This window comes from Rhinopithecus roxellana, chromosome 2 (genome assembly GCF_007565055.1).
Source record: "Rhinopithecus roxellana isolate Shanxi Qingling chromosome 2, ASM756505v1, whole genome shotgun sequence".
NCBI lineage: Eukaryota > Metazoa > Chordata > Mammalia > Primates > Cercopithecidae > Rhinopithecus > Rhinopithecus roxellana.
In genome coordinates, this window is record NC_044550.1 from 131,999,090 (window position 1) to 132,116,034 (window position 116,945).

Genomic DNA, 116,945 nt, shown 5'->3' on the forward strand with positions numbered 1-116,945 from the left:
ATCACGAGGGTCAGAGTCTGGTGACAGTGCGTCAGCTGATGGCATGAAGGCTGAAGAGTCGGGGGAGAGGGCAGAACCCTGCTTGGAGGTGAATGTTAAACCTGGAGAGGATCTGGATATGCGGCAGCGAGATGGGAAGGGGGACCTGGCCATGAGCTGGGTAGAGGCTCCCAAGCAAAAGCAGGTCCGGGTGCAGGAGACAACCCCGCGTGCACAACCTGGAGCTGCGATCTTCACACTTTGTAAGTCCCTAGTCCCCTGGGCTGCATGGCGAAGCCTGGGAGTCCTTCTCAGAAAGATGTCATCAAGTACATTTAAATGCATAAAACAAAGACCACGGGGTCACAAAGGGGAACAATTCTATCAAAACACAGTTACCAAAATACGTGAAACAATTCATGACAGTGTGGCCTATGTATGGGCTTCTTTATCAGCATGTTAATTACAGGTTCTGGTCTGTCGTCTGATACCAGTGGACATTTCGTAGCAGCCCGGGGCAGAGGGCTGCCACTGGAGACACCTTCGGTGTGGGTGGTGACATGGGGGTGAAAACACTCTGCTTCTACTGGCTGTGGAGCCACAGGCCCTGCTGGCTGGGGTCAACTGCGCCCCCGAAGGAATGAATGCTGGACTTCTGTTGGAATAAATAGAGATGTTTTTCCATCCAGTTTCACAGACACCCAAGTTAAGAATGGGGAGGGGCACCTCTGGTCCAGAGGAGGGAGGGGGAGCTGGAGGTTAAAGGGCCTCGTGGAATGGGAAGGTGGAGGGCCCTGATCCCTGAGGGCCCTGGGTCCTCGAAGGCCTGAGCACTGCCGAGGCGTCGGGCAGGGAGTGGCCCCATCAGGCAGGGTGTCTGGGGAGGACAAGGTGGGAGGAGGTGGGGCCCCAAGTGTGAGCCTCCATAGGACCCAGAGAGAGCGAGAGTTTGAAGGGTCACAGGAGATGGGGAGAGAAGGGACCTGGGGCTTCTCCTCCTAAAAGTCCCTTTGACAATGGCAGTAGCGCCTGCATTTCTGCCTCTACAAACCTGAAGTGCATTTTGCTTTGAAGATGTGGAGAATTTCAGGCCATTTCTTGGAATGGCCCAGAATGCTAGGGATTGGGAACCTCAGGGCCGGGATGAACCTCCCTCAACCTTGGCCAGGGCTCTTGGTTCATGTCTCTGCAGGGTAGGCTTGCCTAAGGGGCAAGGAGAATTTTTCATGTGCCCAGGATGCCTGCCCCTCGAGTAAGCCTTGGTGGGGTACTGTGACCCAGAGCTGACTTTTCGGGGGACCTGTGCTTTCCTGCAGACACCTGGCCCTGAAGATCAACACTTTTCCATCCCTGGATCCTCCAGTGCACAGAAAACTAAGTCCCTGGGAAGGGCCCCAGAGCTCATTTCCCCTAAGCTTTTCATCTACAGATGGAGAAACTGAGTCTCAGAGAGGGTCCGGGACCGGCTGCTGCAGCAGGTCAGAGTTTGCACAGCCTGCCACAGTTTCCAAGGAACCATAGCTGCTGACGTGTAGGCCCTGAGGCTGCTGGGGTGCTCTGCATACACTTGACTCAGTCTTCAGGAGGCCCCTGAGAGGTGGGCGTAGGATCCTTCGAACAGAGCCGGGGGAGTAGAAGGTCAGAGCTTCTGGCAGGTGGGCCTCAGATCTGGGCCTGTCCTTAGGTCAAGTCCTTGCTCCTCCCTGGAGACCATGCTGCCCCCAATGGTCACCGCCTTGACCTCCTTGCAGTGGGGATTTAGTCCCCTTGTACAGAGAGGGAAACTGAGGCCCAGAGTGAAAAGACCCTTCTCTGCTCTGCAGCTGGGAGACAGTTCCCTGGGGTCGCCTTTGTTCTTCCCTGAAATGGGCAGGGGCTCACAGTGGCTGCCTTGAGCTTGGCTGGAGCCCAGCGCTGTCCTTAGAAGAGCCGTGCCCCCTGCTGCTCCCGCCCTGCACTGCCTCTCCCTCAGCAAACGTCAGGGCCTTCCAGCCCCCTAACCCTGAGCACCTGACTTAGGGGCCAGGAGTAGGGGAGGATTCCCCAAGGGCCTGGGACCCACCCAGGAGGTTCCTCTAAGTCTCTGGCTTCCTGGTACGGGACTGCCTCTGTTGTCAGCCCAGAGCTCCAGATTCAGGCTCCGCCAGGCCAACGTGTGCAGGCACAGGGCAGACCCTCTGGCCTGTGTTATCTTAGCTCGTTCTTCAACAATGCCAGGAAGCTTGTTTAATTTACGTACATCCCTCCTTTATTCATTTCTACTTACTCCCCCTTGTCACCCTGCCCGAAATTTTAACAGTTCTTTACAAACAAGCATAAGATGAGATGTTGCTTATCCTCAGTGGAATGGAATTCACCCCCTTCGTGCTGGGCCTGGGCTGGGCCAGGGTCTGCCTCTCTCCAGGGTACTCTTGTCCCATGCCAGGACCCCATGGCACCATCCCATCCCCCCGTCTCTGCCCAGAACTGGACAGCAGTGCCCATCCTGGGTCTGCAGGGGAGCCCTTCAAGCTGTGGGCGGGCTCGGCCCTTTGGCTTGACCCCTGCCCAAGTCCAGGCTTCGTGTCAGATGAGGTCATCGCTTACACCACTCCAGGGACCTCAGAGACCATCGTCAGCCGTGATAAGACGCGGTGGCCTTGTGAGTGGGTGACTCAGAGGGTGGGCTCTCTTCAGGCAGATGGGTGGGGGGGTGGGCGTAGGTTGTGACATGGGCCACGCTTTCTGCACCTCCCAACACTGACATCAGCTCTGCCCTCCTTGGGTGCTTCTGTAAGCTCTGGGAACAACCCCTCAAGGGGAATGCCGGTCACAGCCATTTCATGTGTACAGAAAGCCGAGCTAGGGGAGTTTAAATGACTTGCCCAAGGCCCCTCAGCCTTTAGGTGATAGACCCAGGCTTAAGAAAAGTTGGATCTGACCCCAAAGTGTATGTTTTTCCCCCAGAACCACACTGCTGTTCCGTACCCATTTTATGGAAGGAAAAACTGAGGCCCACAAAGGGAAAGTGGGTGGCTGAGACAACCAGGCTAACTGATCCTAGTAGGTCACATTGACTGAGCCTCTGCTATGTACTGCGGACTAGGGACTGTGCAGGTGTCTAGCCCTTACCACATCCTCTGAATTGCCATGCCCATTGCACAGATAAAGAAAGCAAGGCACAGAGAGGCCCAACAGCTCATCACTGTGTCCAAGATCACACAGTGAGTGAGCTGCAGCATTGGATTGGAACCCAGGCAGAGACACTCATCTTGTACAGAAGTGACATGGAGGCTCACAGGAGGAAGGCTGGGAGGAGGGGGAAGGAGCTGGGAGATGGCTTCAAGAGCCTGGAACCCGCCCTGACTGATGAGATGAAAAGATGAATCAGGGTCACGCAGTTGGGCAAGGGTCCTCTTTTCCTTTTTCACATGGCACTCCTCCTTTGGCTGTCTGGAGCCTGAACTCTTCTTAGAAATCACCCTGACTCCACCCAGCCCTGCCAGGAGAGGTTGAATGTGAACCCTCTGGACCACAGTGACCTCTGCCTCCTGGGAGCAGATGTCCTGTCCAGGGAGGCGGCTCTCCAGGACCGCCAGCCCCACCTGCCCACCGACGGTGCTGCTGTCCTGGAGGCTGCTCGGCCTCTGTCCACCTTCTGAGGGGCCACTGACCAGGGGTCATCTGAGGCCTCCATCCTCCAGTGGGAGCTGGGATGAGGTAGTGGCCTAAATTGTGGCTCTGTCCACCTGGGTGTCAGGAATAGGGAAGCTGTCCGGGGTGAGTAGGGAGGATGCTGCTCTGTGGGGTAGGGCTGGGATCCGCTCTGTGGGGTAGGGCTGGGATCCACTCTGTGGGGTTGGGCTGGGATCTGCTCTGTGGGGTTGGGCTGGGATGCTTGAGCTGCCTCCACAGGGCTCCAGGAGCCTGGGGGACTGAAGAGGGCCATGAAGGTGGGGCGTCCGCCCTGAAGGGCAAGGAGGCCTCAGGTGACCCTCGGGGCTCCTGCAGGGAAGCAGGTGTTCCTCAGGCACCCTCTCCACAGTGCGAGTGCTGAGCCAGTTCCCACTGCTCCCTGACCAGGTGTGGTTGAATCCTGTGACCATTCCCATGTCCTAGGGAAGAATGCAGAGGCTCTGAGAGGTGAAGCGACACCCCACCCCTCATACCTAAGTACCACCACCTCTAAGGCACCCTCAGGCAAAATGTTCCACAGCTCACACCCAGGGACAGCGGTCTCCATCTGAAACACACACAGGCCTCCACCCACTGTCGTCTCCTCCCTGACCCAACCTGACCCCCTCCCTCCTAAGCCCTGGGAGTCAGCCTGACCCTCGTCCTAGAGACTCCATGGGTGGGGACAGTGATGCATCCGGCTTCCCTGTTCCCAGGACCCCCGCTGCAAGGACTTCCTCCTCCATCTCTCCCGGGCCCCAACTCCCACGCCCAGCTCCGGCATCCCCCGAAACTGCTTCACCTTTCCAGACCCTGGTTTCCAGCACACCCCGTCACATGCTACCTGGCCATGCGGGCCTCCATTCTGCTGAGCAAATGGGCAACAGGGGCTGTTCTACCTGCTGAGGTGAAGCCTCCTCCTTCCTGAGGAGAAAGCAGCTGGGGCTGCGGACGCGCAGTGGGGCAGGGTGTACCCTGTCAGTGAACTGGGATCTCCTGTGGTGCCTCTTCCTATTCACACGTCCAGCAAGAAAAAGTCTTAAATAAAATATATAAAAATAATATATAATATATAATATTTTAATATAAAATATATTATTGTATATAATATATAGATTGTGTACCATACATATATGCAACTTCTTTTTTGTGAGATAATTCACGAACTATACAATTCATGCTTGTAAAGTGTGAGATTCAGCAGTGTTTGGTACATCCACACATGTGCCACCATCACTGCCATCAATTTTAAAACATTCTCACCACCCCAGAAAGAAACCCCATACCCAGGAGCAGCGACCCCGACCCTGCCGCCTCCTGCTGCTGGGGGCCCTGCTGTCCCCGCCCTCCTGCTCCTCCCGACTCTGGGGCAGCGTTCTCTGTTCTGTGCTGGGCCAGCCTGGCCCCGCATCCCTCCTCTGGGATGTACCTCCTTCCGCGTGTTCTGAACTTTTATTTGAGATAATTTTAGAGTCATAGACACACGAGAGTGACAAAGAATGCTGTACGCCTTCCCCAGGGTCCCCAAACGCTCACGTCCTGTGACATCCGCTTTACCGCTCTGGCTCTGTCTCTGTCCCTCCACCTCTCCTATCTCCTTCCATCCCTCAATCACTCTCTGTCTCTCTGTGTCTCTCTACATGTCTTTGTTTCTCTCTGTGTCTCTATGTCTTTATGTCTCTGTCTCTGTGTGTCTCTGTCTCTCTGTATCCCTCCATATCTCTATGTCTCCGTCTCTCTGTGTGTCTCTGTTCTGTGTCTCTGTGTTTCTGTATATCTCTCTGTCTCTGTCTCTCTCTGTGTCTCTATGTCTCTCTCTGTATCTCTGTTCTGTCTGTGTCTCTCTCTCTGTGTCTCTGTCTTTCTCTGTGTTTCTATGTCTCTGTGTCTCTGTCTCTGTATCTCTCTCTGTGTCTCTCTGTGTCTCTGTGTCTCTGTGTCTCTGTTCTCTCCGAGTCTGTGTGTTTCTCTCTGTCTCTCTGTCTCTCTGTGTCTCTCTGTGTGTCTCTGTGTTTCTATTTTCTCTCTGTCTCTCTTCTCTCTGTCTCTGTGTCTCTCTGTCTCTGTGTCTCTCTGTCTCTGTGTCTCTCTCTTGCCTCTGTTTGTCCCTGTGTCTCTGTTCTCTCTCTGTCTGTGTGTTTCTCTCTGTCTCTTTCTGTGTGTCTCTGTGTCTCTGTTTTCTCTCTGTCTCTGTTCTCTCTGTCTCTGTGTCTCTCTGTCTCTGTGTCTTTCTCTGTCTCTGTGCCTCTGTGTGTCTCTGTGTCTCTGTTCTGTGTCTCTGTGCATCTCTCTCTGTGTCTCTGTGTGTGTGTGTCTCTCTCCATCTCTCACCTGTCTGTCTGTCTCCCACGTGCGCACACACTTTTTCCCAGGCTGTGTCAGGGTGCGGTGCGGACACTGGTGCCCTCCAGCCATGAACCGCTCAGTGCCGTCCTGAGCACCACACAACCCTCCATCCCCGCACCACAAAGGTCAAAGTCAGGCTCTCGTCTGCATCTGGGGGACCCCGACCTAAGCCAGAGCCTGAGGTGACAGGTCAGACAGGTCAGGCTGGGAGCCTGGCACAGGAGGGATGGAGGTGACATTTAGAATTGGGAAATCCCCTCACCTTCCTGCAACCTCGGCCATCACGGAGACACCCTGGCTAGCGACGCTGCAATCCAGGCTCACTGGGCAGAACTGAGCGGCCACCCTGCCGGGAACCCAGCACAGGGCCCTGAGAGAGCCTCTGCCCTGGGAGGCCACCACCCTGCAGGCATCCCGCTGCAGACTGCAGTCCATGTCCTCCAACCGTGGCTGAGAGCCGGGGCTCTGCCTGCCCCTTCCCCACGGGTGCACCTTCCTGGTGGTGCCTGTCCTGTGAGCTGCATGACGCCTGACGAGTGACCCGGGTCAGCAGGGGCTGGTGGGAGCCTGTGCAGGGAGGGAGCTGAGGGTCCAGGAGTTGGGATCACCTGCTCAGGGTCACAGCAGGTCGGCAGAAGGGCGGGGCTGACCCTGGGGCCCTGGACTCCTGCCGGAGTGCCCGTGACCCTGGGCCCTGTTGCCCTGGACTGGACGCAGGTTTGGGTGGAATTCTCTTCCCAGGCCCAGCTGTGGGTGCTGGTGGTGGCATTGACCGTGCCACCTGCCAGCGCTTGCATGTCCTGAACATCCCACTGCTGGGAATAGGGGTGGCAGGGACAGGCCAGGACAGAGGGAAGGCCCCACATCGCTCCTTCTAGCCAAGTGTAGGGCAGCGGCGGGAGGTGAAAGCGGGGGTGGGTGGGCTAGAGCAGGGTCAGGCCCAGGATGCAGGCCCTGGCAAGGGTTTGGATGTGACGCCAAGCATGGCAGGGGTGCTGGGGTCTGCACAGGTGGAGGGGCAAGGGCAGGGGTGGGGAGAAGCTGGGGTCGAGAGAGGCGGTGGCCCCACCAGGGTTGTGTCGGCAGAGGGCACTTTTGTGGCATCTGGATTTGCAGAGACAATGCCCCTTTAATCTTAAATACCTCCGTGGGGATATGTACGATGACAAACCCTTCAAGAGGTGACACTCAGCAGCTGTGGAGGAGCCCCTGGGCAGCCCTGGAGGGTGGACAAGAGTGTGTTCCTGGTTCCTGCAGGACTGTGGTGTGCTCCCTCCAGCTGTGGCAAGGGTCCCTATAATTTTCCTGCAGTTGGCAGGAAGCTTCAGCCATGCTGCTGCGGTGGATTCCCTGCCCCAAAAGGGGCCCCCGCTGCACCCCAGCCCCATCTGTGGGTCTCTGGGTCAGCACAGACCCTGTGGTATCTTTGTGCAGACTGAGCACTTCCACTCCTGCTACAGCCATTGGCGGTCAGTGACATCACCCCCAGGGCGTCAGCTTCCCAGCACCCCTGCCCGCAGGCCTGGGCTGACGACCGCCAGCCTGGCCCTGGCAGTGGAGTAGAGGGCTCTGGAGCCTCCCCTCTCCATCTGCTGTGGCTCCCCGGTTCCCCAGGCTCCTGCAGCGACACGCCGGCCTTCTCCAGCCTGCAGGCCTTCGCCCTGCGGTGCCCTTTCCACTTGCATTCCATGGATAATTCTTCCTCCTGTCAATATCCAGGTTAGGCATCGCTGCCCCCAGGCTGGGGAGGTCTTGGCTCTGGACACACACTGCCCCTTGGGCCTCCCCCACGAGGCATACGGCCTGGACTAAAGCTGGTGCCATTGTCAGTGAAGGCTAAATCCTTCTTTTCTTGGAGCTCTGCTGGCGGGAGTCTTGGTTCCCATGGTAGGAGTGCTTCCAACAGCAGACACAGAAATGGTCCCAGCAATCAGAAGACGAACCTGCCACCTGGCCAATTGGGCCCCTCATTCCGCTGAACAAATGGACTCGGAGGGTGATTCCACAGGCTGGGGCGATGGCGCCTGATTCCCTGGGGAGAAATTGGGGTGCGGTTGCTACTGCACAGTGAAGCAGGGAGGGCCGCGTCTAGGAACTCGGGATTTCCTGCCGTGCCTCTTTGTACTCGCGTGTTCGGTGAGAGAAGCTAATGAAAATGTAGCACAACTTCAAAGAAAGGTGGGACCCCAGAGACTCAGAACCTTCAGAAACAGGTGCTTGGCTGTGCCCGTGAGCAGAGCATTTCCCCGCAGTGAGGGGAGGGATTGTCCACGGAACAACTGGAAGGATGGTGTCCATGCACATGGCCCCTCGGGCCGCAGTCTGGGTGGAGTGAGGGTTCCTCCACGTGCACCTGCCTTGTACCCCGTCAGGAAGTAGCAGCGGCTCAGATGCAGGCACCCTGAGAGAAGCCATGTGGACACGTGGACAATCCTGAGAGCAGCTTCAGGAGCAGGCCCCCACCTCACCCCATCACGGTTCTCTGACCCTGGGCTGGGTGCCTTACAGAGTTGGGGATGGGGGAGGTGGCCAGAGAGAGAGAGATTCCAGAGCCACGGAGGGCTGAGTATCCCTGAGCACCCAGGCCCGGCGGCTCTGGTATCCCTGAGGAAATGTAATCAAGGCTGCTCGCGAGTACTCAGCGGCAAGAAGCTCCCCAGCAGGTTTACAAGGCTGGAGAACTGGAAGCTCTGTTGACTGTTTCTCCCTTTCCGTCTCTGGCTCGTTCTCAAGTTGGGAAAAATAACGATTACTTTTATGCAACTGGTTATTACTACCAGCATCATTAGTCATCATCTATCATCACAAAAAGTGTACATTCTCAGGCCAGGCACAGTGGCTCATGCCTGTAATCCCAGCACTTTGGGAGGCCGAGGCAGGTGGGTCACTTGAGTCCAGGAGTTCGAGACCACCCTGGGCACCACAGCGAGACCCTGTCTCTACTAAGAACACAAAAAGTTAGCCTGGTGTAGTGGCGTGCACCTGTGGTCCAGCTACTCTGGAGCCTGGGAGGTCAAAGCTTCAGTGAGCCAAGATAACACCACTAAACTCCAGCCTGGGTGACAGAGTGAGCCCCTGTCTCAAAAAAATAAACAAACAAAAACACACATTCTCATTGTGGGTAATTTAGAAAGTAGCAGAGTATGCAGACGTTTAAAAAGTCACCCTCTGCAGTAGGTGAGAAAGATGCGCCCATATCCCAGCCCCCAGACCACACCATATGACCGTGTTTGCAAAAAGCATCTTTGCAGAGGTGATGAAGTTGAGATCATCGTGGATGAGCCCGAAGGCCCTGAGTTTACTGATGATCGTCCTTGTGGGAGGCACACAGAGGAGGAGCAGGAGGGGGAGGGGGAGGAGAGGGCTCTGTGAAGACAGAGGTAGGGACTGGGGTGACATGGCCACAGCCAAGAAACACCTGGAGCCACCAGGAGCCGGCAGAGGCAGGAGGAGCCTCCCCCGGGGGCTTTGGAGGGCGCACAGCCCTGCCCACACCTTGATTTAGGATTTCTGGCCTCCAGAGAACTGTGAGGGGGCACATTTCTGTTGCTTTAACCACCGCATGTGGTCATTTGTCGTGGCAGCCACCAAAAACCGCCCCAGGAAACTGCACCTGAATCTCCAGTCCGCATGGGGCCTTGTGACATCCAGGTTGCTCTCCTCTGGACTTGAGTCTGGGGCTGTGTGTGTGTGCACGCAGGTGTGCTCGTGAGTGTGCGTTGCACAGTTAAGATCAGACTAACAGACCTTGTAGTATCTTCCTTTTAAAAATCATAATTTCATGAAAATGTTCTTTTTGTTGATTTATTTTATAAAATGTGGAAGATACAGGCATAGACAAGCAAGGAATAAAAATTATATTTGGCCAGGAACAGTGCCTCACGCCTGTAATCCCAGCACTTTGGGAAGCCAAGGTGGGTGGATCATGAGTTCAGGAGTTCAAGACCAGCCTGGCCAAGATGGTGAAACCCCGTCTCTACCAAAAATACAAAAATTAGCTGGGCATGGTGGTGGGCATCTCTAATCCCTGCTACTCCACAGGCTGAGGCAGAGAATTGCTTGAATCTGGGAGGCGGAGTTTGCAGTGAGCCGAGATCAAGCCACTGCTCTCTAGCCTGAGTGACAGAACAAGACTCCATCTCAAAAAAAAAAAATTATATTTAATTATGCCAGTAAAATATTATCACCATTTTTGTGTTTTTCATCTAGATTTGCACATAGATCAAAACCATCTTGGGAAACATAAAATGGTACATCCACTGTGGAAAATGATTTGGCAGTTTCTTAACAATCCAAAAGATACAGTTGCCACCCAGCTCTTGGCTCCTGGGCGATTGTTCCAGGGAAATGAAGATGCAGGTACACAAACACCTGTACAGAGCTGTTCACTGCAGCTTTATTTGTAACAGCCAGAAACTGCCAACAACCAGACATACTAGATGAGTTATTACCCAGTCACAGACCGCACTGTCCACCGTGGCCACAGCTCGGCTATAAAAAGGAGCAAACGGTTGACGGCCCAGCAAGGGGGTTGCACTGCAAACACATCACACTGAGGAGGAAAACCAATCTCAGAATGTCACCTACTGTGTGACTTCATGTATATGACCTTGAATTGACAAACCCATAAGGATGACGCTCAGACTTACAGTTGCTGGGGTGGGCGGGGGTGTGGGTCTGGCCACCACAGGGCAGCCGAGGGAGGGCTTTGTGGGGGTCACACTGCTGTGTCTTGACAGTGGTGGCGCTTACAGGAATCTATGCATGTGATAAAATGACACGGAACTAAGGACACGCATTGTACCCACATCCATTTCCTGGCTTCCATATTGTATTACAGTCACATAAGATCACTGGGGGAAGCTGGGGGAAGGGTGCCCGGGACTTCTCTTCCTCTCTTTGCAATGTCTTGTAAATCTATAATTATTTCAAAAGAAAAATAAAAAACACCTTCCTCCTGAAAGATGGAAACCCCTCTGGGTATTTGAGACAGGTGATTAATTTAGGGTATTGGTCACATAGGTGGTGGAGGGACAGAAAAGCCACTCAGAGGACACTGAGGCACAGAGCAGGGGGCTGTTACTCCACCAGGACTGGAGCAGCAGAGGCAGGAGGTGGGATTGCTGGAGCCCTGGGCTGCAGTCCTTTGGCTGGAGCTTAGGTCACAAAGGGAGTGTGTAATTAGTCTGTTTTCACACTGTTGATACAGGCATACCCGAGGCTGGACGATTTACAAAGAAAGAGGTTTAATTGGACTTACAGTTCCACGTGGCTGGGGAACCCTCACAATCATGGTGGAAGGCAAGGAAAAGCAAGTCACATCTTACATGGATGCCAGCAAGCAAAAAGAGCTAGTGCAGGACCACCCCCGCCCTGGCCCCCGCCGCTTATAATAACCATCAGATCTCACGAGACTTACTCACTATCATGAGAACAGCATGGGAAAGACCTACCCCCATGATTCAATCACCTCCCACCAGGTCCCTCCCACAACATGTGGGAATTCAAGATGAGACTTGGGTGAGGGCACAGCCAACTTATATCAGAGTGTATGTAGGAGTGCATGTGTGTGCACATACACAACATGAGAAACACCCTGGCGTCTCCCCTCCTCTCACCTGGGGCTCTCCCATCAGCTGAGCCCAGCATAAAGCGGGTTGGAAACGGAGCCTGGGAAATATTTTCTTCCCAAGACACAGAACAGACTGGGGAAGGGTAGAGAAAGGGGTAGAGAACCCGAAGGCAAATGAACAGCATGGTATGTGCATCAGGCACGCTTATTTTTGTCACCGTGCTCACGCTATAGTGGAATGTTCTACTTATTTGACTTATTACTTGTTTTGAGATGGAGTTTTGTTTTTGTTGTCCACGCTGGAGTGCAATGGCGCCATCTTGGCTCACTGCAACCTCCGCCTCCCAGGTTCAAGCAATTCTCTGGCCTCAGCCTCCTGAGTTGCCAGGATGACAGGCATGTACCACCATGCCCTGCTAATTTTTGTATTTTTAGTAGACACAGGGTTTCACTATGTTGGTCAGGCTGGTCCCGAACCCCTGACCTCAAATGATCCGCCCTCCTTGGCCTTCCAAAGTGCTGGGATTACAGGCATAAGCCACCGCACCCAGCCACTGACTTATAAATAAAAGGTGAATTCTCCTTTTGTTAAACTTCTTTTGGCCGGGCATGGTGGCTCACACCTGTAATCCCAGCACTTTGGGAGGCCGAGGTGGGTGGATCACTTGAGGTCAGGAGTTCAAGACCAGCCTGACCAACATAGTGAAACCCCATGTCTACTAAAAATACAAAAATTAGCTAGGCGTGGTGGCATGTGCCTGTAATCCCAGTTACTTCGGAGGCTGAGGCGGGAGAATCGCTTGAATCTGAGAGTTGGAGGTTGCAGTGAGCTGAGATCGCATCACTGTACTCCAGGCTGCACAACAGAGTAGAAATCTGTCTCAAGGCCTGGCGCGGTGGCTGAAGCCTGCAATCCCAGCACTTTGGGAGGCCGAGACGGGTGGATCACGAGGTCAGGAGATCGAGACCATCCTGGCTAACATGGTGAAACCCCGTCTCTACTAAAAAATACAAAAAACTAGCCGGGTGACCAGGCAGGCTACTTGGGAGGCTGAGGCAGGAGAATGGCGTAAACCCAGGAGGCGGAGCTTGCAGTGAGCTGAGATCCGGCCACTGCACTCCAGCCTGGGCGACAGAGCCAGACTCTGTCTTAAAAAAAAAAAAAAAAAAAAAAAAAAGAAAGAAATCTGTCTCAAAAAAAGAAAAAAAACCGAAAAACTTCTTTGGAACATATGCTTTGAACAGGTCCACACCAGCCAATGGGTGTGGACTTCTGCTCTGTTCAGTTAGCCCCGTCACTGAGTGCTGGGATTACTAACCCTGTGATTAACTGTCTTGGGCATAAACAGTTGAGGGTCTCTGCAGGGACTTCGTTAGGACTTAGATAAGAATAAGATGAGGATAAGAGTCCTCACAGGCCCATGAATATCCACTCTTTTAAGACTCTTGGGGGCCGAGCGCGGTGGCTCACGCCTGTAATCCCAGCACTTTGGGAGGCCGAGGCGGGCGGATCACGAGGTCAGGAGATCGAGACCATCCTGGCTAACACAGTGAAACCCCATCTCTACTAAAAGAATACAAAATATTAGCTGGGCATGGTGGCGGGCGCCTGTAGTCCCAGCTACTCGGGAGGCGGAGGCAGGAGAATGGTAAGAACCCAGGAGGTGGAGCTTGAAGTGAGCTGAGATCACACCACTGCACTCCAGCCTGGGCAACAGAGCGTGACTTTGTCTCAAAAAAAAAAAAAAAAAAAAAAAGACTCTTGGGCCAGCTTGCTTTCTGGGAAGGTTTTACCAGGTTTCTTCTTCCTCCAGGAGGAGGGCCTCTCTTAATGTATCTTTGATGTCATTGGACACTATATTTAAAAGCATTAGATGTTTTAAGAGGTTTAGAAAGTCACCTCTCTGTAACTGGTTCATGGTGCCGGATGAGTCTCCTGTGAGTGACACAGACAGAAGCCGTGGGGAGGGGTTGGGGACGGACAGCCGAAGAATGCCAGAGACGCTTGTGTCAGCATGACTCCTGCCCACCCTTGGATGATGCCTGGGGTCTGGCCAGCAGCTGCTCATACTGAAACCCTCCCATTTGGCAGCCTGCTTGATCGAACCCTCCCTGCAGCCCACACTGCTGTCATACCCTACAAGTCATTGTCCCAGAAGGCCTCACCCTCTAGCTGGCTCTGCCTGGAACTCCCCCTCCCTGCATTGTCACCCGTTTGCTCTTTCCTCACTGGCTCCGTGATTTAACACGTATTCCCCCAGCACCCTGAGTCCTGGGGATGCATGAGCAGCGCACAGGGAGCAGGGGGAGGACAGGAAGGCAGGACATGCCGAGGTGTCATCCCAGGTGGACCCCTGCACTGCACCTCCTCTGTGAAGCCTCGCTTGCCCCCACGCGGGATATCCCACCTCCCTTCTCTGTGGCCCTGTGCCCTGTGCCAGTCTGCCTCATGGCTAGAGAAACAGCAGCATCCACCTCTGCTCACAATACGGGACGCATCCTTTATCTCTGCTCCTCTCAGCCTACCCCAGACCCAGCACCAGCAAGGGCTTCAAAAACAGGGGCTCTGGCCGGGCGCAGTGGCTCACGCCTGTAATCCCAGCACTTTGGGAGGCTGAGGCAGGCGGATCACCAGGTCAGGAGATCGAGACCATCCTGGCTAACACGGTGAAACCCCATCTCTACTAAAAATACAAAAAATTAGCCGGGCATGGTGGCAGGCACCTGTGGTCCCAGCTACTCGGGAGGCTGAGGCAGGAGAATGGCTTGAACCCGGAAGGCGGAGCTTGCAGTGAGCCGAGATCACACCACTGCACTCCAGCCTGGGCGACAGAGCGAGACTCCATCTAAAAAAAAAAAAAAAGTTGGGGGGGGAGGCTTTATGAACAGACCAATGAATGGTGCTGTGATCTCTTAGTGGCGTGGCAAATGCTGGGATGCCCTGTTTAGAGCCCACCTGCTTCCGGTGCACTCAGAAACATGCCCACCCCTCTTTGTGTATTGCATTGTACAGAAGAGAAACCAGGCAGAGCACAGTGGCTCATGCCGGTAATCCCAGCACTTTGGGAGGCTGAGGTGGGTGGATCACCTGAGGTCAGGAGTTTGAGACCAGCCTGGCCAACATGGTAAAACCCTGTCTCTACTAAAAATACAAAAATTAGCCAGCGTGGTGGCTCACACCTGTAGTTCCAGCTACTCAGGAGGCTGAGGCTGAAGAACCACTTAAACATGAGAGGTGGAGGTTGCAATGAGCCAAGACTGCACCATTGCCCTTCAGCCTGGGCAACAGAGCAAGACTCCGTCTCAGAAAAAAAAAAGAAACTGAGAGGGTCAGAGAGGGAAGTGACTTGCCTCTGGTCACACAGCCAGCACATGGCTCTATCAACCCAGAGTTCAGAAAGCATCTTCCCTGGCCCCACCAGCTATAGGGGGCTATGCAGGAAGGTCCTGGACTGGATTTCTCCTCACAATTTATGACTTCAGAAGATCTGACTTTGGGCATATAGTTATGGAAAGACAGAATTCATGCGCCAAGATCTTCATTGCAGTTGGGTGCTGTGGCTCATGTGTACAATGCCAGCACTTTGTGAAGCTGAGACAGGAGGAGTGCTTGAGTCCAGGAGTTCAAGACCAACCTGGGCAACATAGTGAGACCCTGTCTCTACAAAAAATAAACAAAATTAGCAAGCATGGTGACATGCATCTATAGTCCCAGCTACTTAGGAGGCTGAGGTGGGAGGATTGCTTGAACCTGGGAGCTTGAGGCTTCTGTGAACCATGATCATACCACTGTATTCCAGCCTGAGTGACAGAGCAAGACTTTGTCTCAAAAAAAAAAAAAAAAAAAAAAGATGTTCATTGCAGTGTTGTTTATAGCAGTGAACAGAGAGAGTGGATGTTCACCAAAAATGGATTAATGGAAGTCCACAGTGGCTGCAATGGACTGAACGTTTGCTCTTCCCCACCCCACACTCATAGGTTGAGATCCCAGCCCCCAAGGTGTTGGTGTGAGGAGGTAGTGAGGCCATGAGGGTGGATCCCTCCTGGCAGATACAGCACCCCAGAGCCCTGGCCAGTCTCTCCCCTCGGTGAGGACACAGCGAGAAGGTGCCCATCCATGAATCAGGACACAGCTGTCACCAGCCCATCCACAAATCAGGATGCGGCCCTTATCAGCCCATCCACGAATCAGGATGCGGCCCTCACCAGCCCATCCACGAATCAGAACGCAGCCCTCATCAGACACTGAACCCACTCCACCTTGAACTTGCACTTTCCAGCCTCCAGAACTGGGAGAAAGAAATGTCTGCTGTTCGTAAGCCACCCAGGCCGCAGTACTCTGTGATAGCAGCAGGAATGGATTGAGCCAGTGGCACTGGCACAGTGGAATGCTGCGGGGTTTTATTAGAAACGGAAAGAAGAGGCACAGTCCTGGACACGCAGACCTGCCAAGACGTCCACACACTGGTAAGAGGAAAACGGAGGTTCTCCACACAGCCAGAGTCTCTCTCCCTCTCTCTCTCTCACACACAAAACACAGGCACACACACATGACCACAAAACACACACATCACACACACAAAACACACACACACAACCATGCTTTCTCAATTCCAAGTTACTGTTGATGACAAGAGAATCACCTATTTGGAAATAACTTTTCCAGAAATGAAACTATTTCCCACAAAAAAGAAGATCCTCTCCCTCGCTAACGAGGCCCATCTGTTCAGCCCCGTATCACTTATTCATCAGCATCTCAGTCACAGAGTTTGACCAGCAATTTTTACTTTCAGTAGCTGAAGCTTCTTCTGAACCTCAACTAATTTGCAAACTCAGGGGGTCTTGATCTTCCCAAGCCCCAGCCTGCAACCTCAGCCCAGACACCCAGGCACCAGGGCCCGGTCTGTTTGGACTCCGGAGAGGAGTCAGTGTCTGACCTCCTTTCTCCCTGAGGGCTTGGGACCTTTGCATGGTGACAGGTGGACAGGGACCCTCCGGGGGTCGTTCTGGCCACTTGCTCTGAACAAGGAAGCCTGCGCTGGAGGTGGATAGAAGTGAGCCCCTCAAACCTCCAGCAGCACCCCATGTCCAGTGCTGTCACCATGACCCCAACAGAGACGAGGCAGCTCCTCTTATTCACGTGCACCGCCACATGGAGATGGTCAAAGCAGGAAGGGAGGCAGGGAAAAGGGAAGGAGAGAAGGAGAGAAGAGAGGCAGGGAAGGGGGAAAGAAGGAGGGAAAGAGAGGCAGAAAGGAGGAAGGAAGGAGAGAGGAAGGCAGGGAGGGAGAGGAAGGAACTCCTCTGTGATGCTTGCAATCCCACATTACAGGTGGGGAAACTGAGGGCAGACAGTCTCCCAGGGCTAAGAGCATATGACAGCCAGCCGTGGAGCGCAGAGCTGCCTGCCACAGAAGTGCATATTCTTTCACGAAGTGACACCCGCCACCCTTCCCCCACTCCCCATCAAAATGCTAGATAAGAAAACCACGGGGACGTAGGATCACACAGCAGACGCAAGCAGTGGCTTGGGAAATGCACTGAAAATCCGCTCTGATTCCGGCCATGGCAAAGCACGGCAGCTGGGGGTGCTGGGGTGGCTGTGGGGAGGCTGGAGGTGCCCCTGAATCGTCTTTCCCTGGGAAACGGGGTAAACGTGCTCCCAGTTCATCTGGGTCCATGTCTTCATTCCCGGCCACTGCCTGGGGCTGATGACCTCCGTGACCTCCTTGCCCCGTCAAGAGGCAGGCGCCCCTTGAAATTCGGACCTGGCCACCCTGGCCCTGCACAGCCCTCCCCGGCCTCAGGAGTGGTGTCACCCCTTTCCCAGAGACCCACTCCCCCAGGCCAGCCCTCCCCTGTTCTGCCTCCCACTGCTCTGCATCCTGCCGCCTCCTGCTTCCCAAATCCACCAGGGCTTCAAGCCCTTCTCTCGGCTCATCTGGAGTGCATCCCTGGTGGCCAGCCAGAAAATGGCCCCCTAGGGCCTCGTGCCGGGAACCTGGAACCAGCACCTGTGATCTCATAGGGAAACAGGGATTCAGCCCAGGGGCTTGGCATGGAGGGATGATCCCAGACTATCTGGGTAGGCCCTAAATGCCACCACAAGTGTCCTTAGGAGACGGAGGGAGAGGGAGGTTGGAACAGACATGCAGAGCAGAAGGTCTTGTAAAGATACCGCAGATGAGGGGAGCGCAATGGGTTGCCAGCAGCCTGGGAGGGGCAGGAAGGGTCCTCTCCCCACCTCCCTAGGGCATGGCCCTACTGATGATGCCTTGATTTGGTCGCCTGGTCTCCAGAACCGTGAGAGGAGGCTCGTCTGCTGCTTCAAGTCACTAGACCAGGGTAACTTGTTATGGCAGCCGCCGGAAACTGAGACAGGCCTCCTGGAGTGCAGAGCTGGATTTTTCAGCCGGAGCAATAGGTAAAGAACGCCTGCCCTTTCGTTTTGGCGCCAAATTGCAATGCCATTTTTATTCCCCCGAGCTATGCACCAAGGGTCCTCACGCAACAGAGAAGTAAATAAAGGGTTAGTGAGAGACACAGCGTGTCAAGATGGACACAGGTGATGAGGGGAGATTGGTGGTGTGGAGCAGCCTGGCTGACACCGCCCTAGCTCCTGCTGCAGCCTCCCAGTAATGGCTGATGCCCCGTCTGCTGACCCCCCAGGGTTACTATGGGAACGGCACCACAGGTGCCGTGGGGAAGCTGGAGGCTGCAGGGGTGTCCAGGCTCTGCCCTTCCCTATTTTCTTCTCCTCTTTGGGCCTCAGCTGCAAGAAGGGGCTGTAACCACGCGACCTCTGTAATGCACCTTGTCCCTAAACTGGCAGCGGCCCCAACTGCCCACCAACCAAGAAGTGCAGGCCGTTGTTCAGAGCAGGAGTTCGAGAATATTCATTTGTCAAACACGCAGTTAACAAAAGCAGCCCAGCCACGTTTTCTGCAGCAGGAAATTCAGCAGAGCCGCTTAGTCCATCCCTGGTGGAAGATGCCCATGACAATCACTCATTGCAAAAGGTCCAGTCAGGAAAGGGGCTGCAGGGACTTCTGAGAAAGAACATTCTGTTCAGTGCAGAAGCCTCCAGAGCTACCCTTCATGGGACATCTTCTTCCCTGCACACTCAGAACCCTTTCCCAACCACATGGATCACACCTGCCGCTGGGCCTCGGAGGCCAAGGCTTCCTTCCAAACCCCAGCCCCAGGCGAAGCTTTCTACCTGCCTCGCAGGTGCCTCTCAGGGGCGTTCAATCCTCGTGGAACCTGCCTTCCTTCAGGAGTTCTCACACCCCCGCCTGGATTTGTTTATTCCCTCAACAAATGCCTGCTAGGCGCGCACCCTGTGCTGGTGGGCACGTGATGGTGAGCGAGACTCGCTCCTGGCTCCAGGACCTCATGGAGTGGAGGAGCTGGGTAAACAGGTTGTGGCAATTCAGTGCAATGAACACTATTCAGGGGAGTGTAGAGAGCCAGGTGGGGGAACTGCCAGGGGGTGGTGCCGGCAGAAAAGCCTTGTAAAGGGGTCATTCACATGGGGTCCTGAAGGGTGGGTAGGAGCCCGCCAGGCCAAGGGTAGGGTGCAGCCCATGCACGGGGGTGGATAGATTATTGCCCACGCATGCCAGTCTCTCCTGTCCAGGCTTTTTCCAGTAAAAAATATAACAACAACCGCTGGGTGTGCTGCAAAACAGCCATGGTCCCAGCTACTCAGGAGGCTGAGGTGTGAGGATCACTTGAGCTCAGGAGTTCAAGACACACCTGGACAACATAGTGAGACCCTGTCTCAGAAAGAAAAAAAAGTTAAAAAAAAAAAAAGCTAACAGTAACAGCACTGTGTATTGAGGGTTTGTTCTTTACAAGCACACCCTCACATGACCCTCACAGGAACCTCTGACATCGGCATCACTGTCCCCATTTTGCAGAGGAGGAAGCCAGGACTCCAAGGGGTTGACTTCCCACGGCCATGAGCTCTGAGCAGTGGAGCCAAGGGTGCCTCCCAGCTCTGTGGCCGTGGCCTGTCCCTCGTTCCCCATGTGCAGGGAGATTGGCCAACGATGAGCACCGAGGGTGCAGGGACAGCCCTATAGGAGCTGCCCCAACTCTCCCTATGCCCTTTCAATGTTTAGATAAATCCTTCCTGTGGTGTGACAGCTGCCTGCAGTGTTCAGTACAGTCACAAGCCGTGCAGGTGTGCAGCCCGGGAGCAAGGGGCTTTGCCCTCTGCCCGGTGTGGAGTGGCCAGACCATCTGGGTGTGTATAAGCACTCTGTGGTGTTCACACAAACACACAACATCACGTTTCTCAGAATGTGTCCCATCATTGATCAATACATCTGCAACTGTATGTGTGCATGCGTGTACTTGGTTATATATGATGTTTGCAGATGTTATGCATACATGAAATGTCATAACAAATTGATTAGATTCTGTATTACACACGTGCACATGATAAACTCTATATATTCCACGTAGCACACCATGCACACGTGTGGTGAGGGTCAATTTTCTGCCAGCTTGACTGGGCTGGTAAAGTATTTCTGGGAGTGTGTGTGAGAGCGCTTCTAGAAGAGTTTAGCATTTGAATCCGTAGTATTAAAAAAGACTGCCCTCATCAGCACCAGTGTAGGCAGCATCATCCCATTCCTTGAGGGTCCAGATGGGCCAAAAAGGTGAGGGAAGGGCAAATCCTCTCTCCCTGTCTGCTGTGGAGCTGGGACATCTATCCTCCTCTACCCTTGAGCATCAGCTCCCCTGGTCCTCAGACCGTCAGACCTGGAATCACACCACCAGCTCTCCTGGTCTCCAGCTTCACAGGCAGCATCTCGTAGGACTTCTCTGCCTCCACAGTCACTTGAGCCAATTCCTGTAATCAATCTCCATATGCGTGTGTGTATCTATGTGTATGAACATATATGTGTATGATGTATATGTGTACATGTTTACCGGTGTGTGTGTGTGTGTGTGTATGTGTGTATCTCCTATTGGCTCCATTTCCCTGGAGAACCCTGACTAAAACCTGTGCTGCAAGTATCTTCTCTGAGCTCGGGGCCTGTCTTTTCTGTATCCATGGTGTCTTTTCCACACCGTGGTTTGCAGTTTTAATATAGCCAAACTTAGTCATTTTTTCCTTTTGTGTTCTAGGTGCCTTGTTTGAGAAATTCTTTCCCACTCTGGCTCATGACAATATCCTCTTTTTTTTTTTTTTTTTTTTTTTTTTTTTTTTGAGACAGAGTTGTGCTCTGTTGCCCAGATGGAGTGCAGTGGCGCAATCTTGGCTCACTGCAAGCTCTGCCTCCTGGGTTCAAGCGATTGTCCTGCCTCAGCCTCCCGAGTAGCTGGGACTACAGGTGTGCACCACCACACCTGGCTAATTTTTGTACTTTTAGTAGAGATGGGGTTGCACCATGTTGGCCAGTCTGGTCTCAAACTCTGGACCTCAGGTGATCTGCCTGCCTTGGCCTCCCAAAGTGCTGGGATTACAGGTGTGAGCCACCACGCCTGGCCAATAGCCTCATTTTTTAAAGAAGTTAACATCATTTTTGCTTTCCACCTTTGGGTTATGTGGCAGGAATTGGTTTTTGAGGAGGATGTGAGAGACCCATTTCATGCTTGGACCACCACATGCCCCCACACTGGTTACTGAAGAACCCAGCTTCCCCCCTTCAGACCAGCACATTTGATGTCAGGTGTTCAGACCAGCACGTCTGATGTCGGGTGTTCAGACTTGCATGCCTGATGTTGGGTGTTCGGACCTGCACGCCTGATGTTGGGTGTTCGGACCTGCACACTTGATGTCAGGTGTTCAGTCCTGCACGCCTGATGTCGGGTGTTAGGATATTTGGTAATTCAATTCTAGGCTTCTTTTTTTCTGCTTTTTTAAAATCCCTATGCTGATACTACCCTGTATTAGTGAAGCTGTTTTATAATACGTCATCCAGGCCCATAGGTGGAAGCCTCCTGCCCAGTCTCCATTCCTCGTGACAAGTTGTAGCTCTTCCTGAACTTCTGGTCTATATTTTAGAATCCGCTTGTGAAGTTTTACATAAACCTTTGAGACTTTTATTGGAATTGCCATAAAGCCACATGTTAATTTGAGGAAAACGGTCATCTTCCCCATATTGCATTTTCCTACCTATGAACACAGTAAATATTTGGCTAATTTCTCCCTAGACACAGTGTATTAGTCAGGGTTCTCTAGAAGGACAGAACTAATAGTACATATATATATAGTACATATATATACATATATATTTATATTTATATAAATTTTTTTATATATGTGGGAATTTGTTAAGTTTTAATTCATGTAATCACCAGGTCTCACAACAGGCTGTCTGCAAGCTTGAGGATCAAGGAGAGCCAGCCCTAGTCCCAAAACTGAAGAATTTGGAGTCCAATGTTCGAGGGCAGAAAGCATCCAGCACAGGAGAAAGATGTAGGCTGGGAGGCTAGGCCAGTCTAGTCTTTTCACGTTTTTCTGTCTGCTTTATTCTAGCCATGCTGGCAGCTGATCAGATGGTTCCCACCCAGATTAAGGGTGGGTCTGGCTTTCCCAGTCCACTGACTCAAATGTGAATCTCCTTTGGCCACACCCTCACAGACACACCCAGGATCAATACTTTGCATCCTTCAATCCAATCAAGTTGACACTAAATATTAACCATCATACATAGTGTCTATCTTCTTGATATTCAACATTGCATGATTTTTATAATTGCATTTCCCAACTCACTGTTCCAGGTCCGTGGGAATGGAATTGACTTTTGTTTAGTCTTTTCCCAGGAAACTTGGCTTCTTAGTGACCCTAAGAGCTGTCTGGGACGTCTTGGATTTTCTGGGTAAACAACCCTGTCATTTGTGAATCATGTTGGTTTGTTTCTTCTTTGACAATTCTTCGAATCAATTTCTTTTTCCTTGTTTTGCTGCGTTGTCTGGGACTTCCAGTATAATGTTGACGACATGATGAGCCTTGCTCTTGAACTTGAGTGGAATGTTCTGACGTCCACTGTTAGGTAAAGCAGAAAGCCCTGGTCAGGTTGAGGTCAATACCATCTCTCCTTTGCTAAGAGCATTGATCACCAGTGGGGACCCAGAGCTTAGATGGCTCTGGAGGTTCCTTTGATCTGTCCCTACAGGGTCAGGGGGTTGGGGTGAAGCTTCCATAAGGGTGAAGGCTGAGCTCACAGCGGTCCCAGGGCCTTCTTTCCTCCAGGGCCCTTCCCCCGGCACAAGGAGGGCTGTCCCAAAGCATCTGGGACCCATGTGGGAAGGTAACACCACTCCTCCTCCATCACTGTGGCCCATCCCGGGTGGGGCCCTCGAAGCTCGTGCTGGAAACAAGGCTTAGGTCAGAACCGGCCCAGCTTTGCACTCCACCCTGGATCCAGGCCATGTCGGGAATGGGTGTGTTCACAGGGCCCGACAGTGTGAGCCGTGGCCACACAGTGGGGTCCTCCCTGCTGGCCTGGAGATAGCCAGTCTGGTGTGTGTTCCTGCACAGGAGGTGGGGATGCATACAGGGGCTCCGCTTTGGGGCCAACAAGGGTCAGGAGGTGAAGGGAGAGGCTTGCCCATGGACCTCTTGGAGTCCCTGAGGCTCTGGGGACAGAGCAAGGGGGACTGGCATCGGCTATCCTCCCCGGAGAGGCTGGGCTTGGCCTGAAGCCTGCGGTGCCGGCATTGTGAAACTGCCTCCCCTCTCAGACGTCTCTGGAAACCCAGATCTCCCCACGCGGATGGGTCCCCAGAGGTCTCCTCATCCTGCAGTCCGGGCTTATCAGAGCCGTCACAGACGAGGAGCTGCCATGTTTGCTATGAGAGGGACGAGGTACGCCCTACTTCCTGGAGATCTCCTGGCCCTGGAATTCTCTCTTTCTGGGATGCCGCGCAGACCCAGCCCAAAGTGGCCCGGGTTGTGAAATCCTGTGTTTGGCTCTGGCTGGGTACTGAGGGCTGGCCTGGTGAGTATGGCAGCAGACGAACAGGGTCCAGGACAGGAGGCAGGACATGTTCACAGGGCGCCCACACCGGGGCTCAGGAAGTGTGCCCTCTGCTGTGCAGAGGAGGCCACCTGAAGCCCAGGCTGTCCTGCGGTCACACAGCTGGGTGGAGGGTGGAGCCCAGGGGTCCCAACACCTGCCCCGCTGTTCCCCGATGGAAGGTCATTCCTGTGAGTTGTCCAGGGTCTTGGCGTGTTGAACAAAATGCACAAACAAAGCAACGAGAGAAGTAACGAGAGACCAAGCAACAGAAGAACGGAGCAACCAAAACACAGATTTCCTGAAGAAGCCAAAGTGCAATTCACAGAGCGGGAGCCGACTCCAGCAGGTGGCTTGAGGGCCGCTCAATTGGCGTGTTTATTAAGCTAAAGAACTTGGCAACATCCCTGGGTGCCCTTGAGAGACACCAGTTGGCTACGCCCTATGAAGGACTGGCCCACAGTCCATCAAAGGTGAAGTGGACACTTGGCCCACGGTCCATCAGAAGCTGTGGTGGAAATTTCCGTCTTGTTATCACAGGAGTGAGGACGTGGCCTGGGTGCCACCCAGTCCTGCCTGGAACCGGCTGCCCCTGCAGTTCTCTGGCTTACTCGAACTGGCCGCACCTGCTATTCCTTTGTTCATGCCCCACCCTTTGGCTACCCCAATTCCCCATTCTCCTGCCTTACTCCTCTCTCTTTCTTCTTTCTTAATTCCTGGTGTGGGAGCTGAATGTGAAGACCTCAGTTTGAGGAGTGGACCTGCTGGAACAGGTAGGTGGGTAGGCGAGGAGGTGGCCTAGGGAAGGGCTGCCTGGCTACCGCCCACCATGAGTCCTTCAGGGCTGGAGGGATGCCTGGGGCTCAGCCTCCCCATTCCTAGGCTTGGCCTTGTATTTGCCATCTATGCTGTGTGCCAAATCACAAATTCAGCAACCTAAAGCAACGCCCCTTTCTTTGGGTCAGAAGCGTCACATGTTTCTCTGCCCAGAGTCGCCACAAACTGTAATTGAGGTGCCTACTGGGCTGTGATCTCCCCCACGATTCAACATCCTTCCAAATTCACGTGGTTATTGGCAGAATTCACCTCCGTGCTGTTGTAGATCTGGAGTCCCGTGTGCTTGAGGGCTGCTGGCTGGGGGCCACTGAGCTCCTAGAGAGCCTGCAGCCCCTGGTGGGCTGGCCCCTCCGCAGGGAACCCACTGTTCACCGTGCTGTGCAGCGTGGAAGCTGTTTGCCTCCAGGCCAGCCAGGCCAGTAGGAGAATCGGGGAAGGCTGAACCCTCTTACACAGGACTCACTTGATTAGGCCAAGCCCGTCTGCAATAATCTTCCTTTGAATAACTCCAGGTCAACTGATTAGAGAACTTAATTACATCTGCAAACCCCTTCACCCTTCCCACCTAATGCAACCTACTTGCGGAAGTGAAATCCTATCACAGCCCAGACTCACTGTGCTGAAGGGGAAGGAGGCACACAGGGTCAGTTTAGAATTCCACCTGCCCGCACTTCCGTCTGGAGGAAGGCATATTATTCTTTTCACTGTGTTTTTCTGTCAACCCTGGAGGACCTGACAAGCCCTGGAAAATGTGCTAAATGTTTCTTACCATGCTGTTGATCTTCCTAATAGCTCAGCAAGGTACATCCCATTGCCCCATTTTATAGATGAGAAAAGTGAGGCTCACGGTGGGGCAAGGCATACGAAGGGGAGCCCACTGTGGGGTGCTCTGGGTCAGGCCCAGTCAGAGAGAGGCAGAGCCTGGACTCAAGCCTGCTTCCTGCCCCTGAACTTGCATAGACCCCACCCTGCTGCTGGTGCACGGGTCGCCCCAGCTGCCCAGCCTGGGACCCACACCCTGCTCCCCAGGCCAGGCGCTGGACACAGGACATGTGAGTTGACTGCGGCCAAGCTCCCTGGAAACACAGCCTGGATCACTGATGGTGCCAACTGGAGTCCAAGGGCACCTTTATGCCCAAACAGTGTCACCCAGACACACTTCTCCACTCACATGGGAGACCCTCGTGGCCTGCTTGAACCCCTCTGCGGACGGGGAGCTCTCTTCTGCCTGAGCTGGCCTCTCCCATCTCCGGAGAACCCTGCTCAGGAGAGAGTTTGGCCTCACACTGGGCCATAAACCACCTCCTCTCAACTCCTGGGCTCCGTGGCGAAGGTGAGGATGATGCGGACTTGCTGGGCACCCTTGGGATGGTGGCCTGTGTGCTGCCCAATCCTTGCTAGAACTGGCTAGGCCAGCTGTTCTCTTGAGTAGAGATGGTGATCTCCCTATTCAAGGGAACGGCAAGGCGCAGCCAGTTCCCTTGGGTTGCTGATCATTCCATACCCTTGGGATGGTGACCACCCCTCTCTGAGCCTCAGCTCCCTCACCCAAATGAGGGTCCAACCTGGACTCGGCCGATATTTACCCCTGGATGAACCAGTGCAGGGAAGGACGTGGGCTCCAGGAGAGTGGAAGTGGCTGTGCTGGGCGGAGGAGCCCCCTTGCCTCTGAGTCAGGAGAGGTGGCTGTGTGACCCTGGGCAAGGCTCTTTCCTTCTGTGTTCAGGGAAGAGTCTCCAGGGACCCCAAAAGGAGTGTGATTTCAGCTCCAGTCCCAGGAGCCCCTCTGGAAGGGCCTGGAACACTCCTGGAGTTCCCTGCGCCTGCCCGAGGCAGTTTCTGGAGACCGTGCAGTGGGCGCTTGCTGAACAGGTGTGGGAAGGTGACTGAGTCAACCTGGGGGTTGACTCCCTCTAAAATCAGGGCAGCTGGCTTCTGGGCTGTGAGCCCATTGGCTGCATAGGGCTGGGCATGTGCCCACTGGACATCTCTTCATCTCATGCCCACTCTGCTGAAGGGGGTTGTTGTTGCAGCGGTTGTTGCCTGGGAACCAGCCTCCGATTGGCAGAGCAGGGCTGCAGACCAGTGGGCTTAGGCCTCAGCCAGCCAAGCCCTGACCTCCACCCACCACAAAACGAAGGGACTGGCTGCCTGGTTCTGCACACCAACTCTGTGCCCCTCTTTCCCATGCGTTCTCTCCTCACTTTTGGAACCTTGGGGGAGGCTTTGTCTTTGGTTACAGATGAAGAGACGAAGGGTCTGAGAGGTTAAGCAAGTTTGTTACTGGAAAGGGGTCCCGATCCAGACCCCAAGAGAGGTTTCTTGGATCTCACAGAAGAAAGAATTCGGGGTGAGTACATAAAGTGACAGCAAGTTTATTAGGAAAGAAAAGGAGGCCGGGCGCGGTGGCTCGAGCCTGTAATCCCAGCACTTTGGGAGGCCGAGACGGGCGGATCATGAGGTCAGGAGATCGAGACCATCCTGGCTAACACAGTGAAACCCCGTCTCTACTAAAAAATACAAAAAAAACTAGCCGGGCAAGATGGCAGGCACCTGTAGTCCCAGCTACTTGGGAGGCTGAGGCAGGAGAATGGCGTGAACCCGGGAGGCGGAGCTTGCAGTGAGCTGAGATCCGGCCACTGCATTCCAGCCTGGGCGGCAGAGCGAGACTCCGTCTCAAAAAAAAAAAAAAAAAAAAAGAAAGAAAGAAAAGGAATATAAGAATGGCTACTCTGGCCGGGCGCAGTGGCTCACTCCTGTAATCCCATAACTTTGGGATGCCGAGGCAGGTGGATCACCTGAGGTGAGAAGTTCGAGACCAGCCTGGTCCAACATGGGAAAACCCTGTCTCCACTAAAATACAAAAAATTAGCTGGGCGTGGTGGCAGGTGCCTGTAATCCCAGCTACGAGGAAGGCTGAGGCCGGAGAATTGCTTGAAACCAGGAGATGGAGGTTGTAGTGAGCCAAGATCATACCACTGCATTCCAGTTCAGCCAACAGAGCGAGACTCCATCTCCAAAAAAAAAAAAAAACAAAGAATGGCTGCTCCATAGGCCCCAAAGGCTGCTGGTTGCCCATTTTCACGGTTATTTCTTGATCATACGCTAAACAAGGGTTGGACTATTCATGAGTGTTCCAGGAAAGGGGTGGGCAATTCCCAGAACTGAGAGTTTCTGCCCTCCCTTCTGAGACCATGTAGGGAACCGCCAGATGTTGCCATGGCATCTGTAAACTGTCGTGGCGCTGGTGGGAGTGTCTTTTAGCAGCTAAATGCATTATAATTAGCACATAATGAGCCGTGAGGACAACCAGAGGTCACTCTCGTGGCCATCTTGGGTTTGGTGTGCTTTGGCCGGCTTCTTTACTGCAACCTGCTTTAGCGGCAAGGTCTTTATGACCTGTATCTTGTGCCGACCTCCTATCTCATCCTGTGACTAAGAATGCCTAGCACCCTGGGAATGCGGCCCAGCGGGTCTCAGCCTCCCTTTACCCAGGCCCCATTCAAGATGGAGTCGCTCTGGCTCACGTGCCTCTGACAAGTTGGCCTGGGTTGAGCCTTCCCTAGTGTGTGGTTGTTGGAGCTGTTCCGAGGAGTAAGAAATATTGTCAGTAGGAAACAGGCTTCTGTTAGCCCTGGGGCTGGCACTCTGCCCCAGTATGTCGGCCTCATTTTAGTGGTGACCAAACTGGGGCTCAGAGAAATCGACTCCCTCACCCCGAACCCCCAGACTGTGAGTGGTGGGCTGGGGTTTGAATGTGGTGTTTGAAGACCCATCATGTCCTCTGGTCCCCCAGTCTCTGCTGACCAAGAGGAACAGGATCCCAGGATCCAGGCCCCTCATGGCACCAGCCAGGGTGGGTGGAGATGGGCAGGCACAGTTCCAAAGCCCCCCGGACTCTGAGGCAGGTCGGGGGCCGAGAGCAACCCGGACCTGCAGCCCCCACCCCGAGAAGAGTGGCTGCATGCCCAGCCCAGCGGGCAGGAGGTGTGTGTCCTCAGTAAACGTGACGGCGCTTCCCGCTGCTCCAGCCAGGCCCAGCCGTCTTCTTGTTTCCAATCATGCGGCCTCCTCTCCAATTCCCAAGCCCGACCCACAGAGACAGCGATCTGGGGTCCACGTGAGGTTTGTCAGCAGCTCTGACCCCCTGCTTCCCGCCAGCTGCGTGGCCGGTTCTGGAAAGCTCTCTGCTGCCCCCTGGTGGGAAGACTTGGGGCAGGGCTCTGGCTGCAAGCATGGGGTCCCCTGTGGCGCTCCCAGAACCTCCTGGCTCTGTCACCTCTGCTGGGTGGAAAACCAACCCAGGACTGAAGCAGCAGATGGGTGCCTGGTTCCTTATTATCAGAGCTCCGCCCACTGGCAAGTCTCTCTCCGGGCCTCAGTTTCCCCTTCCATTAAACGAGGGGCTTGGGGGATAGCAAGGAGGGGTAACTGCTTAGTGAGGATGGGAGGTTTCTTCCGGGGAGATGAATCCATTTTGAAAGTAGATGGTGTGAGTGGTTGCACAGGACTGTGAACGCACAAATGCCACCACATGATTCACGTTGAAATAGTTAATTGCATGCGATGTGAATGTCACCTCATTTAAAGTGTTTAAAAGAGGGGCCTGGGAGAGTGCAGTGTATGTAAGAATCACGTGGGACACCCACAGTCTCTGAACCTCGGTTTCCTTGCCGTAAACTGGCAAAGAGACCGTGTGAGCTGTGTTCCCTGGGGCCAAGAGATTCCAAGAAGGAAAACCTGGGATTCCTGGGACTGGGATGAGGGCCAGGGGCCGGAAGGGGAGGGGTATGTGGGGACGGCTGGGGGGCAGCCCAGATAAGGCTTTCAATACTGGGTAGCAGTGTCTACACAGGCGGTCTGTGTACATCCCTGCATCTCACTTCCCGCAGGGCTGACCAGTGGCCAGAGGTGGGACTGGCCGGGCTTGGCCCAGCCAAGTCTGGGAGCAGAGGACACTGAGGGAGGGATCCTCGGGGCCACCCTCACTGGCCTGTGACTCTCCTGACACAAGAGAGGTCCGGGAGCTGACCTTGGGTCCTAATGAGGGACACCTTCCTGGCAGCGGGCTGGCAGGGTGGTGTGGTAGTCAGTGTACTGGGCTCTGCGTCTCCACCCCTACCTGCTGTGTGACGGTGGGCCAGACACCTAACCTCTCTGTGCCTCTATTTCTTCAATGGCGAACAGGGGCACTAGCAGCCCCCACATCCAGGCACAGTGGCCTGAAGATTAAAGGCAAGGGTGGCACAAGACCTACAGCAAAACCTCTCAGCAGGGAGCTGCCCAGGGAGTTCCACCACCACCTCCCATCTGGCCACCAAGGAAACCGAGGCTCATGGTGACCTGGCCCAGGTCTGTTGGACTCAGGGTCCTTCTCATCCCCCAGATCAGAGGGCTGCCACCAGGGAAGGAGCTGGCACCTAGACCCCGCCCAGGAAGCACACAGGGAAGGATGCCATGGGGACTTCGGTATGTTATTGCAAAAAAAAATTTATTGCTATTTGAACCCTGCTTTCATGTCTCCATTTCCCAGAAAATGAGCCACGGGAGACACCAGGAGAGGCAGGAGACCATCCTCCTTGCACAAAACCCACTCCCTCGGATGCTGTCCTCAGCGAGGGTGGCTGGGGGCCAACCAGGGGGCCCACCCGCAGAGTGGCAGAGGAGGCAGGTTGACCCTGCGGACGTTGAGCTCTGTGGCAAAGGTCCTGGCCTTCTGGTAGAAGAAGAGCGACTTCTCGCGGTCCAGGAGGAAGTTGTGGTAGATGGTGGCCAGCCGCGTGTAGATCTTCAGCTGTGCCTTCTTGTTGCCCAGGTCCATGGCGGCTGCCAGTGCCAGCTGGTAGTACCCAGCTGCATCAAACGGGTCCTGAAGGGGACAGGCCATGCTCAGCAAAAGGGGGACTCGGAGCCTGTCTTCCCAGAGGCCGTTCCTGTCTCCAGGTCATTCCACGTGTCCAGCCAATGCTGGCTCACCCCATGAGCCCCAAAGCCTGTGACACTGCTGTGGTCTCAGCTGCAGGAGGTGGGGACGACCCTGACACCCCTGGAAGCCTTCCTGACTATCCCTACACCCCACTCACCCCAAGCCTCCTACCCCAGTCCCACCCTCTCTGCAGGCAGTGGCTGCTTTCCCCATGGGCTGAGGTCAGGGCAGATCCTGCCTGCTCTGAGAGTTCCATGCAGGACCCGTGGCTCCAAGCCACAGCAGGGGCACACCATTGAGTGACCCAGGCTCCCCTCTGGCCCCTGTCCATGCTGACCATTTCCAGGCCCTCCACGGGCAAGGCCAGGTACAAAACCATCTCACAGGTGTCCTCTCTGGCAATGTTCCCTGAAATATTGACAGAGTGTGACTCCCCAGACATCCACTCCCATTTTCAATGCATCTTTGGCTCAAACTCACCATCCCTGGGTTAGGATGCCACCTCCCAGACCTCCTCCTTGACCCTCCCATCCCCCACCCGGCTTCTCCCCAGGCGCCTCCTCCACGTGGGGGTCACCCAAGGGACCTCTCTAAGGCCCAGGCCTGGCCTGTCCCCCTTTACCATCTCAAGATGGCTCCCAGGGCCAAGGACAAACTCCAAGATGCAGCAGTCCATTCCCTCACTGCCCTGCCCCACACACGGAGCAGGGGTGTGAGAAGTCCCCGAGTCACCGCCACTGCTCATCCAATGCCCCCCGGCCCAGCCGAACACTGGACTCTGTGCTGGGTGCATGGCTGAGCCTAACGTCCTTGCTCCCAGCTCCCAGTCTGAGGGACCTGGGAGTGAACACTGACCACACAGGGTGGCCCGGGCTGTGGCAGAGGGAAGCCCAGGAGCCTGTGGGGGGCCCAGGAGGCCCCAGACTCAGCCGAAGGTGGGAGGCAAGGGCTTCCGGAAGGGGTGGGGGCATCCCAACGAAACAGGAAGGTGCCAGCCAAAGCATGTCTCTGTGTGTGCCTGTGTGTGTGTGCCTGTGTGTGTGTGCCTGTGTGTGTGTGCCCCTGTGTGTGTGCCTGTGTGCGCGTGGGTCTGTGTGCGCACCTGTGTGTGCCTGTGCGTGTTTGTGTGCCTGTGCCTGTGTGTGTGCCTGTGTGTGCGTGTGCCTGTGCCTGTGCGTGTGCCTGTGCCTCTGTGTTTGTGTGCCTGAGTGTGCGTGTGCCTGTGTGCGTGCCTGTGTGTGCATGCCTGTGTGTGCGTGTGCCTGTGTGTGTGCCTGTATGTGCGTGTGCCTGTGTGCATTTGCATGTGCATTTCCATGTGCCTGTAGTGTGTGCAGCAGCTAGTGAGTGGCAGGCTGAGCCAGGACACACCTAATCCACCCTATTCCAGGGTACTCTCACATGTAGACCAAAGGGGACCCCATTTTAGAGGCAATCGGCAAAGATGTCCATTTACCCCTGCCTCTCTGCCAGCCTTCCAGGCCCCATCCAGCCCAGCTTTCTCTCCCACTCCTCTGGGCCCTGGGTCCAGAGCCTCCTATACAAGGAGGAGGGTGTGGCCTTGGAAAGACAGCCGCCCTTGGGGAATTCCGAGGGGGCCTCCCTGTGGGAAGCTGGCCTGGGCTGACAGCATAGTCACCATGAGGCCCACAGGGCTGTGCATGGGAAGCCGGTGAAGGAGGTCTCTGCCCCTCGACCCCAACCGTGGACTTCGGCCTCTCAGGTACTACTTGGCCCTTTCCTTCCTCCTGGGCAGGTGGAGTGGGCGGCAGGCTTGACCAAGACAGATAAAGGCCCCTTCTGGGAGGCCCGTCCCCTGGGTCCCAGGCGAGCCCCTGAGCAGTGAGTGGTGTCCCTCTGGGCCTGACCCCTGGCACCTCCTTTCCTTGTCTGGCTGGGACTTGGGAGGCCACAGGGACTGCTTTTGACCACCAGGTGTCGCCAGCACTGGGCGGGGGCCTCCCGGGCAGCCCCAGGCCTGCGGTGGGGGATACGGGGCGGGGTCTTAGGGCTGCCCCAGCTCCTCATGTTGTTCTAAGGCCCCCAAGATCTTGGTCCCTGGACTGGAGCGCCCTGGCCCCTCAGCCCATAAGGAGCACTGACGCGGTGCCGGTGCGATGCTAGGAGGGGCGGGCACCTGCTGGGCAGAGGGGTGGAGACACCCCAGGTCCGAGTCTGCCAGTCCCAGCTGTCCACCCCTGCAGGGCTGGGGGCAGAGGGAGCACAGGTCCCAGCACCTCCCCTCGAGACAGACCCGACCCAGCAAGGCCTCAGCCTGGCTGGCTGGGACCCCCGCCCCCCACACTGCACCTGCCGTGAGCTGGGATTCCCCTGTCTGTGAAACGGATGGTAAGACACTGGTCCCACCCCACCCTTCCTGGGTGATGTGAAGATTCAAGGTGTCTCGGGACTCCAGGAAGGAGTTGCTCGGTGCAGGCTGGCACCCTGGGCAGGCTTCCTAGAGGAGGCGCTGGGATTTGGGTTGGATCTTGCAACGTGGATTTAATGTGAGGATGATGCCATCCTCCAAAATGTCTCCCGACCCTGTTTTCTTAGTTAAATGCAATTTGACACTTGACTGTCAAGACTCAGCTTTGGTGTCACCTCCTCCAGGAGGGCCCCCCTGACTATAATCCCCCTTCTTTACCCAGAGGCCACCATTGCCCGCTCATGTGTCAGCCTCCCAGGCTGAGACTGAGTTCTTGAGGGTGGGGCCTGGCCAGCTTGAGAGCTGGGTTGTATCTGCTAACCTTGCCGGCTCCTCCAGCCACGTGCAGAGCTCCAGGGAGGCCACTGGGCCATTCCTAAGGAAGGCTGGAACCCAGGCCTCTGGGGTCTGGGTGGAGATCCCACTCCAAGGGGGCCGGGAACACCCCAAGCCCTGCCCCTCTCCACCCACCTTCAGGTCGTAGAAGATGATGTCACCGAGCACCAGGTACACCTTCACGTAGTAGAGGGTCTCCTCGTCGAACTCCAGCGGCGAGTTGCAGAGCGACAGGGCCTTGAGGTAGAAGTGCTCCGCCAGTTCGCTGTGGCCCAGCCGGTGGTGCAGGGCAGCCAGCCGGTGGTAGGCCACGCGCTCGTTCAGCCGGTCCCCTGGGGTGTAGGCCAAAGGGGCAGGTGTGAGGACGTGGCTCCCTGGGGCAGGCGGGGCACAGGCCCCTCAGGAGCAGGTATGCAGACCCCGAGCAACACCTGGCTTGCCTCCAGGCACCTGTGGTCACCTAGGCAGCTCTGGCCAGTCCTTTCCGGGTTCCCAGACTCACTTTCTCATCTGCAAAGCAGAACTAATAAGACCTGACCCCGTCTACTGTGAGGTTTTGGCAAAGTCGGACTTAGATGGCCCAGCTCTGTGCCTACACATAGCCACCTGCCTTTACTCACTGGTTTTAACCAGGAAACCCCAAAAGCCATGCAGTCCAGGTGCTCCCGGGCACCAGGGCTCCAGGCAACCCACAGACGTGACATCCGACTCCTCCTGGGTGTGTCATGATCAGAGCCCCCTACCCTGGGGAGTCACCACATGCCTGAGCTCCAGGACCCCCACAGATGCACAATCCCACCTAGGCTGTCTCTGATGTCCTCCCCTTTTCAGGACGAGTGCCATGGAGCCTGCATTCAATGCATTCCCAAACAGCTGCACACCTACTGTGTACTGGGCCCCGGGGCACAAGGCACTGGGGCATGCGGCCTGCCCAGGGCTCCCTGTCTCTGGAGGAGGACAGATAACCCTGGCACAGCACCAGGGGATGCCCGGCCTTAAGGGGCAGGCTGCTGGAAGGGGAACTGGGATTTCATCAGCCAGAGAGCCATGTGGTTGATGAGGGTGGGAAGGGCACAAGAGAAAGGGAATGTGCCACACAGTCTGGCACATACAGGGACCAATGAGATGCCTAGCATGTCTGGAAGGCAGAGGGCTCACTGGGCGGCCCTTGTGGTCAGCAGTGGGAAGAGGCAGAGGAAGCAGAGCTCAGCCAGGCAGGGAGCTCTGCACTGTGTGAGAGACCTCGGGCTGTGCCCCACGGACGGACGGGGAAGCCAGCTGGGCACATCTGCCTGCCTGGAAAGACCAGGAAAATCCCGCAGCTGTTTCGGCTCCTGCCCTGCAGACCTGGAGGCTCAGCTCTGGCAAAGTGTGGGTCCTGGCAGGGCGGGGACTCAGGGGACTTACCCAGAGTGATGCTGAGTGCTAGGGCCATGTGGGCAAACTCCAAGCCCTCCTGGGGCTCTTCCAGCGTGGCCAGCAGTGCCACCAGCTTGTTGCACAGCCGCAGCTCCGCCTTGCGGTTGCCCGTAGTCACTGCCAGGGGCAGGGCCCGGTCCTACCACACAGGCAGGTGGGGTCAGGCTTCCCGCAGCACCCACCTTGCCCAGCGCCCTCCTCAGAGCTCGAACATGTGCTTGGAGCTTCCCATGCCCCAGCTACCCCTGGACCTCAACACAGCTCTGTGCTCTGGGATAACGCACTGGTTCAGACACCCAAGTTGGGGGCTGAAGAGTCACCTGAGGCCTATCCAGCTACACCCGGCAGCCTCAGACCAGCCTCTCCCACCTGGGCACCGGGGGTCTGACTGGGGGGAGCCAGCACTCCTCTCTGCTCTAAAAACACCACATTTATCTGTGCCCAGGGCTGAGCCACACCGTGAGCTCAGGGGAAGGGAGAAGCCGTCCCCACTTCGGGGTGCAGGCAGACCCGGGCCCTGGCCCTGGGCCTCGCACTGACATGCTGTGTGTCCTCTGACATGTCCCTATGCCTCTCTGAGCCTCAGTTTCCTCATCTGGAAGATGGGGACAGGACTTCCCGCTCATGGTTGCTTGAGATCATCAGGTACAAGGGTAGGGCCATTGCCATGTCCAGGCCCCAAGCGTTTGTCCCAGGCAGGGGGCATGGTCAGTATCATTCCCGGTGAGACCACTGGGAAACTAAGCATGGACATGGGTGGCCCTGCCTCCAGGTGGGAGGCCTCTGCCCTGCCACACCTGTGCCTCAGCCCTCCAGGTGCCCCCCCTGAGGCCAACCCACATCAGCCCACAGGCCAGCTCACCTGGTAGAAGGACACGGCTTTCTCCCGCTCCCAGGCCCCATTGAAGAAGATGTCTCCAGCTGCCTCAAACAGCTCCAGCCCCAGGTTGGGGTCGCCTGTGTACAGGGCCACATTCTGTGCCACCTGAAAGGAGGCAGAAGTTCCCTCAAGACCCACACCTGGCAAGGTGGCCACGCCCACCTTCACCATCCTCCTTCCTCTCACACACTGCAGGTATACCTAAGCATTTTTCAGACCCTGTGCATTAGGGCTACCCCCACCACTGGCATGAGGACAATGAACTGATGCACATGAGTGCCACGAGGTGACTGAGCAGCTGCAGCCCAGGAGCCCGACACCTGTGAATTCTACCACCAGGGCTAGCCCTAGCCCACTCCCCCTGCACTCAAACCAGTCTCCGTGGCCCCCAGATTGCTGGGAGCCCATCCCCTGGCTCCTTTCTGCGTTGCCACATCCCTGCCACAGCTCAGGGCCGCACATCAACAGTGTTTGTGAGTGGGCCTGATCCCCTCTTGGCCATGAGCTCTTGATCCCTCTCCTCAGCTCAAGGAGGTATACAGTAGGTGCTCAATAATGAAAGCTTCACCAGGCTCGTGGGCTTCACAATTTGTTCCAGATCACACTGTGTTTGGGAAAGCCTCTGAAAACAGCTGCTATGATAGATTCATTTTGTAAGGAGAAGTGTCACGTGTCGCTTGGAGCAAGTTCTTCTGTGTGTTAACTTAGTGGCCACATTATTTGAGCATGTGCTGTATACCAGCAGGTGCTGGGCACTGTGAGGGGCCATGCCTCTGCCCTCAGGGAGAAGATGCTGGCCACTGGGGGAGGATATGAGGGAACCAGTTGGAGGGAGGGAAAAAGCATACAACAGGTGCTCAGCAGTGGCTTAAGAATGAGTGGATGGATGGATGAATGGATGAGCAGAAGTATAGACACATGGATGGATGGATGGGTGTGTGCATAGATGGATGCATGGATGGGTGGATGGATGGATGGATGGACGGAAGGACAGATGGATGGTTGGACAGATGAATGGATGGATGGATGGGTGGGTGGGTGGATGGATGGATGGATGGATGGGTGGTTGGAATGATGTGTGTATGTATGTATGCATGGGTGGAGGATAGATGATGTATGTACATATGGATAGATGGGTGGATAGACAAATGTATGGATAAACAAATGGACAGATAGATGAATGGAGGGATGGATTAATAGGTAGATTGGTGGGTGGATGGATGAAGGATGGATGGACGAACAGGTGAATGGATCGATGGGTGAAAGGATGGATGATGGAAGGATGGATGGATGATGGATGGATGGATGGATGGATGAATGGATGGGTGGATGGATGATGGATGGATGGAAGGATGATCAGGTGAATGGATGGATGATGGAAGGATGGATAGATGATGGATGGATGGATGAATGGATAAATGGATGGATGGATGGATGGATGATGGATGGATGGAAGGATGAACAGGTGAATGGATGGATGATGGAAGGATGAATGGACGGATAGATGGACAAACAGGTGAATGGATTGACAGATGGGTGAATGGATGGATGATAAAAGGATGGATGAATGATGGAAGGATGAATGGACAGATGGATGGATGATGGATGGATGGATGATGGATGGATAAATATATGGATGGATGGATGATGGATGGATGGAAGGATGAACAGATGGATGGATGGATGATGGAAGGATGGAAGGATGGATGAATGGATAAATGGATAGATGGATGAATGATGGATGGATGGAAGGATGAACAGGAGGTGAGTGGATGGATGATGGAAGGATGGATGGATGATGGATGGATGGATATATGGATGAATGGATAAATGGATGGATGGATGAATGATGGATGGATGGAAGGATGAACAGGTGAATGGATGCAAGATGGAAGGATGAACGAATGATGGATGGATGGATGGATGAATGGATAAATGGATGGATGGATGGAAGGATGAACAGATGAATGGATGGTTGATGGAAGAATGAATGGACACATGGATGAACAAACAGGTGAATGGATGGATAGACAGGTGAATGGATGGATAAAAGGATGGATGAATGATGGATGAATAGACAGATGGATGGATGATGGATGGATAGATGGATAAATGGATGAATGGATGAATGATGGATGGATGGAAGGATGAATGGATGGATGATGGAAGGATGGATGGATGATGGAAGGATGGATGGATGGATGAATGGATGGATGGATGAATGATGGATAGATGGAAGGATGGAAGGTGAGTGGATGGATGATGGAAGGATGGATGGATAATGGATGGATGGATATATGGATGAACAGATACATGGATGGATGGATGGATGAATGATGGATGGATGGAAGGATGAACAGGTAAATGGATGGATGATGGAAGGATGGATGGATGGATGGACAGATGAACAGGTGGATGGATGGTGGGTGAATGGATGAATAAGAATGGATGAATGATGGATGGATGAATGGATGGATGAATGGATGGATGGATGGATGGATGGATGGATGATGGATAGATGAATGGAAGGAGGAACAGGTGAATGGGTGGATGATAGAAGGATGGATGGATGGAAGGATGAGCAGGCGAGTGGATGGATGATGGAAGGATGGATGGATGATGGATGGATGGATGATGGAAGGATGGAAGAATAAACAGGTGAATGGATGGATGATGGAAGGATGGATGGAAGAATGGATGAACAGGTGAATGGATGGATGGTTGGGTGAATGGATGGATGATAAAAGGATGGATGATGGATGAATGGACAGGTGGATAGATGGATGATGGATGGATGGAAGATGGCTGGATGGATAGAAGGATGAACAGTTGAATGGATGGATAATGGAAAGATGAATGGAAGGATGGATGAACAGGTGAATGGATGGACGAACAGGTGAATAGATGAATGATGGACGGATGGATGGACGGATGGATGGATGGATAGATGGATGATGGATGGATAGAAGGATGAACAGTTGGATGGATGATGGAAAGATAGATGGAAGGATGGATGGATGGACGAACAGGTGAATGGATGGATGGACAGGTGAATGGATGGATGATAAAAGGATGGATGGATGATAGATGGATGGATGGACAGAGGGATGGATGATGGATGGATGGATGGAAAGACGAACAGGTGAGTGGATGGATGATGGAAGGAAGGATGGATGGATGGATGGGTGATGGATAGATGGATGGAAGGACCCACAGGTGAATGGGTAGCTGATGGAAGAATGAATGGATGGATGGAAGGATGAACAGGTAAACAGATAGATGATGGAAGGATGAATGGATGGGTGGATGGACAGGTGAATGGATGGACAGACGGGTGAATAGATGGATGACGAAAGGATGGATGAATGATGGATGGATGAATGGACAGATGGATGGATGATGGATGGATGGATGACGGATGGATGGATGGACATGGATAGATGATGGATGGATGGATGGAAGGATGAACAGGTAAATAGATGATGGAAGGATGAATGGATGGAAGGATGAATGGATGGATGGATGGTCAGAGAGTGAACAGCACAGGGGCCCTCCTGCATCCCTTGCCACTCACCTGGATGTACAGGTCCACCAGCTCGCTCTGCCGCAGGATGTAATAGATCTTCCCTGCTTGCAGCCAGGCATGAGCCTCCTTCTCTTTCTTCTGGAGGTCAATGAAAATCCCCAGACTTCGTTTGGTGTAGTCTAGAGCGGATTTGTAGGCCCTGGAATCAGACACAGGTGTCAGAACAAGGGCTCTCATCCTCCTGGAACCAGTCTGCCTCTTCCTGTGGGTCTGGTGACAGATGAATCTGGAATGTGGGGACTGGGAACAGCCCTCTTGTGTGTGCAGTGTTCTGCCCTTCCCAGGCTGCTGGGAGGGCCAGGGTGAATACACACGGCATGGAAAAGAAGAAGGACATCCTTCTGAGGGAATCGAGTATCATGCTGCCCTGTGGCAGGAGGAGTGTGCTAGTCCATCTCCCCTGCCTCCCAGACACGGCCTGTGTCTTCTCCAGATGCACCAGGAGCCGTTAGTGTTCAGAGGCTATCTAGGCCGATGGTTCTCAAGGTGTGCAGGCATCACAGTCACCCGGAGGCCTGTCCGTCTAGCTTGCTGGCCCTGCCCCCAGAGCTTCCAGCTCCACAGGCTTGGGGCAGGCCATAGAACTCCCACTTGCCACAAGCTCCTAGGTGACATGGATGCTGCTCTGCTGGTCCAGGCACCACACTGTGAGAAGCATGGCTCTAGCACACTGGCCCATTTTCCTTCTGTGAAACTGAGGCCAAGACTGGAGCCAGTCTCCCGGGTCTCCGTGGAATCTGGCTCCTTCCCTGCTCTCTCAGTAAGTTCGACACTGGAGGGGGTGTGACTGCAGCAATATCACTGGGCCCTATGGGTGGGGTGGCCAGGGCCATGGTTACCCCACCAGGTCAGGATGCTCGGGGGAAGCCGAGTGGGCCACATATGGGACATGAGACCTTGAAACCCTGCCCCAGGGAAGCAGGTGACACAACTGGCTCTGGCTTCTGTGGGAAAGAAGCCACAGGTGGCTGCTGTGGTCACATTTAAGGGGACAGATGAAGGCCAGGAGTGAAGACTCGGGGCACGCAGAGGTCAGATGACAAAAGCCACTATAGTAGGAAGAATAGCCCAGAATGCACGTACTGCCTCTGCTGGGGTTGAGATGACCTTTGGGGAGGTGTGCAGGCAGGGATGGGAAGACGTGTCACCCAACAAGGGAGACTCAAGCTGGGACTCACGGGCCATCAGCAGCCCTGGGACGACCCCAGGCCCATCAGCTCAAAGCATCTGATGCCAAGGAACCAAATGATCCCAAGGAGAGGGGCTGCTGGGGCCCTGGGCCAGTTTCCCTGTGCCCCCTTCCCTGCCCTGTCCCCCCGCCCCCTTGCCCCCCTCCCCGCCCCCACCACTGCAAAGCCAGCCCTCACCGCTCGGTGCCCAGGGACAGGTAGAGCTGACTGATGGTCTCCAGGAGCTGCCCCTCCAGCACCTTGTCAGCCACCTTGCGGGCCAGGGAGAGCTGGAGCTCATGGTAGATGACACACTGGGCCTCGCTGGGCATGACAGCGCTGTAGAAGTAGCATAGCCGCTGGACGGCCTGCAGCTGGCCTGGGCAGAAGACAAAAAGGAAGACGTCAGCCTCCCAGCATCGAAGCGAGGCTGGCTGGGCTCGGAGGCCCCTGCGCTGTGCTTGCCTCTTTCACACCTCTGTAAGCCTGGGCCCCATAGGCGGGGAGCCTGAGCGCAGACAGGTCATGCACCCGTGCAAGGGCAGCCGCTGAGCACACCGTGACATGGGCACAGCTTGGTGCAGATGCTCATGGTAGAGGCCGGCCTTCTTTACAACCCCCAGGGCCGAGGTCCTGGCCAGGCTCGGCCCTGCACCAGGTCATCTATTTATGTTTCACAAAGCCCCTCTGGCGAGGACCAGGGCCACCTTCAGTCTGAGCTGATGAGGCCAGGGGCACAAGTAGCCCCTGTCGCAGATGGAACCTTGAGAGAGCAAAGCCAAGCATCATGTCTGCCACACACGGCATCATGTTGGGGGAATGGGGTTCAAAGCTGGCCCCTGGCGTTCCCACACATGCTTCTCTCACGCAACCAGGCTCCAAACCCACAGGCTCACTGGCCTCTCCCAAAGCCAGGGTGCTGGGAATGGTGGAAGCTTCTGATTTTCTAGTGTCAAAAACATTCCAGAGATTAACACCGGAAACCAGGTACACCAAATGGACATCTGTCACACACATCACCCAACAACAGCTGAATACACAGTCCCCTCGAGCGCCCACGGGACATTCCCCACGACAGACCACGTGCCAGGCCACAAAACGAGCCTCAGTGAATGGAGAAGGACTGAGACCAAAGCAGAGGTGTTCTTCAGCTGTACTGGCACAAAACTGGAAATCAAGAGTGAAGGAAAGTGGGAAACTCAAAAATATGTGGAAATTACACACTCCTAAACAACCAGTGAGTCAAAGAAGAGACCGTCAGGGAAACTGAAAACTAATTTGAGAAGAATGCAAACAAATGCATAGCCCGGGCCAGCGCGGTGGCTCATGCCTGTCATCCCAGCACTGTGGGAGGCCGAGGCGGGAGGATCGCTTGAGTCCAGGAGTTTGAGACCAGCCTGGGAAACACGGTGAAACCCCATCTCTACAAAAAAATACAAAAATTAGCTGGGCGTGCTGGTGCATGTCTGTAATCCCAGCTACTCGGGAGGCTGAGGCATGAGAATGGCTTGAACCTGGGTAGAAGTTGCAGTGAGCCAAGATTGCACCACTGCACCCCAGCCTGGGCAATAGAGCAAAACTCTGTCTTTAAAAAAAAAAAAAAAAAAAAAAAAAAAAAAGCACAGCATATTAAAAATTCCAAGATGCAGCAAAGGCAGTGCTAAAAGGGAAATTAATAACTGTAAATGTCTACATTCAAAGAAAGAAGAAAAATCGCAAATCAAAAACCTAAGTGAACAAAGTGGTGAACCCAAAGTGAACAAAAGGAAGAATATAATAAACATGAGAGTGGAAATGGGAAGTAAAAATACAGAGAATGGAAAAACAAAAGGGATAGTCAACAGAACCAAAAGTGGGTTTTTTGAAAATAATAACAAAATTGACAAATCTTTCACCAGACTGACCAAGAAAAAAGGACACAAATGACTCAAATCAGAGACTGAGCACCATGGCTCACGCCTGTCATCCCAGCGCTTTGTGAGGCCGAGGTGGAAGGATCGCTGAGGCCAGCATTCAATACCAGCCTGGGGGAACATGATGAGACCCCATCTCTAATAAAAATAAATAAATAAACAATTACAAACCCAAGTTTCTAAAATCAGAAATGAAAGAGGAAACATTATTGCCGACCTGACAGAAATAAAAGGATTCCATGAAAACACTACGAACAATTGTACACCAACAAATCAGACCATCTAGACACAACAGCCAAACTCCTAGAAAGACACAAACTACCGAAAGTGACTCAAAAATGACCCCAAGTAAGCATGTGGGGTATCAGCCCCGCCCTCAGTCTCCTTGACCGTTCAGTGCAGGGTGGGGAGACAGGGAAGCATGATCCCCATTCCCTGGCCTGCATTTCCAAGTCTGAATCCCCCAGCACCCTGAGGAGGGCCTCGTAGGAGGAGGTGCCACAGGCTATTGTGCCAGGAGCCACCGGAGGCTGCAGTGGGGGCTGGGGCGCTGGGTTCCTGGAGGGTCTCCTTCCAGTCAGACAATGCCCCTAGGGAAGAAGCCTGGGTCTGAACCCCCCACCCCTCCTTGGGCAGATGTGTGGGACCGGGGCCAGGCCTGTGCTGGGAAATGGGCAGATTTGGCCACAGCCCCTGGGGCTCTGGGCCAGGCCACAGGAGGCACCTCTGAGTGGTCTCACTATGCCATGACATCCATCCTGGGAGGATGGACAAAGCGCTGCAAGGCAGAGGGGACTCACAACAGTATCCCTTGTCTCGGCCGTTTCCCTGGACTCAACTTCCTCACCTATCCTCTGTGGCCTAGATTTCGGACAGCCCTGCCCACCTACTGTCCGTTCACTGCTCAGTCTGCAGTGACTGTTCTATAGCACTCCATGGCTCCCCAGTGCTCTTGGGGAAAAGGCCAAGCCACAGCCTGAGGCCCCAGGCCCTGCGTAGCTCTCCAGAAGAGCTTCTCACCATCCAGCACCCAACCCACCCACTCCCAACTCTGCACTTCCCTGCATAAGCCCTGCTCACTCACCCCCGCTCACACCCCACTCATCTCTGCTCACACTCCCGCTCACTCACCCCTACTCACTCACCCCTATCACACCCCCGCTCACTCACGACCACTCATACCCCACTCATCCCCGCTCACACCCCCGCTCACTCACCACCACTCACACCCCACTCTTCCCCGCTCACTCACCCCCACTCGCTCACCCCTGGGCCTTCACACAGGCTACACCACCAGCCCCTCCCCCACCACCTATTACTTGACTAAATCCTCTCAACCCTCTGGTCCCAGACTAAAGAGGCTTCCCTAACCCGGGGCCAAGTGCTGCCCCGCCATCACGCCACTCACCCTTTTGTGGCTTCTCTGGCCTGAAGTTCACATTCCCATGCTCAGCCCCTGCCACCCGAGGACCCCACAAGCCCCAAATGTGGGTGGGGCCTGGCACACTCTGCACAACGAGCTGCTTTTGCATGAACTGCTCTGCGACTCTGGGCAATCACCCGCCCCTGTGTCCTCTGTGAAGTGGGATGACAGGTGCACAGGGCTGCTGAGATACCAAGCAGATAATACGGGCACGAGAACTGGCGTTGAGGGCCTAGTTCATGGAGGGGCCCCAAGTCCGAGCTCAGCAGAGCCTGCCTTGATCCCAGGGTTATGTCTGGGGATTCCCAGCATGCAGGACTTTCCGTGCTCAAGGCAGGATGGTCCCTGGGCAAACCGGGAAGAGCTGGCTGCCCCAGTAGGGCACAGAGGGCCTGGCCCTGTGTGAGAACCGCCTGTCTCTAGGGCGCTTGCCAACATCTGCTGTTGGCCACGACTCAGCACTTTCGATGGTGGAAAAACCACCACTTGTTTCTGAATCACAAACCCTAGGTGTGCCCTGACCCGAGTGGCCCCAGAAGGCGCACAGGAGGAACTGGGGCACTCACTCTCCACGTGACCCATCTCTACGGCGACCAGAAGGGCCCACTCATAGTAGCCCTTGCCCTGCTGGGCCGGGCCCTGGCGGGTGCAGAGGTGGCCCAGCTGCAGGAGTACGTGGGTGAAGTCCCGGCCACACTCCCCGCAGGGCAGTCTCGAGAACAGCCGCACGGCCTCCAGGAGGTAGTGCTGGGCCAGCCTGCTGGCACCCGCGTGCAGGCACAGGGCCCCGAAGTTGGCCAGCACCACTGCCTGGTTCCTCCGCTGGCCCAGGTCCCGAGCCGCCCGTAGGGCACGGTAGTAGCCCTCGGCTGCCTGCCTCGTCCGGCCCGTCCTCTTCAGAGCCACAGCCACCATGTTGGCAATCACACCCTCCTGGTCCTCGCTGGCCACCACTGCATCCTGGACAGACTGCAGGATGTCCAGGGCCACCGGGCTCTGCCCATGAAGCACGTGCAGCCAGGCCAGGGCCACCAGGCGGTCCACGATGGCACTGACTCCGGCAACAGCACTGGCTTCCACTGCCTGCGTCATGAAGGTGATGGCTGGGCCGTGGTAGCCATGATGGCTGTACAGTTGGGCCAGGCTGGCGTGGAGAAGGCCGCGCAGCGCCTGGCCTGTGCCCGGGGTTAGGGAGGCCAGCGCTCGCCTGAGGTAGTGGGAAGTCTGGGTGGGAAGGCTGTGGGGCTGGAGGGCGTTCTGGAGCACCAGGTTCACGCTCCTCAGCGAGCCGGCCAGAGAGTCCTGTGTCCTCAATGAGGCCACCTTGACACAGCTCAGCACCAGGTGAGGCAGGCACTTGCGGCTATAGATGTCAGCCAGGAGTAGGTAGCAGTCTGAGAGCCACGCAGCCTCTGGGGCTCCCGAGTCCCTGTGCAAAAGCAGCAGCCGCTCTAGGAAGGGCAGGGCCTCCTCGGGCTGCTTGAGGTGCACGTGGTGCCTGGCCAGCAGGAAGCAGGCCCGGGCCTCGGCCTGCAGGCTCTGGCCACCCACCGCCTGCCGCAGCGCCAGCTGCAGGAGCTCCCCCTCCGCCTCAGTGCTGCAGATGTGGCTGGGCATCCCCAGGAGCAGGGCCATGGCTTTGGGAACCACCTGTGTACACTTCTCCCGGTTCTTCTGCTTCCGGTAAATGCTGGCCAGGTTGGCGTACACAGCCACCACCAGGAACAGGTCCCCGAAACTGCCCTCCAGGGCCCCCAGTGCTTCCTCAAAGTACACTCGGGCCTGGGACAGCTTGAGTCTCCTGCTGCACAGCCGCCCCAGGAGGAAGCAGAGCCTGGCCAGGGCCATGAGGAGGCCAGCTTTCTTAGCCGCCCCTCGGGCCAGTGCCAGGCGCCCAGTCAGCTCCTCCTCATCGCTAAAGCTGCAGAACACACTGCTCAGCCATGGCAGCGCCACGTCGTACAGGCCACGGAAGCTGGCCTTGTACCCGGGGGTGTTCAGGAACAGCAGCAGTGAGCTCAGGGCCTCTGGGTCCTCCCAGTCATCCTCAGCTTCCAAGCAGAAGGAGGGCTCCTCGGGGTCCTGCAAGCTCACGTTGCTGGATGCCGCACAGAGACCCAAGGATGCTGGCTCCTGGGGGCAGCCTGGGCAGGTCTTGCATTGTTCCAGAACATTCTTCACCTTCTGCAGGGTCTCCTGTGGCTCCAGGCCCAGGCAAGGTAGAGGTATTTCTGCAAGTCATAAAAACATCTAGACAGATTAGAGTCCAGCAGTGAGTCCTTGGTCCACTGGGGGCAGGGTCCCCGCATCCCCGCCCTCTGTGTCCCTGGTGCAGCTTGCCATGAGACCTTGAGAATTATGTGCAATGCAAACCTGGGGCCTGGAGCACGTAGGAACTCCGGCACTATGGGGACAGAGAGAACACGCAGGCCCGTGGCCCGACTCTCCTACGAAATCACCCACCTGTCCTGCTTTGTCGCCCACCTGACAGCATGGTTTTAGGAGATTATGTCAGCTCAGCGATCCCTCAGAGATGCCTTTCCCTTTAGAAAGAATCAAAGCCTTCTAACTGGACCCACGTATATGCAGCACTACAACTACAAATGTAACTTCTGTCAGCATATCGGGCCCCCCGATGGGGTACAGGAATCCATGAAATCCTCAACAGCCAATCAGAGCTATTGATCAGCTCAAAAGCTGCTATGCAAAATTGGTAAAGCCACTGATGGCACAGGACAGGGGTGTGGTACCCAGGTACCAAGCTCCGTGCAGGGAAACAGACCATCCCTGCAGGAAGGATGGGAAAGCTTCCAGGCCCCTGTGGCCACCTTCACCTTGGATGGTCTGAAAACCTGAAGCCCACAGTTCCTAAAGGGTTAACAAAGGCCAGGCTGCTCAAGCTGCCCGCTGGCATCTGCTGGCTTCAGTGGATTCCTCGCCAAAGCCCCCTCCCAGAGGTGAGCAAACAAGCGCATTTCCTGTTGGAAAACCTGGGATGAAAGGAGGCATTACTGGGAAGGAAAAAACCTAGATTTAAACAGACTGTCTGTTTCAAGCTCACATGTAAAAACTATTTTCAATACAAACTGTCTCCTTATTCTTCTGTAAAGCCTTGGAATTAAAATAAATAAATAAATATGATTTAGAGGCAAATGTCTGACTTGACTACACTAGATTAGCTAAGAAATCTCCCCCACCAGGCAGAGGCACACAGCCCCTCCCAGCCACCACCCTGGCCTCCAGGACAGCTGAAGAGCCACGTGTCTTTGCTCCAGGGACTTTGGCAGAAGGTATAACCACCCTCTCCCCGAGGCTAAACCTACAACAGCCTTCCCTTCCCCACTGGCTTCCCGGGCCTCCTCTGGGACCTTGTGCCTGCATCCCAAATGTACTGGGATGGATCTCATTCCCAGGGAACTTCCAAGGGCCCTTGGGGCGTCCACATCACCAGGCTGTCCACATGCGGACCCTGTGTGAGGGGAAGAGACAGAGCCCCAGAGCGGAGATGGGAGGGCCTCCCTGAATCAGCCCCTCAGGAAGGAGCAGACCCTGCAGGGACCTCAGTTGAGGCCCCTGCAACCTAAGACTCTGAATTCTGCCACCGCTGAGGGCTGTGTGGCCTCCCATCTCTGAGGCAGAGCACAGGGCGAACTGCAGCTTCTCCAGGTCATGAGAAAGGAACCCACAGCTACATGTGGGCCCCAGCAGTGGAAAGGATGCCCCACCTCAGTCAGGGACCAGGCGGGGGTCAGCATGTTCATTGGAAGAAGTGTGGGACCCCACAGCCTCCAGTGCCAGAGTAGATGGGAGGTTTAGGTCCACCTCAGGCGACGTCCCCCAAGCCCCCAGCCCACACCACAGAGGGGTGACAGCCACATCCAGTGCCCACCATACTCAGCTCTGTCACCTCCCCCGGCGTTACCCCAAGGCCCAGCTCGTAACCAGAGGAAGCCTGAGCCACCGGCAAAACCCACCTTGTTCCTGCGGCTGCTTGGTCTCAGCTTCCTCTACTGAGTCTGGCAAGGGAGAAAAGAGAAGCTATCAACATCCCCAGCCAGCACCTCTGGTCCCACGTCAGGTTAAGCTGGGTGTCGGTGTTGCAGGGTGAGAGCATTGCAGGGTTGCAGGGGTACAGGTGCACACCAGCATAGGAGCACTCCTGACACCTGAGGGAGAGGCACAGCCAACGGGCCGGAGAATTCCCGTGTTCCAGCATCTCCAGGCCTTCACCCCACCCAAGCCCTGTGGGGACTCCACTCTCCCATCTTCTGGGGACATCCTCCCATCATCAGTGGGAGCACGCTCTCGGCTTCTATCGGCTCCATCAGGGAGTAGGGCGCATGGAACAGTCAGCAACTCTGAGTCCGACAGCCCAGGGATGAATGCCGATCCACTGTGCACCCCCACCCTCTTCATCCCAGGGCAGGCAGCTCCTGGGTCTGTTTCCACCCCAGCAAAGTGGCTGACACTAACTGCTTACTGGGTTTCCATGGAGATCCAATGAGAAATAGCTGTAAAAGGTGTGGACCGCGTCAAGTGCTGTGAACTGGGATAACAGGCGTGCAGTTCTGGGGAACACCCTCCAATGCCCCCACCCCAGAACACCTACACCTTGTAACACCCCACCCCACAACACCTACACCCTGTAACGTCCCCACCCCACAACACCTGCACCCTGTAATGCCAGCCTGGCCAACATGGCGAAACCCCATCTCTACAAAAAAATACAAAACTAATCCAGGGTGTGGTGGCGCGTGCCTGTAGTTCCAGCTACTTGGGAGGCTGAGACATGAGAATCACTTAAACCCAGAAGGCAGAGGTTGCAGTGAGCCAAGATCATGCCACTGCACTCCAGCCTGGGCAACAGAGCAGGACTCTGTCTCAAAAAAAAAAAGTGGGTGTGTAGGCACATCTGTGTTTATCTACACCCAGCAAACAGCACGATCTCTGCCATGTTTCTTTATGTTGGGGATGACATACCACCTTCATCCATGCACTGCTCTGCAGCCCCCAGAGAAACCTTTTGCACACAGAGGGGCAGTGAGGTCAGAGGGACTATCTCTGTCCTTAGAAGGCAGCAGCCCTGGGATCCCACCATGACATTCCCTGGCAGCCAGGTGACCAGGCCACACCACAGCCTGGGTTCTTTGTCTTGTGACCAGGAGAAAAGTCGCCCTCACCCAGGCAAAGTGCAGTGGGCAAAGGGCTGGGCCCCAAACAGGAGCCTTCAGGGCTGGCAAATTAGAACCAGGTCCACACCCTCTCCCTCGCCCAGCGTCTCAGGCAGGTGCGTGGGGTCAGGGTAGGAAGGGCTTCCCTGGTGTCCACGGGAGACTCAGGGCCACGTTCCCACGCCCCCAGCCCCTCACCCATCCTCTCTCCTGCCTGGCTTGTCTGCAGCCCCTGTGTGCCCTGGAGGCGGTGGCAGCCTCTGTCTGTTCACCTTTCAGCGCCCGGGGGCTGGCACTCACTATCTGCGGATGGACAAGGCAGCGGGGGCTGCGGAAGGGAAAGGGGAGGGCAGCAGCCCTGCCACAGGCATCGCCCACACGCACCCAGGCTGTACACGCTGCAGACATCAGTGCCTGACATCCGCGTCAGCAACTGCCTGGCATCCTCCTCAGAAAACCGGCCCTTGCTGAAGAATGACTTTTCTTCCTCATTGAGAAAAATCGCACTTTCCATCCTAGAAAAAATTAAGTGCTTTATTTAAAATAACATATTTGCGAAGTCAGCATTTCACACTAAGACACATTTCCATTCCTTGATTTGACAGTCTCGGAGCACTACTCTCTGCCCAGGGGTGGAGACAGAGATTTAAAAACAACAACAACAAAGAGTCTGGATGCGGTGGCTCACGCCTGTAATCCCAGCACTTTGGGAGGCTGAAGCAGGCGGATCATTTGAGGTCAGGGGTTCAAGACCAGCCTAGCCAACATGGTGAAACCCTGTCTCTACAAAAATATAAAAATTAGCCAGGCATGGTGGCATGAGCCTGTAATCCCAGCTGTTCGGGAGGTTGTGGCAGGAGAATCACTTGAACATGGGAGGAAGAGGTTGCAGTGAGCCAAGATCACACCACTGCACTCCAGCCTGGGCAACAGAGCAAGACACTGTCTGGAAAAAAAAAAAACAAAAAAACCAGATCCTGCCCTCAAGGGGTGCCTTGTCTGGCCAGGGGCAGATACCCAAAAGCAGGAAAGGCTACAACAGATGCAAACAGGTAATGGTGTCCTAGGACAGTGAGCTCCTAGATAGCCTTCAAAGCCCCACCTCAAATGTCCCCTCCCTTATGAAGTCCCCTGTGACAGCTGCAGGCAGAACCAATCCAATCTCTCCACATTGTAAACTCCCGCTGACTCTGTACAACCTCAGTGCTCCCCAACATAAACTCAGGGCACTCTCATAAAGTCAGGGAGAAGAACTACAGGAAGAAACAGAGAGAGAGGGAAAGAGGGAAAGAGAAAGGAGGCAATTTTTGCTTATAGGACTAAATTACCAGTATAATATGAAACTTTGAAAAGCATCTTATTGAGATTTTAAAAAAACTTAGAGTAGCTTATAGCACATTCTACAAAATAACGGGCCTATATTCTTTAAAAACATCAAAGAAAGACTGAAAAGCTGTTTCATATTAAGAAGGCAAGACAGAACATCTGAATAGAACATGTGGTCTGAAATTTTCATTGTCTATAAAGGGCATCATTGTGACTACTGGAAAATCTGAATAAGATCTGTAGATAATGGCATTGTATCAGTGTTAATTTCCTGATTTCAACAGTTGTACTGTGGTTACATAAGCAGATGTCCTGGTTTTAGGAACCACATACTGCATTATTTAGGGGTAAAGGAACATCATGTTTACAACTTACTCTCAAAGGGTTTAGAAAAAAATAGAAGAAAAGGCCGGGCGCGGTGGCTCAAGCCTGTAATCCCAGCACTTTGGGAGGCTGAGACGGGCGGATCACGAGGTCAGGAGATCGAGACCATCCTGGCTAACACGGTGAAACCCCGTCTCTACTAAAAAATACAAAAAACTAGCCGGGCGAGGTGGTGGGCGCCTGTAGTCCCAGCTACTCGGGAGGCTGAGGCAGGAGAATGGCGTGAACCCGGGAGGCAGAGCTTGCAGTGAGCTGAGATCCGGCCACTGCACTCCAGCCTGGGCGACAGAGCGAGACTCCGTCTCAAAAAAAAAAAAAAAAAAAAAAAGAAGTGAGAGAGAAAGTAATAAAGCAAATATCATAACATGTTAACATTTGTGCAATCTGGGTGAGGGCATATGGGAATGTTGTACTCTTTTTGCAACTTTCTTCTAAGTCTCAAATTGTGTCAAAAATAAAGTTAAAGAAAAAAAAGAAGAGCCACCAGGTTGTTCATTAAATAAAAGATGAAAATCCAGGGTCTGGATTAGGAAAGATATTCAGCAAACATTTGTTGAGTGGATGAGAGAAGTCAGAATTTCTCCATTTGTGAACAGGACCAATGGCACCTGGCCCTGTCATCCTTCTGGGTTAAAGGAAGGGAACAAATTAGCTCATTCCCTGGCTCTTCTCTGACCCTTTTTAAGTTCAGCACATGCTGACTTCACACGGCCCCCAGTGACCTGTTGAGAAGTTGTGGTCTCCATTGGAAATGGTAGGGATCAGCTAGACCAAGGATGCCCAGACAGTGTCCCGTAGAACACCAGCTCAGCCAAAAGCAAACAGGGTTGTGTGAGAAGAGGATTCTGGAGGTGACGTAAGTGTGGGAAAGGCATTTCAACAGGAAAAAGATGCCTTGTTTGTGCTGGGAATCCCTGGGATCACCCACAAGGGCTGTGAACAAAGCTTTTCCCCACTCCTTAGGGCATGATGAAGTCTGTGATGGAGTAGTGGGTGAGAACATGCTTTGGGAACTGCTGGTGTAGCTCCTGCCATCAGAGCATGGCCTAGCCGGCTTCCAACTGCTTCTGATGCACAGGTGCCAGAGGTACCAGAGCAGACGGACCCTTTCCATGAGGGGAACAAATGCATGGCTTGATGAGGCATGATAACAAATGGCCTCTGAGACCCAGTCTGAGAAGTGTTGGTCTGTCGCAGCCCCAAACATGGAAAAGGACCATTGAAGACAAGCATCTCATTGGTGGGGCCAGGACCAGGGTCATATGACCCAGAAAGTGGCCTCTCCATGCACCCACATTCTCTGTGCTCCTTGACCGAGGGCTGAAGAAGGTCAAGTCCAGGGAAATAGAATTCCATCAAAGGATGGGCACAGCTGACTCCTCTCCAAAGACCCCCTGCTGTTGCTCGCACTGGGCAGGGAGGACACAGAAGTGACCAGGGAATTCTTCTCTTGGAATTCCCTGGCTGGGTGCAGGCAGGTCATGGGCGGTGTGGGAATCACATAGGAAGAGGCGTATGGCCAGAAGAGTGCCCCCACAGAGGAGCGACGGGGGCTGACGGGAGGCCCCAGGAGAACAGCGGGGTCAGGGAGAGGGGGCATCCCGGGCAGAAGGGCACATGTGTCACCCAGAGCCGTGTTAGAAGGCATGAGTTACTCTGCGCAGCTGCACTTTGGTGAGCTGATGGCGAGGGTCAGCCTGGCCATGGGGGCCCGCAAGGCCGGGCCCAGAAGCTTCCTGGGGCTTTACAGAGGAGGGCGACATGTGTACTGGATTACATTGTGTCCCTCAATTCATGTCTCTCGGAACCCCAGAAGGTAAGCTTTTCTGGAGAAAGGATCTCTGCAGGTGTAATTAGTTCAGCTAAGACGAGGTCAGACTGGAGTTGGATGGGTGCTAGGAGACGGGCACCCTTGTAAGAAGAGAATACAGTAGATACACAGAGGAAGACAGCCACATGGAGATGGTGGCAGAGTGCAGTGATGTGGCCACAAGCCAAGGAACGCCCACGGCCACCAGGAGCTGGAAGAGGCAAGAAGGACCCTCCCCTAGAGACTCCAGAGAAAATGTGGCCCTTCTGGCCTTGGTTTTAGACTTTCGGCCTCCACAACTCTGAACGAGCACCTTTCTGTGGCTTTAAGCGCCTGGTGTGCAGTGCCTTATCACAGCAGCCACGGGAAGATAATGCACATGGGCAGGTGGGCATTCGAGGGAACGCTCTCCCTGCAGCAGCCCGGAGGAAGGACACCGGGGAACCCTGGGGCCGAGGGGGCAGCAGCCTGAGGACAAGGGAAGAGACTAGGCGTCATCCACAGTGACTTCCAGGCTTGTCACCTGGGAAGCCAGGTGGACGCAACAATGTCCGCTTAGGTGAGATGGGGGTGGGTTCAGGAAAGGGGCGGGGCTCCAGCCACTCACTCGGACACGGGGCCCTGCATGCTGATGAGGCCGCTCCGCACAAACCCCACCTGGCCCGAGGCTGCGTGTCGGCCCACGCACCAGGGCAGGCCGGGCACCCGCGCCCCAAGGATCTCGATGAGGTCGCCACCTTGGAAGGTCATCTCTTCGGGCCCCGAGCCCTGGAAGTCTGCCAACGCCGAGGCCAGGCCCACAGCTACAGAAGAAAGCCACACGGTGAGTGCCAGGGAGACCAAATAGGGGCCAGAGCGGGCAGACAGGGCCGATGCCAGCCACCCTGGACCATGGGGAATTCATGTTTTGGCTGCTAGGAGGTTCGTAGTAAAGCTTGGCCTCCGCAATGAGACAGGGAACGTCTACGTGGTCCTCAGAGGGATGTTTTTATCCCTCTATTGAAGATGAGGAAAATGGAGGCTCAGAGATGTTGATAAATGAGCCTCGGCCATCAGCCTCCAAAACCAAGGCTCTTTCCTCCTTTCCTTCTGCAGCCACAACCCCCAGCCCCACCCACTCCCCACCCCGCTCCTGCAAGGGGCGTTAGTCCCCCTGACAGGTGCACAGGCCATCCAGACACCGGCAGCTTGGCACAGAGCAAAAAGCACTGGATCTGGCATCCAAGCAGAAGGGCTGCTGGCAGTGCCAGCTTTTCACAGAGAAGACACAGTCACAGTCCTTTGTTAGTGCATGGGGCAAATTCTGCCAGTACCAGCCCACCTCGACGCAGGGCCTTCCAGGCGTTTCACACAGCGACAGAAGGGTAGCGTCTGAGACTGTTGGGTTGCACTGTCTGAGAAGTGACATTTGGGAGCTCTTCGGAGACAGCGGCCAGGGGCCTTGGTGCAGCTTCACTGAGCATCCTGTGAGGCTGCATCAGCCCCCGGAGTTCCTGAGCATCACTTATAACCTCACAAGCTGGAGAAGACTCGGTTGGTACAAAAGTAATTGCGGTTTTTGCCATTGAAAGTAATAACAAAAATCACATTTGCTTTTGCACTACCTAATAGCTCTCTCTCTCTCTCTCTGTCTCTCTCTCTCTGGCTCAGGGAGGGTTCAGGACAACTTCCAACATGTTGGTGCTGCTCCCTGGCACACACCTTTCCCCGGGAAAGAGAGGCCCATGGAAACACTTACCCATCAGCAGGCTGTCGGGCGTCCCAGGGCCACCCATGGCGTCATCGATGGGGTCCTGGGGGACCCTGAGAGCCCACCTGGAGCCAGAAGAGGGAGGTCTTTGCTGCGGGATTTCAGATTTGGGGCAGATACATCCTGTGCAGGGACCCAGCAATCCAAGCAGGTCCCTCGCCTCCCCCGACACACAGACGTGCACACACACACACGCCTGCCCGGTTGTGTGGCCTTCAGGCCCCGTGTGTTTGGCACTGCTCCCAGGGAGCCCCATGTCCCTCAGCCTAGGGCCCTCATCCTGGAAACACCACCACCCCTGTGAACCTGGGACCCTGCAGACCCCCAAAGCACCTGCCTCCCCAAGCTCCGCACAGAGAGGGGTGAGGGAGATCCCAGCCTGGGGCTCTGGAGGCCTGGATTCAAATCTTGGCACTCCTGTGACTTTGCCATATAACCTGGACAGATCACTCCTCTCTCGGCCTCAGTTCCTTCAGCCAGAAAAAAAGGAAGCTGAACTAGATGACTGATAGTCCCTCTTTCCCAGATGGCAGAACACACTCAGTGTCCCCTGTTGGGATGCCACTGGCCAGAGGACATAGGGAGGATTCTTAGGAGAAGCTCCTCCTGGGTCTCAGTAATGAGAGAAGCCAAGCCACAGCCTGTCATTTGAGATACGGCAAATCAAGAGACTGAGGTTCTCTCTTTGCTTTGGCTACCAGGAAGCTCCAACCCAAGTTAATATCCCTGCTTCAGCAAGTGAACAGGAGTCTGCATGTCACCTGTCCTCACATCCCCTGGCTCTACCTCAGGTCCCCTGTGCCTTCTCACTCTGGGTACACATGTTTTATGTAACTTCCTCAAAAGCTTTTTGGATGAGCCTGGTGAGAGTTCATGCCACACCTCCTGTGCCATCGAACCCTAGGATATTCCTGCCAGGTGGATGTTATTGGCCTATCAAGCAGCTGGCAGGCCAGAGGCTCAGACAGGTGGCCAACTTGCCAAGGCCACACAGCTGGGAAGCAGCAGAACAAGTCCATGGCCAGGTCTGTCCGGGGCTCCCACCATTCCCTGTCCATCCCCTTGACCTCCAGATGACCCGGGCCTGGGAGTCTCGGTGAGGCCAACAGCTCTCAGAGCAGCAAAGGCCGGTACCTACTGATGAAACGGAATCAAAGGCTCCAGGGCGGCTGCCACTGCCACCTCCTCGGAGGACACGCTGGGGCTCGGTGGTGAAGAGTCTGCTTCCGGGGCCTCCTCTCCCTGGGGAGCCCCCAAAGCCTGCCTGAGGGCCTGGGGGCCATTTCCTGCATCCCGGGGACCGGTCATCACTCTCACATGGTGGTCAGGACACAGGACAAAGAAGGGCCCTTCAAAAGGATGGAGGCGGTCACTGAGGGTGGCTGGACTGGGCGTAGCTGTGGCCTGCCCCTCACACCCCTGCCGGACAGACCACAAAGGCAGCATCCGCAGAAGTGGCTCCCCCAATATCTGCAGGCACAGAAACCCAAAGGGGCCCAGACAGGGAGGTGGGCCCGGGGCGAGGTCCCAGCTCAGCCTCCATGTGCTGTGTGAGGCTGGCTCAAACGTGGGACCCCCAGGGCCCTTCTGTGTGGACTGCCCCAGTGAGCCCAGCCACCGCTGGCAGCCCTCTCCTGCTGTGGTTGGGTAGGAAAGACAGCCTCATGTCCCCTCCTCAGACTCGGGGCCAACCACGAGGCCAGCACAGCAGCCATGTCAGGGACACGAACTGGGGGCTGGCACTAGACAGAACCTCTCTTCCGCTGTTTCCCAGGCACCTCTGTGTCCCTGGGGGCTGGCACTAGACAGAACCTCTCTTCCGCTGTTTCCCAGGCACCTCTGTGTCCCTGGGGGCTGGCACTAGACAGAACCTCTCTTCCGCTGTTTCCCAGGCACCTCTGTGTCCCTGGGGGCTGGCCAGGGTCTCTACCACTAAGTGACAGTGCCACACCAAGCACACCTCCCTGCTTGAAACACCCCTCAGCCTCCAGAGGCTCCGCAGCCCACAGCCCCCGGCATGCTCAGCACAGTGGGATCCATGCTGTCACCCCACGGCCCGGGTGTGCCCCGCACAGCTGGACCTTGGCCATCACCCATGCAACACTCACCTTCTTGGACGAGGAGGCTCTCGTGGGTCAGCCTCAAGGCGTTCTCATCCACATGGACTTGGATGGCCGTCTCCTCCTCCTCACTGGGCGAGAGCAGCCAGAAGGCCTGGTCCATAAGCAGGTTTGCCAGGCAGTGATGAGTGAAGCCTGTGGAGGCAAGGCCCAGTCACCTCAGGGCTCCAGAAGAGGGGCAGGGAGGCAGGGAAGCCTGTGTGGCCCCAGGTTAGCTGAGCCCCGCACTGACCAGGTCCAGGGAGACTTGCCCTGAGGTGCACACAGTGCTGGCTACACAGCCTGACCGTCCGGGCTGTAAGAGGTCAAGCTCAGCTCCACCACCCACCAGCAGCAACCATGGTCAAGTTATCTGACCTCCCCATACCTCCGTATTCACCTCTGTGAGACAGAGACCATGTGGTCGGGGGCCGTGCAGGCCGTGGGGGGTGCGGCTAGCAGCAAGGTGAGTCTGAAACGCACATGAGCGAGCCCCACCCCACATTATGAGCTGATATCTGTTTCCATTTCTATCAGGTGAAGCCTTGTCTTTGGGGTGCTGCGAGCTCCCCACTCCCGTCTGGGACAGTGAGCCTTCGTTCACCACAGCTGAACTAGGAGGCTCGGTGCATGCTTAAGGCACAGGCAAGTGACGTGAGAATCCTTCCTCCACACTCAGCGTAGAGTGGACTCTGAAAGAGGGGGACGGGAAGCCTGCTGCCCTCTGGATGGACTGCCCCCCTGCCCCGCCCGCAATGGCCATCACTGTGGATGGGCAGCCAAGGATGAGCCACTTCCTCCAAGAACCGGCCAAGGGGGATGAGCGTCAGCCCTGCTCACCGGTGCTCAGGGAATTGTGGCTACAATTCCTATTCCCTAACTTACTCGGCCCTGAAATCAAGGGTGGTACAGCAAGATCCCCAGGGAGGCTCCGTTAGAGCCTGGAATTCCTCCAAATGGAACAGGGAATGTTTCAGGAAGAGCTCACGTGGGTCAGCTTTCAAATAACAGCTTTCCTGGTCAGCACCGAGGCCACTGGATGGCAGCTTCCCTCAAGTTGTGGTTGAGTGAAATTACAGAAGGCAGCATGTGAAGGCAACTAGAAGTGCAGCCTAAATCATTCCTTCAACAAAGACCCACATCCATCCGTGACTCCGCCTACCCGGCACTTCTCCCTGAGCACCAGGTGTGCATACCAGTGTTGCTATCTCGCTGGTGAGGCCTTTGTGAACCTGCCTGTTCTAAAGCACGGATTTGTGGCTCACGCCTGTAATGCCAGCACTTTGGGAGGGCAAGGCGGGCAGATCACCTGAAGCCAGGAGTTTGAGATCAACTTGATCAACATGGTGAAATCCCATCTCTACTAAAAATACAAAAATTTAGCTGGGCATGGTGGCTTGTGCCTATAATCCCAGCTTCTCAGGAAGCTGAGGCAGGAGAATCACTTGAACCCGGGGGGCAGGGGTTGCAGTGAGCTAAGATTGCACCATTGCACTCCAGCCTGGGTGACAGAGTGAGACTTCATCCTAAAACAATAAATAAATAAAGCACCAATTTGTAATCTAAGTGCATAGTGTGTAACCAGCACCTTCCAACGGGCGTCCCCATGACCAATTCTGGGAGGGTCACCTCTTTACCAAGAGCGTGGTAGGTGGAAAACTTCCAGATTTCTTCAAAAGTCTTAAACGTCACCACGATCCGGTCCTGGTCACTGTGGATCGACAGCAGCCTGGCTGATAATTCCTTCAGAGAAAGAAACAGGAATTCGAGAGGGCCCCAGGAGCTCTGGGGCATCTGTCAGGAGGACAGGGTCCACATGACAGAGACATCTTGCAGATGTGGCCCCAGCCAGGCACGACACACCCAGGGCAGATTCCTTCACATTCCAAGTCAGCTCCTCCCCTGCTCTCAAGCCAGCCATGGCTCCCCAGAGCCTGTGGGGAGAAGCTCCTGCCCTTCCCAGAGCTCATGTGGCCCCCATGCCCTGGCCCCTCACCCTCTATGCCTCCCCCTCAGCACTCCACCTGCCTTATCCCCCACACACCAGTGACCGCCTGTTCTCCCCACCTAAGCTGGTTCCTGTTCGGCTGTGCTCCCAGCCCCACCTGCAGCATCAGCTCCGATTTCCATCTCCCCAGCCAGCATCCCCTCTCCTCTGATTTCTATTCATCAGTGTTGACAGGCACATGAAAAATAACAGCAGCTAACACAGCTCTTCTGACTCGGGAAGTATGTGTCGTGGGGTACTATCTCCATTTGAGAGACAAAAAATAAGGCCCTGTTTCTTTCTTTTCTATTCTTTTTTTTTTTTTTTTTTTTTTTTTTCAGAGATGAGGTCCCACTCTGCCGCCCAGGCTGGAGTGCAGTGGCACAATCACGGTTCATTGCAGCCTCAACCTCCTGGGCTCAGGTAATCCACCCATTTTACCCTCCCACAGGTGTGCACCATCACACCTGGCTAACTTTTTTATGTTTTGTAGAGACGAGGTCTCCCTATGTTGCTGAAGCTGGTCTTGAACTCCTGGGCTCAAGTGATCTTCCTTCCTCGTTCGCCCAAAGTGCTAGGATTATAGGTGTGAGCCACCATGTCCCGCTGAAGGCCCCATTTCTTATCCAAGGTCTGACCTCTGTAAGTGGCTCAGCTGAGATTCAAACCCAGAGCCAGCAACTGACTCAGTGTACCTGTGCCTGATATCACGTACCACAGCCCCACGTGTTGAGCAGATACTATGTGTCCAGCACCCTGCAGGTGTTTGATGTGAGTTAATCACATAACCCTCGAGTCAGCTCCTAGGGACGTAATTCTAAGCATCCCCAGTATGTGGCTGAGGAAGCAGGGTTCACAGAGGCTAAGAGGCACCGGCCAAGGCCAGGCTGGTTCAACCCCAGTCAGTGGTGGTAATGCCCAGCCCAGCTCCCAAGCCCCTGGCCCTCAGCCATGGGGAGGTCTGCCAGGCCCAGACACACCCTGTGCCAGCCTCCCCAGAACGCTGGTATGTGCAGAGGCCTGCAGAATGCTGGCTTTGTCGCCAGGAAAAAAATAATAAGACTAACTTCACACTCGTCCTTAACTCCCCATCAAAGAGACTTTGACAGTCCTTGCGAGTAGAGGAGAGGTGGAGAAAGTGACAGCTCGAGGTCCCCTGTGCTGGGGCTGTGGGAGAGCAGAGGGAACGATCACAGTGCCCCCCACGAAGCAAGTGGGAGAAACAATGCTTCGCCATCCCCTGGGTATCACAGCCTCCCCTCCCTCCGAGGCCACCACTCTCCTGAGTGGCTCTTGCTCTCAGAGGCCTGTATCCTTGGTCCCCGGTCTCAGACACTGCACCTCAGTCCCTCCCTGCCCCCGACTCCAGCTCCCATCCCTGCCCAGGCCCCAGAAGGCTACTCACCCCGAGCATGCGGGCCATCTCCTGGCTGTCATTCTCCAGCAGGCGGAGCTGGCCCCGGAGGGTCTGCTGTAGGCCAGGGTCCTGTAGCCCGCTCTTCCTCCGCACAGCCAGCAGCTGCAGGGTCAGGTCTGGAGGGGCAGATGGAGAGTGGGCAGCTGGTCTAGCCTGGGCTGGGAGGTCTGTGGAACACTGTACTCCCCCTGCCAGCCTCCAACCACACACCCAACCCCGAAGGCCTGGGCAATGGGCTCCTGGGGAGCCCAAGCCCTGGGTTTAGATCTCAACCTTGCCCCACCCCTAAAAAGGCCTTGGACCGCTGCTTAGCTCCCAGCCTGTTTCCTTCGGGATGAGTGCCTGTCCTATGGAGTGGCGGAGACAAGTGGACTCATGCAGGCCAGGCTGACACAGCAACCACTGCACACAAATGGTCTCTCCTCCCTGTCACCGTGACCTCCAACCCTTCCCCTCAGTGCCCTTCCCCTAGAGGGTTGCTGCATCGGAACCTGCGGGCACAGGACCTGGACAGTTGCATTTAGCAAGCCCCTCTTCCACCCCCATGGTGACTGTAAGGTGGGGAGTCTGGGACCATGGGCACCCACCTCCAGCAAACACCCCATAAGCACCTTGGAAACCTCAGTTCTGCCTCCCTAAGCCAGCTCCTTTCCACTTCCTCCCTGTCTCTCAGAGGGCAGAGGGGCCCCACCCCTGCTCGGATCAATGACACCTCTCACTCACACACCACATCGGCCACCAGCAACCTCGTGGGCTCCACCCCCCACCCCACCCCTGCCCCCATCCTGGTTCCGAGCCTCGGCGGGTCTGACCTGGGCAGCTGTCCACACCTGGCCCTCCCTCTCGTCTGTCCCGTGATCTATGCAGAGCCATTGGGACCCCATGACGGCACGGTCCGACCCATCACCTCTGCTCTGGGCCGTCCCTGTGGCACCGTCCAGCGGAACCTTCCACAGGGGTGGGCGTGGGCTCTGTCTGCTGGGTCCCATTCAGGGGCCACCCGCCACGGGGGCCACGGAGCTCCTGAGATCCACCCCCCTCCTCAATGTCTGAGGTTGGCAATTTCCCACTAGAATCCAGGCTCCCAGGGCTGTGACCCCGTCTGCCCTGTGCACTATCCCTCCCAGTGCCTGGAAACACAGAGAAAAAGGGCTTCCCGATCCTCCAGGTCAAGACTCTGCCCCAGATCTCTAGGCAGTGTCATTCCAGGGGCTTTGGCCTCTACAGAGCCAACGGGAGAAGTGGGGGAGAGTGGGAAGAGAATGAGTAGTAGAACGGGAGAAGGAGAGCAGGGAGAGGGGAGAAACTGGGATGGGGAGAGGGAAGGAGAAGGGAGAAAATGGGGGCGGGGGTGGAGAGGGACAGAGAGGGGAGAAACTGGGAGGGGGAGAGGGAGGGAGAGGAGAGAAGCCAGGAGAGGGAAAGGGAGGGAGGGGGAGAAAATGGGAGGGGGAGAGGGAGGGATTGAGGAGAAACCAGAGGGAGAGAGGGAGGGAGAAGGGAGAAAAGTGGGGGGAAGAGGGAGAAGGGAGAAAACGGGAGGGTGGGGAGAGGGAGGGAGAAGGAAGAAAATGGGAGGGGGAGAGGGAGGGATTGAGGAGAAACCAGAGGGAGAGAGGGAGGGAGAAGGGAGAAAAGTGGGGGGAAGAGGGAGAAGGGAGAAAACGGGTGAGGGGAGAGGGAGGGAGAGGGGAGAAACCAGGAGGGGGAAGAAAATGGGAGGGGGAGAGGGAGGGAGGGGGGAGAAACCAGGAGGTGGGGAGGGAGGGGGGAGAAACCAGGAGGTGGGGAGGGAGGGGGGGAGAAACCAGGAGGTGGGGAGGGAGGGGGGGAGAAACCAGGAGGCGGGGGGGGAGGGGGGGAGAAACCAGGAGGTGGGGAGGGAGGGGGGGAGAAACCAGGAGGTGGGGAGGGAGGGGGGAGAAACCAGGAGGGAGAGAGGGAGGGAGAGGGGAGAAAATGGGAGGGAGGGAGAGAGGGAGGGAAAGCTGGAGAGACAGACGGAAATGAGATAGAGGCAGAGACGGATTCTCACACCTTTGAATAACCTTGAAGCACCTGCCTGAGTTTTCTGCTAGGGGACCCTTGAGCAAACACCCTCACCCGCTATGGGGGAAGGGCCAATCTGGACACAATCTGGAATCCACTCCCCCAACAGGAGACACCAGCCCATCATTCCACAGTGGTTCCTGAGCTGCGATGGCCTGAAGTTCCTGCTCCCATAAGAGGGTGGGCATTGCATTATCCCTTTTTTGTTGTGTGTTTTTTTTTGTTTTTTTTTTCAGAACAGTCTCGCTCTGTCGCCCAGGTTGGAGTGCAATGGCGCGATCTCGGCTCACTGCAACCTCTGCCTCCTAGGGTCAAGTGATTCTTCTGCCTCATCCTCCAAGTAGCTGGCATTACAGGCGTGTGCCAGCTAATTTTTGTATTTTTAGTAGAGATGGGGTTTCTCCATATGGGCCAGACTGATCTTGAACTCCTGACCTCAAGTGATCCACCTGCCTCAGCCTCCCAAAGTGCTGGGATAACAGGCGTGAGCCACCGCACCCGGCCTGCATTTTCAAATTCTAAATAACCTATCCTATTGCCTGACACATCCTGGTCATCCCAAGTGGCCACCAGCAGTGCTGACCACACAAAAGGAAAGTCAGAGGACAGTCGGGCATCACAGCAAAGGTGAAAAGCCAACATGGATGCTGGGGTCTCCATTCCTTCCCAGCTGGGGGTCGGGGGGGTCTCCAGGGTAAGGGGCTTTTTAACACCTCCACAGCCCACAACTTCCTGGGCACCCTCTGTGGGCTCTGCTCCCCAGCCCAGGGCTGCCTCCCTCCACCCATGCCCTGCGGAGATCCCATCCCTGGGAAGCCTGTGCCTGGACGCCTCTCACCACAACGCAGAAGGTACTTTCACCGACTTCTTACCATATGGCACCTGTGAAGCCCTTCCCCACGGTGTCACCCACGGAGCCCCCAGGACCCGTGTCCCCTGTTTGTTCAGATGCATACAGGGAAGCCTAAGAGAGCCCCCAGGGGCTATGTCCCCTTCTGGGTGCAGGACCTGGGCGTCCGCATTTAACAAGCCCCTCTTTCTATTCCTACAGTGATTTTAAGGCAGGAAGTCTGAGGCCACACGTTGAGAAGCCCTGGGTTAGACTCTTGGATGCCCAGGGAGCGCCACAGCCCAGATTTGAACCTGAAGCCCTGTGTGGGGCACAGGATGTTTACCTGTGGGATAAGCCCCCATCTGCCAGGGAGGGGTCCCAGCGGCCGGCCCAGCCACACGGGCGGCAGAAGCCTCGTCTGCAACACAGCAGGTTCCCAGGATTAGGGGAGACCAAGCAAATGCCTGGCTCCCCTAAAGGCACCAAACACTCCAGGTCTTTCTGCAAGAAAAGAGGTGAGTTCTGTCCTGCACAAGCTGCGTTTCCCACAGCTGCCTTCCTCCAGTCTCCCCAGAGCCCAGCAAGGAGGGAAGCTGCCTGCATTTCCTAGTGTGCTGTGACAAGCTACCCCACACTCAGAAGATTAAGACCACACAACCCGTAGGACCCCGCTGCTCTAAAGTTCCAATGGGCCTCACAGAGCTAAAGTGAGCGTGTAGACAGGGCCCTGTTCCTCCCAGGGGCTCTGGGGAGAATCCACTCCTCGCCCTCAAGAGGCCGCACATGTCCCTCGGCTTGTGGCCGCCACTTCTACTTCCACTTTGTCACTGCATCTCCTTTTCTGCCTCTCCCTCCTGCCTTCCTCCTACAAAGGCCCTGTGATTCCATGGAGGGCCCATCGGAGCGTCCGGGATCCTCTCTCCATCTCGAGATCCTTGCCTTTGATGACATCTGCAAAGTCCTTTTTGCTGGATGAGGTAATGCAGGCATAGGTCCTGGGCATAAGGACATGGGCATTTTTGGGGGACTTTATCTTGCCGCCCACAGATGGGCTCAGCCTCACAGCTTGTGCAGGTGGGAGCCGGGACACGGACCCCTACTGGCTGCTCGGTTCCCTGCTGGGGGTCACCCCTCTGGCCATTGGTCCTGCAGAGTTTGCATCTTGGCCTGGGCACTTCATCTTTGTCCTGCGCAGTTTCTCTATCCAGGCCTCAGGATCCAGGGGGATCTGATTAGGAAAACCTGCCACTGCAGCAGAGAGTAGTGAACTTCCGTGTGGCCAGTCTTCACAGCCTCCTAGACGTCTCGCTCGGAGCCCTGGGCGCAGCTCAGCCACAGTGGTTTTGGGCCTTGCATCGCCCAAGTGATAGTGTTCACTTCACACCAGCATTTGCTGACCGCGTGCAGTGGTGTGCGCTTGCCCTGTGTGGCCAGAGCCCATTCTTAGGCCTCACTTACTCTGCAGCCCCAGCCCAAGCCCAGAGCTAGGCATGCAGTGAGGACTCAGAAATATCTCAAACGGGCCGGGCGCAGTGGCTCACGCCTATAATCCCAGCACTTTGGGAGGCTGAGGCAGGTGGATCACGAGGTCAGGAGTTCGAGACCAGCCTGGCCAACATGGTAAACCCCGTCTCTACTAAAAATAGAAAAATTAGCCAGGCAGGGTGGCGCATGCCTGTAGTCCCAGTTACTCGGGAGGCTGAGGCAGGAGAATCGCTTGAACCTGGGAGGCGGAGGTTTTAGTGAGTTGAGATCACAACATTGCGCTCCAGCCTGAGCGACAGAGTGAGACGTTGTCTCAAAAACAAAAATGTCTCAAATGGAAAGAAGCGTGTGTTGCTCAGATCTCGGCTCCGTTGGTTGATGCACCTGACAGCTGTAACCGAAACACACCCTGTGGATGCCCCCGTGGGCTAAAAAGAACGTGTGCTCAGGCCGGGCGCGGTGGCTCAAGCCTGTAATCCCAGCACTTTGGGAGGCCGAGACGGGCGGATCACGAGGTCAGGAGATCAAGACCATCCTGGCTAACATGGTGAAACCCCGTCTCTACTAAAAATACAAAAAACTAGCCGGGCGACCTGGCGGGCGCCTGTAGTCCCAGCTACTCGGGAGGCTGAGGCAGGAGAATGGCGTGAACCCGGGAGGCGGAGCTTGCAGTGAGCTGAGATCCGGCCACTGCACTCCAGCCTGGGCGACAGAGCGAGACTCCGTCTCAGAAAAAAAAAAAAAAAAAAAAAAAAAAAAAAAAAAAAAGAACGTGTGCTCAGACTTTCGTGCTACAGAATCCAGCAGCAGCCAGCCTGGAGACTCACTCCCTGTGTGAAGAAGATCTGAGCCCCTGGCTCATCGCAGGGAATGCAGGCCATGCAGATCCTGCCCCTTTGTTTGGAAGGGTTGGATGAGGGTTGCCAGGTGGAGGATGGTAGAGGGAGTGTGCTAAGGGAAAATGCTATTTCAACTGCATGTTTTTTTACAGGGGGCCTGTCCAGCCCGCCACTGCTGAACCACCCTGTATGGAAGTCCTCTCAATCAACCCTATGTCACGGTCGCCGGTTCTGGGTCTCCTCTTCAGCCTCTCGAACAAGGTGCTGTCCCTGTTGAAGTTGATAGGTGTCCGGCCCAACAGCTTCTAAACATCATCCTCCAGTTCAGAAGCCAGGGCTCCCTGGAGACCCAGCCGATCCCAGGGCTGTGGCAGGGAAAGTGCAGCATGAGCCCGGAACATCTCATGTCCCAGAAAGCGAGGATGCACCTACTGAGTGATGTAGACATATGGAAAACCCAAATCTAGGGTGATCTGAATGATGAAATAGGTAATGATATATACAGTCCGGAGACTCGATTAAAGATGTGTGAGCCTACGCTGAATTAAATCAGTGGATACCTGGGGAGCGGAACAGCTCTTCCTTACACTTGAGAACTGATTGCTGAATGAAGAAGGCTTGCCTCATTAGACAGTCACCGCCTGGCAGCCTCTGTCGCAAGGACTATTTCAGCCAGGCCAGCCCATGATGAGACAGTAGAGCTTCAGGAGTTTGACAAGGAACAGGATATTCACGCAGTTTCAGAGTGTCGTCCCCCCAGTTACTTACTAACTGCGGAGGGGAGAAAAATAACTGTGCAGTGGGGAGAACTGGCAGCCGCCCCTTCCCCAAGGGACCAAAATTAGCATCACCAGCCAGAGACTAATGGACATTGTCTGCACTAAAGAAACATTGCTTCTGCGGGATTCCTGCCCAAATCCCTAATGTGATTGTGAAGAAATATTAGCTGCACTCAAATCGAGGGACAATCTACAAAGATCCAAACTGTATCTTCAAAACAGCAGCCTCCAGATTAAAAGGTACCTCAGAGAGGTCGCGTCAGAATACAAGGTGTGACCCAGGAATATATATACATATTTTTTTTTTTTTTGCTATAAAGGATATTATTGGGATAAATGGCAAGATCTGAATGAGCCCTATAGATGAGGTGATGGTGTTATTAAAACCAGGAAATGAACATTGAAATAATTACAATGCGGTTATGTAAGAGAACGTCCTGGTTTTAGGAAATATGGACACCTTTTAGGATGAAGGGGCATCATGTCTGCCATTTACTCCCAAAAGAATCAGAAGAAAATCACACACACACAGACACACACACACACGAGTACACACACAAAGTAAAAGTCATAAAATGTGAACATTTAAGGAATCTGGTGGGTGTGGGCAAATGGAATTATCTGCACTATTTCTTGCCACCTTTGATGTCTATCTGAAATTGCCCAGAGAAGACGAGGAGGTGAAGGAGCTGAGGAGCCCCACCCCAAGCCAGCTTTCCCTCGGCCCATCCAGCCTAAGCAGGCAGAGTTTCCTCAGCTCCCCTCCGCTGGGCCCACAGAGATTCGCTCCAGGCAAAGGCGATGCCACAGTGCTTTGCTGAGCCTCTGGAGGAAGAAACAGCCAGCCACTCAGGGCAAAGGCTTCCAACTCCCGCCACTCCCGTTCCCAGAGGCTCCCAGCTCCTCCCTGGGCCCGGCGGCTCTGTGGGAGGCTGGCCAGGGCCCTCCTGCTCTGTGCACTCATGGCCCTGGGCACGGCCCAGCCCCTTCCTTTCCGTGAGGCCTGCCCTGGAGGGAACGTGATTCCGTGGCCTGGTGGGCTCCCCAGGCCCAGGCCCCGCCCCAAACCTCTGAGCTGCCCTTCCTGGCCGGGCATGCTGGTGCCTGCAGACCACTCCCCTTTGTGATTCAGGGCAGGAGGCCATCGACCCCTTCCCATCTCCGCCCTCATGCGGAAGGGCAGGATTGCAGGTATAAAACACTCCCACACCCGGCTGTGAGCCAGGCGACAGCATCTGAGGTTTCCACGTCCAAACACATCCTTCGTTCATCAATCCCTTGAACAGTGAGGGAGCACCTACCATGTGCCAAGCCCTGGAGTCCTGAGACAGGGACGTGGGCAGCTAAGAGGAGACCAGGCTGAGGCTGGACACTGGGAGGAGGCGGCCCGGGGAGGGGTCACAGCCGCAGCTGTCTCCGGCCCGGGAGAGGCTTGCAGGTCTTGGTGTCCCCTGCCTCTCCCCTCCTCCCCTTCAGGGTCTCAGGATGAGGGTCAGATGGGATCCTGGAGATCACCCAGGCCACCCTTCAGGTTTCCCAGGGATTCAGAGACTGAGCACGCGTCCTGGCTTGACTGCTGACTGCAGGGTGGCCTGGCCTGGCCCTTCCCTCTCTGCACCTTGGGTGCCTCCTGGGGCATGAGGATGCCTCATCCTGAGGACTCTCAGGGGTTCCAAGGCCAAACCCATCGGACTGTTTCTGGAATGGTCTCTGAACGTGTGGGTTCAAATGCCCCTGTCTCGTTCTTTGCCAGTTTTGTTATCACTGACCTGTCCTTGGAAAAACACGAGCTGGGCTCTGGCCTCTCAAGTGACTCAGCGGGCACAGGGGCTCCAGTAACACACGTGGGGGAAGGAAACGAGAAGCGATGGAGAGCAGACCCCAGCCCCAGCCCCAGCCCTTACCCCAGGAGGCCTGGAGGCGGACAGGGCGGTGAAGGACGGATGGACAGGGCAGGTGGGGTGGGAGAAAGTGGGTGGGATGGACTCACCGCCTCTCCCCGGCGCCTTGGCCTCCTCCGGCCCCCGCTTTCTCCCAGCTCACAGAGGGCCTCGTGGCCACCTTCCGGACACGGGTCCCGGCTGCTGCCCCCTCCTGAGGGTCCCACGGGACCCCTCCCCATGGGGGTCGGCTCCTCAGTGATCACAGCAGGGAGGTTCTCCATGACCCATGGAGACCTCACATGCCTGGCCCTGTGGACAGAGTGGGTGTGGTCAGGAGAGGCGGCCCCGACCAGAACCAGCACAGAGGCTGTGTCCAAGGCCGGGGTCCAGAGGAGAGAACGCCAGCGTTGCTGAGCGCCCTGCACCTTTCAGACCCAGCGGGCCCCTCACCGCAGCAGGTGACCATGTGTGGTATTGTGGTGGGCGTGATCCCGCTCCGCTGCTGTGCCTCCTGCCCCATCTCGGGTGTGCTGTGCTCCCTTCCTCCACGGGGCCTCCTCTCGCTGGTTTTCTGCCTGGAGTCCCCTTCCCCATTGAGGCAGAGCCCCTGGGTGCCTTGGGCCCCTCCTCAGGAGCCGGTCACTGCCTCTTTGCTGGGCCGTCATGCCTGACAGACCGCGCTCCCGGGACAGTGCTCCATCGCCTGCCAGAAGACACAGAAGGACACAGAGTCCCCCTTACGGCGTCACATGCAGGCGCAGGGCCCGTGGGGACGGCGGCCAGGGCCAGGGCTGAGGCACGCAGGGGACAAATCCCAGCTGTGGCCACAGGGATGGGGTCAGCCATGTCCTCCTCAGCTCCGGCCTCAGGCAGAGAGACTGACAAGCGGGGAGGATGGCAAGCACAGAGTCAGGACCCTGCTGTCTCTGCAGGGAGGGCTTGGTCATGGGGGCCTCACTGTTCCCTGATTGTGGTTGGAGAAACGTCCACCCTGCCCCTCCAGAACGCCATGGCCAGGGCGGTTTTCAAGTCCAGAGCTTCGGGGAGATATGGGGATGCAGAGGAAGGAAAAGAGGTTCCGTCCATGCCTGATGTGTGGTGAGAAGGTTTCCCTGCTGCTATCTAACGCAGGCTCCGCTGCCCCTCCTTGGTGAAATGTGAGGTGGGGAAGAAATAAGCCAGCGTCCCCTGCAGCTCCTGCCTCCCATCTCCCCGCCCCACAAGACATTGTGAGCAAACACTGGGACAGCTACGTGTGGACTCGTCCCCTTGCTCTTGGTTTGAAGCCCCCCCAGTGGCCAGCAAACATCCTCTCTGCAGGCAGAGCATGGAGAACCGGGGCAGCTACGCCTCTGACCTCTGTCTGGGGGCAAAAGTACAAGTCTGGCCTCCTGCTGTCCCGTCACCCCTTTTGTGGTGGACGCTGGGGAACAAGGCACCCAGGGCTTGCCAGGGCCTCTGTCCAGGCCTCAGAGCCCTGATGGGCCCACCAGGCTGGGGCCTGCCAGTGGCCAGGACAACCCCCAGAGCCTCCTGTCCTTGTCCCCACCTCCCACTTCCACCCTGGTCTCCGGGCAGGGAATGTGGCAGGGAACTGGGAGGCAAACCGGGCAGCTATTGGGGGTATGTGGGGTCTGTAGTCAGGGACACAGGACGAGGCTGTGAAGGGGAGGCAGGAGGCCCTGGACATCCAGCACCCAGGAAAGGCAGAGAGGCACCCCTGGGGGCTTCAAGCCAGGAGCAGGGGGTCGAGTCCACACGTAGGAAAATCTGTCCCAGTGTTTGCTCAGAATGTCTCGCAGGGGTGGAGAAATCAGAAGCAGGAGCTGCAGGAGTGCTGGGCTTATTTCTTCCCCACCTCAATTTTCACCAAACAGGGGCAGCTGAGCCTGCATCAGACAGCAGCACGGAAAATCTCACCACACATCAAACACAGACAGAGCCCGGCTTCCTTCCCCAGCACCCCCAGCCCTCCCCCAAGGCTCTGAGCCTGAAAACCCAGAGGCGGTCAAGACTGACCTCAGGACTCCCAGGACAGTGGGTGTCAACTGGCACACCTCCCACTGCCAGATGCCTTGGCCCAGCAACCCCAAGGAAGGCCTACCTCCCCAGTACACAGATGGGGAAACTGAGGCTCTGAAGGGTCAGGCAATTCTCCCGCCTGTGCGCACTTGCACCCGCACACCCGTCAGACCAAAGCAGAAGCGCACACTGCAGCTGCCATCCCTGCTGCCTTTTCCCCACCCGTGAGCACCTCCCTCCATCCCTGCATTGCTCTCGGCTCTGGCCACCACTGCGGCATCAGGTCCCTTCACAGAGTCTGCTCCCCAAGAGGCAGCTCCCCTGTAACATTTAGTACAGAACGAGGAAAACCTCATGGGGGGCAAGTCGGCTGCAGGCAGGGACAAGTGGGTGTCCTATAAGCCCAGCCATCACCCCTGCCCCCATGGCTGTGGCTGTCACCCTGAGAACCGGCCACCCAGGCCCCAGCTCACTGCACACTTTGGGCTCCATCAGCACAGCAGGGGCAGGAGGAGCCCACCGTCTAAAGTCTTTGGTTTCAACCACCACCACCCACCCCTGTGCTGTGCCAGCTCTGAGCCGGCCAGTGGGAACACAGAGGGAGGACGACCCAGACCTGCTAAGTTGAGAATTTAGGCAGAATAGCGATGGTTCCATGAGGCAGGTTCTATGAGGCATAGAGAGGGTCCTCTAGCCCTGGCCGGGGAGGGAATCTCACAGTCAGGGAAGGCTCCCTGGGGACCTCTGACCGCAGGGCCTCAGCCAGACCAGCCCCGGGCCAGCAAGGCTTGCAGAGGCGACAGCTCCTGGCTGTGAAGTGGCCCCGGCACACCCCCTCCCACCTGCACACCTGCTCCAACTGTAACCTGATTGATCAGTTTGTGGCCAAATCCTTCCCACCCCCCAACCACCTCTGAGGGGCACGGACCAGGACCTCTGGGGGCCAGGAATGGTGAATCAAGAGACATCTGATGCCAAGAGGCGCCTAAGAGACCCTTCAGGGAAACTGCTCGCCCAGGAGTGGGAGCAGGGTGCAGCCCGTAAGACTTGCTTTCCAAAGGAGGAAGCGTGCGTGAAACTGTGGACATGGAACATGGCCTCACTGATCAAATGCCTTGTGCAGCCTGGGGCCTTCGCCCTCCCTGTTCCCATGTCCTGGGACCCTGGTCACGCCTGGAGAGCTCTGGGCACCTTCAGGGACGGTGCGAGACACTCCGGCTGCCCTCGCCCAGCCTCAGACTTTGCTTTCTCCTCCTTGCTTTGCAGGACTGCGGTCCTGGCACCTGTGGCTGCCTGTGCCCACCACCTGGCCCCGGGTCTGTGGCAGCACCAGGAAGCCCGTGCCTGCGAGGCCAGGCTGCCTTCCCATCCCATCTCTGGAAGCACATGGAGGGGTCTCAACAAAGCGCTGGAGTCCACTCCCTGGGCATGCGAGCTTCCTGGTTTAGGGGCTCTTTTGCTCCCAACGCCTGACCTCTGGGTCCTCGTCCTCCCATCTCTGCCTCTTTGTCCCTCAGGAGCCAGGTCTCGTGTCCCTGTAAGCAGAGCAGGAGTCCCAGCAGCCTTTCTGCATCCACTGGCTGATGCCCGGGACACCTGCCTGCCTCCCAGCCCACCTCCCCCTGGGTTAGGAACGGGCCTGTTAGAAATGGCATCCAGGGTTTCTATGGGCCTGGCACACAGCCGGTGCTCAGAGACAGTCTCCTGAGAAAAGGAGGGCTCCCCAGGCTCAGGGAATTTCCCACCTGCTGTTACAACCCTAAGCGTGGGGTTCCTGTGCAGAGCCTGGCGATGAGGAAGTGAGTTCCATCTCCGCAGCATCCCCTCCCTCAGCCCTGCAGGCCCAGCCACCACTGCACAGAGGCCCCAACCACGGGTAGGTGTTGATGCTCCCAGGGGCCAGCTCACCGAGCTGGGGGATCACCAAGCAGCCTGCGAGACTCTCTCCTTCCTGCCTTTATCCTGTTTGTTCAGTTTATCATCAGGACAAACCCTTGGAGGGCCCTGGATGGGTCAGAACAGGCCCCAGCCCCAGGCCAGCCTCCAGCCCCAGGGGAAGGGTGGAGTTTGGCTCCAGAACATGGAGAAGTGGGGCCAAACCCTGGTTTCTGGGAGACCTCTCCATGCCTCAATTTACTGAGCCAGAAAATGAGAATGAGCACGCACACCGCACAAGTGGGTCGAGTGGGTTAAAGGGACAGTGCTCCTGGTCCACAGAGTTTGGTGAATGTGGGTTGGAAGAAGGAGGGAGAGGGCTTGGGCCGGCCCTGAACGGGTTTGGGAAGCTTTGGCCAAGCTTTCACCAGGCTGTTACTGAACAAATACTTCTAGGGCCATTGAGACCTCACCTATGCCACCAAGCACCTCTGGAGGGTTGACTTGTCACCTCGCATCCTGGAGTGACACTCTCCTTTCAAAATTCATGCCCACGGGAACCTCAGAATGGGGCCTTATTTGGAAATGGTCTGTGCAGATGAAGTGACCTTTACTTAAGATGAGGGTGTTCCAGATGAGGATGGCCCTAAATCCAGTGCCTGGTGTCCCTGTGAGTAAAACAGAAGACGCAGAGGCACACAGAGGAACCGGAGAGGAGGCCACATGACCACCAGGGCGGAGAGTGGACTGATGTAATCACAGCCAAGGAGCACCCGGAGCCACAAGGAGCCGGAAGAGGCAGGGAGGAGCCGCCCCAGGAGCCTTCTGAGGGACACCTTGAGTTCGGAATTCCGACCTCCAGAGCTGCGAGAGAACATGACCAAGAGGGCTCTGTCATGCGCTTTGGCAGCACGGGAAACCGGCGCACCCGTGCACTCCTGGGCCCTGCCTTCCTCTTCTGTGTTGTGCGGCCATCCTCATTCATGTTGCTAGAAGAGTGAGTGATGTCTCCATGCGTAAAATGCTGGCCCAGCGCCCGACACGGGACACAGTTGTCATCGCTGTCACAACGGTGTCGACAGTCACATAATTATGGCCATCCAGGGTGCTCACAGCATCCTTGGCTCACCTGGAGGAGCGAGGCACCACCATGCCCCTTTCACAAATGAGCCATCAGCTGCGGTGACTCTGCCTGCCCAAGGTCACCCAGCCAAGCAGCACAGGTGGGGTTGAACCCAGGCGGTCTGAGCCCAGCCCCCGCATACCCATCCTAAACCTAACCCTGACTTGGGCCCGGCCTTGCCTCCAGCCACAAGCTCAGCCGCGGTCCCGCTGCCTGGCACTGGGAGGCCACACCCTGAATGGCCGGCCCACATGTAGGCTGCCCCTGGCCCTGGCCGACGCTGCTAACTCCCCCCAGTGTCACTTTGCTATTCATCTCATTTGAGCCTGTCAACGGCAAAAGGTCGGAAACTCCCGCTTCACAGACAGGGCAGGGCTCCCAGGGCTCCTGGGGAATCACGCACAGGCCCACAGGGGGTCTCAGTGGTGTACACACACGGGACCACACGCCCCGGCACACCTACAGTTGAAGGCTGGGCCCAGGCCCTCCCTGGAATTTTCAGGCTGGAGCCCCCGGTCCAGTCGCGGGTCCATTTGGTTGTTGGAAAAGGGACCCAGGTGGCAGCGTCAGAGTGGCTGGTTACAGCCACCGTGGTGCCGGGTGAGGCTTAGAGGCACTGGGCTCGCCCTGGTGGGTCTGGCAGTGTGGCCTGAGCTAACCGGGGGCTGGGGTCACACCTGAGACCCGCTGGACTTGGAATCCAGCAACAGGCTGGCTCTGCTCCCAGACCCCCAGGGCTGCTCACGCCAAAGGTCAGCATGGGTCAGGCCAGGTCCCAGAAGCAAGGGTGCTTTGTCAAAGCTGAAATCATTGCCCGTAATCACTGCGGATTGGCACTGCCAGCACCTGTGAGCTCTGAGTGGGGTCTGCTGAGGGTGCCCCCGACCTCCCCGAGGCCCCCAGCTCGCAGTTTCGCTCCACCCCCATCTGAAACAGCTCAGAAAAGTCCTCAAGAAAGTGTAAAGATCCAACCGTGGCAAGACCCGCAGACAGCAGCCTGCTCGGCCAGTCCACGCCCCGCCTGCCCCGGAGCCCCCCGTACCTGCGGCGTGCTCCTCGGGGGCAGCTCCCAGGCCCACAGGACCGAAGCACGCAGGCACCAGGTGGCCACTCCTGGCCCAGCGCTAGCTGGCCCCACAGGGCTGTCTCCAGCTGGACGGAGCAGGCAGGTGCCGCCCACAGCCGGGCTGACTGCACAGCGGCCTCCGCCCCCTGCTTCCTGCCCTACTTCCTCCCTGCGCCTGAGGGCCGGTGACGGAGAGGCAGGCCCAGCACGGCTGCACAGACACCGCAGCCGGTTGATCATTAGCTCTTTCCTGGACCGGCTCCAGGCCCTGTCCTGCCTGCCTGTTGCCCAGCCCCCAGGTTCTGTAGTAGAGGCCAGGGGCACCCAGTCCCCCGCCTAGGCTGGGATTGGGGAAGTCTACCAGCCACCCACCCTCCAGCCCTGCCAGCCTCAGGTCTGCTCTCTGTTCCTCTTCCACTTACTGCACACACACATATACGCATGCCTGCACACACACATGCCTGCACACACACACACGCATGTGCATGCAGACACACACACGTGCATGGGCACACAGACTCAGCACAAGTGTGTACACACATAGGCACACATATGCACACAAACGCTCACATGCAGTTCCTTCCGTCTCCGCCCGGGTGCTGTCTGGGCCACTGGCTCCATCAATGGGAACACTTAGGGGAAGAGATGGGCCCCCTCCTCCTCGCTGCAAGCTCTCCTGGTTAACCTGGCCTGTCCCAACGGGCCTACCTCTTTACCTCCCCACACTGGTTCCAGGCCTGAGCCAGGTTTGAGAGCAGAAACCTCCCTGGCCAGGCGGACCCAAGGCCAAAGCACGGAATCTCACCCCTGCCCGCTGAGGAAGCCTGGCCTGGGCTCATGTCAGCTCGGACAAGAAGCAGAACTGAACTCTGCTGGCCCCGCCTGTCTGCCTGCTCTGATGCCCTTGCCAACACAGGAGTATGAGCACCCACGTGGTGGATGTGGGCTGCTGGCTCCAGCCCAGCTCTAGGAAATGGGAATGGGAGGGATCCCTCCATCCTGTGCTGTGGTAGGTTGGTGCTTTACACACACCTGGTTTAATAAAACCAAGAATAATCCCTAAGTTAAATAGTAACATATCCATCTCACAGATAGGAAAACTAAGTCTCAGCGGGTAATGTGACATGCCCAAGGCCAGTGACCAGCTAGAAGATAAGAATGGAACCAGTTCTGACTGGTCCTGAGGGCTTTAGGGCTGGGCTTTTCAAAGGCACTACTGACATTTGGGGTCGCATCCTTCTTTGCTGCAGGGCAGGGAGCTGTCCTGTGCACTGGAGGGTTTTAGCTGGTCCCTGGCCTCCACCCACTGGATGCCAGTAGCCCCCTCCTCTAATCATAACAGCCAAACAGCTCAGCTATTGATCCCCTAGGGGTGAAGTTGCCCCAGGCTGAGAATTCCCACCCCAGGTGAGCTACTCAGGTCAAAGCCTCTCCCAGCCCACACCTGCATCCTTCATCCTCACCCTCCCATCCTGTTCACCTTTCTCTAATCACAAGCTCTGCCCAGGGGCTGCCGCTTGCCTCAAGTCCCTGCATCCTGCACGGCAAGCCCTAAAGTCACACGCTCCCTCCTCCTCACTGAGACCAGGGCCTGGGAGTGGGGGTGCAGCTGCAGATGCCCATGCACATCCCCTCGCTGCCCCGAAAAGACGAAAAGACCTCGGGGAGGGCCCACGTGAGGCGTAAGCCCCTTAGGGGCCCAGCGTCCGGGCTCCCCGGCCCGGTCTGGCCAGGCCCCACCTTCTATGCCACCAACATGGTCGGTGAGCACACGGTGGGTTGCGGGGGGAGGTTCAAAGGCACCAAAGGACACTTTCAGAGAGTCCCCAGTGGCAGCAATCTGCAAGTCTGACCCACAGGCAGAGGGGCAGCAGCTCCCAGACCAGCTCTTCTTCCCGGCGGGGACGCGGCTCCCCCGCCCTGGCTCGTCTGAGGAGGAAAATGGTGGTCTCTCCAGCCTCATCCAGGGGCAGTCACTGTCAGTTTCGTGGAGCTGCCACAACCAAGTGCCACAAACTGGGGACTCCAGACAGCAGAAATGTCATCTCTTACAGTTCTGGAGGCCAAAAGTCCAAAATCAAGCTGTGGGAAGGGCCCCACTCCCTCTGGAAGCTCCAGGGGAGGCCTCTTCCTGCCTGCTCCAGCCTCTGGAGCCCCACGTATGTTCTGCTGGAGGTTGCATTGCTCCAGTCTCTGCCTTTGTCTTCACGCAGCCTCCTCCTCTGCGTCTGTCTCCTCTTCAGTCTCTCCTAAGCGCCCTGTCACTGGATTTGGGGTCCACCTGAATAACCCAAGATGATCTCTGTTTGGGTGAGAGTTTAAACAAAACAATCTCATCTACAGACCCTTCAGGAAATTACATCTGCAAAGACTCTTTTTCCAAATAAGGTCAGGTTCACAGGTTCAGGGTGGACGTACCTTTTGGGCTTAGCTCGGTACATAAGCTGTGATGCAGGTCTGGGACAGTGGTTAGAAATAGTGGCCCCCAACCACAGCCCCTCAATCCCTCTAGCCTGGTGTCCTCCCGGCCCCCTCCTTGGGCCTTGGGGATGGATGATACAAGGTCTGGTGACCCCATCCTGAAGCCCCTCCTGGACTCCAGCCCTCAGCACCCCACCCTTCCTTGCAGACAACTGCCGGCCCCATCTCCCACCTTCCTTCTCCAACCAAACCTCAACTTTCATCCTGCCCAGCCCCCGCCAGCTAGGAGCCTCTGTCCAGCTCCCTCTGCCTCCTGTCTCAGGGGACTGGGTAATGCTTCCATCCTTCACAAAGGTCCCGCTGCCGAAGCCCAGAGCACTTTGGGAGCTGGATTCTCCTGGCACCTTCCCTGTGGAATGGGTGCAACTCTGGGTACCCACCTCTCCTCCATTTGGGCTGCTTTCCTGGGTGAGTGGTCACCCCTGAGGCATCTGCTGCCCCAGTGCCCAGGACCTGTGGATGCCCACGGAAGCACTCAACATCACCACCCCGCCCCAGGTCTTCTTCTCCCTATGCCTCCACCAGTGCCATCTATAGCCTCTGTGGCTCCCTCCCCTGCTCAGTGCATCTTCTCCACCAGGGGCCACATTCACGCCTCGGGTCCAACACATCTGTCAACACAACCTCGTGGAGTGGCCACTTCCTCTGAGTAGCCCTGGGGGTCAGGCAGGTGGGGATGTGAGATTCTGTGGCTGTGCCCTGAGTCATCATAAAGATTAAATTAGATTCGAGGACTTTTCTAACAAGCCAAGCACAGGTGCACAGCTCAGTTGCACTGAGATTCTGTGCCCACACTGAGTTCTCTCCATGGCCTTGGCCCAGTGAGGAGCACAGAGCGGCTGCGCTTGACAAGCAGGTGGGGAAGAACCGACGTCCCTGGGAGGTCAGTGCCTCCTACCAGTGCCCTGGCCGTGTTGCCCCCACCACGGATGGGGCTGCCTGTGCCCCTGCTCAGATGATGGCCCCAAGGGGCTGTGGAGAGAAGTGGGGAGTGGGCGCCCAAGACCACCTGCATTAACTTGCTGCCTGCCTGTGGCACCTCCTCCTCTGGGCCTCAGTTTCCCATCTGTGACCTGAGACTCAAAGTGGGTGCCCCCGGTTCTCCAGCCTGCTCACACCTCTGCCCCTTCTCCGGAGTGGGCAGAACACTCCTTTCCTGGCCAGAGACGCTTGGCTTCCCCTGTGTTTGTTTTTCTGGAAGCTGCGTTGAAAAAAGCCCCCAGACGGGCTCCACATCCACACACGGGTCTGGAGACATTTCCTCTCCTGGCCATTGTCCCCGGCGGTGGCTGGAGACCCTGTATCCTGTTTGTCTCTGCAGCTGTACTTCTGGCCCAAGGCCGGGAGAATTTTCCAAGAGCCTCCCCAACACTGCACAGAGCACCCTGACTGCACACAGCATACCCAGCGGCCTTCTGGAGGAAGGAGCCTGAGCCTTCAGGGCTGGGGGCTTCCCAAGCAGGCCCACCTAGAGGCTGCAGATCCTGGGGCAGAAGCGCACACAGCCTTGCTGCCAGAGGGCCTGTCCGAACCCCAACTCAGGCCTCAATTATCCCAGGACAACCTGTCACTCCTCTGGGCCTCAGTCTCCCCATCTTGCAAATGGTAGAGTTGGGCTTGGAGATTTCTAAGTGCCCTCCAGCTCAAGAGTTTTGCTCCCTGATGTGGTTGTGATAAATTTCAATTGTCACTTGCCAAGAAGATGCTCAGCCCTTCACAAGGATTGTCATCACATGGGGCTTGCTGATGGCCCCACCAGCTTGACTGTCTCCTGATGCCTGCTGGTGAGTGTCTCCTGATGCCCGCTGAACTGATTCACAGAGGGGCTAGAGGAGGCATGACCTGCCCAGGGCCACACAGCTCCTATGTAGCAGAACCAGCCCGGATCCCAGTCCTTCCAGCACCAAACCTGTGATCCTCACTGTCAGGCCTCTGAGCCCAAGCCAAGCCATCGCATCCCCTGTGCAAGCATCCCCTGTGACTTGCACGTATATGCCCAGAAGGCCTGAAGTAACCGAAGAATCACAAAAGAAGTGCAAATGCCCTGCCCCGCCTTAACTAATGACATTCCACCACAAAAGACGTGAAAATGGCCGGTCCTTGCCTTAAGCAATGGCATTATCTTGTGAAATCCTTTTCCTGGCTCAAAAGGCTCCCCCACTGAGCACCTCGTGACCCCCACTCCTGCCCGCCAGAGAACAACCCCCCTTTGACTGTAATTTTCCTTTACTTACCCAAATCCTATAAAACGGCCCCACATTTATCTCCCTTCGCTGACTCTTCAGACTCAGCCCGCCTGCTCCCAGGTGAAATAAACAGCCATGTTGCGCTCACAACGCCTGGTTGGTGGTCTCTTCACATGGACACGCTTGACATTTTGGTGCCCTGACTCAGATCAGGGGACCTCCCTTGGGAGATCAATCCCCTGTCCTCCTGCTCTTTGCTCCCTGAGAAAGATCCACCTACAACCTCTGGTCCTCAGACCAACCAGCCCAAGGAACATCTCACCAATTTTAAATCAGGTAGGCGGCCTCTTTTTACTCTCTTTTTTATTATTTTTTTATTTTTTTTATTTTTTTTTTTGAGACGGAGTCTCGCTCTGTCACCTAAGCTGGAGTGCAGTGGCCGGATCTCAGCTCACTGCAAGCTCCGCCTCCCGGGTTCACGCCATTCTCCTGCCTCAGCCTCCCGAGTAGCTGGGACTACAGGCGCCCGCCACCTCGCCCGGCTAGTTTTTTGTACTTTTTAGTAGAGACGGGGTTTCACCGTGTTAGCCAGGATGGTCTCAATCTCCTGACCTTGTGATCCGCCCGCCTCGGCCTCCCAAAGCGCTGGGATTACAGGCTTGAGCCACCGTGCCCGGCCTACTCTCTTTATCCAGACTCTCTCTCTATCCCTCAACCTCTTTCTCCTTTCAATCTTGGCGCCACCTTTCAATCTCTCCCTTCTCTTAATTTCAATTCCTTTCATTTTCTGGTAGAGACAAAGGAGACACGTTTTATCCGTGGACCCAAAACACCAGCACCAGGCAGCCTTCCCTTGGTGTTTAATCATTGCAGGGATGCCTCTCTGATTACTCACCCACGTTCAGAGGTGTCTGACCACGCTGCAGGATACCTGCCTTGGTCCTTCACCCTAAGCGGCAAGTCCCGCTTTTCTGGGGGAGGGGCAAGCACCCCAATCCCTACCCTCCCTGTCTCTACCCCTTCTCTGCTTTTCTGGGGGAGGGGCAAGCACCCCAACCCCTTCTCTCCCTGTCTCTACCCCTTCTCTGCTCTTCTAGGGGAGGGGCAAGAACCCCGACCTCTTATTTTTGTGCCCCCTTATTTTTGCGCCCCGATCTATTTTTGCGCACCAATACCTTAGTTCCACGCACTGACCCCTTTCCCGCTTTTCTGGAGGGCAAGAACCCCCGAACTCCTTCTCTCCGTATCTCTACTCTCTCTTTTCTCTGGGCTTGCCTCCTTCACTATGGGCAACCTTCCACCCTCCATTCCTCCTTCTTCTCCCTTAGCCTGTGTTCTCAAGAACTTAAAACCTCTTCAACTCACACCTGACCTAAAACCTAAACACCTTATTTTCTTCTACAATGCCGCTTAACCCCAATACAAACTGGACAGTACTTCCAAATAGCCAGAAAACAGTACTTTCGATTTTTCCATCCTGCAAGACCTAAATAATTCTTGTCGTAAAGTGGGCAAATGGTCTGAGATACCTGACGTCCAGGCATTCTTTTACACATCGGTCCCTCCCTAATCTCTGTTCCCAATGCAACTCGTCCCAAATCTTCCTTCTTTCCCTCCCGCCTGAACTCCTCCCAAATCTTCCTTCTTTCCCTCCCGCCTGAACTCCTCCCAAATCTTCCTTCTTTCCCTCCCGCCTGTCCCCTCAGTCCCAACCCCAAGCGTCGCTGAGTCTTTCTAATCTTCCTTTTCTACAGACCCATCTGACCTCTTCCCTCCTCGCCAGGCCGAGCTAGGTCCCAATTTTTCCTCAGCCTCCGCTCCCCCACCCTGTAATCCTTTTATCACCGCCCCTCCTCACACCCGGTCTGGCTTACAGTTTCGTTCCGCGACTAGCCCTCCCCCACCTGCCCAGCAATTTCCTCTTAAAAAAGTGGCTGGAGCTAAAGGCATAGCCAAGGTTAATGTTCCTTTTTCTTAATCCGACCTCTCCCACATCAGTTAGCATTTAGGCTCTTTTTCATCAAATATGAAAAACAGCCCAGCTCATGGCCTGTTTAGCAGCAACCCTGAGACGCTTTTCAGCCCTAGACCCTGAAAGGTCAGAAGGCCATCTTATTCTTAATATGCATTTTATTTTATTACCCAATCTGCTCCTGACATTAAATAAACCCCCAAAATTAAATTCCAGCCCTCAAACCCCACAACAGGACTTAGTGAACCTCGCCTTCAAGGTGTACAATAATAGAGTAGAGGCAGCTAAGTAGCAATGTATTTCTGAGTTGCAATTCCTTGTCCCCACTGTGAGACAAACCCCAGCCACATCTCCAGCACACAACTCCAAACGCCTGAACCACAGCTGCCAGGGGTTCCTCCAGAACCTCCTCCCCAAGGAGCTTGCTACAAGTGCCGGAAATCTGGCCGTTGCATCAAGGAATGCCTGCAGTCCGGGATTCCTCCTAAGCCGTGTCCCATCTGTGAGGGACCCTACTGGAAACCAGACTGTCCAACTTGCCCAGCAGCCGCTCCCAGAGCCACTCCCAGAGCCCCTGGAGCTCTGGCCCAGGGCTCTCTAACTGACTCCTTCTCAGATCTTCTCGGCTTAGCGGCTGAAGATCAACGCTACCCCATCGCCTCGGAAACCTCCTAGACCATCACAGATGCTTTAGGTAACTCTTACAGTGGAGGGTAAGTCCGTCCCCTTCTTAATCAATACGGAGGCTACCCACTCCACATTACCTTCTTTTCAAGGGCCTGTTTCCCTTGCCTCCATAACTGTTGTGGATATTGACGGTCAGGCTGCTAAACCTCTGAAAACTCCCCAACTCTGGTGCCAACTTGGACAACATTCTTTTATGCACTCCTTTTTAGTTACCCCACCTGCCCAGCTTCCTTATTAGGCCAAGACATTTTAACTAAATTATCTGCTTCCCTGACTATTCCTAGGCTACAGCCACACCTCATTGCTGCCTTTTCCCCCCAGTTCAAAGCCTCCTTCGCATCCTCCTCCCCTCATATCCCCTGACCTTAACCCACAAGCATAGGATACCTCTCCTTGGCGACTGATCAGTCACCCCTTACCATCTCATTAAAATCTAATCACCCTTACCCCACTCAATGCCAGTATCCCATCCCGCAGCACACTTTAAAAGGATTAAAGCCTGTTATCACTCACCTGCTACAGCATGGCCTTTAAAGCCTGTAAACTCCCCTTACAATTCCCCCATTTCACCTGTCCTAAAATCAGACAAGGCTAACAGGTTAGTTCAAGATCTGCACCTTACCAACCAAATTGTCTTGTCTATCCACCCCGTAGTGCCCAACCCATATACTCTCTTATCCTCAATACCTCCCTCCACAACCCAGTATTCTGTTCTGGATCTCAAACATACTTTCTTTATTATTCCTTTACACCCTTCATCCCAGCCTCTCTTTTGCTTTCACTTAGACTGACCCTGACACCCATCAGGCTCAGCAAATTACCTGGGCTCTACTGCTGCAAGGCCTCACGGACAGCCCCCATTACTTCAGTCAAGCCTGAATTTCTTCCTCATCTGTTACTTATCTCAGCGTAATTCTCATAAATACACACTTACTCTCCCTGCTGATCATGTCCGGCTAATCTCCCAAACCCCAATGCCTTCTATAAAACAACTCCTTTCCTTCCTAGGCATGGTTAGTGCAGACAGAATTCTTACACAAGAGCCGGGACCATGTCCTATAGCCTTTCTGTCCAAACGACCTTACTGTTTTAGCCTAGCCTTCATGTCTGCGCGCAGCGGCTGCCACCGCTTTAATACTGTTAGAGGCCCTAAAAATCACCAACTATGCTCAACTCCCTACAGTTCTCATAACTTCCAAAATCTATTTTCTTCCCCCAACCTTTGCTCCCGAGACAACGCTTATGCTGATAAGGTAGCTAAAAAAGCAGCTAGCTTCTAACTTCTATCCCACAGGGCAGTTTTCCTCCTTCACATCGGCCACTACCATCTACTCTGCAGCTGAAACTTCCATCTATCAATCTCTTCCCACACAAGGCAGATGTTTCTTAGACCAAGGAAAATATCTCCTTCCAGCCTCACAGGCCCATTCTAATCTGTCATTTCATAACCTCTTCCATGTAGGTTACAAGCCGCTAGCCCGTCTCTTAGAACCTCTCATTTCCTTTCCATCCTAGAAATCTATCCTCAAGGAGATCACTTCTCAGTATTCCATCTGCTGTTCTACTACCCCTTAGGGATTGTTCAGGCCCCCTCCCTTTCCTACACATCAAGCTCGGGGATTTGCCCCTGCCCAGGACCGGCAAATTGACTTTACTCACATGTCAGAAAACTAAAATACCTCTAAGTCTAGGTAGACACTTTCACTGGATAAGTAGAGGCCTTTCCCACAGGGTCTGAGAAGGCCACAGCGGTCATTTCTTCCCTGTCAGATGTAATTCCTCGGTTTGGCCTTCCTAACTCTATACAGTCTGATAACGGACCAGCCTTTAATAGTCAAATCACCAAGCAGTTTCTCAGGCTCTTAGTATCCAGTGAAACCTTTATATCCTTTACCATCCTCAACCTTCAGGAAAGGTAGAACGAACTAATGGTCTTGTAAAAACACACCTCACCAAGCTCAGTCACCAACTTAAAAAGGACGAGACAATACTTTTACCACTTTCCCTTCTCGGAATTCAGGCCTGTCCTCGGAATGCTACAGGTTCCAGCCCGTTTGAGCTCCTGCGTGGACACTCTTTTTTATTAAGCCCCAATCTCATTCCAGACACCAGACCAACTTGGACTGCACCCCAAAAACTTAGAGCCTAAAACCTCACCAACCAAGTAATTATGCTGAACCTCCTTAGGCTCTCTCTAATTAGATGTCCTAGGTCCTCCCAATTCTTAGTCCTTTAATACCTGTTTTTTCTCCTCCTCTTACCTTGTGTCTTCCGTTTAGTTTTTCAGTTCATACAAAACAGCATCCAGGCCATCACCAATCATTCTATACGGCAAATGTTTCTTTTAACGACCCCACAATATCACCCCTTACCACAAAATCTTCCTTCAGCTTAATCTCTTCCACTCTAGGTTCCCACACCGCCCCTAATCCTGCTTGAAGCAGCCCTGAGAAACATCGCCCATTCTCTCTCCATACCACCCCCCAAAAATTTTCCCCACCCCAACACTTCAACACCTTTGTTTTATTTTTCTTATTAAGAAGGCAGGAATGTCAGGCCTCTGAGCCCAAGCCAAGCCATCGCATCCCCTGTGACTTGCACGTATACGCCCAGATGGCCTGAAGTAACCGAAGAATCACAAAAGAAGTGCAAATGCCCTGCCTCGCCTTAACCGATGACATTCCACCACAAAAGAAGTGAAAATGGCAGGTCCTTGCCTTAAGCGATGACATTATCTTGTGAAATTTCTTTTCCTGGCTCATCCTGGCTCAAAAGACTCCCCCACTGAGCACTTTGTAACCCCCACCCCTGCCCGCCAGAGAACAAGCCCCCTTTGACTGTAATTTTCCTTTACTTACCTAAATCCTATAAAACGGCCCCACCCTTATCTCCCTTCGCTGACTCTTTTCGGACTCAGCCCGCCTGCTCCCAGGTGAAATAAACAGCCATGTTGCTCACACAAAGCCTGGTTGGTGGTCTCTTCACACGGACGTGCATGACACTCACCCCTCCCTCGACTGCCCTCTGGGGCTCTCTAAGGTGTGAGTGAGCAGCGGGAGACAAAGGCAGTGGTGCCCTCAATTCCCAGAAACCCCCGGAAGCAAGTCCTTCCCAAGAGTCTGCGGTTTTCTGGGGAAACTGTCACCCACTCCCTTCAGCTCCAAGCCCCAGTGTGAATCTTTGAAATGATGCTCCCGAAAGCAACAACCCTCCTCTCTCCCTTTCCTGATCTCTGGGACCAGCTGGTGTTTTATTGAATTATAAGACAAGGTGACTCATTGCCAGGGTGAGGGGATAGTTTCTCCATCTCGTCACCCACATTTTACACCAGGCTGTTTCCCGTTTCTGGCCCACTCTGGGCTGGGAAGCTGCTGAACAGGTATGTTTGAGTTTGGAGAGAAAACAAAACAAGCCACCCTGGCCAGAGGCTTTCCCTGAGGGCGGAACAAGCTCGTTTTCAGCAAGTGCTTCCCATCCCGGGGTTTGGCTGCTCCGGAGTCTGGGCAGATGAGGTGCCAGGGACACAATTTCTAGCCCACGTAGAAGCAGCAGGCATGGCCACCACCACCTGGGAAAAGTGAGTGCGCCTTCAGACTTCTGTGACTGTCCTGGGTCGCTCAAAGAAGCGACCAGACCTGTTCCTGCGTCCTTCCTTCAGGAAAGCCCAAATCTGACCCACCTGTGACAGAGCAGTATACGCTCCCCCCCAGCCACGCCCTTCAGCTGTGGCCTTTTAGCCGTCCCCCCTCTTTAATTATCCATCTCAGAAGGTCCCAGGACAGCTCCTGCCAGCCCCTGTGTGCTGACCAGGCTCCCTGAGGTCCGAGCCCCAGGGTGCAACTCAAGTTGTGGGGGAGGGGGTTGCTGGCTGGGGAGCAGAGGCCCTGCCTTCTACCTCTTTCGTCTGTGTGTTTTTCAGCTGCCTGCAGCAAATGATGACAGCTGCAGTCATAGGAAGGCACAGGTGGTTTCTGGCTTCATCACACTGTCTCAGAGCATTTTCAGTTCTCGGCAGTGAATCATCTCGGGCTCAGAAGGTGATCCGGACCTGCCCCTACACAAGCAGGGGTCCCCAGGACTACATCCCTCCCAGGAAACTGCACCTCTGAGGGTCGGTCCCACTCTCCACCTCCAAGTAATGCTGCTTTTTGCAGCTTGGAGCCCCACCTGCCACTGGCGTTGGCAGCACCCCCATCCCAGCCCTGCCTTCTGGGACCCCACCTGTCCCATGGTTTGGCTGCTCACACGAGGAGCTCACAGACAAGCGGGGGAAACAGACCAGGATGGCAAAGCACGGTTGGTGCAGCAGCAAAGGGAGGCCTGGGAGGAAAGAGAGGAGGGTGAAATCTAGGAAGGCTTCCTGAAAGAGGAGGCACCTGCACTGAGACTTGGAGGGAGAGGAACCAGGCAAAGCAGGGGAGTAAAGGGCTTCTCAGGGGTCAGGGCCAGCTCAAACAACTGTGATCCTGGCAGGCAGTGTGCTAAAATCTCCCACAGCCACTTCAGGGGACTATGGACACTGGCAGCCAAGGAGAGGCCAGCATGCTTGCACCCCAAGGGGTTAATCTACAGCGCCATAAAAGTGACTCTCAGGAATGCAGAGGCCTGGGGGCTAGAGGCTACCCGCACTCTCCCCACTTCAGCAGGCTGCTGGCTCTCCCATTGGTCCTGTCCAGCAGAAACAGTCACGCAGGAGCCTCCAAGGTCATTCTAGAACAGGGGAGGCAAACGTGCTCTGGGTAGGGCTGGAGGGAGCATGTTTAGCTTTGCCAGTCATCAGGTCCGTCACAACCTTGCCCTTACAGCAGGAAAGCAGACAGCAGTAAGTGAATGGGTGTGGCCACGTGCCAAGAAAACTCTCTATAATAGTATAATACAAGACAGGGGGCAACAGATTTGGTCATGAGTGTGGTTTGTAAGCTGAGGCCGTCTTCTGCTGTGAAACAGGCTTGAAACATGGTACATGGGCCCGGCTTCGCTGCTCCACCCTGGTCATGCCTGCAACTGTGCAAATGTGCACACAGACAAGTCAATCACCAGGTGGCCACATGAACCTAAACTCGGAGCGGAAGAGAAGACAACAAATAAAGACAAGTGGGCCGGGCATCGTGGCTCATGCCTATAATCCCAGCATTTAGGGAGACCAAGGTGGGCGGATCATGAGGTCAGGAGTTCCAGACCAGACTGACCAACATGGTGAAACCCCGTCTCTACTAAAAATACAAAAATTAGCTGGGCATAGTGGCGCATGCCTATAATCCCAGCTACTCAGGAGGCTGAGGCAGGAGAATCGCTTGAACCCTGTAGGCAGAGGTTGCAGTGAGCCAAGTTCACGCCACTGCACTCCAGCCTGGGCAACAGAGCGAGACTCCGTCTCAAAAATAAAATAAAGACAAGTGGTTGGATGAAAAGATTGTAATTTACAACCTTCAAGCTTATAAATGGGGAGATTAAGGGGCAAGGCAAAAATGACCTTCACCCAAGGTCACAGGAAGGAGAGTTCTGGTGATTCTATGACCCTTTCATTTTAGATGTGACTGAGTGCCGGACACCGTGGTTCACCCCTGTAATCCCAGCACTTTGGGTGGCCGAGTTCAGATCACTTGAGGTCAGGTGTTCGAGACCAGCCTGGTCAACATGGTGAAACCCTGTCTCTACTAAAAAAAAAAGATACAAAAGTTAGCTAAGTGTAGTGGCAGTTGCCCATAATTCCAGCTACTTGGGAGGCAGAGATGAGAGAATCACTTGAACCTGGGAGGCAGAGGTGACAGTGAGCTGAGATCTTGCCATTGCACTCCAGCCTGGGTGACAGAGCAAGACTCCATCTCGAAAAAGAATGAATGAATGAATAAATGAATAAATAATTATATAAATAAATGTAACTCAGAGATCGGTCCCTGCCCCTGGAGAACACAGCCCGGCCAGATCCCAGCTCCATGCTGAGCAGCCCTGCCATCTTTCCCAGTCTCCGATTCCTCCTGTATAAAGTGCTGTCTCTGCTAAACACAGTATTTCCCGGAAACACAAACAAACAAAGTTGTCCCCGCACACCTCCCAAGGCATTCTCAAGCCCTACTCAGACTCGAGAACGGGGGAGAAGGACCAGCACAAATCTCTCCCGAGGTTCCTTCCTGAGTTAATTCCTCTGCACACCCAAGTTTGAGGACGGGTGTATCCGGGCCGGCATGATAAGCCGCTAGTCTGGAGCCCCGTACCAGCTGGTGCTGGCATGGCAGCATCGTGAGTCATCCCCCGGAAAGGGCTAGGGTGATGCTCCACTCACACAGCACTCACACTGTGTGTTATTTCTGGCCTTTGCTGCTGAAACCGGCCCCTGATCAGAAAAGCAGAGCTCTAAGCCCCGTGATTTCAGGAACTGCTCTTTGCAAAACAAGGACACAGGGCTCATAGGCTTTCCAGATGACTGATGGCCACCCCGGCCAGATGGGTGGCTAGGACGCCGGGTCAGAGGCCTGCAGGAAGTGGTCAGCAGTTCTCGTGCCTGGGCTGGAACTGAAGACACCCACCCCCAAACTAGCTGGAATGTCCTGCTCTGTCAGGGTAGGCGTCAGCCTGGAGCCCAGGGAATCGCTGACTCTGCAGCCCAGTAGGTCCACAGTCCTTCCTTCTCCCACTGACCAGGTGCCTGAGACTCCTTAGCACAGTGCTCCTCATCTGGGGGTGGTGAGGGAAGCGAGCTGTTTCCCTAGCAGAGATTTCAGAAGAGGGACCTTCCTTCTTTGGAGGAAGCTGACCAGAGAGCCCTCACTGCCTACATAGGAGCCCCCACGGCAGCCCTGCAGCTCCCACCAGTCCTCGGCATCTCCACCTTTAAAACCACAAGGAACAGAGGTGCAGAGAGGGTAAAATTACAGAGCCAGGGCTGGGCGCAGTGGATCACACCTGTAATCCTAGCACTTCAGGAGGCTGAGGCAGGAGGATCACTTGAGTCCAGGAGTTCAAGACCAGCCTGGTCAACATGGTGAAACCCATCTCTACAAAAATTACAAACAATTAGCTGGGCATGGTGGTGCACGCCTGTAGTCCCACCTGCTCGGGAGGCTGAGGTGGGAGCATTGCTTGAGCCCAGGAGTTGGAGACTGCAGTGAGCAATGACCCGCACTACCGCCCTCCAGCCTGGCCGCACTACTGCACTCCAACCTGGGCGGCAGAGCCGGGCCCCTGTCTCCAGAAAATGATCACAGAGCCAGAAGAGGCCAAACCCCAGAAACACCCTGTGGACCCGCCAGCTGGTGGGGTGTGGGTGACCAAGAGGGAGTGCACAGAGGAGAAGGCCCCAGATGAGGGCACATGGCAGGGGCTACAAGGCTGCCATTCTCCCAACAGCCTGGGGACATCAGATCCCAGCTTACAGATGAGTCCCCCCAGGACTCCCAATCCCATAAGCCCGAACTCCTCAGATCCCCAACTTTCCTGAATCAGGGGTGGGACCGCAGCCGGAAATTTGGCATTCTGCAGAGCCCAGTCATGGGGGTTGATCCTGACCTTGGCTTACACAATCATGAACCCTGCCCAAGCACACACTCCCCCAACTCCTCCTAGGGAGGGAAGTCCTCCCAGCTGGGAGCCATCTCCTGCGAGCTCGAGGCTCTGAGGCTGAGGTCACTGCAGGCAAGGGGAGGAGGGCTCCAAGGGGGAATTCCTGCAGGCCCCCCGCTACCCACCTGGACGGGGCCAGATGTCATGGGGGGCACGCTGGTGATCTCAGGCACCTGTGGCCAGTGCTGCCACCTCCCAGCAAAACCTCAAGTGCTGTTTTCCATGCCCTACTTCCTGGCCTCACATCAACGCACCCACCCCATGCTCCCCAAAACTACCCAGGCATAGGTCACTGGCATTTTCCACATGGCCAAGCTCAGCAGTCCTTTCCCGGCTCCCTCTTCCTTGTCTCTCAGGGCCACTGGTCCACCCGCTGACCACACTCTTTGGATACTTTCTCCTGCCTCCCAGCCTCCTCCTCCCTCATGGTCACACCTTCTCTAAGGGCCACACTCTGTGTGGAGAGCTCACACCAGCGGGAACTTCAGAGCCATCTGCTTTCACTGAGTTCCCCAGGCTCCAGCTCAGAATGACGGCCTGTGTCAGTGCCACCGTCTGCCTCTCTGATGGCCAGTAGCCAGCCCAGACACCACTCAGCCAGAACTGGACACCTACTGCCCCTCCACTGCCCTGAATCTTAGCAGATGGCACCATAGGGCATTTGGCACGTGACCCCTCTCTTTCCCCACCTGGTTACATCCAAGCCACCACTGCCAATCTCACCCTGCTCTCCCTTCCCCTGCTCTCCCCTCCCCCACACCCGGCAGGGCCCTGGCCACCCTGTGCTGTCCCACACCCCTGACTCCTGCCCTGGTCTCTGCACACCACCCCTTTCTGGCAACCCTTCTCCTCCAGGCTGTGACCGCGGTGTATTGCCTGCTCGAAGAGGCCTACCCTGGCTGCCAGCCTGGCCAGCCCTTGCCCGGCACCCTGGAGAGCCTCAGCATGCTCCACCCCTCCTGGGACTGGGGCCATTGTCTATCACCACCACTTTCTTCCTAGGCAGGTCCCCTGCACTGCGGGCTCCTCCAGCGAGGGCACTGGTGGGTCTTGCTCTCTGTGGGCCCCATGCCCAGCACAGTGCCACACTCTGCAAGCATTTGCTGAATGACTAACAAACCAAGACCCGGTGATAGGGGCCAGGCTGCCCAAGTCAGGTGGGAGCCAACAGCCCCATGTATTCTGAGCGGGGTTCGCCTCTGCCAGACATGCAGAAGGGGACAGAGCCCAGTCAAGTGCACTTCTGCTGAGGCAAAGCTGTGTGGGCAGCTGGGTGGGAGGGAACCACCGGCTTGCAGTGGGCACGGGCTTGCCCCAGGTGGGGCTTGAGCTCTCCCACCTCATGTGTCGAGCCACGTGTGCCTGTGAGCGGTGCCCGGCAGGATCTGGCCACAGCACTGGCTGCACCTTCTCCTGGGACACTGGAGAGACAGGGAGGGGGTGGCTGCCTTGTGACAGGTACCCAGTGCAGGCTCCAGGCAGCAGCCCCTTGTTGGGCCAACATCTGTAGCTGCTACCTCACATGCCTGCTAACCAGCTCGGGTGTCGCCCAGGCGGCGTCACAGGTGCGTGGCCCACCACTTTGGTGTCCAGCCAGGTGTGGGTCCCAGGGTCTCCCCTCACTTGCTGCAGGATGGACACACCCCTCACCCCTTCTACCCTGGCATAGCCCTCCTCTGCTCACTAAGGGTAGCGTAGTGGTCCAGGTACCACACAGAGGGGACCAGGAAACTCCCCTACTGGCCCACACAGTGCATCCTGGGGTGCAACCCGATGATGGAGAGCAGATTCTGAAGCCTGGGTTCGAAGCCCCTGGGGGAGCTACTTTATGGTCCTGCCCAGGCCCAACACCTGCCAGCATAGAGGAGGGTCCCACAAAGGAGAGCAGTCATCGTCATTATTGTTCAGTGGGGAGGATCAGCAGGCAGCGTGGCCCAGATCCAACCTGCCTGCCCGACGCTGGGCCTGGCCCCGTACTCAGCATCCGACATGGATGAGTCAGATGCCCACTACCCTCTAGAGAGCCCAGACTCAGCCTCGTGGTGGAGACAGCCATGGAGCCAGATGGGACAGCTCGGCCGGAGCGGCCATTGCGGAGGGGTCGGGAAAGGGGAGCACTGCACAGCCCCAGTCCTGCCTGTAGACAGCTGGGGAGGCTGCCTGGAGGAGGGGCTCTGCACCAGCCTCTGCACATGAAATATTTGTGAAATACATTCCCTGGCAGGAAATAAACACAGTGGGCCTGGAGTGTCTTGTAGCATCAGAAAGTAAGGAAGTGTGATCCATTGACCAGCCAATAGATAAATGGATCAATAGATCCCGGAAATGATGGAACTGTGACAAAGGGGCACAGAAGTCAACTGAAAGAGCTCCCAGTGGCCAAAGCTGGGACAATGTGAGCAATGAGACACAGGTAAAGCAGTAGCAATGTCAACCCCAAATAGAAAACAAATATGTAGGCCGGATGCCGTGGCTCATACCTGTAATCCCAGCACTTTGGGAGGCCGAGACGGGTGGATCACGAGGTCAGGAGTTCAAGACCAGCCTGGCCAATATGGTGAAACCCTGTTTCTACTAAAAATACAAAAATTAGATGGGTGTGGTGGTGCACATCTGTAATCCCAGCTACTCGGGCAGCTGACAGAGGAGAATTGCTTGAACCCAGAAGGCGGAGGTTGCAGTGAGCTGAGATCGCACCACTGCACTCCAGCCTGGCAATAGAGCAAGACTCCATCTCCAAAAAATAGAAAAAAGAAAGAAAGAAAACAAATATGTATGAGTCCACACCAGTACAAATAAGTGATGGGATAACTGGGTAAATGGGGGAGAAGAGACAGACAGACCCCCCGGGCTAAAGAATTCCAGCTAATTTAGGCTGGGGGCAGAGCATGACCCCCACTCCTTCAGTGTGGGATGCACATGGTGGCTTCCTTCCACAGAGGATAGTGTGGACATGGGGAAACCCAACCAACACCCCTCAGCCAGGTGACCAGGGTCAACAGCATCAATGACAAAGCCTGTTGATAGCAGGTGTCCTCGCTATCATGCGAGCAGGAGTGCACTTTGCTGTCGTGGTCTTCCTCCCCCAAACCCATAACCCCAGTCTAATATGAGAAACACATCAGGCAAATGCAACTGATAGTGTAGAACAGGAGTGGCGTTGGGTGGCAGAGGGTACGACTGAGGATATTAACTGTGCTTGGCAGTCAGGGAAGGCTTCCTGGAGGCAGTGACATTTGAGCAGGGCTTTGAAGCATGGCAGGTGTCACAGAGGGCAAGAGGTCAGGCAGGAGTCCCAGAATGGGCAAAGGCACAGCAATATGCCTATAGGAGCACGCCTTTTCTCTTTCTTTCTTTCTTTTTTTTTAGACGGAGTCTTGCCCTGTCACCGAGGCTGGAGTACAGTGGCATGCTCTCGGCTCACTGCAACCTCCACCTTCTGGGTTCAAGTGATTCTCCCACCTCAGCCTCCCAAATAGCTGGGATTACAGGCGCCCACCACCAAGCCCACCTAATTTTTGTATTTTTAGTAGAGACAGGGTTTCACCATGTTGGCCAGGCTGGTCTCGAACTTCTGACCTCAAGTGATCTACCCACCTCCGCCTCCCAAAGTGCTGGGATTACAGGCATGAGCCACCGTGCCTAGTCTCAAGTGGTTTTTTAAAAGTGTTTTTTTAACCTAAACTTTATTTGTAAATTTTAGATAGAAAAGTTGGGAAGCCAGTGTGAGCATCGGCATAAACTCCCAACAGTCTCCCCCATGATGACCGTCTCACACCTGCGTCACCTGTCACATCCAATAAACCAACGTGGACCTGCTATTGTCACTCACAATTCACACGTGACTCGACTTCCTTAGTTTCCCCTAACATCCGTCTTCTGCTCCACCCAGAAGCCCATGGGGGACACCGCGTGGGGTTCATCACCTCGTCTTTTGGGTGCCTTTTGGCCAGGATGGTTTCTGTTTTCCTGACCTCGACATTTCTAGGGAGAACTGGCAGGGATCTTTGTGATTGTGCTTGTACTGGGGTTTGTCTGAAGTTCCAGTCCCTTCACTTTTAATTTGCAACAAGCAAATTTTGCGGCTGGCCTTGGGTCAGAGTCAGGCTGGCCCCAGCCCCTCCGCCAGCAGCTGCTGTTAATTCAACCATGTCTGAGAAGCTGACCTCCGCTTCAGGCACCAGAGGGCAAGACCAACTCCACAGTAAAGCAGCGAGGGGCCCGCACGGACAGTCCTGTCTATCGCCCTAAAATGTGGGAAATGTTGCTCAATGTCCCCCTGTCAGGGAGTTCAAAAAGACCCCAAGGTACCCTGTGGCACCTCCTAGAGCAGTAGCACCTGGCATCCAGGAGCACCTGGCATCCAGGAGCATACCCTAGACAGGCTGCAGAGAGCATGGTGCCAGCAGGGCTGATCTGAGGTCAAATGAACAATCATAAAGCCACGACTGTGCTGACCCTTTGCCCAGCAACCCCACTCCTGGGAGTTTACCCTGCAGATGACTGTTGACTTCTGAAATGGTAGGGTACATGGTTGCCCATACAGTTCATTTCTAACAGCAACGCCTTGGAAATAACCCGGTGTCAGATAAATCACACTCCAGACACACAACAGGTAGCCAGCAGCTGTGATACAGAACCAAGGCGTTCTCTGAGTGCCAACAAGGAAAGATCCCTGAGACATATTAAGCAGAAAAAAGCAAGTTGCAGAGTGTCTGAAAGTGGGGTTAGGATGCGCTCGTATCTGTTTGCACTTGTGAAAAGAAACCGCAGGAGGATGAATGCATTTGGCAACAGCGGGAAGCTGAGTCGGTGAGCCACAGGGAAATTCTCGGCGCTGAAACTATTCTGGATGATGCTCTGATGGGGGATACCTGACTCCATTTCCCAAAAGACATTGAACTTTACAGCACAGGGAGCCTCAGTGTGTGCACTTTTTTTTTTTTTTTTTTTGAGACAGAGTTTCGCTCTTGTTCCCCAGGTTGGAGTACAATGGCATGATCTCAGCTCACCACAACCTCCACCTCCCGGGTTCAAGTGATTCTCCTGGCTCAGCCTCCCGAGTAGCTGCGACTACAGGCACCTGCAACCACGCCCAGCTAATTTTTGTATTTTTAGTAGAGATGGCGTTTGATCGTATTGGTCAGGCTGGTGTCGAACTCCCAACCTCAGGTGATCCACCCGCCTCGGCCTCTCAAAGTGCTGAGATTACAGGCGTGAGCCATCACGCCCTGTCTATGTATGCAAATTGTATTTTTTTAAAAAAGTAGGCAGACGGGGAATCCCAGGATGAATGTGAAATGTGACAAAACAATTAACTGTATCACAAATGTATGCGACAATCTCATTGAAGTGGGAGGAAGAAAGTTCCACTAAGTCTGTGAAACTGAAGGCAAAAGGAGCCCCACAGACGCACTCCGCTCTGGCTGATAAAGTTGCTTTCCAGCCGTCCACAGTGGCTCACACCTGTAACCCCAGTACTTTGGGAGGCTGAGGCAGGAGGATGACGTGAGCCCAGGGTTCAAGACCAGCCTGAGCAACATGATGAGACCCTGTCTCTAGAAAATATAAAAAATTGGCCGGGCGTGGTGGCTCAAGCCTGTAATCCCAGCACTTTGGGAGGCCGAGACGGGCGGATCACGAGGTCAGGAGATCGAGACCATCCTGGCTAACACGGTGAAACCCCGTCTCTACTAAAAATACAAAAACTAGCTGGGCGAGGTGGCGGGAGCCTGTAGTCCCAGCTACTTGGGAGGCTGAGGCAGGAGAATGGCGTAAACCCGGGAGGCGGAGCTTGCAGTGAGCTGAGATCTGGCCACTGCACTCCAGTCCGGGGGACAGAGTGAGACTCCGCCTCAAAAAAAAAAAAAAAAAGAAAATATAAAAAATTAGCTGGGTGTGTTGGCATGTGCCTGTAGTCCCAGTTACTCAGGAGACTAAGCCAGGAGGATTATTTGAGCCAGGGAGGTCGAGGCTGCAGTGAGCCATGCTCACACCACTGCACTCCAGCCTGGGCAACAGAGCAACAGCCTGTCTCAAAAAATAAATGAATAAAGTTGCCTCCCACAGGGATATGGGTCAGCCATTCTGATACTTCTGTACACGTAGACTGGAACAAAACTGTTAAGTCAGTGGATGGCTAATGGTGAAAGCCAGGTTTCTCAATGTTGGAGTGGGTGGTTGTTACAGATTGCCGGTGGGGCGGAGCTGGAATCCACTTAGTAATAACGGATTTGAGTTGGAGACGTCAGTATGAACTCACATTTAACCTAATAGAGATATAGATATTGCATCTAGGCATACTTAGGGACATGCATATATATGTGGTTAGTGTACGCATATATGCCTTCATGCTCTGTCAGCTGAGAGGGCCTAAAAGAAAAGACACCCAGCCAGGCACAGTGGTTCATGCCTGTAATCCAGCACTTTGGGAGGCTGAGATGGGTGGATCATGAGGTCAGGAGTTCGAGATCAGCCTGGCCAACATGATGAAACCCCATCTCTACTAAAAATACAAAAATTAGCTGAGTGTGGTGGGTGGTGAGCGCCTGTAATCCCAGCTACTCAGGAGGCTGAGGCAGGAGAATTGCTTGAACCTGAGAGGTGGAGGTTGCCGTGAGCCGAGATTGTGCCACTGCACTCCAGTCTGGGTGACAGAGTGAGAATCTGTCTCAAAAAAAAAAAAAAAAAAATCCAACTGTAGTCCCAGCTCAGGAGGCTGAGGCAAGAGGCTCCCTTGACGCCAGGAGTTTGAGGTCAGACTGGGCAATACAGTGAGACTCAGACGCTAAAAAACATTTAAAACAACAACAACAAAAAAAAAAACTAAAAAAAAAAAAAAAACTTAATTTTTTTTTGAAGAAAAGATCTCCACATAGCAGCAAGCATACCTAGCACCCGAAGAGATCTTGGTTTCTAATACCTTTACCCAACAACAACAAAAGTCAGGGCTCAGAGAAACGGCAGATTCTAGGACTGGGCCAAGAAATGGACAGGCCGAGCCTGGCCTGTGGTGCCAGGAGAGTGAGTCCCTGCCTGCATGGGGGAAGGAGTGAAATCCCACATCGGGGGGTGTGTCAAAGGGACATGGAACCAGCTGAAAGAGTTAAAGTAATTTGAGCAAAACTAAGGTAGTATTTGATTATAACCCAAAGTGTAAAATAGATATCCACTAATCCGTCCTTAAATAAGTCAATAATGGAATAATTGAGTAAATGGAGGGTAAGAGGTGAATCTCCCGGGCAGAAGAATTCCAAATAACTGATGTAGTGGCTCCACACTGAAGGCAGGGACCAACACTCCTGCTCTTCTTTTTTTTTTTTTTGAGACGGAGTTTCACTTTTGTCACCCGGGCTGGAGTGCAGCGTCGTGAATCTCAGCTCACTGCAACCTCCGCCTCACAGGTTCAAGCGATTCTCCTGCCTCATCCTCCCGAGTAGCTGGGATCAGAGGCGCCCACCACCACACCTGGCTAATTTTTGTATTTTTAGTAAAGACGGGGTTTCACCATGTTGGCCAGGCTGGTCTCGAACTCCTGACGTCACGATTCGCCCACCTCAGTCTCTCAAAGTGCTGGGATTACAGGCGTGAACCACCGCGCTCGGCCAACTCCTGCTCCTTAAGTGTGGGTTGCACACAGAGACTTCCTTCCAGAGAGGACCGGAGGGAGCGGGAGGAAAAGAGAATCTTTACAAGGAGAAACCTGACCAACGCCCCTCAGCCAGGTGGCCAGGGTCAAGGTCAACAGTGGGGAGTCCTGTTGACCGCGTGTGGCCCTGGGACCATGTGATGTGGATGGCACTGCGCCTCTGAGGTCTGTCCCCCAAGAACCCATAACAACTCCAATCTAATCATGAGAAAAACTTCAGACAAATCCCAACGGAGGCACATTCTACAAAATCCCGACCACACCTCAAAACTGTCAAGGCCAGCAAAACCAAGGAAAGTCTGAGAAACTATTACACTGTGGAGGAGCCCAATGAGACAGGAGGACTAAATGCAGCGTGGGGTCCTGGGTGGGATCCTAGGGCAGGCGAAGGCATTCGGTAAAGACGAAGGAAATCTGAGTCAAGTGCGGGCTGCAGTTAGTAATGAGGCATTGGTGGTATTGGCTCATTAGTTGTGACAAATGTACCCTACCAAGGTAAGATGCTAATCATAGAGGCAGCTGGGTGGGGTTTTATGAGAACTCTCTGAACTGTCTTCCTGACTGTTTTGTAAATCTAAAAGGATTCCAAAGAATTCAGTCTATTAAAAGAAAAACAAACAAAAAGTCCTTGTAGGGTGGAACAAATTTGATGTGTTTGGAGAGTGAACTTTTAAGGCCCAAAGACACCCAAGCGTCACCGCGGGATCCTATCCGAGCCTGGAGCCGCCTGCTTGGGTGACACCCTGGGGCTGCTTGCCATGGGCCTCGGGCCAGCCCGGAAGCCTCCCTGGGCCACGCCTCCCTGCACTGTACAGGGACTGAGTTAATCACAGAGATGCATGGGGCAGGGCCAGTTTCTGGTAATTGTCCCCACAGCACCAGGAAACTGAGGCAGGGCTTTGGAAGGGCTTCCTAGCCCCAGGTGTGACCTGCCGTGGTCCTCAGCCAGTCCTGCCACCTTGAACCCTGGTCTTCCTCTGTAAACGAGGGTGAGGATGAGGACGGGCTCCTTCCTGGTGAACAGAACTCACCCAGGGCTGCTGCCACAGAGGGCTCCAGAGCATTCCATAGCCCCAGTGGGAGAGGGAGGCAAGGTCACCAGGCAGGTGGCATGCTGAGAAACTGAGGCTCACAGAGGCCCCACACCTTGTGGGGGCCACAGAGCCCCCTCACCCCCAGGGCAGCCTCTCCTCTGCCCTCCTCTGGGTCAGGCCCCTGTGCCTCTCCTCACTGCCCTGACAGCCTCTGCATTCAGCCCCCACCTCCTTCAAAACCCACTCCCAAGTCCAGCCCTAACAGAAGGCAACCTCATCCCCAGCGGCAGGTGGGAACCCTGGCCCCATGAGGGGGACTAAAGCTTCAGAGATGCAGAGAGCCACTGGAACCCCTCCGAGACCGCTGACACTGGTGCAGTGGGAGGGCAGGGGCAGCATGAGAGACACAGGGTGCAGGGGAAGCCTGACTGAGCCAGCCCAGGGCTCCTGCGCCCTCCAGCATCACCACACTGCACCGTTTCCATCAACTATGGCTGCTGGCCATATGCGGACACTGCCCTGGGTACCAACACCAATGCCTTATCTTACAGATGGAGACACTGAGGCACAAAGGGTAGAATCACTTGGTGGCAAGCCAGGATCAGAACCCCTGGCCACAGCCTCTTGGGACCTCACCTTTCCACCAGGCATCCCGCCAGCCCAGTCATCGGGATCCTGGGGAGACAGCACCCCCACCTCACCCTGCCACCCTGCCAGCATCCAGCTCCACCCATCAGGCTCTTGGCCCATTTCTCATACGTGGGAACACCTGGCTGGCCCTTCGCCTAAAACCCCACTCGAGGCAGCACCCGCCCTGCCACTTCTGGCCAGGCGAGTTTCGAGTTTCGGGTGCAGCCTCCCCATGAAAACCCTCTCCAGCCTCACCTGTCTCAACAGGTGACACTGAGCATGGGGCTGGGGGCCTTAGCCTCGCGGGGAGGGCTCTCCGAGTGCAGACCCAGCGAAATGCACTGGAACTTACCCTGCCAGGGAAGGGAGGAGGGGAGGCTGGATCCCGGGCCCACCACCTGCTGCAGGGCCACAGCTGTTGCTATCGCAGTTCCTCAGGACAGCACTACAGCCCGGCACCGTACCGGGGCAGAAATGTGCACATTTTTAGTGAGCCTGGCCTCTGGGCTCCAATCAGATGACCTGGGTGGCCGGCCTGGGTCATTGGCTCTGCTGCTGCGGCCTGCCCCACCCCACCCCGGGAAGGGCTGTCTCCTCCCTGACCTTCCTCCTCCTTATCAGCTGTCGGAACTGTCAGCTCTCCTGGGACAGAATTTCCAAGTAGGGCACGGAGGAGCCACCGCAGGGAGCTTGGCACAGGCGCTCCTGGGCCGGTTCAGTCTGCCCAGGGCTTTCAGGGTTTCAGACCACCTCCCGGTCCCTGCTCAGAGAGGAGAGAGGCTGGGACCTAGGAACAGACACCAGGCTCTGCTCCACCAGGATGAGGAGAAATGACCAGTCTCGCCCAAGCCTGGTTTCTGCAGCTGGGCAGTCACGGCAGCTCGGTGGGAGTCCAGTAAACATTTACGGAGCACCTACTGTGTGCCGCGGGGCCCAGTGTAAGGCCAGAAAAGACGGGCAGGGTCTCTCATGTGGTGGCCAGAGGGACTGGTCCCCAAACTCGCTCAAGATAGAGTCACCTGGGACGTCCTTACAGGTTCAGATTCTTGACTCGGGAACCCTGTATCAGGATCTCCCAGAGTGGGGCCCAGAAATCTGGATTTTTAACAGGTTCCCAAGCAATGCTTGTCATCGGGTGATTCTGGGAACCCCTGTTCCAAATAGCACGCTTACCTTCAGGTACTCACCAGGGGCCTTGACAGATACAGGCCCCCTGAACCCCCGGGAACTGGGCACGGCCTCTGTGACTGGCTGTGTGACACAGGGCAAGTTCCTTAACCTCTCTGTGCCTCCCTTTCCTGGACTTTGTGCTGGAAGAACAATAGGTAGTTGGCCTACCTCATTGGATATTTATGAGGAATAAATGAGTTAATCAACATTCAGGATCTAAAACAATGCCCTACACACAGAGACACACAACACAGACACACATGTGCACACATGCATACACATACATGCACACACACATACATGCACACATACACACGTGTGTACATACATACACCCACATACACATACACACAGGTGCACTCACACACACGTATACACACACAGACACATGCACACACAGAGACACGTGCACACGTGCATACACATACTTGTATGCACACACATACACACATGTGCACATGCATGCTCACACATACACATACACACAAGTGCACTCACACACCTATATACACATACACATGTGCACACACACACATGCACACACAGACACATGTACATACAGATACATGTGCACATATGCATACACATACATGCACACACACATATATATACATAGACACATACACACGTGCACATACACATACACATACATGCAGGTGCATTCACATATATACACATACACAGGTGCACAGACACAAGTACACACATGTGCACACATGCATACACATACATGCACACATACACATATACACATACACACATGTGCGCACACATGCACATACAGGTGCACTCACATATGTACACATACATACACATACACATGCACACATGGAGATACATGTACATTCATGCGCACACACACACACACACACACACCCCTGACGTGTATTTTTATCGGTCATCCTGGTGATCCTGACCCAGCCCTGCCAGGTGACTTAGGCTGTGACTCAGTGGGGACAGGGGAAGTGCTGGGCTTGGGGCCCGAGCTGGTCCTCGGGGCTGGGCAGGAGTTGCCCATGCAGCGCTTGTTATCTTTGTGAATGAATGAATGAATGAATGAATGAGGTATTAATTGTTTGACATTTTTCTTTGCTTTGAATTAGGAGAGCACCAAAGTCGCCTCTATAATGCCCTGCTCGTTGCAATCTGGTAACGACAGTCACTGGGTCTCTGCCCTGTCCCTTGCACTAGAGATTTCCTTCCCCCACATTCACTGGGCCCTGCTCCAGGACCAGGGATTTCGGACAGGCCCCACCTTGGGAGCTCACGTTCCCGGAGCATCCCCCTCGTCCATGGCCCTCAGTGCGCTGGGGTGAGGTTTAAAGACTTCCCAGTGTGTTTCCAGCAATAAAGCAGGTAGAGGTTTCCCCCGAAAGCCAGACATCCTGCTGTTCTTGAAAACCCAGGAAGCCTGGCCACATGGGGTGACACTTTCAGCCTGCCCACAGCAGGCGCTGAGTCAGCTGTCCGTGGGGTGAGCTCTCTGACCCCACAGTGGTACGGAGGTCCCTGCTGACTGACACCCTGCTGGAAGCTGAGCTGTGACTGAGCCTCCAGCCGCTCCATCCTCAGGAACCTGCCCAGAGCCCTGGAATTCCTGGAGGGCCCCAAGCTCCTGGTGGCCACAGGTGTGTGCCCTGGCCACTAGACCAGGGAGGCCAGGCCCTGGGGCTGAGAAGAGATTAGTCCCAGGCCACTCTCTACCATGGGCCCTCTGCAGGTCAAGAGCCTGCAGGGGACCAGGGGCCTCGCTGGGTGCTTCTCTTTGTGTCTCTGACTTGGGTGTCAACCCCCCACCCCCAGCCCCCAGTGAGGTCTAGTCAGCTATCCCCATTTCCAAGGGCAGAGACAGGGTCTAGCAGCCCAGCAGCTTGGACACATTCTTACCCTGGAAGCCTCAAGCTGGGTCTGCGCCCAGGCGCCTCCCACCGCTAATGTCACAGAGACTCGGAGCTCTTCTGTGCTGGACGCTCTGACCTCTGCCCTCCCCAGCCCATCGGGTCCTCTCCCGGGGCTGAGCCATGTCAGGAGCCTGCATTTAAAATCCCAGCCTCAGTCTCCCTGTCTGCATCTGGAAGGGTTTGGCTGGGCACGCTCTGTGCACCTTCCAGTGAGGGTGTGGGGCTGAGTTACTGAGCAGGGACCTCCTACCTGCCAGACTGTGGGGAGGCATTTTCCTTCTCCACCGACACCCCCACAGCTCCAGCGGGCTGAGGGGGGCTGGGATGGTGTGAGAACCTCTGCTACCTTCTCATTGTCAAGAACTCCCTAACGACAGGAGTGTCCACACTGTGGCAGCCTCCCGGCCTCCTCCTTTTAATCTAGGATGGACTCAGAATGCACATGAGAAGAGGCTTCACTGATGTGTACAAGATGTGTGTGAGGCCAGGCACGGTGGCTCATGCCTGTAATCCCAGCATTTTGGGAGGCTGAGGGGAGAGGATTGCTTGAGCCCAAGAATTTGAGACCAGCCCGAGCAATGTAGTGAGACCTTGTCTCTACAAAAAATTAGCCGGGCATGGTGGCATGCACCTGCAGTCCCAGCTAGCTGGGAGGCTGAGGTGGGAGTCTAGCTTGAGTCCAGGAGGTAGAGGGTGCAGTGAGCTATGATGGTGCCACTGCACTCCAGCCTGGGTGACAGAGTGGGACCCTGTCTCTAAAACAAACACACAAACAAAAATATGCATAATTCCTTGTGCCTTGGGGACCAGCACTATGGAGCCAGAATTCATTTAAAAACACATGTCTGGACATGGTGGCTCATGCCTGTAATCCCAGCACTTTGGGAGGCTGGGATCACAAGGTCAAGAGATCCAGACAATCCTGGCCAACATGGTAAAACCCTGTCTCCATTAAAAATACAAAAATTAGCTGGGTGTGGTGGTGTGCACCTGTAGTCCCAGCTACTCAGGAGGCTGAGGCGAGAGAATCACTTGAACCCAGGAGGCGGAGGTTGCAGTGAGCCAAGATCGCACCACTGCACTCCAGCCTGGGGACAGAGTGAGACTCTGTCCAAAAAAACAAAACAAAACAAACAAACAAACAAACCACAAGTTACCTCTGTATTGTCTTACTCTATAAGACTGTTCTAGAAATAAATAAAGCCCAGTGCACCTTCTTTTGGTCAGTCTTGTTCCTGAAAGTGCTGGCCAGGCTACCTGCTGGGGCAGAGGCGGACGGAGATTTGACAGGGGCCCCGTGAGGCGAGTCTCCCACGGCTGGGAGGAGTTTGCAGGGCAAGTGAGGGAGTGAGGGGTGAAAGGTGGCCTTAAAGGGCAGGCATGGCCCCCTGCGTGGAGGCCACCCACGAGAGGCTGGAAGATCCCACATAACGATGGACACTGCTGGACCCAGGCCCCAGGCAGCAGAAGCAGAGACCCGCAGCAGCTAGCACACTGCTCCTTTGTTTCTCTCTGGGATAAGCAGTACACCCCGAGGCCAGAGCAAGACACAGAGACAGGCAAAGGAAAGGTGGGTGATGTGGCAGGGCAGAGACAGTTGGACCTCCTGAGTGGGGGAATCCCAGCTTCCCACCGGCTGAGGGCAATGGGGTGGGTAACACTGAGGCCACACAGGACCTGAACTGCGCCCTTCTGACCTGGTGGCTCATCCCCCGGCAATAGGGGGCCCCCAGCCGCCGGGGGGCATGGTGTGGCAGCTGCTGGGGGCCGGATGGGGGGGTGCCTCAACCACCTGCGATCGGGGCCCCCAGCCGCCGGGGGGCGTGGCGTGGCGGCTGCTGGGGGCCGGATGGGGGGGGCGTGCCTCACCCCCCGGAGATAGGGCTCCCAATAGCCATGTGGAGAGGTATTGACTATTAGTCCCCACATCACAGGGAGTGCCCCACAGATATCACCGAGTTGGTGTTCACCTGCTGCCATTTGAGGAGTAATACCATGGTCTCGTCTTCCAGATATCAGGAAGCGTATATCCCGGGGTTGTACAGTGTCTGCGATACTGGGAGTAATATCAATCTCCTGGCCTTGTAATATTAAGAACGTCACAGTGTGGATGTACAACCTCTGCCATATTGGGAGTAATATTAGCCTCTGCCCTCCATGGATATTAGGAACAATATCCCAGGCTGGGTGTTCGCCTCCTGCTGTACGGAGTGTTATATCACCTTCTCCCTTCTAGGATATTAATAACACTATCACGGGGCGGGTGAACACAACCTGCGAATTATTATCATCCTCTTTCCCTCCTGATACTGGGAACAATATCACAGAAGAACTGTACCCTCCCTGCGATATTGCGAGCAATAGCATAGGCTTCTTCCGGGAATATTAGGAGCAATATTACCGGGTGGCTGTCCATTCATTGCTATGTTGGGAGTCGTGTCGTACACTACCTCCCTGGATATTAGGATCAGTGTCACGGGGTCAGTGTACACCTACTGCGATATTAAAACTAAATTCATGCTCTCCGTCCCAGGATATTAGGAACATCACAGGTAGGTGTACACTGCCTGTGGTATTAGGAGTAATAATATGGTTATTACACATCAATGATCGATTTTAATAATTATCAATGGTTCTAATAATATGATACCACTGTTAATTTTGGAGAATTATTTTAAGTACTTGATTATGCACGTTTAATGTTAATTATTAATATTAATGTCATTTAACAATATTATTAGTCCCTAATAGTAATCATTATTTTCTTACCAGCATCACTTTGTATTGATTTAAGTAACATTAATTGCGGATATCATTATTTGATTATTAATGGTGATATTAATATTAATTACCATTCCATATCATTGACATTTTAAACCACTATCAATTTTTACGAAGTTTATTATGATCATTAATATCGATTATTAGTATTAATATTTATTATATTTATTAATATTAATAATTAATAGACTTGTTCCTGATATCCACCGGGGAGAGGATGATATTACTTTAAATATCACAAAAGGTGTACACGCACCCAGTGATATTGCTTCAAATTTCCGTGCGAGAGTGGAGGATGTTTCACGCAATATCGCTGGGAGTAGACACACTCCTGGGATACTGTAATTAATATTCAGAGGGAAGAGTATGATATGACTCCCAACACAGGCGATCGGGGGCCCCCAGCCGCCGGGGGGCGTGTCGTGGCGGCTGCTGGGGGCCGGGATCGTGGGGGGTGGCTCCCTCCCAGGCGATGGGGCTCCCAATAGCCGGTGGGGAGAGAGATGGGCTATTAGTCCCCTCATCGTGGGGAGTGTCTCACAGATATCACAGTTTGTTTTCACCTTCTGCCATATGGGGATAAATACCATCTTCTCCCCTTCCGGATATCAGGACGAGTATCACACGTTGTTGTACATTGTCTGCCATCCTGGGAGTAATATCCAACTCTCGGCCTTGGAATATTAAGACGAGTGTCACAGGGTGGATGTACACCCTCTTCCATAGTGAGAGTAATATCACCCTCTCCCCTCCATGGATATTAGGAACAATATCCGAGGCTGGGTGTACACCTCCTGCTGTATGGAATGTAATATCACCCTCTCCCTTCCAGGATGTTAATAACAATATCACAGGGCGGGTAAACACAGCCTGCGAATTATTATCATCCTCTCCCCCTCCTGATACTCGGAACAATATCACAGAAGAGCTGCACCCTCCCTGCGATATTGGGAGTAACAGCGTAGGCTTCTTCTGGGAATATTAGGTGCAATATTACGGGGTGGCTGTCCATTCATTGCTATGTTGGGAGTCTGTCATACTCTACCCCGCTGGATATTAGGATCAGCGTCACGGGGTGAGTGTACACCTACTGCGATATTAAAACTAAAATCATGCTCTCGGTCCCTGGATATTAGGAGCTACATCACCAGCAGGTGTACACTCCCTGTGGTATTAGGAGTAATAATATGACCATTAAACATCAATGATCGATTTTAATAATTATCAATTTTACTAATAATTAATAGGATCCCATTATTATGGATAATATTTAAATACATGATTATGCATGCTTAAAATTAATTATTAATATTAATGTCACTTAACAATATTATTAGTCCCTTATACTGTTATTTTCTTACCAGCATCACATTGTATTGATTTCAGTAACATTAATGGCTGATATCATTATTTTATTATTAATAGTGATATTACTATTAATTATTAGTACAAACTGTTAACATTTTAAACCAGTATGAATTTTTACTATCTTTCTTGTGATCATTAGTATTGATAATTACTATTAATTTTTATTATATTTATTAATTTTAATAATTAATAGACTTGTTCCTGATATCCACCAGGGAGAGGATGATATTGCTTTAAAGATCACAAAAGGTGTACACGCTCCCAGTGATATTGTTTCAATTTCCGCGTGGGAGAGCAGGATATGACACCCAATATCTCAGGGAGTAGAAACACTCCTGTGATACTGTTCTTCATGTTCAGGGAGGAAGAGGATGAGATGACTCCCAATACACATGGGTGTACACCCTCTGAGGGTGTACACACTGGGAGCGTACACCCATCTGTGAAAGAGTTCATAATTACCAAAGGGGGAGATGATATTACTCACAATATCAGAAACAGGCTGGATCGTAGGGAATATACACCATGGAATACTATACAGCCATAAAAAAGGATGACCTTGTGTCCTTTGTAGGGACATGGATGCAGCTGGAACCATCATTCTCAGCAAATTATCAGAAGAACAGAAACCAAACACCGCATATTCTCACTCGTAGGTGGGAATTGAAAAATGAGATCTCTTGGACTGGGGATGGGGAACATCACACTCTGGGGCCTATTATGGGGAGTGGGGAGGGATGGCATTGGGAGTTATACCTGATGTAAATGACGAGTTGATGTTTGCTGACGAGTTGATGGGTGCAGCACACTAACATGTCACTAATATACATACGTAACAAACCTGCCCATTGGGCACATATACCCTAGAAGTTATAGTATAATAATAAAAAAATTAAAAAATGAAAAAAAGAAGAAATAAAAGAAAACAATCATTCCAAGTCAAAAATGGGCCAACAATTTTTTACAGACACTTCTCTAAAGGTGACACACAGATGGCAATAAGCACATGGAAATGTGCTGAATATCAGAGTAATTAGGGATATACAGTTGAAAGCCAGGTGAAATACCAGTACACACACACACATATCAAAACGTGACCCTACCAAGGGTTGGTGAGAATGTAAAACACCTGGAACTCTCAGATACTGCTGGTGGAAATGTAAAATGGTACAACAAGTTTGGAAAACAGTTTGGACATTTCTTTACAAATTACAAATATACCTTCCATTTAACCTCATCATTTCCCTCCTAGATATTTCTGTAAAAGAAATGATAGCACCTGGGCAGAGTGGTGCATGCCTGTAATCCCAGTGCTTTGGGAGACCAAGGCAGCAGGTCTGCTTGAGCCCAGAAGTTTTAGAACAGCCTGGGCAACAGAGGGAGATCCTGCCTCTACAAACAAAACAAAACAAAACAAAACAAAACAAAACAAAACAAGACAAAACAAAAAATTAAAAAACAAATAGCCAGGCATAGTGGCATAGTCCCAGTTACTAGGGAGGTGTAGGAAGATTGCTTGATCCTGGGAGGTCTGCTTGAGCCCAGGAAGTCATGGCTGCAGTGAGACATAATTGCACTACTGCATTCTAGCCTGAGCAGCAGAGCAAGATCCTGTCTCAAAAGAAAGAAAAAGAAAGAAAGAAAGAGAGAGAGAGAGAGAGAGAGAGAGAGAGAGAGAGAGAGAGAAGGAAGGAAGGAAGGAAGGAAGGAAAGAAGGAGGGAGAAAGAAAGAAAGAAAAAAGAAAAGAGAAATGATAGTCTATTTCTACACAAATATTTGCACACTAATCTTTATTGTAGCTTTATTTGTGACAACTAACACCTAGAAACGACCTAGATATCCACCAGCAAGCCAACGGCTAAACCAGTCAGGACGTATCAGTGCAATGGAGGACGGCTGGGCAACGAAAAGGCAGCAGCCGCTGATGCAGCCTGCGTTGCTGAATCTTGAACACATCACGCTGAGCAAGAAGAGCTGGCAGCAGAACAGTGGGCACCGTATGATTCCATGTTGCACAATTCAAGAAGATGCAGACACGTCTATGATGACAGGAAGCACTCTTCCCAGCGAGGGACTTGCAGAAAGCGAGCGCGGGAGAACTCCGGGGTGATAGGAGCCTCGTTTTTCTGAATGTGGTCTAAGTCTCGCTGATGGGAGATAAGTCAGAACTTCTCACCGTGTAGGTTTTAAGTATGTGCAGTTTACTGTGCACCAGTTATGCCGCAATAAAGCTCTAAGCCAGGACAAAAAGAATACTAATACAATGGCAAGAAACCAAACATTTTTTGTCCTATTTCGGGCTCAAAAATATACAATATTTTTTTTTTAGATTTGAAGGTAGATTCATGCTAAAATACTGAGCTCAGAGGTGGTTCCTCAAATGTCCATGTCCTAAAGGAGAGTGCATTCTTATAATAGGTTGGTTGTGACTAATTTTAAATCCATATCGCATATCAGAAAGCACATTGCACTGAAAGTGATCAAAAGCCGTATGTCATGGGGACCTGTAAACATGTACAGGTTTGGAAGAGAACATTTCTGGGAAAATATCCAAATCTATTCTTTGTGGGAATGATTCACTTTTAATCTTTTTTTTTGTGTGTGTGACAAAGTCTTGCTCTTGTCCCCAGGCTGGAGTGCGATGGCACGACCTCGCCTCACTGCAACCTCTGCCTCCTGGGTTCAAGCCATTCTCCTGCCTCAGCCTCCTGAGTAGCTGGGATTACAGGGCGCACATCACCACGCCCAGCTAATGTTTGCATTTTTAGTAGTGATGGGGTTTCAGCACGTTGGCCAAGCTGGTCTCTGACTCCTGACCTCAGGTGATCCACCTGCCGCGGCCTCGCAAAGTGGTGTGATTACAGGCATAAGCCACTGTGCCCAGCTCTTTTAATCTTTAATCAGGAAATCAGCACGACCTTTGAGAGAAGCATTTTAGGCCTCTGGACTCATGTACAGGTTTTGTAGGGCTCTGGGGCCATCGTGTGGTGAGGAGCAGGAGCACAGAGCACACACCTGCCAGAGAAAGAAGGGGAGAAAGACGTCACAGGCTGTCAGAGAGCACTGTTATGTAAACATTAGGGCCTTTTAAAAAAGTTTAGGTTACTTCATAATCGATAACACAGAAGCGATTAAAGTGTTTCTCAAATTTTACTGTGCATAAGGATCACCCAACAAGTCCTGTTTAAATGAAGTTTGTGATTCAGCATTTCTTGGGGAGACTTCATTCCTGCCTCTGTCATGCCCCATTCAGAATGCCCAGTGCAGATCGCAGGCCAGGCTCTGAGCAGCAGGGCTTAGAAGGGAGGAAGAGAGACAGACACTAATTCCCAACGGTTGAAGTTAGCATCTTGAGCTGAACTTCAAGCATCCTAGCATTGTGTCCCATGCATGCACAGTCCCAGCCTTTTGGATTGCAGTGAGATACGGGGTCCCCATGAGCATGAGGGCGGTGAGGCTTCCACAGAAGCTGGGCTGGGTGGGGATTCTGGGCACTCCTCATTCTCATGGCAAGGAGCTTACCAGACTTTTTGAAATTAAAGAAGTCCAAAGTTAGCTAGGCAAGGATTTCTGTTTTTCTCAATATTAGAGTCATGGAAACATGTATCTAAAGCTTATTTATTTGAAATTGCTTTTCAAGCCAGGCATGTTGGCTCATGTCTGTGATCCCAGCACTTTGGGAGGCTGAGGCAGGAGCACCATTTGAGCTCAGAAGTTTGAGACCAGCCTGGGCAACATAGTGAGACCTCGTCTCTACTAAAAATAAAAACAATTAGCTAAGTATGGTGGTGCACACCTGTAGTCCCAGCTACTCAGGAGGCTGATGAAGGAGGATCTCATGAGCCCAGGAGAACGAGGATGCAGTGAGCTATAACTATGCCACTGCACTCCAGGCTGGGCAACAGAGTGAGATTCTGTCTCAAAAAAAATTTTTTTTAAAGAAATATATATTTTGAGATGGAGTCTCACTCTATCACCCAGGCTACATTACAGTGGTGCGATCTCAGCTTACTGCAACCTCTGCCTCCCAAGTTCAAGCAATTCTCCTCCCTCAGCCTCCAAAGTAGCTAGGATTATAGGCACCTGCCATTGTGCCTGGGTAATTTCTGTATTTTTAGTAGAGATGGGCTTTCGCCATATTGGACAGGCTGGTCTCAAACTCCTGACCTCAGGTGATCTGCCCACCTTGGCCTCCCAAATGACTGGGATGACAGGTGTGAGCCACTGTGCCCGGCCTCTATATGTATATATTTTCTAAATTCCAAATTTGTCCAGCTAGCTAGGGAATGCAGCAAAAGAAAGGTGTCTAGAGCCCCATTTGTTCCAATACGATAAACATGGAAAGGACACACATTTCAGCTAACACTGATTGAAGACGCCCCATGGTTGAGGCAGGAGATAGGGCGATGGGGTCCCTACCTAACGTTGTGCAAAGAAACACAGCCCCCATCCTCAAAAAGGCTGGCATCGTGATGGGGTAAAGTCTATTCGAAATGCCTTGTGGATGAATCTGACATTTCCCTTATGAGCACAGTGCCACGTCCACCCTGCTGTTTGTCTTACAAATGGACCATTTGGGATCTGGTCCCAGCCTAAAGAAGTAATGAGGCCAGGCGCGGCGGCTCACGCCTGTAATCCCAGCACTTTGGGAGGCTGAGGTGGGCGGATCATGAGGCCAGGAGATCGAGACCATCCTGGCTAACACAGTGAAACCCCATCTCTACTAAAAATGCAAAAAAATTAGCCAGGCGTGGTGCCGGGCACCTGCAGTCCCAGCTACTCGGGAGGCTGAGGCAGGAGAATGGCGTGAACCCGGGAGGTGGAGCTTGCAGTAGGCAGAGATTGAGCCACTGCACTCCAGCCTGGGTGATAAAGCCAGACTCCATCTCAAAAAAAAAAAAAAAAAAAAAAAAAAAAGAAGTAAAAGAAGTAACGAAGTAACAAGGAGGCATCCTCCTCACAACAAAGAAAGGTGGGAGGAAGGGAGGGCGGGGAGAGAGAGAGCTGGAGAGACAGAGAGAAAACAGATGGATCTTTTCCCCAATCAGTAAGAAACTTTCAAAATATTTTAATACCTTCTTTTAAATATGATTCAAACTATGTGTTTTAAAACCATGAATCACACAAAGAAATGAATCTAATTTGACCCCCACACAGACTGAAATCAGCTTCACAAAGCGGTTTTTACTCTTACTAAATGTGACGCATTCAGGTATTTTTTGTTCTATTTCATTACATTAGACAAAAAAATGCTGGTCACTGCCTACCAAGAGGCTCACACAGCTCACTGACTAACTCAGGGGTACTTGTCACTCCCGGACACTTGGTCCCCAGCCCACCCGGCTCTCCTCTATTGGAAGCAAGCTGCCTGAGGCTCTTTTAAGTGCTGTCCTTTCTCCTCCAGGAATTGGAATCTGCCCAGCTGAGCCCCAGATGCTGGAGGGGTCCCGGGGGTCAGTCAGCCCTGCGCCACCCTCCAGTTCCTCTTCTGGCCATACAAGGAAGTCCAGTGTGGGGATGACTAAGCAGCTGACCTGGGGGGAGAGCAGCCCTGGAGCGGAGGCAGGACTGGCCCCTCCTGCCAGCCATCAGCCCCTGTGGGTTGGTCCTGTGGTGAAAAGTCCCAGGCCTCCCACCAGGGAGCACCTGACCGCTCTGCTCCCTGAGAGGAGTGAAGTGAGCCTCAAGGTCTGCCGGTAGAGGCACAGCCTTGCACTGACATCAGGCCCTAAGCTCTACTTCCTCACAGAGATAGCGGGTCTGTCCTGGCCTCCCATGGGCTCCCAGGGACAGGGAGATCTGGCCTGACCTTCCAAGCAACGCCTGCCTCAGTGGAGAAACCCCAGCTTCCCAGCATCAGGACACACTCTCTCTCACACCCGCCGTAGTTCCCACTGACCTCACCGCAAAGTCCACAGTAGAAACTCAGAGTCCTACTGAGGAGACACCTGCCCAGCTGTCAGCCTGCTTCCTCCACCTGCTTCCCCACCTGCTTCCTCCACCTGCTCCCTCCACCAGCTTCCTCCACCTGCTCCCCCACCTGCTTCCTCCACCTGCTCCCCCACCTGCTTCCCCACTGCTCCCCCACCTGCTTCCTCCACCTGCTCCTCCCCTGCCCCCACCTGCTTCCTCCACCTGCTTCCTCCACCTGCTTCCCCACCTGCTTCCTCCACCTGCTTCCCCACCTGCTTCCTCCACCTGCTTCCTCCACCTGCTTCCTCCACCTGCTCCCCCACCTGCTCTATCTCCTGCTGTCTACACCTGTTCCCCCACCTGCTGTCTCACCAGCTTCCTCCACCTGCTCCCCCACCCTGCTTCCTCCACCTGCTTCCTCCACCTGCTCCCCCACCTGCTTCCTCCACCTGCTCCCCCACCTGCTTCCTCCACCTGCTTCCTCCACCTGCTCCCCCACCTGCTTCCTCCACCTGCTTCCCCATCTGCTTCCTCCACCTGCTTCCTCCACCTGCTCCCCCACCTGCTTCCTCCACCTGCTTCCTCCACCTGCTTCCTCCACCTGCTCCCCCACCTGCTCTATCTCCTGCTGTCTACACCTGTTCCCCCACCTGCTGTCTCACCAGCTTCCTCCACCTGCTCCCCCCACCTGTTCTATCTCCTGCTGTCTGCAGCTGTTCCCCCACCTGCTGTCTCACCAGCTTCCTCCACCTGCTCCCCCCATCTGCTCTCTCACATGCTTCCTCCACCTGCTCCCCCACCTGCTCTATCTCCTGCTGTCTACACTCATTCCCCCCACCTGCTCGCTTACCTGCTATCTACACCTGTTCCCCCCACCTGCTCTATCACCTGCTTCCTCCACCTGCTCCCCCCACCTGCTCTCTCACCTGCTGTCTACACCTGCTCCCCCCACCTGCTCTCTCACCTGCTGTCTGCACCTGCTCCCCCCACCTGCTGTCTCACCTGCTTCCTCCACCTGCTCCCCCAACCTGCTTTCTCATCTGCTTCCTCCACCTGTTCCCCCAACCTGCTCTCTCACCTACTGTCTACACCTGTTCTTTGCTCTGGCTGCCCCCACCCATCCAGCTCCCCCACAACCTTCTTGGACACTGCCTGGCACTTCCCAGCTCCCTCACACAACGCTGCTGCCCCCAACTCACGTCCTGCTTTCTCGATGGTCTTCCCAGAGGAGGTCCCACCTTCCCAGCCCCTACCTGTTCCTCAGGTCACCATTTCCTGGAACCACCTTCCATCCCCCAGAACTCAGCTGGGCCCTGCAGACATGTACATGCTACCAGGTGACGTGGCCACTCCTCCTGCAAAGCTTTTCCAGGTGTCTCTGTTTTTCTTGTTCTTCAGAATGATAAAAGTTCCCAGATCCCAGGGACTTTTAGGCTGCTCCCACCACAGAGCTGGCCAGCGTCCTTTGAGGCAGAGAAATGCTAGGGGTAAGTCCATGAGGCGGGGCTTGTCTCCCGGGCTGGGAGCCTGGAGTCACTGAACCAGGAAGCCAGCCCAGTGCCCAGGGCTTCACATTCCTGCTGCGTGTTCAGTTTTGAAAGGGAGGAATACTAATGAAGTTTGCTTAACCTCCTAAGTGAGTGTGTGTGTGCATGTGAATATATGCATGTACACACACACACACACACACACATACTCACACACACACACACACCAGCCCCTGTAAACAAGGTTGCAGGCTCCAGAGAAGATGGTTCCCTCATCCTACAGAGAATTAAGACAAATCCTCATGAAGCAACGAGCAGAAGTCAGGGGAAAATCATTAACTCTGAATGAGAATCTCAGGAATTCATAAACATGATCTGAAATTAGCCATCTCCAGGGAAGGGTTCCAGAAGCCTATTTTGTAGGAAGAAATTTGAGGATCCACTGCCAATAAAATTAGAATCATTCCTGGAATGTTGCCAGGATATAGCTTACAAGATAGAAAAACAAGCTCAAATCATAGGAGTGTATTTAAACAAAAAAGAAGGAAAGAAAGAAAAGAATAGAACAGTCAGAGGATGGTCATGTTCTAAAAGAACTGCAGGAATAAGGGAATCAAAAACAATATGCTCCAAAACCCTTTAGAGAAGGTACGTTCGGGCTCCAGACAGTTGGCCTGGTTCTTTGGACAAAAGTGGTGAATTGGTCCTCTCTCCCTCTCTCTCTTCCTCCCTCTCTCTCTCCCTCTCTTTCTCCCTCTCTCTGTCCTTCCCTCCATCCCTCTATCCATCCCTTTCTCTCTCTCTCCCTCTCTCTGTCTTTCCCTCCCTCCCTTTCTCCCTCTCTATCTTCCCCTTCCTCTCTCTCTCTCTCTCTCTCTCCCCTCACTCCCCCCCCCCCCGTCTCCCTGCCTGCTTCTCTGTCCCCTCCCTGCATCCCATACACATCATGGTAGAAATGCTCCTTAGGATCATCCCACGTCCTCTGTGGCCATCCGCACCTGCCAACCTGCCCTCTCATCTGTATACTGTCCTGGTTTATTCTGCCCACCTGAAAAAGCTCAGTCATGCAGGTAGAAGATGCTGCTGTTCTATTTCCATGGTGTCAATTGCCTAGAAATTAAGGGGAAACCGCATTCACCAAAAAAAGGGACTTTATGGAGAATCTTAGCATTTAGTTCTGTTATCTTCCTTTTTTTCTTTTGTTTAGGGTCTGGGTCCTGGAAAGCTCTGGGATGAACATGACTCCTGAGCACAGACGCTGCCCTGACAGAGGTTCGTGCATGTTCGGCTTCATCCTCGGAACTTTACACTCACACTTGACTCACCCACTTTATGTGTTTTTTTTTTTTTTTTTTTGGCCTGACTTTTAAAAAACCAATCTGAGAATAAAGTTTAAAAAGAGAGTTTCTGAATCCTTATCTGAGGTCAAAATCTTAGAGTGAAAGCCAAAGATGCAGTGTCCAAGAAGCCAGGGGAACGGCGGCATCCCCGAACCCAGAATCAGTCAGCAGTGGGGAGAAAACAAGGGCTTCTATGTGCGGCTCCCTGATGAGCACTTGGAAAGCAAATGCGTTTCAGCCCAGAAGAAGGTCAAGTGAGGAAATGACCTAAATGGGGTTTATTCCTTGCCCAGCCCTGAGACTGGGCTGGAGGCCCCAGGCAGGAGAGGGAGGGCCAGGCTCCATCAGGCTCTCACCACAGAAAACGATGATGGACCAGGAAGCTGCAGAGTGAGTCGACCTTCCTGCCCTCTCTGCAGAGGCCTGGACCCCCTCACTCCCTCTTCTTATTTAGTCTGGCTACTGTTGGCATATTAAAGTTTGTGATCATTTTGAACATGAGTGCTAAACTGAATTTTGTTAGTTCTAATAATTTATCAGAGCATTTTAATATTTCTAGGAAACAGAAGAATTACATTATCCTCAGAATAATTTTGTCTTTCTTGTTAATAATAATCGTCCTTCAGTCGCCCTGCCTTCCCACTGGGTGTGAGTGCACCTCTGCTAATGTGGGGCATGAGAACGGATGCCAGAGGCAGAGCAAGCAGCTCAGAGGCCATAGCAGCTATTCATTTTGTTTTGTTTATTTATTTATTTTGAGATGGAGTCTCACTCTGTTGTCCAGGCTGGAGTGCAATGGCGCAATCTCAGCTCACTGCAATCTCCACCTCCTGGGTTCAAGCAATTCTCCTGACTCAGCTTCCAGAGTAGCTGGGATTACAGGCACCCACCACTATGCCAGGCTAATTTTTTGTACTTTTAGTAGAGACGAAGTTTCACCATGTTGGCAAGGTTGGTCTTGAACCCCTGGCCTCGGGTGATTCACCCACCTTGGCCTCCTAAAGCGCTAAGATTACAGGCATGAGCCACCATGCCTGGCCCATTGTGGCATCTTAATCACAGAGTGAAGAAGGCCTGGACCCAGCATGAAGATGAGGAAAAGGGGGAAGAGCAGCTCTCTCATCTATGGTGTTGCCAGGCGCTTCCAACTTTCAACATAAGGGACACTAAATAGCTTTCCCAACAAAAACAACTGAGATGTTGGGTAAAACCTACAAAAATGCATCTTTGTAAGTGCATTACTGGGCTGGCATTGAAGGATGGAATCCACAGCAGTCAATAAAGAATTGGCAGGAACCAAAGTGGAATTTTTTTTTCTGTTTAGACAGTTGCACAGAGGATGGGGCATCAGAAACAAAACCGGATGTCTCTCCAAAATGAGGTCAGAAATCTGACATCTTAGACTTAAAATAAAAGCCCACCTCAGAGCAGGAGCAGCAAGGAGAGCACCTGTCCCTGCATTGGTGCTGGGTGGAGGGAAAACCACTGACCCTGAGAACCGATGAGAAACAGTGCTCCAGGAGTTCATGCTGGAAGACCTGGAGAGCATGGGTCAAATCGACGTGGCACCGGGCGGCTGCTTACTTCACCTCTACCCCATGTGAGTGAACATCTTTGCTGAAACAATGCAACCCTGTCCTCAAAATATCTCTCCACATAGAATTCCAAGGAAGATAAGTCCACGTGCAAAAAGTTACAAAATATAAGTAAACAAAGTACTGTGGATACATCCAATAATTCAAGAAACAAATTCAGCAGAGCCACAAAAATCCAAAAGGAGGAAAAGATCAACTGTTGACAAAGTATCCACTGCTGTTGCTCCTGTTAAGAAACTGTATTTCATAAAAAGCTAGACACGCCCTTCTGTGGCCTCACACTTGCCTTCTCAGGTATCTCTGCCCCAGAAATGCCCTTGCACTGTCTTCTCCAAGAGACACATACAGGGCAAGAATATTTAGGCAGTGACTGTAGAAATAGAAAACACCTGAAAGCCATCCAAATACACCTCTACCAAAGAAAAAAGCTGCCATAGTCACATTGTGGAATATGATACAGCTGTGAAAATGAACTGCACTTAGAAGCATCAACAATGAAAAATTATAGTGAACAAAGGAAATTACTGAAAAATACACTGCTATTCTATGTACAGTTCACAAACCATAACATATGACATTGCTTAATAATATACACAGAAATGATAAACCTTATGAAAAGCAAGACAAACATTAACACATTAGTCCTATGTCTGGGTGAAGAAGGGAGACCCAGGTGATCAAGGAAGGGCATATTGTAGCCTTTCAAGACACTCGATGCTAATGGATGATGACATCACCGCAATTATTAATCTATCGGATTATGCATTCAGTTTTGTTTATTATTATTAGTTGTTTTTGAGGTGGAGTTTTGCTCATGTAGCCCAGGCTAGACTGTAATGGCACGATCTCAACTCACTGCAACTTCTGTCTCCTGGGTTCAAACAACTCTCCCACCTCAGCCTCCCGAGTAGCTGGGATCACAGGTGCCTGCCATGATGCTTAGCTAACTTTCTGTATTTTTTTAGTAGAGACGGGTTTCACCATGTTGGCCAGGCTGGTCTTGAACACCTGACCTCAAATGATTCACCCACCTCAGCCTCTGAAAGTGCTGGGATTACAGGCATGAGCCACCGTGCCCACCCAAATTTTATAGACTCTTATGTGTCATATATTTCATAATAAAACATAAAAAATCAAATATTTACTGTAGTTTGTAAATGAAAGAGCAATAAAAAATGTTGCAAACTTTTAAACATCAAACCTGTTGTATAGCTCATAGTGACCCTCGTATTAAGCTGTGGTAAGTTCCAAGTTGCATTTCATTGTCATTTTCTAAAAGCTAGGTAAACAAATGAAAAACAGAATTCAGTTTTAAAACAAGATATTAAGATAATGTTACTGGTTGAAGGTGTCCGATTCTTGGAGCCTTGAACCAAGAACTGGACACAACGCAAAAACGGAGCAAGGAAAGAATGAAGCAGCAAAAGCAGAGATTGATGCAAAATGAAAGCACACTCCACAGGGTGGGAGCGCCTGAGCACAGGGAGCCTGTCACTGAAGTTTCTGGGGTTTAAATCCCCTCTAGAGGTTTCCATTGGTTACTTGGTGTGCACCCTATGTAAGTGAAGAGGATGAAGTCAAAATTACAAAGTCGTGTGCTTAGGTGTACGCACCTGTGGAAATGGACAGGATATTTCCTGTCATAGCCCAAGAATTTCCCTTTGATTTAGTTCTCCGAAGTCAGGGTGAATCCGCCTTATGTTCCTGCCTCCAGACCCTTTTCTCCTGCCCCCGTGGAATGGATGGCAGGACATGGAAAAGTGTTTTGTCCAAATGACATGTCCCAGGGCACTGGAAGCTGAGGACAAGAGGGAACCAGTTGGTGCCACTGAGGAACGCTCACCCGCA

The 116,945-nt window shown here is 54.2% G+C and overlaps 1 protein-coding gene across 1 annotated transcript; it reads right to left on the reverse strand.

The window, feature by feature from the left end:
- Positions 1 to 29,838: 29,838 nt before the first annotated feature.
- On the reverse strand, positions 29,839 to 73,722 carry SH3TC1 (SH3 domain and tetratricopeptide repeats 1). Its single transcript, XM_030920280.1, is given in 21 exon segments — positions 29,839 to 30,235; positions 33,192 to 33,388; positions 34,464 to 34,614; positions 35,338 to 35,460; positions 38,930 to 39,080; positions 40,309 to 40,489; positions 44,013 to 45,677; positions 47,421 to 47,462; positions 49,002 to 49,132; positions 52,745 to 52,940; positions 53,876 to 53,952; positions 55,026 to 55,236; positions 55,996 to 56,142; positions 57,624 to 57,729; positions 59,379 to 59,506; positions 62,615 to 62,689; positions 67,365 to 67,398; positions 67,400 to 67,447; positions 67,449 to 67,566; positions 71,628 to 72,310; positions 73,320 to 73,722. Coding segments are annotated over 19 exon segments (4,011 nt in total). The 5' UTR covers positions 67,539 to 67,566; positions 71,628 to 72,310; positions 73,320 to 73,722; the 3' UTR covers positions 29,839 to 29,977.
- Positions 73,723 to 116,945: the final 43,223 nt, after the last annotated feature.